This window comes from Crocodylus siamensis, chromosome 9, assembly GCF_052110815.1.
Source record: "Crocodylus siamensis isolate JL-2025a chromosome 9, ASM5211081v1, whole genome shotgun sequence".
Lineage (NCBI taxonomy): Eukaryota > Metazoa > Chordata > Crocodylia > Crocodylidae > Crocodylus > Crocodylus siamensis.
Genome location: NC_143403.1, coordinates 70,933,094 through 71,060,781, shown reverse-complemented (window position 1 = coordinate 71,060,781; position 127,688 = coordinate 70,933,094). Strand labels below are relative to the sequence as shown.

Below are 127,688 nucleotides of genomic sequence, written 5' to 3'. Positions count from 1 at the left end.
ACACTACAGTGTGTGCATTTGTAATGTCAGATCCCTCCAGGAGGTAACTCCACTGGACTTACACCTGGGATGAAGCTGCACTGATGGGTTTTAACAGCTCCTAGGACACGTGCCACACCGTCAACCTGCCACTGCCGTACGATGGAAGTAGAGCTCTGCGTCGCTCCATCACGTGGCTCTAGTTAACCGCTCGCTTTGCACAGCAGAAGCTAGGCTTTGTCCTGGCAGTTCCCTGGACAGACACAAATGCCAGCTCCTTAGAAACACTATGAATCTAGAGTGAAAGTCTCTGTTCTCTTATCTATTTTTAACTTCCCTGAAAGCCAGAAGTGCTCGACAGAGGCAGGTCACCAGATTTCCCGCGAGCTGCTGCAAGGCACCTTCACCAAGGGCTACACCGTGTTTTCAGCCCTGAAAGTTTTGCCCTCCTTTCCCTGGGGAAGTCGAGCGTGGCAGGCGCCGATGCAGCGCTCCGGAGAGGAATTCTGTTTCAATGCAGACCTTACCACCGGCCTGTCAGTATTAGCAATAAATAAGACACCCTCATGCGGGCACATACGCACACACACCGCTCTGGCAGAAAGGCTGTGGCCTTTCGATGCTCTGTACCAGGAGTCCAACCCAAGGAGTGTGGAAGGGACCTCGCAATACAAGCCCTGGGAGGCCGCTATACACTCAGTCAGTCTTTGGTATAGTTCAACGCTGCTGCGAACTGGATGTCGTTATTGAAGTGGGAAGGAGCATTTGCTAGGTTGTGACGGAGACCCTGTCCCAGAACAGAACGGAAAAAAGATGCTGGCAGTGAATGAAGCCAGCACCTCTGACGCTTCAGGAGTAAAGGGAATTTAAAAAAGGAAACATCAGAAGCCTTCAGTTCCTCATTGGGATGAGATGAAATAACACGTGATGTTCAGTTCACTAGGACACAATCCTTCTGAGCTGTGATGGGGACAGCATCTGGTTTTTAGTTTAAAAGAAAAGTTACCAAAGGTTAAGCTATGTGGTTTGGTGTATTATTGTGACGGCTACTCTGCTCTGGTGCAATCCCACCTACCAGTTCCAGGGACTCGTGGTATTTAATTGAAATGGGGGCGTATTGCTGCCATTAATGAGGATGATGCTCCCACCCCCTGAAATAACTTCTCTGAGAAGACACCTCTGCAGAAGGCCTTTATCTGTGGCATGATTTTGTCCCGTTTAAAACAGAAACAAGGAACCTGCCGCGTGCGCCCTTCTCCGATGGGGCAGATTGTGCTTCCTTTTGATTTTACAACAGGGAGATCAACCAAGCTGCGGGTAGGCACGAGTCGGTGACTTCAACCCTAGGCGTCCCTCCCCCTCTGACATGACAAGGGGAGGGGGCCACAAGCAGAAAGATCTAGGGACAACCAGGGGAGCATGACACAAGCAATGAAAACACATGGCTTTCGATGAAGAAAACAGCATCTCCCGAAAAAGAGAGTCTGCGCTCCGGCAAAGCCTCCTCGCATGTGCCTGCGGCGCTCAACGAGGATGTGGTTCTTCAAAGCCCTGTAACACTGAAGTCCAACCTCATCCCTGAATCCTGACCGAGACCGGCCCACCGTTGCTATTCACATCCTGGCTGCTGTTTAGTTTGGTGAGACCTAGACCTGAGAGCGATGCAGAAAATCTGCCCCTGCCCGGTGGCGGGGCTTTGAGCAGGCCTGATATTTCCGACATCCAGTGTCACAGGGGCCAGGCGGGCTAGAGAGCTGATCTGAGTCCCGGGGAAGCGGGCTCCCAGCGTGGCAGCACATTGCAGCAGAAACCCCGCTCTTCTCGTCCCCGCCTTGCAGCTGGCACGTCGGATGCTGCAGAAGCGTGAGGCCTGCAGACAGGGACAGGTGCTGTCAGACCTGGAAGCTTTTCCCACCGCAGGTCCGCGTGGGACGTGGAGCCCTGAGGGACGTCTCCAAAAACCTCTCGGAGATGTCGCTTCTCAAGCGCGAGCCTGGACCGCCGGGCCTGAAGTCGGTGGCCTGCAGCAGAAGGGCCAGGCGGGACACGTGGCCGCAGGAGGAAGGCCAGGAGTCGGGAGGCAGAGTCAGGACCAGCCACGTCCGCCCTGCCGACGGCCGGGGAGAGGCAAGAGCTTCTCGCTTCGATCCCTGCCAGAGCCGGGCATGTGACAGGAGACGGGGACTTTCCCCCTCCTGCTGACGGGCCTGCACCGCGTGAGCGTGTCTCAGGCTCGGCTCACGCCCGGGCGGACGGCAGAGACAGCTCGGCGTTTCCGAACGAGTCTCCCCTCCGCCCCCATCTTGCCGTGCCGCCCGGAGAGCCCCGTCACAGCCGGCGGCCCCTCCGGCTCTCCAGCCATTCCCTCCGCAGCTGGACGATCTCCCTGCCGTACCAGTCGTGCAGCTCGGAGAAAGACGCCGTGCCTGGGCACGCGCGGCTCTCCGCTGCCGCGGGCCCCGTGCCACGGCTGCTGCCGGAGGAGGCGCGGCGGCGAGGCGGCAGGGGAGGCGGCTTGGGGCCGACTTCGCAGCCGCTCCCCGCGGCGGCAGGGCCTCCGGGGGCGCCCCCGTCGGGCCGGTCCTGCGTGCCCCGGGGGTTGTTCCACACCGCGCAGCCGTTCTCCTTCAGGGAGGGACAGGACGGGCCCGGGGGCTTCTCCCGAGGCGGCGGCAGCTCCGCAGCTCCGGCCGCAGGGTCCGGTCCCAGCGCCGGCTTGCCCTTCCGATAGATGGGCGACCGCCGATGGACTCTGCGGCAGCCGGGCAGGCCCCACTGCATCTCCTCCAGCTGCTTCTCCAGCTCCTTCACCACCAGGCGCATGTAGTCGAAGCTGGCCCGCGACAGCGACTTGACCCAGGACTCCATGGCGGCCTGGCTCTCGGCCGCCAGGATGTAGGTGCGCGACTTGGCACAGCCGAACTTGATGGCGAAGGCAAACTCCTCCGCGGCCTCGCACAGCTCCACCGTGCAGCCCTCCAGGATGATGACGCCCACGGGCTCCCGGCTGTCCTTCTCCTCGAAGTAGAAGAGCATGTTGCCCTTCAGCACGAACCAGCGCTTGTGGTAGGCCGTGTGGCGCTCGCCCTTCTTGTAGAGGAAGCCGGCGTTGTCGGCGGGGGAGTCGCAGGTGGCGTAAAAGGCCAGGCTTCGCTCATTCAGCTTCATGGCTCCGAGACCTGGGGAGAACGAAAGAGAGGGAGGTCGGTACAATGCTGGGAGGGGTGTCCCAGCCCTGCTTCGTCCGCCGCGCTACGAGCAAAGCCACTGCCTCAATCACGATGACCGGAGCAATGAGGCTGGAGACCGGCAACGCGGGTCCTTCCCCCAACACCGTGGACCCCCGGGGAGATGCAGGGGCCCCGTGCATCGTTCCCACTGCCTGCAGCCGGGGCTGAGCTGCGGGTCCAGGGCTGCGAGCGCGAGTGCGGGGCAGAGGAGGAGCGGTGCGCAGAAATGCGGGGCGGGGTGGAGTCAGGACAGGAAGGGATCCTGGATGGGAGAAGAGGCTGGGAAGGAATGCGGACGAGGAGGAAAAGCCGGCACAGAGCCGAGGGCGTGGAGGGCACGGTCGGCACCGCAGGGCGGATGCAAACGGGAGCAGTGGGAACGACCGGCCTGCCGCCCCGTACGCAGAGATGCCACGTAACCGGGGCAGAAGGGTCTGTCCCAACAGCAGCTAGGGACAGATCTGCTAACACCCTGGTGACACCGTGGCCGGTGCCTGGCACGCGAGGGGCTAATCCCGGCTCAGCCGGCCCTGCCCCTTTTCCCAGGGCTTCCCGGGAAGGGCCGTCGAGTGCCTGCGGGCTGAGGCTCCCAGCTGAGCAGCCAGAGTTCAGCCCGGGTCCCCTTGCAGCATTGATGCTGCTGGCGCTCGGCGCGCTCCCTGGTTTGCTGTGGCTCGTGGCCGGCGTCCTGCGGGTCTCTCCAGTGGCCAGCACAGAAGGGGAATCTGCTAAAAGGCTCGCCCTCCCTAAAGAAATCCTGCCCATCAGCTCTTCCCTCTTTGTTTACCGCTCTCGTGAGGGCTGCTCTTGGCTCCCGAGCAAGGAAGTGCATTACCTTCCAGCCGAGACTGCCTGATCGCAACAGACCTCGGACGACCAAGAAGTCCCGGCCAGCGAATGCTTTTGCTTTGCTCTTGCCAATGGCAGGTCCACAAATATAACCCCCGAGCCAGCTTCTGCTTTGTTTCGGACGCTTGCCTCGCCTCACCTCCGGCGCAGCTCTGCACGTGCGGACAAGCACCAGTGCGAAGCTGGCGCTTCCCTCCGAGGTAGGCAAGTATTTAACAGCGCTAGGCCAGGACGGGGACAGAGCTCAAGGCCCAAGCGGCCAGGTGTCTCCGGGCGGGCGCCCCTGGCTCGAGCCCCTGGACACCCATCGAGCGGCGCCTCTCTCCCTGCCGGCTGCTCTTGGAAAGCGCTGGCTTCAGCGGTGCCCAGGGCAGAGCGGGGCCCGGGGCCCGGGCAGTGGCGGGCCACCCCTGCCGCCACCGCCACCGCCACCGCCACCGCAACCGCTAGCCACGCTGCTTCCTGAGCCAGCCCCGCTCCCTGTTTCGCACGGGACGGACCCAGGCCGGCCTCTGCGACGGGTCCGGCCACCCCAACAAGCACCCGAAGCGAGGCGTGCGGGTCCCGGCGAAAAGGGTGCGGGGCTTCCCCCGGCGGTTTGGGGGGACGTGCCTGACCAGGGTCCCCCCCGCCCCTCTCCTCCCGGGCGCGGCCAGGCTCGGGCCCTTCCCTCCTCCAGCCCACGGCACCCCTCCCGGGCCCTTACCGGGGCAGGTCCGGTGGCGCCGGCGAGGCTTTGTCTGGGCGAGCGAGCCTGGCCTGGCTGGCCCCTCCCCAGTAGGGGCTGGCCTGCCCCGAGCGCCGCCTCCGGAGCCGGGCTGCACCCCGCGCCTCCCCTCCTCTCCCCGGGCAGGTGGGGGGCAGGGGGCAAAGGGACGTGCCCAGGGGCACACGGGGAGGCGGTGGCGGAGGCCACTCCAGCTGTCCCCTGCTTTGGGGGCTGGAGAAGGGCTCCTTCCCCCTGTGTCCCGGGGGGTTGGCTGCTGGCACGGTGAGAGCCAAGAGGTCTCCGGTCCCAGCCTCGCTGAAGCGCCGCGCAGGCCGCCTGGAGGGGAGCAGGGCCGTTCTCGGGGTGGCGGGGGCCAGTTGCAGCGAGGGAGGTTTCGGCTAGACGTGAGCAGGCTGCCCGGAGAGGGGTGGCGTCGCTGTCCTTGGAGGGGTCGCAGCCCCAGGCAGACAAAGCCTCGGCTGGGACGAGGGAGTTGGGGCTGGTGCTGCTCGGAGCAGGGGTCGGACTAGATTTGCCCTCCCGAGGCCCCTTCCAGCCCTCGTGCTGGATGACCCGGAGGCGCCAGGCACTGACGGGCCGTGGGAATCGCTCCAAGTGCGCAAAGCAAAGCGCATGTCTAGATGTTCCCAGGATCGGGGCCAGCGTCTCGCAGCGGGCCCGTCGCACTCGCTTCCTCCTCTGCTCTCCCGGGAGGGCATGGCGGGGACAGCGCTTTGCCCCCGTGTCGGGATCCCCGCGTGTTACAGGCCGTCGCCCTGGGGACGCGGTTATCTCCGGCCCTCGAGCACGAGGGGGAGGGTTGGAGAGGGGTTTCCAACCACGCCGTGGGGTTGATCATCACTGCTTTTTCTCCCCATTTCCTTGAGGGCTCCCAATCTCCTGCGTCTCCGCCAGGTCATGGGCGGGAGACCCCGAGGCCCTTGCAAACCGGGAGCTCCTCCGGCAGCCAACGAGGTCCCAGCCCGGAGGGGTCGCTGCGGGGGAGCCAGGGGAAAGGCCCCAGGAGGTCGGGCCTCCGTTAACTCCGGCGGGAGCAGCTTGCGGCAGCTTCGCCAGGCCACCGCCAAGTTTGGCATGTGAGGGGAGAGGGTGACATGCCGAGGTGACCCCCTGGTTTCAGGGAGATGCCGTGACCGGGGAGAAAGGTGTCAGCAGCCAGGACAGGCCATGCCTGGAGCAGTCCTCCGCGGTAGCCCCCGGGCAGCTGGCAAGGTGTTGAGGAGACTGAGGGATACTGGCAGGGCCGAGCATCTTCAGCCGGGCCAGCCTGGAGACGCATGGACCCTGGACGACCAGCTGTGAGCAGGGCGCACCGGAGGAGGGCAGTGGGCAGCGTGGGGGGGCAGAAGCCCCATCTAATGGGCTTGCTTTTATGCCTCGGTTTTTCCTCTTCCTGCTTCAACTGTGCAGTCCTTGCTAAACCCTCGGGCTCCTTGCTCGCGAAGAGGGACGATATTACTGCTCCGGGGCGCTCCAGTGATAGTTTCCCAGCGTTAGCGGGGGGGCTGAGCCGCCACTAGGTTTGCATGGGTGCGTGTGGCTTGATGCGCTCTTTTTATTTGATGGCTTTGTGACAGCACTCCCAGATAATTGGGCCCAGCCCTCGTTAGTGCCAGGCAGAGGGCCTAGGTGCAATCCGAAAAGCTGGTCCCGGCTACTTAAATTGCACCCACATCAGGAGGGAGGAATTTAAGGCACGCGGGAGAGGGGGAACGCCCGCCGCTTTTCTCCACAGAGATTTTTTTTATCTCCAAGGAACCGGTGAGCAGCGCCCAGTAGACGAGATACACAAGGCCTTAATAAGCCCCACTGTTTTGTGCGTGGGACCTATTGAAGAGGAAGAATGACCCTAAATACCTCGAGAAGGCAAATTTGGGGACAAATGAGGGGAAATGACAAGCAGAGAAGAATGTCTAATGGGCCAGGAAGGTCTCGAATCACTCCAGTGGCCAGCAGAGAAAAGGCCCTTCTCCCTGGCTTCCTCCCTGCAGGCAGTTAAGGAGGGGAAGGGGTGATGTTGAGCGCTCTTAGATCTACCTCCGTGTAGATGACCAGCCACAGAGGAAAAACTTGTCCTTGGCTGAAAGACACGGGCTCCCTCGAGCCAGGAAGCGGGAGCGTACGGATTCCTTACATGGGACATTAGCTGGGTGGCACGTAAAAGCCTTGCACAACAGCCTGACAAATGTGATTGCTGCCCCCCCTTTGACAGATCATCACCCAGCGTTGCAAGCCGACACAGCGGCTCTTGTGAAAGATGTCATTTTTTTCTCATTCCTATTACCAGAACAGAACTAGCAATTGAAAATGTGTATTCAAATTAAACCTTTACCCCCCACATGAAAAGCAAACGCATGCAACACGAAAGCCTACGTTACATCCTGTAATCCCATGAGTGACATCAAGAGTTGGATCTATTTGGGGCAAAAGTGCAGTTGGCCTAGTACGATGTTGTAATTAGAGGAACCAACACGTCTGCAGACAACCGGGTGTTACGTTTGCCTTCCTTGGAGGGCAAAGCAGGTTAAGCATTGCAAACACCTTTGCATTCACGAGCTTCCCCTATCCGAGGGAAAAAAGAAGTCTAAAGATCAGTAAAACCACCCTTGCCTTATCTTCTCTCCTGAACACATGCTCTTTGTCTGAATCTGGTTTTGATAGAAATCAACTGCTTTCTTCTGTATATACCAGCCTTTCCAGCTCGCTGAGAGAGGCTTTTTAGCATAACTACATTAGGAGAGTCATGTTTAAGAACGGCTCTAATTCCCCCGAGGCAGGAGTGAAATTGCAAGTGCATGGTGTTCTTCCCTTCCAGCTGACTCCTTTTCTACAGGTGCATCTTGTTGCATGTATTCCTGAGCACAAAACGATTAACCACCCAGCTACTGCTCACCCAACGAGTGACGGGGGGAGCCCAACCACGCAGCAATGCACCTGATGCTGTGAACAATGGAGGTACCTCAAGTGCGTTGACCACAATAGGCAGGTTCGTGCACGTGAAGGTAGTCACAAATGTGTCTGCGGGTCCAGGCGTGGGAGCTGCATGCTAGTTGTAAGCCACCGTGGAAATGAGTGTTGCTGTCTTTAAGCTGCGTTGCACAAAATGCGAGGATCAAGGCGATTCTTGCTCTGCAGATATCAGGGACTTTGGCTAGGTGTAGGGAGGGCAAACTGAGGGATAGGAATCCCAGAAGGAGTTACCTTCTGGGGGTTTTGAATCACCTGCAGAAATTGGACTTGGCCTCTGCCCGGATGCCCGTCTGAGCGTGTGAGATGGCAGCAGGTGTCTTCCCAAAGGGCTTCGTTCCAGCAGGGGCTTGAGGATGATCAGATTGGTCACTCCCTGTGCCAGCTGACTGAGTGTGCGGCTCTAAGCCAGTCTGAAACCAGTACACAGGAGATCTTTGCCCACACAACTGAGTTTGGGTCGCGTGCGAGGTCTCCATGCAGCGAACCGCAGAGCACAGCACAGGGCGGGGTGGCTGAGCCTTGCCCGCAGACTTTGTTTGAACCCCGCTTTCTTCCCCGTAGTAAATGAACATGAAATGGAGCCATGCGCGCGCCTCGTCGCCACCTGCGCAAACGCCCCTTGCTAAACTACCGCCCCTCCGTCTGGACAGCAGGGAGCCGAGAGGCCAAGCACGAAGGTAAGTAAGCAGGCCAGAAGAGCAAACTAATTAAACACAACCCCCGGGGCGGGCCGCTGGCTGGCTGGCTGATTAATTAAAGAGGGTTTCCTCTCTTGTCCAGACTGACCTATTGTTCTGGCTCTGATGGCTTCCCATCAGCCTAATCCAGACGGAGCTATCTAGGGATGGAAAGATCAGTCTGCACCCAGCCTGCTTGTTTTTGCACACTTTGGTCTCCACTGGTGCTGCTTATTTTGGCTGGGGAATGCGGAGGTGTGTTGTGGTGTAACACTCGGCAAGTAACCGGATAGACCTAGCTCAGGCCATTCCTTCACGGCTCCCCACGGAGCCGCAGCAGCCGTGTGTGGCACGAATGAGCCTTGCCTCACCTGATTTGTGTAAATCAAACAGGACTCCGCTGAAATCAGTATCTGCCCTGGGAATGAGATCACAGCCCAGCACAGGTGGATCTCAGAAGCTGCAGCTACGCTGTGTCTGGGGACGTGGGCGCACAGGTCATTTTTATTAAGGTGATTTTGTAAGCTCTGTGCCCTGAGCTTCATGCTACGCTCACCACCTCTGCGTCGCCTCGTCTTGAATACAGTCTTTTGAAGCAGCCAAGAGAAAACGGCATTGTTGCAATAATCCCTTAGCCCTCGGCATCCTCTCTGGGGGTTGACACCCAAGACCTCTTCCCAGTGCAGGCCTAAGCGGGCCTTGTCCAGATATCGATGGAAATTGCGAACTATTTCAGATTCCCACGTTTTGCCGTGTTGGGGAACAAGTGGAAGGGAAAGGAGGTGGGGGTTGCTTTAACAGCGGGAATGTCAGACTCCAAGTTTTGAAGTTGGGAATTGTAATTGTTTAAAAAACTGGGAAATTCACGTTTTGAGCACGAAATTCACAGGGGAGGGGAAACTGGGCTTGTTCCCTAGTCCCTGGGTTTCAAGGCAGGGAAGACTGTTCTCATGCCAGCTGTACCACAGGCTTTCTGTATGGCCTTGGCCCAGTCACTGGAGGCGTGTTCACCCTGCCCAGCGCAGCGCCATGTCGAGATAAAGGAGCGAGCTCTACATTCACAGCCTCTGCCGCGGCTAATTTACCACGAGACGCTCTCGGCAGGTTTGGGGTATCTCCGCAGCACTGAGCAGCGTAGGCGCAGCCTTTGAATACAGGGGGCCCAGCATCTCCCTGCCCCCCAGGCTGTGATCAATGCACTGATGACTGGGAGGCACTCATGATGCCAGGGACACGTGTTAGGAAAGGCAGGCTCGGCAGTCAGGGGTGGCGGTTCGGGCAGGCTGCTTAAACATTACTCGGAGCATGTGAGGTCAGGACTTCCTGCTTTTGCTGGATGACTGGAGAGTCAGTGGGTTTATTACGCAGAGACCGGCGCTGAAACACTCAGTGAAGAGAAGGGACTTCTGAGTCACTGACTCTGGCCTGGGTGTGTGCAGCACGCACCGCAGCACAGCTGGACTGGAAGAGCCTGCGGGCTATAAATAACAATGCTCTGAGGCTTTCGGTGGTGTCCGGTAATAGCTGCTAGCCTCCACCTCCTGACAAGCGGCTGGGAGAGTGAGCTAGAGGAGAGGGGTGGGCTGGTAACATGCTCACTGGCCTGCAAGGGCCTGGCTGCCCACCCGCTGTCCCCGGCCCCCCAAAGTCAGCAGGAGATTTGCTGCAGGCTACAGATGGAGCCCGACTGCTACCCGGGGCGTCCAGCTCAGCTGTCAGCAGGAGCGAGAGGCAGGAACACACCTCCGTCTTTCCCTTCTGCTTCTGGCCTAGCGGGGACTAGAAAGCCGGGTCTCCTGCATGGCACGGCACTTCCTCCTGTTCTTCCATTTCTGTGCAAGTGCCTGGTGCTGCCCCTCAGAGCTGGGCTCTGCAGTGCCCCCACCTCATGGAAACATCTGGATCCCAGCTGTCTCTGGCTGCTGCTTCCAGTTCATGGCCACTAGTCACCGAGGAGAGGAAACGAGCACCAGGAGACCTTGCAGGCTGGGCTCACTTCTTTTACTCGGGAGGTTCACAGGTGCTTCCTCAGGCCACGATCAGTATGAGTCTGCCCCCACTCCTCCTCACTGTCATGTTACTAATAAGCCAGCGGAGAGGCTGCAAAGACCTCGTTTCAGCTGAACTCCAGTGTGCTTGGTTTGAGTCTCGTGGATGCTGCCATCGTGCCAGGTCTCTGGGATTGTCTCCCACGAGATCCGAGTCCCCCCCAAGCCAGCAGCAGACAGCGCGCACCTGCTCTCTGCTGTTGTTTTGCAAATGGCAAGGCAAACCCCTGTCAAGGTGCACCTCCAGCACGGTGATTCTCAACCTGGGGGCCCTGAGATCCCTTCAGTATCAGGTGTGCAAAGAGGAGAAACCCAGAGACTTCAAATAGGACGCTGTAGCATTAAGAATGTGCTGAGCTGTCGTGGTCTTGCTGAGTTCTTTGCAACAGAAGAATTGCTTGATTATTTTTCCACAGTCAAGCAATGAGTGAAAAGTAAGCACTGGCATTTTCTAAGGGATGCCGTAAGCCCGGCAAGGGGTGCCGCGAGTCTAAATACGAGCTGCTCTCCACAAAGGCCAACAGGCACTTGGTAGCTTGAGTGGCAAAGGTCTGTCTGCGGTACCAAGGCAAGGCACGTCTGGTTCGCAGAGCCTCCTTGGAAGCCACGTGGAGGATGCCAGCATGCATTGTGCATAAACAGAGCTCTTGGGTCGGAGGTGGTCTCTTTGTACCCCCGAAAAAATTATTTCTTTGCAAGCTTTTGGGTACACGCACCCTTCATGAGGCTGAGGGGAATTCAAAGACTGTAAAAGTTCTCCCAGATGGACAAGAGACTTCATTTTGCACAGGGGAGGTAGAGGGTGAGAGCGTATTCCCCTGGGAACCTCAGAGCCCCTTGGCGAGAGGGCTGCTCTGTGATGTTCAGATGAGCCCAGCTTCTTCCCTGGAGGTGTCCGAGGTCAGGCAGGGAGGTGAAAGTTTCTTCTTTCTCGGCTATTACCTCTGACCTCCAACACATCTCCCTGAAGCATGTGCAGATGTCATTTTTGCAGCAGCTTATTCACTCTTACAACAATTCAGGACGTGAAAGACTCCCCTGAGCACCGTTCCCCGCAGGTGACTGGTGCATCGAAGCACAGGTGTCCTGTGTGCCAGCTGCTTGCCACGCACCGACCGTGGCATTGCTGCTGTGGCTCTCTGCCCTGCTCCTCTTTTGCTGCAGCGAGACCAGAACGTGCGGCGAATGCAGGATGAAGCAGATCCGCTTGTCCTTGCCGGAAGAGGGTCGTCCTCATCTGTGCCTTGGCACTCTCCCCGCCGGAGCTGGAGCGTGAATGTGTTCCCTCGGCTGGCCAGAGGCAGATGAATGAGGAGGCTTTCAAGAGCTGATGCCCTATAGAAAGCTCTTGTTTGAGACAGAAAACAATTCTCCGATGCCCTACGACAAGGGCCCGCTAGATGGCACCTGAGGTCCATCTGTAACTGCATCCCTCGCTTTACACACCAGAAATGTGGGCAACTCTTTGGCCTGCAGCTTCCCCTGCTCTTCCCGTGGCTCTGGCAGGGCTGCATCCAGCTCCCAGAGCATCTGAAAGGGGAAAGCGTGCAGCTCTGGAAGCACCGACCTACCCACTGTTGTCTAGAGGCGTTCACACTCAAAAGGAGGCAGTGGCACCATTGCCCCGGGGCAGTGAGTCTGCTCTTCCGTGCACTCAGGTGGGGACTATTAGCAGTGCATGTCCTTAGCAGCTGAGGCTCCTCAGCCCAATGCTGGACCTCACAGCAGCCCCCTGTGCGTGTGGTGACTGACAGCCAGTGTTGTAGTTGGGGAAACTGAGGCACGGAGGCAAGACGAGGCTTTCCTGCGTTGCAGGGCGAGGTGCTGTTAGGTCTGGGACTGAACGCGGGACGCCTCGTCCCCTCAAGAGAGGAGTAGGGTTGGAGCGGTGGCGCCGCGAAGGCCCAGGTGTGCAGGCAGCCAGCGTTTTCCGCAGAAAAGCTTTTATTGGACCTGCTCGGAGGTTGAGAGAGGCGGCCGGGGGCCGGGTTACCAAAGGGCGAAGGGAAGCCGGCAGGATCCAGCCGCGGCACGGGCGGAGGGGCCAGGTCTTCGCGGGGTTCGGCGTCCCCCGTGGGCGCGCCTGCGTCTGCGGCCTGGGCACCAGCGGCCAGGGGCCAGGCCCTGCCCGGAAGACCCCGCGTGCTCCGGCCCGGCGCGCGAGTGGAAAACCTCCGGCTCGCTCTGGAAAGCGCGCGGCTCCTGCGCTGGCCCAGCCCCAGCCCCAGCCCCTGCGGAGGACGTGGAGACCCCCGTGCCCACCGGGCCGCGACGGCGCCCGCCTCAGCCCCAGCCTCGGCGCGGGCCCGGGGCCTCTCCCCGCACAGGTGCCGGCCTGGCTGCGAGGCCGGACTCCCCCCGCCACCGGAGCCTCGCGCTACGGCTCGGCGCGCAGGCCGCGCCGGGCGTGAGGGGCTGCCTGAGGAGACCGCCGGCGGCGGGCGGGGCCTGCGGGAGCGGCGCTGCCGGCCCCGGAGGACGCGCGGGGACAGCTCCGCCCAGCCCGGCCCGAGCCGGGGCGAGGTGCAGGCGCCGCCCGGGCCCGCCGCGCCATGGCCCCGCGCCGCCGCCGCCGCCGCCGCCGCCGCCGCAGGTAGGGCCGGGCCGGGCCGGGCCGCGTGTGCGCGCGTGTGCGCGGCTGGGGCTCCGCGTGGGCACGGGGGCGCGTCACCGGGCGGGGGTCCAGCGGGACCCCGGCCCCTGGGCCGGACGGGCAGTACGTGCATGTGCACGCGCGTGTGCGCGGCAGGGAAGCCGGCCCCCCGGGAGGCCCCGAAGGAGCACCCCCCGCGCCATGCGCGGTAGTTGCGTTGCCTGCCGCGCACGTGTCCGTGGGACGGTGCCTGGAGCAGACCTCGCGCGCCCGGACAGCAGAGCGGCCCGTGGGTCTGGGGTCCGGGCGCCCCCTCCCCACGGCCGCGGGAGGGTCGTGTCCCGGCCTCACCTGGAGGGCACAGGCGCTCGCCTTCTCGCGCGCCGACTTGCTCCCGTGCCCGTGGGTGTCGCCCACCTAGGGCTTGCCGGGATGTTGGCCTGCAATTCAATGAAGCGTTTGGCCCCTCGGGACCGGATCGTCCGTCTCGCCCGGTGCTTGTGCGTGGGCTCGTGCGAGCGGTACCGGGACACGCACCAGCATGAAAGGGCTGGTCGGCACGCGTGCTGTTGACTGAAGTCCCGTACGCGCCGCTTGCACGTCTGGCTAAGCGAGGGCGGCTTTGGCATGTTTGTCTTTGTAGCCGGTCTTTGAAGCGTGTTCATGTTGAAAAGGCGTGTTGGGAGGGGGGGAAACGTGCCTTGCTCTCGCCGGTCATGTGCCTTTCTGGGGACACGGGCCGCCCGCGTGCCCCAGCCCCGCGTGCGCTCCGCTCGTCTCCCCGCCGCGCTACGGGTGCCCTCGGCCGCTGTCCGCAGCACGTGCTCGCCAGCAGGCTTTCAGAGCGAGCAGCGCTGGTGGCGCTCCTCTAGGCTGGTGTCGGATGGAGATGAGGATTGGCCCGTTTGCTCCCGGAGGGTGTCGTGTAAGTGTGCGCGCGTACGGCTTGGGTTGCTTTTCCTGCGTAAATGGATAGTAACTCCACCCGAGTCGCTTTGGTTATCCCAGCCTGTAAGGAGGAGCAGGAGTCTGAGCGTTTTTAGTCATGCTGGGAGACGTCCCAGTGGTTTTTTTTTAAAAAACATCTTAAGGGCTCGAAACCTCTCAGGGCCCGGTCCAGAAGATGGTTCTGGTGTGGGCCGGGGCGCCCGACGGGCAGGATCTAGAGGAAGGTTTGTCAGACAGCATCCCAGTGCCCCCAGGCAGGGGGAAGAGGCGGCCTCCGCGCTGCACCCCTGCTTCCACGCATCGAGCACGCCGGGGTGTTTCAGGCCAGGCCGTCCTCCTTTTTGGGTCAGAGCTGCTCTTTTCATAATGGATTGCAAGACAGGTGCGTGTCGGGGGGGTGTGCCTGATGTGTGCCTGAATCCGCAGGGCACGCCGGGGTGTTTCAGGCCAGGCCGTCCTCCTTTTTGGGTCAGAGCTGCTCTTTTCATAATGGATTGCAAGACAGGTGCGTGTTGGGGGGGATGTGTGCCTGGATCTGCAGGGCCGGCTCCGAGGAGCGTGCGCAGAGCATCCAACCTGACACCGGACACTTGGCTGCGAAGGCAACATGGGTAACCCCATCCCCTCTCCTCCCTGGATCCGGCTGCCTGTAACCCTGGAGCGGCGAAGGGGGTTTTGACGCGGGCTGCTGCTGGGAGCCTGCAGAGCTCCGGCACTGCCTCGTGGGGGTCGCTGCGCCACATCCAGCCAGCTTCAGCTAGGCTCCGAAGCCATGACCGTCTTCAAACTATTTGGCGTATGGTTTTTTTCGGTTTGTTTGTTTGTTTTTTCCCCTGCTTGAAAGAGCCGGTTCATTGTGGCAGGGGAACCTAAGTTGGAAGCCGGGCAGGAAACAGAGTTGCAGCATCTGACAAAGTGAGCTTCAGCACGCAAAGGCTTGTGCTATAAATATATGTGCGTGTGTGTGTGTATCTAGAAGGTGCAAATCTACCCTGCCTTCTAGGAAACAGAGAGTGCCTGGCATGAGGCTGCAGCAATGCAGGACCCGGTGAGGGGACTTGAATCTGGCTGACGGGGCGGCCTGGGAAGCGTGAGGACCCGTGGAGCCAGGTGACATGCACCTTTCAGGGGCAGGGAAGGAGGAGGCAGGGGACACCTTGCAACTGCTGGAGGGCCAGCATCCACCTGCCAGCATCCAGACAGAGGTGGGGGGCATGGGGACAGCAGCACGTCCTTGCTGCCGGGTGCTCCCTTTAAGCTTGCAGACCTGCCTGAGGAAGGCGTAGACTCCTCCCTGGCTGCTCCCTCTGTGATTAGATTCTCTCCAAGAGGCTCAGTTTCCATCTGACTCTAAAGCCCCGTTGTTGTGAGCCGGCCTCTGTGCCCAGCGCGCTGCCAGACCGCCCATCCCTCCAAGGGGCTCAGAATAGTCCCCTTCACGCGTGTTAACCCACCGGGGATCGATGGCTTTACTCCAAGGGTACCGAGCGCACCAGCGTGGCAAGAGGTAAGTCAGACCTAGCCTGGGGATTAAATAGTCCTAGCATTTAAACAGAGCCCATTGAGTGAGAAACTGTGCAGCCGGAAAGCCCTCGCTTCCTCCTCTGCCTTGCAAAGAGCCCTTCGTTCTGCGGAAAGCAAGGGAATTACGAGAAAACCTGGTCTGCCCTTGCTGTTTACAGGGAGCGTTTGCTTTTTCTGTGTTTTTGGCCCCGGGGATGGAAGCAGGAGACTTGGTTTCATTTTCGAGTTGAGAAGCCCTAGCTCAGGGTTGCAGTGTTCGGGGCTGCTGGATCTGCAAGCGGCGGTAAAGCAGTTTATCCTGGCAGGACAGTCAGAAAAAAAAGGGACGCCTTATTGGTTCTTTGGGTCCAGAAACTTTGATGATCCTGTTTGACAGGCGCTGCGTTTGCGCCACGTTTTCTTTGATGGCGTGCTTTGAAAGTCGGTGGGTCGCCTTTGGATGTGCACTGGATGGGAAGTCCCATCCCACCGCCCTCGTGCCTCTCCTTGACAGCTTGCCCTGAGCCAGGTCTGCGGGTCGGGTCCTGGGGTCGGTGCCGAAGACAGCCCTGTTTGCTGGCCCCGCGGCAAGGGGTAAGAGGGGTAAGGGGCCAGAGGGGTAATAATGGAGCTCCTGCCTCTTTCGTCTGAGCGGAGAAAGCTCCATTGATTTCCCTGGGAATCGGTGCCAGTCGCGGGAACTTGAGCCCAGCAGATCATGTGGTCATGTTGATACTATCAATACTTCTGGCAGCAGTCATGTAGAGTCTTTTTAATTTGGGCAGAGTGAGATTTGCTAGTCTCCTGTAACAGGTTTGCTTGCAGTCCGGGCGAGAAGCTGCAGTCACCCAAAAAACACCCTTGTGAGCACGGGGAAACGTGGAAGTGGTGCTGGGCATCCTCCCCTTGCTTCGTGACCTGCCTAGGGAGAGGGGTGGCTTTGCTTTTGTATAGTATGAACAGTGGGCTCAAATCTCTTCCCCCCCCCACCCCACCTTGGTGCGTCTTGAGAAACGTGGGGAATGTGAAATCTTCCTTTTGTCGTCAGCTCATCTGGATGTCACAGAAAGGTTTATCAGCAGCTTTCTCAGCCGGGAGAGGAAAGGGCAGCATTTCACAAGGCTCCCCAAAGAGGCTTTCTCCCAGGTGGTAGTAAAACCTGGATAAATCCCCCTCCCCGCCGGAGCAGGCCGGCTTTCATTCTCCCGCTGCTCGCGCGGACGTGAAGCCCACCGCCTGGGCTCTCGGTGCAGATTTCCGTGGTAGAGGAGACCTGAATCTCTCAGGAAACAAAACAAACAGAGAGCAGGGCTGGGGTTTTTTTTTTTCATATCTAGAACTTGAGCTATCGTCGAGAAGAAAAAAAAAGTGCACAGCTTCACTTCCCCTTTCTCTCGAGGCATGTTTCTGGGCCTGGCTCCCTCACAGAGGTTGTCACGTCCCTTGTCGAAGCATCGAATGAATGCCCCTTGGATGATTAGCAGCCTGCGGAGTCGGAGAGAGATGGTCACAGGCCTGGAGCAGCCCTGCGTTGCCTGGGCATGTTGGTGCAGTGCTAATCCGGGGCAGATCCTCACGGCTTTGGGGCTCCCTGTCTGCAGCCAGATTTGACCCTTGTCCGGCAGGTGGAGGCCTCTGCGCTCTGCTCCCAGGCCCCCCTCGAGGCCGGGGAAGCGGCTCCAAATGTCACCGTGACCTGGAGCTGTGCTTGCTGGAAGTCAAGTTCATCCTGTAACAGGGCAAGCACCCCCGGTGCATGTTTTGGGGCATGCTGTATTTTACAGCGTACGTTTTTTACTCCCCTGCGGAGAATTAATAGCAATGATACATCCAGCTTGTTCTCGGGCACGTGCACAGGAGGGTTTTACGTGCCGTGCTTCAAACAGCCGGCTGCACGCTAGGTCAGGGTTTCCATCCCTCGCTGCCTGGTCCTGAGAGCTTCCTCAGTGCCTCGGGACCCATGTGTTTGTGTTTCTTGGGGGACTGTCCTGCCCCAGGCCACAGCTGCCTGCCATCTCCCGGCTTCCTGGACTGCAGCAAAGCAACAGAGGGGAAAATCAAGCCCATCCGACATCAGGAAGTCCTTTTCCCTCCAGCACGTAATTGGAGAGTGGAGCTTATTTCCGTGAGATGTGGAGAAATCATGGGGTCTGCAGGAGGAGGAGGTCAGGTCTGTGGACGTGGGAATGTCCTGGTGAAGCTGTGCTCTTGGTGTTAGGGTTTAGGATCAGATCATCGTGACAGGCAGGTCCTCTGACCGTGGCGGGGTTTGTGGACATTTCTGGGAAGCTAATCTTGGAGACAGGGCAGCAGTTTAGTGGGACTGTGGCCCTTCCCCCCGTTGACCTCAATGCATACAACTCTCAGGATGCTGAGGTCTCGCTGCCAGGTGATATCTGAGGTGCTGTTCTCACCAGAGGCGAGATACCGTGTATCCTTCATATCCCAAGCTATTGGTATCTGAGCCTTCGCATGAGACGTCCTAGCTCGACATCCTGAGCTAACCTTTAAAACAGAGGAAGCGCTGGGAGTGTGTTTCCTACTGTACTAGTGGCTAAAAAGGTACATTGTACTCTGAAACACATTTCCACCGGCTTCCCCCTCCTGCTTCCAGCAACCCAGCAGTGTGCCTGGACCCTGCATTTGTGCATGTCGCAGGAAACCTAGGCGTGCAAACCACCTTCACCCAATTCACGTGCAAATGCAGCTGGCTCCTTAATGGAGGTGGGTGGAAGATCTGTCCCAGATTGTGAGCGAATCATCTGTAACCAGATGCCTTCCTCTAGCACGGAAGATGCCTCTACCAAGCTTTTTCTAATGGCTTTTCCCTGCTCTTCTGAAATGGGTGTGCTCTCTGCTGCCTCCGGGACCCGGGGCCGTCTGGGAACAGGAGGCCACGTGACGGGGACGTGTGTCTGTTACATCAGAACGGGTCGCATTCTGCCGCGGGGCTCAGCTCCCCCACCCTGGGCGCCCCTGCCGCGTAGCCCGCCGAGGAATCGGGGTCCCTGCGGCTCCGGTGCAGCTGTGAACGTGGGGCTTGGGATCCTGCGCGGCCTTTCCGGATCTGGGACAGTTGGGGAAGGCGGCCCATCCGGAGTCTCCGCGCCGGAGCGGCCGGCTGCCATCGCGCAGGCCGAGCACGCGTGCTGTCTGCGGGAGGAAGCGAGCGCCGTGCCGGAGGATGCTGAGTCACTTGCAGGCTGGCAGCGCTGATAGAAGGGGGCCCGAGCGGGGGTGAATGGCTCGGACGGTCACACTGACGCACATCCACGGTGCGCCCAGCTCTCGCTCCGGGGCTGCCGTCTTCCTGTGTCGCCTCGTGTCCCATCAGGTCAAGCGACATCCTGAGTGCCTGCGGCGATTCGGAGCACGTTGGGCAACGCCAGGCTGGCGTGGCGCCGATACGGTCTCCCCGCCGCCGCAGAGGGAGTCCCGTGGGCCCGCATAGATCGTGGTCCAACTTCCCGATGGGTCGCAGCTCCGTCACGCCCCCGCTTACAGGCGAGGAGGGAACGCATCCGCGGCTGCGTTGAGCACCCGATCTCCTGGCTTGTTCTGGGCAAGCCAGGGACCCTCCTGGATGCCTCCAAAGAAGTAGAAGCCAGCCGCTGCCCGCCTGCCTTCGGTCCGGGGTCTGGCCAGGCGCAGCCTGGGAATGGCAGGATACGTAGCTTGATGCGAGAGGAGGGTGTTTCCTGTTCGTACAGCATGCTGGCTCCGATAAATGCTCCGTGCAGACGAAAGGTACAGTGGTCCTCCAGCTCGGCCCAGCCTGCCACGGCAGAGGGGCGAGTGGGAGATCGCAGATCTAACGCAGGTGGCTTGGGCTGACCTGCGCGGGATCAGTCTGTGCCCAGGACAGCGAGCCGGGGCACTGGGTCTCCAGGCTGTCGCGCACCTGCAGCTCTCTGCAGGAACGTGATAGCGCTGGAGGGCGGTGGAAGGTGACTGGAGGGATTCTGGCACGTGGTGGGGTCTGCCTCCCCCGGCCGGCCCGGCAGATCTGCTCCGGGGAAAGGTGGCTTTGGAAAAGGAGGCCACCAGGTCTGCAGGCTGGTGGGACTCTTTGAGGAAACGTCTACAGCCCTCGGGTGTAACGTGCACGTGTATTGGCGTGCGGGGCCCATCCGATCAGGTGGTTCCCTGGGGGTATGCGAGAGGCCTGCGGTGCTGAACCGGGGACCTCCGGCACTAAAAGCATAAGCTGCTATAGCCTGAGCCCCAGGCCCAAGCTCTGTAGGTGGTGGCTGTCAGCAGCCCGGTCCCCCTGTGTGAGCACAGCAGGGGTGAGCCTGCGCGGCGGATACACCTGCCGGACCAGAATCCAGGCCTCTCCCCCGTGCCACCAGACCTCGGTGGGGCCGCCACGACTGAAGAAATAAAAACGCCGTTTGTGTTGCTGCCTTCAGGAGAGAGGACTCTGGCTGATCTGACGTTGGCCCCTGACTGCGGATTTCACTGCCGCCTCCTTCCTGACTTGCACTGGCAGCACGAGGAGAGTTGGCCCCGCGAGCCTGGCTGATAAACAGCGAGGTGCCTTTGTGGTGGGCTCTGCTCCAGCAGCGCCTGCCCCAGCGCCGGCCAGCCAGCCGTCTCCTTGCGGGATTGTCCGGCTAGCGATCCGCCCTGGAGAGGAAGGGTCTGGAGGTCTGGCTGCTTCACGGGCTGTCCCCGAAGAGCACGGCGAGCAGGTTCGGTTTGCAGAGGAGAGGGTTACTCAGGTGCCCATTCTGCATCATTATTCTGCCGCCTTGCCAGGCCCACCTGAGAGATGCAAGCGGAGGCTCATGGAAGAAGGATGCAGCAAAGCCTGAGGGCTGGCGAATGGAGCCAGAGCTGACACAGGAGCGCGGAAAGCACGGGTGGGAGCCCTGGCCTCGGGGTTATTCTGGTTCAGCTGGTGGCACAGATGAAAGCTGCCCGGGTTTGACCTTGCCAAGCAAAAGCCTCGACCCAGCGGCTCCCGGAAAACCAGGCCAAATGCCCAGAGCTGCACTTGGGGGTGGAAAGGGGCAGGTGGCCCACATCTGCCTTGGGAGCTTCCTCAAGGTCAAGGCTGTCTGCAGAGTCCTTGCCTGCGCCGCTTTGCACCTTTCCAGCCGGTGATGGAGACACGGAGATAAGCCAGTGGGGATCGGGCCCGGCTCCGATACTAGAGGTTTGCAGCTCACAAGTGAATATTGCAAAAAACCGACGCGCTGGAAACCCCCTCCTCCCTGCTGGGCGAAGCGCTGAGCAGCAAGGAGCAGTGCGTGCGCGGAGAGCCCCGGCAGGTGGAATTCCCGGGGGTTGTGGGCAGGTGACTTACAAGATGCGCTGCCTCTCCCAGGTGGTTTGGGAGCGGTGCCCGGCTCGGGGGCACCGTGCCCAGAAGAGCAGAGGGTTTTGGAGGGCAGGGATGTGCCTGGGGGAGACGGCTTCTGTACCTGGAAAGGCTCTGAGGCCTTGTCTGAGTGGTACAGGAGGCGCTTGCCCCCGCCCCGGGGCTGAGTGCCTCCAGCTAGCTGGCCCTGGCTGGCCTGCCCGCATACCCACGCCCCCGTTTTGGGACAGGTGCTCCCACCATGCAACAAGTGCTGTGATTGCTCCTGGCCTGGCTTCCCGCCCAGGGGCTCGGTTTCTATCAGCTCGGCCTCTGGAGAAACGACGCTGGAGACGCAAGTGAAACCCAATGCGGCTGTCAGCCGGGGTAGAGCCAGACCTGGGCTGGCATGGAAAAGAGCTCTGTGCAGCGGGGATCTGCTTCCTGGCACGCCTGGCTGACGGGGTTGCGTCGTCTGAGAGGCAGAGAGACCGAGGCACAGGACAGCGACGTGATGTGCCTTTGAGGCCACCTCCCCTTTGCTCCCGGAGAGGAGCACCTCGCTGCTGGGGAAGCAAGGTGTCTCGTGTTGCCCCTGGCACTGAGATGCCGCGGACACCAGAGAGAGCAGGGCATCGTGGCCCCTGCGCCTGGGTTGTAGCCGGCCTCTCTGGGCCCCGTTCCCTGTACCTCGACTACCCCAGACAGAGGCAGGGAGGATGCAGCTCTTCCTTAAAGCAGCTTCTTGCCCTCTGTCCTCTGAGCTCAGCTTGCACACGGCCAGTTCCTCAAATCCTTTCCCCCTGCAGCGATTGGGTGTTTGTCTGAGTACGGCCGGGGGAAAACCCCTGGGGCTGAGGGGGGCTGGGGCTGCTCTCCCTCGGTCCTGCGTGGCCCTGGGCATTGGGGCCGTGGGAGCGCTGTTTCCAGGGCTCTGTGGCGTGTCTCCCCTGCTCCCCTTCCAGCAGCCGTGGGGACAAGCCAGCACGATGCGGCCCCCCGGCTCCTAACCTTGCCCTGCGGCTCGTCCAGGAAGACCCCTCACTTCGCCTTCTGCCCTTTGTCTTTTGCAGCCTGCCGGAATCGCTCCAGCCACAGCAATGAATGGGCACGCGCTTGCGGCCGGCCGTCCAGCGCATCCCCACGGCTGGCATGAGTTCTGCGAGCTGCACGCCATCAGCACGGCCCGGGAGCTCGCCCGGCAGTACTTGCGCTTCGCCCACGAGAACCCCCACCATGAGCTGCTGGCGGCCGACAGCTTCTCGGTGCAGTTCGCCCACCTCTTCCAGCAGTACTTCTGCAACGAGGTGAAGGAGGGCTTCGCCATGAGCCAGTACCGGTTCCTGCCCTTCAGCCGAGTGCGGGACTACCGGGAGACAGGCCGGCGCCACACGGACGGCTCTCTGAGCACAGTGGCTGCCAAGGCAGAGGTGGAGCTGAGCGCCCGCGCTGACCAAGCTGACAGGACCCCTGACACTACGCCAACTGGCCTGCCCAAGGCCTGGAGCTCCGAGGAGCTGACGGGTCCCACCTCCCCGCTGGCTGCCCGCCGGCGCTTCTCCTTCACCCACCTGCGCAGGAGTTGGCGCAACCTCTTCCGCCGGAGATCCTCAGAGGCCATCTCTGGCGAGGGTGGGGAAAGGGAGGCCTGCGAACCCGGGCTTAAACCTGGCCTGAGCAGGAGGATTCTGCCTTGGTCGCGGGAGCAAGCCCCCGAGGCACGCAAGGAGGGGCTCTTGAGGTACGGGCTGGTGGATGAGACCTCCATGGACAGCGGGACGCGGTGGCAGCGGTGCCGGCTGGTTCTGCGCAAGGCGGGGGCGGCCGACGGCGAGGACCACGTCCTGGAGCTCTTTGATCCCCCCAAGGTAAGAAACTGGCCATGCCTGGGACCTCCTTCCCCAGGCACCGTTGTGGCCGAGGCTTTGTAAATGGGTGCTCTGCTTTTGTGAAGAGACGTGGCCTGGTCCAGGGGCCAGATGGACACTTCCCTGGCTGGGGCTGGGGCCTGGGGGTCTGTCGGGAGGAGTCCAGCCAGGCTCCCATGCCTCTTGTGGGATTGGCACCAGCTGATGTGCCTGACCTAGAGGGTGGGGAGTGGAGCCCTCCTTGGGGTCCAAGATTGGGCCCGCAGTGGCCATCTTGGTGCAGTGCCTGTCCCAGCATGGCTGCCCATGGACAGAGCCGAGTCGGCTCCAGGCTTGTCCCTGGCACCGGGAGCTCCCTGGCACGTGATCCCCATGAGCACGGCTGAGCCGGACCGGTCCTGTCCAGGCAGCAAACCCGTGTCCCATTAGCTGACACCAGCCCTGAGCCCACGCCTGCTTTGTGACCCGCCCGGTGAGGAGGGCTCTCCCCTTGCTTGGCTTCCTCCATGGCTCAACAGACGTCACTGCTCAGACCCAGACATGGCCTCGGGCTGGTCGGAGGATTGAGCGTGGGGACCGGGCGAGAGCCAAGTGGATGCCAGGACCGGATGCTTTGTGCAGTGGGCCCTGCTCCCTGGTGAGATCAGCTCTGTTGTGAGACCTGTTTTGCCCCGGTCCAGAGCATTGCTATGACGAAGGCAGGGCAGCGCTGGTACAGCCTTTCCTAGTCAGCCTCTGTGTCTAACAGGGGCCTCCTTCTCCCTGAGGCACAGAGCACAGAAGTGACTTGACCAAGGGTATGTGGCAAGTCAGTGGCAGAGCTGGCAATGGCATGTAGGGGCTGATTCTGCCGTTCTGCTGGTGAGACTGTGTTGATGGGGAGATTGGACCTGTCCTGTCCTCGCTCCTGTAGTGTCTTCGCTGTCGTGTGGGCCCCAGCAGCAGCACCCCTGAGCAAGAAAGGGAGAGGGGACATGCTTCCAGCTGGGAAGCTGCAGCATCTTGTGGCCAAGTCCCATGCTGGGAGAAGCCCATAGCAAGTCTGGGCAGGTGGATGCACCCAGGAGCAGGGGCCGGGCCTCGGCTTTGCCTCTGGGACCGTGCTTTTAGCAAGGTGTATGCTGTGCTCTCCGCTGGGGTCAGGAACGGGCCAGTCTGCACCTGGGACCTGGTCCTGCAGGCAGCTCTGAAGTAGCAGGGGCCATGTCCTACTTAGGTGCTATAGGCCTGGGCACCCAGGGGTCCCCTGGGACCCTCAGGCCTGCGAGAGCTGCCCCTGCCCCCAGCTGTGTGCTGGTGCTTGACCTGGGGCCCCATGCCTCTGTCCGCAGGCCGCTTTGTTTTTCCGAGTCATTTGTGCACACTGGGAGGGCAGACTTGGCCAGCTCTGGGAGACTCCAGGATGTTAGTCAGCTCATAAAATCAGGGCCAGGCAGAACTTAGGACAGGGAAGGCTGAGCCATTGCAAGGGAGGGGATTTGTAGCCAAGTTCTCCTGCCCGGCTGGCCTGGACTGCGGGGGGTTGTGTTATTTTTTGTGAATGCACATTTCACTCGAATGTCTCATTAACCCTCCGGAGGAAGGAACCACGGGTGCGAGGTTCTGCATCCTTGTCCGTACGATGACGTGCATCCACGGACCTCTGCTAGAGCCCCCGGTGCAGCCAGGGATGCAGCGGCTTGAACTTCCTGATATTTCGAAGCTTAGTAGCAAGCAAAACACCACAGGACTGAAAAAACCCAGGGCTTCCTGTCTGCAGTACCGAGAAGCAGGCAAGGGCCAAAATGTCCCTTTCGGTGGTAACTGCAGCCCTTGGCTCCATGTGAAGGGCCCTCCATTGCCCCGCGGCTGTGTGCCATCAGTGCCAGCTGCGCGGCAGGGACCCGTGGCTGCGCTGTGGTCTCTGGGGCCTGTGTGCGTTTGCGGTGATGCTGCGTTGCACGTGCTGCTTTCACTTTTCACAGCTTCCCTCTGGCTGCCCTGAGCCCAGGCCTGGAGGTCTCGGGGGACCCTGTCCAGCTACTCTGCATCTGACGACCCTCCGGACTCTGTCCTGGGTAGTCCGAGGCCCTCGGACCTGCTCTGCCAAGCCCAGGGCAGGATTTCTGCTGGGCCGGGCTCCCCTAGGCCAGACCCTGAGCTGCGCTGGAGTCACAGCTGGGCCTCTGGGCTGCAGCGGGAGTGAGGTGTGACCCAGCAGCTGTTGGTTGTGGGCTCTGCAATGCCCCCACCCTCCCCAGGCGGTCAGCAGCAGCAAGCCAAGAGCGGCCAGAGCCCAGCGCGCGGGGCAGGGGGGCTCTGAGGCTGCCCTTAGCCGACAGGCTGGGTGCAAAACCATTATTGCACTGTTCTGCCACCTCCTCCTCCCCAACTTGAAAGGAGACCCCGGGCTTAGGGCAGTGGCAGCCCTCTCCTGGCTCATGTGAAGCCGGGGGCATATGCATGCCTTTGGGCACATGCCAGAGTCAAAGGGAAAGGAGAAGCACCCCCTGCCCCGACTCTTCCTTACTCACTCTGTGTGGGGCTGTCCCAGCCCCCTGCCTCGTCGCTCGGGAGTTGGTTTTCATCCCACAGCCGTGCCTGGGGCAGTCACGGCAGCCGAGCGGTGGAGCCTGCGAGCCTGAGTGAGGATGTGGTAATGCGCTTGCAAATCGCGTCTCATGGCAAGCAAATCTAGAAGCTCGATTTGGGCTTGCTCTGGGTCCCACCGAGCCAGCTGCTCGGGCAGGGGGGCAGTGAGGTTCCCCTGCACGGCTGCACGGACTTGGCTGGGCGAGGGGGTGTGCTTTGGGTTGTCGTCCCCACCCCCAGCTCCTGGCCTCCGCCTGCCCGCTATCTCCTGCTTCCCAGTGGGGCCGGGGGCACAGCCTTCTCTTGACGCCCAGAAGAGCAGTGGGAGCCCATTTGTGTCAGAAAACACGACCGTCTCTGCAACGACCTTGGGAAGCTATTCGTGATTGCACTTGGCTCATACACCGCTGCCGGAAACGGAGCTGACTGCAAACAGAAAGTGAATCCTAGTGCCGCAGTTGTGCAAAAAGCAAACAAATGGCAGCTGAGAGGAACTGAAATTGCCCTTTCTTTCTTTTTTTTCTCCCCACCTAAGTCTCCAGGCCCCATCCTGAAGCCCAGTCCTGTCCTGGGCAGCATTCAGGCTTTCCCCCTGTAAAGCAGAGCAGAATTCAGGGATTTCAGGTTTGGGGCCCCATGCTGTTTGTTCTTTGTCCCCGTCCCAGCCTAGTCCAACCTCAGATGCTCCCGGATGGTGGATTGGCATCCAGTCCTCTCGAGGCAACCAAGAAAAGAGGAAACAAACCCTTTTTTGGTTGCTTTGCATCTTAGAGCTGGGGCTTGAGCCATGGTTTCTGAACACTGGAGGGTGATGGTGCTCAAAGCGACGTCCTTTCCCTGCCTGCCTGGCTTCGCAGCCCTTGGGTTGCCTTGGGACACGTCTTCAAGCTTTCTGGGTTGTTGTTTTTTTTTTCATAAGCACGTGGGGCCTACAGGCTTTTTTCCTGGAAGAGGCGAGTTGAGCCTGGTCATGGGCTTCTAGGAACTGAGCAGCAAATGGCACAAGGCTGCAATAGAGCAGCTGATGACCCTGGGGTCGCTGTTTGTGTGCCAGCTATGTATACATGTGGGTGAGCCCCCACCACGGTTGTCCCAGGGCTTGGTGGGCTTCCCTTGCTCCGCCGGACGAGGGTATTGTCCAGCTGGCCCTTGGCAGGCTCCTGGACAGGCTGCCCTGGGAGCGATGCCAGCACCCCAGGTGTTTTCAGATCATCCAGGTCGTCCAGGCCTCTATCTGGGTCTTGCCCTGCAGCGCTGGGAAACGAGGTTGCGTTCAGGCTTGGCATTTGCAAGGGCATTAAAAATAGATCCCCGTGAAGAAGTGACTTGTGTCTCTGGAGCCGGGGGGGGTTGGCTACGAACCCATTCAGCCTGTGTGGGCAGGCCTGGCAAGCTAGAGCAGGCCACGAGATGGAGCTTGGATGGAGTTGCCAGCTACATGCTTTTCTCTCCTTGCCACCCCCCTTCTTGAGCTATATATAGTTCTGCATGTCTTATTTTCTCTCCCCACAGGCACCCTGGGGCTCTCCTCACACGGTTTCTCTGTGCTTTTGCTTTGCTGCTTGTTAGTTTAAATGAAGCGCCAAAAAAGGGGGTGGGCAGGGAAGAAGGGGTATGCTCTTGGCACAGCTGCGGTCTGTGGGTGGAGACGGCCACCTGTTCTGAGGTTTGCAAATAAATCCTCCGTAAACACCCCGCTCGGGGCAGAGGCAGCGCCGCTGACGCTCTCGTGGGTCCTCTGCCCCTCGGCGGCTGGCTGAGGTCGGTCTCTCTGGAGCTGCTGCGGGGTTGCACCGAGATGAAAACCTGGCCTCGGGAGACCCCTTGAGCCTGCAGAGGTTCAGATGAGCGGGACCCTGCCCGCAGCTTATTCCACTATGGGCAAGGAGGGTCGCCGATCTTCCCTCGGAGACCCCACTGGCAAGGGAGAGCCGGCTGGCTCGTTTTACACATGCTCCCAGGGCAGGTGGCCTGAGGTCTGGGGCTGTGTCCTGGTGCCTCCAAGGTCTCCCCTGTGGTGGGAGCTCGGTCATGAGTTGACCGGGCCACTGCCCTATGGTCCCATAGTGCCGGCAGAGTCCGGCTGTGCAGGTCAGTGCAGGGGCTGTCCCACGTTTTGCTGCAGAGAGGCAGCGTAGGCAAGGGAGATGACACGATTCCTGCCCTGCCAGGGGTTTCCTCTCTGCCCCCACAGTATTGACCCAGCGTCATGCCAGGGATGATGGTAGGCAAGTGACTTAAGTGCTCTGGGCTCATTGGCAGTGAGTCGAAGCTAGTGCTCATGGCAGAGGACTCAAATTCATCCCTCTCATCCCTGCCACTGGCTCACCATGTAACCTTGGGCACATCACTTAAGTGCACAGGGCCTCAGCCTTTCCCAGAGGGGCTCAAAGTGATATACCAGTGACTAAGCGTTGCGGAGAAGAGCTACGGATGAAACGCTGGGTAAAGGCTCAATCCTGTCACAAACCCTTTGGACAGCTGGTCCGTGCCTCCTCCCTGCTCCGTGCTGCCTCTCTCTCTGTACTGTGGCTCTGCAGGTAGAAGTAGGTTGGATTTTTCTCTGAGGCTGATTTCCCCAAATCCAGGCATATAGGAAGCTCCAGCATCGTGGGGGTGCAGGCGACTACGGTGCGTCCCAGGGCTTGCGGGAAGGAGGGTCTCGGACCCCCGCCCTGGCAGACACGTTTGTTTGCTGGTTCCCAGCCCCCAGCACATCTTTACAGCCAAGTTGTAAACCCCGTGAACATGGGGATTTTCAACGGAAACGTCCCCGGGAGGTTATTTGGACCAGATGTTGTAGCAGGAAGGGAGAGGAAATGGGATTTTCATTGACGCTGGATTCTTTATGGCTTGTTAATGAAATCCAGCACGTCCCATAAGGGCTCTTGCGCTGAGGCAGCCCCAGATGACGAGGAACATGCGGGACTTGAGTTGTGTCATTACGGCCCCTCACTTAACCGTGAGCTCAGCAGCTTTTCCGCTGTTTTCCAGCCTGATGTCTGTTTCTTGGCCTTGTAACCTGCTCTCAGCAGCCCAGTCACCGGCTCCAACTTTCCCTGCCAGAGTAAGGACATGCCGGCCTGGAGCTCAGCCCTGGGGGTAGGATCCCCTAGAGAGGAACATGTAGATGAAACCAGCCCCTTCCACACATCTTGCTTGTTAGCAGGTCCTAGGCACCTTTTGGCAGTCAGGAGACTCCTCCCGGAAACCAGGTGCCGGCTGTATATGTCAGAGCAGGAGAATGCCGGCCAGACCAGGGAAACTGAGGCACGGAGAGGCAAACCGCCTTGCCAAAGGTCATGCAGGGAAGTTGCCCTTCCCCTCCCAGCGAGGGAGAATTGGAGGGGCTGCTCAGCCCACGGGCAGGGGCCACAGAGGTGAGGAGCCTGCCTCAATTCAAATCCCAGCGGGGCAGGGTATCCCTGTGGCGCTTGCATGAGACGTCCCGGGTCTTCGTTGCATGTGCACAGGCTTAGCGGGGAAGAGGCACGTGGCCGGCCCAGGATACGTCTTCCGCAGGGGGGCTGTCTGTCTGTCTGCGCCAGCGCCCAGGGTGCTGCAGGGGTGCCTGCCCCTAGCAAACCAGGGTGGTCACTTGAGCAACGAGCCCAGTGGACTGAGCCATGCTCTTCCCACGCAAGCAGCTTTGTGAATAGTACAAGGAAGCTCACGGTGCGGCTGCGCATTTGTAGGGAGGGCCCTGGCCTTGGAGCAGGGCAGAGTAAGGCAGCCAGCTGTTTCTCGGTTTGGTAACCACCTTCTTTGGCCTTTGGCCCCTACGTGCTGGAGGGGCTGGGATGGGGGATCCTAGCGAGACGGCCCAGCCAGGAGCTTGCAGCCTGCATCTCTGGTGAAATCTGGAGAAGAGCTACAGATGAAACGCTGGGTAAAGGTTCAATCCTGTCACAAACCCTTTGCAGGCTGGGCCAGGGGCATGGGAAGCCGGGGGCTTTCCAGACACTGAGCCCGGGTTTCTCCCTGCTGTGATTTGAGCTCTCAGGGACAGCGCTGGGTGAGAGCCACATCTGGGAGGGACCAGTAGGGGGGATTATGCTCAGGGGCAACCAACATGGGTTCATTGGGGGCAGGTCCTGTCAGACCAACCTGGCGCCCTTCTATGACCAGGTCACCAAATCCTCGGACGCGGGGGTAGCAGCGGACGTAGTCTTTCTGGACTTCAGGCAGGCCTTTGACACCATCTCTCACCCCATTCTCATTAAAAAAATTTAGGCAACTGTGGTGTTGATGCCTACACAGTCAGATGGGTGGCAAATTGGCTGGAGGGCCGCACCCAGAGAGCGGTGGTGGACGGGTCATTTTTGACCTGGAGGGACGTGGGCAGGAGGGTCCCCCAGGGCTCGGGCCCGCACTGTTCAACATCTTCATCAGCGACTTGGACGAGGGGGTGAAGAGCACCCTGTTCACATTTCCTGATGACACTAAGATGTGGGGGGATGTGGGCACACTAGAAGGGAGGAACAGGCTGCAATCGGACCTAGACAGGTCACAGGGTGGGCGGATGAGAACCGGATGGGATTCAGCACCGACAAGTGCAAGGTGCTGCACCTGGGGAGGAAGAACCGGCACCATAGCTACAGGCTGGGGAGCTCCCTTCTCGTCAGGGCAGAGGCAGAAAAGGATCTTGAAGTCGTCACTGATGCCAAGATGAACACGGGCCGGCAGTGTGGGGACGCGGTCAGGAAGGCCGACCGCACCTTGTCGTGCATGCGCAGATGCATCTCGAGCAGGTCCAAGGAGGTGATCCTCCCCCTCTATGCAGCACTGGTCAGGCCGCAGCTGGAGGACTGCGTCCAGGTCTGGGCGCCGCACTGCAGGAGAGATGTGGACAGCATGGAGAGGGTCCAGAGGAGGCCACTCGCATGGTCAGGGGGGCAGCAGGGCAGGCCCTACGAGGAGAGGCGACGGGACCTGAACCTGTTCAGCCTCCACAGGAGAAGGCTGAGGGGGGATTGAGTGGCTGTCTGTAAACTGGCCAAGGGGGACCAGCAGGCACTGGGGGAGTCCCTGTTCCCCCGAGCACTGCTGGGGTTACAAGCAATAACAGTCACAAGCTGGCAGAGGGGAGATTCAGACTGACATCAGGAGGCGACTTCATGGTCAGGGCGGCTAGGGTCTGGGACCAACTTCCATGGGACGTGGTGCAGGCTCCTACCCTGGCGGCTTTAAGAGGAGGCTGGGCAACCACCTAGCCGGGGTCGTTTGACCCCAGCATCCTTTCCTGCCACGGCGGGGGTCAGACTCAGCAATCTGCTCGGGTCCCTTCCGACCTGACCAACTACGAATCTGTGAGGGCGGCCGCTTCCCGCTTGTCCCAGGGGCGCGGGTTGGACTCGCAGCCTAGAAACCGAGGCGTGTTGTGCGCGGCAGAAGCCGGGAGTGCGGACAGCGGCTCCAATCCTTGCCTGTGCGGACAGGGGGGCAGTGGCGCTCTGCTAATAAGGGCTTGCTCCAGCTTGGGAGGATAGCTTACCCGCCCCTGTGCCAGGCCAGTGCCCCATTGCCAGGGGAAGGGAGGGAGCTGGAACATGCTTGCTGGCTATTTTGGATCCTGCTGATGTCCTGCAGCCGCTCAAGCAGGCAACGGCTTGGGCAGCCTTTTCTAGAGGAACCGACGGGCTGGCCACCTTCTCGGGCTCCCCCGTACTTCAGCCATGGGGGCAGGGCCGTGGCAAACGTGGGAGCTGAGCTGGGAGCCAGCAGGGACCCTCGTGATCTGCCCTGGGGTGCACAGACCACAGGGCTTTATCTGGCCATGGCCCACGTGCTGGTGGTGAGCACCCTTGCCACGGGCTGCGCGTCGGGGCTCGGCGTTGGGGCTCGGGGAGCGCCTCCAGCCCTGGACTGCGTGCCTCAGGCCCCGTCGAGACCCGCCCGCGGAGGCTGTCGTGGCTGAGCGCGGCTGTGGTCTCCTGCACCGCTTTGTCGTCGCCCATCCGTTGCAGCCCTGTTCTTCGAAGGCGGCGGGGCTGCCTGGTTTGGGCTCTTTGAGATTTCAGCAGTGACTTTTTTTTTGCTGCCTCCCTCTCACTCGGGGCGGGCGCCGGGGAAGGGGCTGCGACAAAAGGTTATTTGTCATTTATTAACCACAACTTTTTCCATCCTTGGCCATGCTCGGAAAAAACACTTTTTTTTTTTCTTTTCTTTTTTTTTTTTTTTTTTTTTTTTTTTGCAGCGTAACCGCAGCCCCAGCGCTAATTGCTGAAGGACGGAGTTTCTTATTTTGGAAACTGTGTTGCTGGGATGGAGTGTGCTTGTCTGTGATTGGCCTGCGCAGGGAAGGGCGCGGGGAAAAAAATCCCCGACCTGCCGGGGTAGAGGCGGCTTCACCACCCCCTGCACGAGCGCCGCGCGCTGCTCTGGGTCCCGGTGGCTCAGGATGGGGCGGTCCTGCCCGTGCCCAGCTCAGCTTGCTGCCCAGGCTGGCTGGTCCCTAGTCTGAGCAGCCTCCTTGCCCCTCCAGCTGATGCACCTAGAGAGCTGGGCAAGGGGTTTTATTACCATGGATCAGCTTCCCCTGATGCCCAGGTGCATCCCTTGGCTCTCGTCACCGTGCAGGACTCTGCAGCCGGGCACCGCCGCACCGTGGGGGCTGCCACGTCCCCTTGCCGCACCCCTCTGGCACCTGGCATATGTTTCACGGGTCGCTTCCTCCAGCTCCGGCCGCCTGGGGCACGAGTTAGGGGAAGGACGAGGGCTGGAGATTTGGGGGGCTTGTTAATGTCCTCTTCCAAAATACCCGAGAGGACTTCTCCTGCTGAGCTGGGTGGAGCTGCTCTGGGGATGAGTTTGACCCCTGCATGAAACCCCCTCTCCTGGCTGCAGGGAACATTTTCTGAGGCTTTCCAATTACTGCCAGTGCCAATGGTGAGTTGCCAGCAGGGCAGAAAGTCTTCCCACTTTGGGGTCCACGTACAGAGATTATCCTCAAAAGGACAGGGGTTTTGCAAGTGGGATGCAGAAGCGAGCAGGTCCTGTCTGTGCAGCATGTGGCGGCAGGGTATTTTGGTGCAATCGACAGCCGGGGGGGAAGGGGGTAACTCTTCTCTCCCTGCTTTTTTCACACGGGTGTAGGGTGTAGGGCCAGGCTGTAGCCAAAAGGTAGCTGCTTTCTTGCCAGGGTGGCGCGAGTCTTGCCTGACCGGCTGCTGGGGGAGCAAGGCATGAGCGTCTCGGAGATGGGCTGTGCGTTTCACTTGGGCTCCGTTCCTGGAGGACAGGAGCCCACATCAGAAGAACCACAGCTGACGGCAGCAGCAGCCGGGTTGAGAGAGCAAACCTGGGCACTCGGCCGCCTGTCCGGTCGGCCCTCCGGCCCGCGCCCGCAGCGCTGTCCGGGAGGCCTCGGGCCGTGCCCGGAGGACTGCAGTGTCACAGTCCGCAGCCAGCTCCTCTCCCGCAGCCTTTTCAAGCCCCCTCGAGATCGGTGGTGTGCAGTCGCCTGGGAGCAGGATGCCAGTGCTGGTGCCTGTGCGCAAGGGAGGGACGGGGCCCCGTGGGTGGGCGACAAGCGTCGCTCCGTCGCACCAACCGGTTCGGGATGGACAGCGCGAGGCCGGGAGCTGACGTCATCCTCGTCGTGCTTCTCCTCTCGGGCTCAGGATGTGGTTGCGTCGAGGCAGAGCGCTTGCTTCAGAGGTAAATATTTATGAGTGTCTGCGCAGACCGGGTGGGATACAAACAGAGGCCTCCCGGCTCCTCTTCCTCCCGGGCAGGGGGCCAGCCTTGCCAGCCTGCACAGAGGTTGCCCCCCCTACGCCTCCCAGAGTCAGCTCTGAAGTTGGCTTAAAATGAAGCTTTGTAAATCAGGGGCCATCTTTGTGCCCTGTGGTTGTACAGCACCTAGCACAGGGGACTGGGGGATACGGGGACCTGAGACACAATGTGCTGGCACCTGTTTCTTTGCTGTTATGGGCTTGACCACTCAGAGTCACGCTCCGCACACCTCTGAGAGCTCTCTGCCACGGCTGTGGGAGCCAGGAAATTGCCCGTTTTCAACAGAAATGAACTTGGAAGGAGTGAACGCAGGAGCTGTGTCGGGGTCACTCGGCTCTGGGGGCTGTGGCGTTAGGAAAGCAGGTGTACGCCACGAGACGCACCATTGCTCCCGGGATGCTGGGAGCACTGAGCAAGGAGCCGTGAACCGTGCTGATGCTCGTGGGGTGTCGGGCCGTGGGCCAGAGACTTGCACACCCGACGTGCCCTCGCAGGGCTTTACTTCCCCCACGGACAACTTGGGGCACCTTCCTGCAAGAGCTGAGCACGTCCTGATGTCAGCGAGAGCAGAGGGCATGCGGCGCCTCCCTGGATTAAGCCCTCCGAGCTGCACTGGTGCACAGAGGAGGTGGCGTTTCCTGAGTAAGACGTGAGAGAAACAGGTCAGCGCTTTCAAAACTGGGCGCCCGTTTTGGGTGCTGAGTTCAGGCGTGACGACTTTCCTCCAGGGGCATGGCGCACCCGTGTGTCCTGCTGCCTTGGGCTGGGCCCAGACCTGCTCCGGTTGGGCACGGAGGAAGCAGATGTCCTGGGGCGGCAGCCCTTGATGAAAAGGCGTCCGTCATCTGCAGGGGTGGAAGCAAACGGGCCTGCCACTTTTATTGCGGTCACTCTGTCCTGGGCTGGAGGGCCCCGGCTTTGTGCCAGTGAGGGCGGGGGTGTCCAGGCCTCTGTCATGGTTTTTGGGGTCTTTGTGTCCCAAGAGGAAGATCACCAGGCCCAAACCTCACCCCCTGCTGCCTGCCTGGCTCCATAGGGAAGCTGTGCATAGGCTTTTCCCCTCGGCCTCGGCGCTGAACCACGCTCTGCCATCCTCAGCTGCCTCTCCCCCGCTTCAGCATTTTCTTTGTTCCTTCCCCTTTTTTTTTAATGAAACACAGGGTGAAAAAATAACCAGCTCTTCCCTTTTCTGTGTACCAGGGGACCTCTGGGAAGGAAGGAAGGGCTCCTGATTGAAAAAAAAAAAAAGAAGCATTTTTTTCACTCCCCCAGATTTGGAAAGCAGGCAGGCCATTTGGGGTGGGGAGGGTGTGGGGCTCCTGCAGCTGGCAGGCCATCTTGAGATGCTAAAAATACTGGCGTTGGGAAAGGAGCTGGCCTCGGGTGTGGGCGACTGGACCCTTCCCGTTGTCCTGCTCCCGGCCGGCTCCGGCGTGCTTGTCAGCACATATGTTTTCCTGCTGTTTCGCTAGACGCAGAATATATGGGGAAGTGATTTGGGAGGAGTAGCTCCGGTGGAGCGGAGCGCTGCACCACTCTCTGCACCTCGAGGCTCTGCTCCAAACCGTGTAGAAATCATTGAGGGGCTCGTGGCTTACTCTTGGTCCTGGGCCCTTCCTAGAGAGCCAAGACTCAGCCTTGCCTCCTGCCAGCCTGCAAGAGAGTCCCCCCCAGTCCTGGTTTTCCGTGCCCAGAGCAGGCTCGACGCCCCCAAGGCAGAGGCAGGCAGGGGGGTGTCGTCCTGGGACCTGGACGGAGCTGGCCAGGGCTCTCTCAACGCTGTTTCCTGCCCTGGCAGGTGCGGGGCAGTGTCTGCAGCAGGGGCAGCCCTTGCTGCTGGTCTTGGCCAGCGGGGCGCTGGCACCCGGCCTGGCCGGCAGGGCCAATTCCGCCCAGCTCGGCCCCTCTGGGGGACCCGTGCAGATTAACCCGTGATCTCTTCACCTTCCCCGCCGTTTCTTTTGTCCTGACTTCCCTTGCAGTGAGGCACGGAGGGAAATGGGGCTCGATTAGTACGTGCCAAGAACATTCCCGCCCGCAAGCCCTCTCGCCCACAAAACATGCCCCGTGTGGGAATGAGAAAACCTCCCCATGTTTCCGGAGGGGTCTCCCGTGTCCTGCCGGCCGCCCTGCGGCTGCCAGCTGCCCTCGGCCGTCTTGTTGGTTCAACAGTTTTCTCTCTGAATGCCGGTTGCCGCTCTGCCAGCGCGGCAGGCCCGTGCCACGGCCACATCTGGCGCAGCGGGGCACGTGGCGTCAGGAGCCCTGCCTCTCGCACGGCCGTCGTGACCGGAGCTTGTCAGGTCCCTGCTCCTCTCGTGCTTCTCCCTGTGCCAGGGCAGGTTGCCCGTGGCAGGTTGGCAGCCTGTCTGGGCTCCAGCGCGGGTACCGACATCCTGTCAACCTGAATTCCTCCTGTGGTTTCGGCGAGGTGCATTCTTCTTCATTTCCTGTCTCAGCCCTCCGCGTGGCCTTGCGACGCGCCGCATTCGGCTGCGGCTCCGAGTCGCTCCTGACACGGCCGCATGACAGCCAGGGGCGAAAGACGGATGTGACAAGACAAGGTGCGACGCCTCCCCGATCGCTTCGGTTCGTGACATTTGGGGACCCCGGGTCTAAACCTCCTGGTTTGCACCGTGGGAAGGGTGTTTCGATGTAACTCGTGCAGCCTGGGCTGGAGAAGCCCTCCTGGGTACCCAGCCCTGCTTCCCTCCGCCCGTCCAGGCCTCTTTCTCACCCAAATCCCTGGGATCTCTGTACATAAGCGGGCTGGATCAAGCTGCCGCAGTTGCACACGATGTCGCATTTGCCTTCTGCGCTCTTTGTTGATGCCAGGAAGCTATTAAGGCCACCCATGAGGGAAAACACTCTTAAAATAAAAATCCTTGAGCAAAATCTTCTGTGCATAGCCCCGGTACGGTGCCGGCATCCAGAACATGAACGGTTCTGCCGACGTGGGCAGCGTAGGTTAAAAGGCCTCTCATTTCTTCGCCTTCCCCTCCCCCTCCTCTCAAGAAAGGGAGAGAGACATTATAAAAATATTATGCGAAGTGGCTGATAAGTGATGGGAACGAGAAAGGGAAGCTGGTGCGTCAGGGCTGTTGCCGAATGCCCTTGTTTCACAAAGACTTTTGAGAGCGATAACGCCTTGTTCAAACACAGCAGGCGTGCAGTAGATATGAAGGGATCTCTAGAGGGGAGATAAGTTTTCTTTATATTCAGGGTGTTGGTAGAAAGCCTGAGAGAGGTTGTCATTGGCCTGGGTGGACTTTTTGTCTCTCCTTTCTGCTGTTTCTCTGTTCCCAGACGCTCGTGCTGGTTTGCATGGGACGCTGTTTGTGATAGCTCTTCTGCGCTCGGTCTCGGCGTGCATCGTTCTGGGTTCGGACCAGGGGCTGAACGGCCTGCAGCACGTGGGGTGGTGGGCGAGCAGAGATCCAGGTACCGCAGAACCAGCCACCCACGGTCTCGGGAGAAAAGGGCATGTGGACGCCCATGAAAGACCGGCACAAAGTGTGCCTGCAAGAAAGGTGAACGGCACGTGCCTGGGCAGCGTTGGTTCAGCGAGTCTGTAACCTCAACCCTGGGCGTTCCCTGCAGCACATGGGTGAGTGGCAGGTTCACGCCCTGGTGCCTGCGCTTAAAAGCCCAGTTGCCGAAGCCCAGATTCGCTTCAAGGTCTGCAGAAACAGTCAGTGCAGCCACTGGCAAAACTAAATATTTGCTCTACCACTTGAGTGCTTAATTGGCTGCTGCCTGTTATCCAGATGGAGAGCAATTGCAGAAGGACACAGCTTCCAGGAAGGCTGGATCCTAGCACCCAGTGCGTTGAACTGGCCGGCGTATTAGCAGCCCCCACATCCCCAGCTGGGCAGCATACTGCGCGCAGCCCACAGCTGATGGAGAGTTGCCTCCGAGTCCAGGGCTGAGGTGTTTGGAGTAATGGCGTAGCCCTTGCCAGCGGGGCTGGCTGCCAAGTTACTGACCCTGCAAGGGTTGGTGTGTTAAGTGCATGGGACAGGAAATGGGAAGGTCTTCAGGTTCTGGGGGGTTGTAACTGTTTATACTTTTTGTGGTGGGAGTTGGGCTAGCCAAGCGGCGCGTGCATGTGCACGCGTGAGAGCTAAGGCAGCATGGAGCCTCAGTGGTTCCCGTGAGGCACCTTCTCTGAGGAGACAGTCCCACATCAGGATGCCCGGCACTGTAATGGGGGAACGGGGGGGCCGCCACCGCTCTGGCTGATGGGATCCACGAGGCTTTCTTGTGCAAGTGTTGCAAGAGTGCGGCGTCCGCGTGCCCCTCCGGCCCCGCAGGGTCAGCTGGAGGCACTGTCCTTCCCCCTGCTCGTGTGCTGGGGCAACCACTCACATTGCACCTGCTCTTGCGTCTGCTGGGGGCCGCAGCGATGCTGGACAGAGACGTAATCAGGGTCTTGCTGCCTTTTACCCAGCAATGGGGGAAGCAAGTCCCCGGAGGTGAGTTTGCAAAGTGCCCGGAGGTCCGGTGGGTTTAAACCAGCTGGATGGTATCATTGCAAAATAGTTTGCACGGAGGTGCCATCTACCTCCGGCTTCCCCCCCGTCCAACCTTGCTAGTGTTCCTGCTGCCTTTCCCCAGGCCCACAGGCCCCGACGCCCCCCTGGGATTGTATCACTCGCTCTTGAGGTTAACTCTTCTCTCTGAACTCTTTCATTTTGAAAGAACTGAGAAGAATCACAGCACAAGACTCCAGTCTAAAGCTAACCAGCTGAATGGCTGACATTCAGCCTCGATCGAAATGAAAGTGCATGTGGTTTTCAAGGCTTTCAGTAGTGAATATGTACTCATTCATACCCTGCCTACAGAGCAGGCCAGCCTCTGCCTTATTTATTGACGTTTTTATCAATGGACAAAGAGGGTTAGTCACATTTGAGTAATGCAGAGGAGCTTCTCGCTGTGCCCCGAAGAAGATTCTCATCGGTACAATTTTAACATTCAGCAGCAGCCCGTCGCCTTCCAGAGCACCACGTTTTAGCTGAGAAGAAATCCAGGCTCCGTTGGTTGATGTGGTCTGGGGTGTTTTGGTTTTATTTTTAGAATATATTCACTTCTCGCTGCCCATCCGGCCTCTGTCTGAACAGATGAACCTTTGTGTGGGTCTTTGCTCTCAATCCGGCATTTTGGCGGTGCATAATGCTAGGTGTTAATAACCAGGAAAGCCTGGCCGTGCTGGAGAGAACCAGGCATTCGGAGGTTTTCGGTGAGGTGGCTTTGTTTCTGTCGGGTCTTGGTGGGAGCCTGGTTGTTCTTCCCTCGGTCCATGTGCAACGGAGGATGCTGGCTAGCATTTTATACACAGGTGAAAGGAGCTTTTGGTGTGCCTGGGGCTCTGCTCGGAGTCAAGGCACATCTCCACAAAGACACCTGGGGAAGTGGAGGCCCATCAACCCATGGCCTGAGGTCGGCACATGTAGATTCAGGTGCACTGAACCTCTCTGTAGCTGCTCCCTTGTGACCTTGGTTCACTGCAGCATAATCCTCCATAGAGGACAGACAGCTGTAGAGAGCTCTGCCAGGCTTCACTCACGCCTGTCCCTGACCTCCCATAACTTTCCCCGCTGTCCCCTGTAGAGACAGCTGGGCAGAGGACCCGGGAGTCCTGCCTCACCTTCCCTGCCGGAGACCAACAGGTCGCTGAGTGATGTGAACCACATATAGGTCACAGGGGCACTGCATAAGGGCAGGGTTTGAAGAATTAGCTGGGGTTGATGTAACAGGTTTGTTGCTCAGCACATGTGGGGGGAAGGCCAGTCTCCACCGTGCCAGCACATGGCAGCCAGCTCCTGAGTAGACAGAAGCTTTTCCATAGAGCCAAAAATATCATTTGAGCCTTTACACACCAAAGCCATTGCTTCCTCACAGCTTCCTTAGTGCACGGCCTGGCCTCCCGTGCTGCAAAGCAGCTTGGGGGGCAGGCGGGAGTTCAGGAGGATTGCCTCTTCCTCCCAGGTATACCATGGTAGGTCCGCAGCAGGGTGCAGCTTTCCCCATGGGTGGTGGCAATTGGGGCGCTTAGAGCAGATCGGATGAGAGACAGCGCCACAGAACACGGCTTGGCTTAAGGAAATTACTGACCTGTCCTATAGGGAAGGACTGAACAGCCAGAAGGGACAGCGCCAGCCTACGTATAATGCAACATGCGCCAGGTAGTTTCTGTATTGAGCCTGTGGAAAAAACTGGGTGGATTTCAGTGCTGCAGGGGCCAGGCTTGTACAACAGGCCAAGCGAGGGCCCCCATCTCCCTCAAATACTTGCTGGCTCAGCCCTGTGCTGCGGACAGGGCCGGTTGAGCAGTCCTGAATGGGTGGATGCTGCCAGGTTCCTCTGGCCTGTCATTTAGCCCCAGGTTGCAGCCACGAATGGAGCGAGTCAAGCAGGTGTCTGTGAGACAGGCTTCCCTGTCTCTCAGTAATGCCAGCAAGACACAGGATGCTCCTGCTCTCTGCCCCATTTGGCTGTTGAGCTGTTGACTGTTCCCTTGGCTGCCGCGGCTTTCTCCATGCACCGAGGCTCTGTCTGTGCCTGTAGCGTGCGGGGGATGCTGTGAATGCAGCCAGGAGAGCTTGGCCTGCCCAGCTAAACCCACTGGGACTTTCCATCCAGAGCCTGGGATTGGCCTGGAGACTGCAACGAGGGAAATGCCTGAGGGGAAAAACCCCAGGGACAGGAGGAGCAGGGAGGCCAGAAGGAGGGAAGGTCACAGAAGGGGTGGAGAGGGGAATAGGAAATCGTCCTTCCGAGCTGCCAGTGAATGGGAAGCCAGGCTCCCTGCTGGTCGCCGCAGACCCCCAGCCTGATCCCCTTTGGCCTGGCCGGCTAGCCCTGGGACAGCTGGGGATGGTTTACAGGAGCAAAAGCAGAGGGCTGTGGGGAAGGAAGCCAAGGGAAGGAGCTGGAGAGAAGGGGGTGGAAGAGAGAGGGAAAGCAGGGGGGGAAGGGGGCTGGCTGCCGGGCCTTTGGAAATGGGTGTTTGTGCACTTGGGCGGCTCAGAGCGGGATTCAGGGCTGTCCTCACGCTGCGGGTGACAGGCCTTGGGGTGTCTAGCCAAACTCCTTGCCCCCCAGAAGCCTCCTGGGCTCCTGCCAAAGCCCATGCAGAAGAGTGGGGTTGGGTGGCAGGGTAGTGCCAGCTGGGCTCCCTGCCTGCGGCAGCCTGTGGCCATACTCCTCCTGGCTGAGGGACGGCTGTAGAGCCTGTCCAGACCGGCGCAGGCCTGTCCGATCGACAGAGCAGCCAGACGCCGCCCAGCCGATTCCCCTCTCGCTCCATCCAGGCCTTCCTCCCCGTCAGGGGTGTCCCGGCTTGCCCTGCTACGCTGCCCCGCTCGGGGGGCCTCTCCCAGCCACGTCTCATGAGACATGAACAAGGAAAGAGGGGGCACTGCTTACTCCTTTCCTCCGGTGCAGCCAGCCCTGGTCACATGGACCTGCCGCCATCGGCCTGGGCTGCGAGGGCAGAGGGGAGTTGGTGGCACGGGGGGGTTTGCAGCACCCAAGTGATGTAGGAGCACAGATCCCATTCAAGCTCAAAGGAGACTGGGATCCCCAAGTCCCTTGAGCGCGGCGTGCAGGGCTTGGTTCTGGATGAGCAGAATCGTCTCTCGAGCGCTTTTCGGTGTCCACCATCCAGCTCTGCCTGGGGAGCCCCGTCCCTCCCTATCTGCCCGGTGCCTCTCGGGCCATGATGGCCAGCAGCGTCTTGGCACCTGAAGGATGCGGGAGGTCTTTCCTGTTGCATAATGGCCTGGAGGCCTCTGCTGCTCTGAGATTTACAAGCAGCTGCAAATCTGGCTCGTATCCGTTGCACTGCCTCTGCCTCGGCAGCATGACTAAGGCTGGAACTGAAAGAGCACGAAGCAGGGAAATCCCCGCCCGTCCTGGCGGGGCACGGCCTTCTGCCACCGCCCCACAAAACGGCCCCGGTCGCTGCACCTCGCTCAGCCTTCCCATGATCTCCGTGTGCCCCCACCCGGGGGCCGGGCACAGGCCCGTGCTCCTGGCCGGTCGGTCGCAGCAGCACGGGCCCTCTGCGGGCAAGGCTGCGTGGGCCCCTGCTAGCCCGTCCCGCTCCCAGGGAAGCCACAGGTTTGCCTCGGACTGTGCAGGTGAGACGATCAGACAGGCTCCCAACAAGGCTTTCGTCCTAAGCTTTGGGGCCGGACAGACGAACAGCTGCCAGCATCTCTGGGCTGGGGATCGGGGGATCCTCTGCGCTAGGACGCATCTGCGGGAGATTTTGAATGAGAAAGACGCTGTTCATAGAAGTAAGCGCAGGGCCTGGCTTTTTCTGGTGGTCGCAGGCAGGTGCTGCAGTGAGGGTGGTCATGTAAGGACCTGGGGGGACGCGTCCGTGCACCCTGCTCTGTGCGCGCCGCTCGGCTCTTGTTCATCCTGCAACTCCTGCGCCGACATGGCCTCCGCAGGCAGGGGCATCGCCGTACTCCCTGGTGGCGGGGTTGTCCTCCGCACGTTTCGAGCCTTGCGCCTATCCGCAAACGGGTGATGTCGTGCCGGGAGCCCCGTGCTGGGCGCAGGGCTCACCCGAGGCATCCCGAGAGCGGGGCACGTGGCACGTGTGGGGGAAAGCGCTACTGCGCCAAGCACGGTCCGAGCCTCGTGGGCACCGCGTCCGCCACAAATGCTGCTTTGCCCTGAAAGGTTTCGATGAAACCAAGTGCGTCGCGTTTCGCGTTCAAGGACAGAGAGGTGCGCTTCTGGGTTCCCCTCCCAGGTCTGCACTGCGTCTCGGCGAGGGCCTGCTGGGTGCACGCGCTTGTCGCGGCAGGAGGGGGGACCTCGGCGCGGCGGGAGAGCTCCCTCCCCGCTGCTCTTCCGAGGCGGATGGATGCTTTCCACGCGCCCTGTCCGCAGTAAACACCAGCAGGATGGAAAGTAAACAGCCAAGGGGCTGCGGTGGTATTTGTTACTGAAGACTTTCAAGCCGGAAATTCAGCAGATTCTCTCTGCTGTCACTAAAGCAGCTCAGCCTTCAAAAGCCGGGAGTACAGCTGTGACCTTGGCTCGACCTTGAGCTCGTTTCCAGCCCGACCACAGAGCTGCCACTTGGTCTGAGCTCTCATCTCTCTCTATTTCTATATTTGGTAGGTGTGGGCAAAAAAGCTCCGCTTCTCCCTCCTTGCCAGCCTCCCTCCTTCGGATGTGCCCGGCTCAGGTGCGGTGCACGCAGCCCCCTTCCCCGGTGGGATGGCAGAGCCGAGCGGCTCCTGCGCCTGCGGGGAGCACCGATTCCTGCGCCCCGCCGCCCCCCCGCATTGCAAATGCAGCTTAGGCAGGAATATTGCCTCCGACTCTGTGATTTCCTGCTGCTGCAGCCACTGATTGAGTGCTGGGTGCGGGGCGAAACCCAGATCTATTCTTAATTTGAGTGCAACGTTGCGCAGAAGTGGTTTTCTAAGAAATTTTGCTGTAAGGGCTAGCTGAGGCTGGGGCACGTCAAGGCAGCCGAGCTGCCAAGACGCCAGGCTCCTGGGCAGGTATTTGCAACTCTTGCAGAACAAAGCAGGGGAGAGGGGGAAATTGCCAGATTACCAAGGGGAACTGAGATGCATCGGGATAGGCGGAGGGGACGGCAGAGCCTGCACGGCTGCACCCAGTTAGTCCTGGTGAAGGTTTCTAATCGTGGTAGATGCGCTCGGAGGATGGTGCGTTGTACCGCCACGACGGGCTCGTGATTGGTAAAGCTGGGGCTTCACGTGCGCCCTGAGTGTTTCCCTGCCCCCTCTCTGCAGCGCCCGAGCCAGCTGCGCGCAGAGCCCAGATGCATCGGTTTTGGGAGCTCTCGTTTTTGCTTCGTTCGGGCCATTCCTCCATAACGATTTCCCCCCTGCCCCTGCCCATCTCAGCCTCCGGGTTGATTCATTTAGATTTTTATTTTCCCCCTTCCAAGTGGTATAAAAATGTTTCACCAACTGGCTGGACGCACACGGCAGCTCCGGTGCCCTCTGTGTGGAGGGCTTGGTGGGTTGAACAGGCCCACGACCAAGCGCCGCCTGCCTTGGATGGAGCAGCAGCTGTGTGAGCGCTCACGGGAGCCTGGGGCTTCTGTCCCAGGGGCTCGGAGCAAAATTTAGACCCCTCTGGCAAAGCGGCGTTGCGTGCCCACGTGTGCAGTTGCGTGGCGTGGGTTGGTTGCGGGGCAGCACCTGTGCTGGGACGAGGCCGACTCGCTGTGACGCTTCCTGAAGCTTTCCCTGGGTAGCAGCGGGGAGGGGAGGGTTGAATGTGTCATTTCAGCAGCTGCAGAACGATTTCCCCTGTGCATAAATACCCGTCTGGCCCATAGCCTTGCTACAGAAACCTGTGATGGGCCAAACCACCTCCCCGCTGTGTGTAAAGAGCCTAGCTCTCTTAAAACGAGCAGGTGTTTATGGTGCCTTTATTCAGTTTGGTAAAAGCCTGTTCCCACATCTCTCCACACCATGAAGGCCTGTCTTATAATCTTAGCACCGAAGTTTGTAGGTCCCCAAATGCTTTTTGCAGAGGCGAGGAAGGATCCTGTCCAGTGCGTCGGGGCAGAGCCATGGCCTTGGCCAAGGTGACCGAGCTGGGAAGAGGACCCGAGCGCCGGCTCCTTGCCCCGGGTCTCCGCTGCGCGACGCGCTGCCTCCGGAGCGACTCGCAGTCACTGCGCAGGAGGCAGGTAGGCCGCCCCGGCCCCCGCCCTGCTCTGCGGTGCTGGAGAGCTTTGTCCCGGAGGAGAAATGCCCGTGGCTGCCTTCTCCCATGCCCAGCACGCAGTGTGCACGTGTGTCAGCTCTGCACAAAGGTCCCTCGGGGGGAAGTCGCCCGCGTGGTTCAGTGAACAACTCTTAAAAGCCCCAAAAGGTTTTTATTTTTATAAACAGAGTACATTGAACTGGCCGCAAAGGCAAAGGTCTGAAACGAGGTGATCATATTTTTGCAAACCACAAGTGGGAGGAACCTGCTTTAGAAGCACTAATTTTAAACAGCTTCTAAGAGTCGATGCTCCTTCCTTCGCCCTGCCTTGCTCTCTGCCCTCGCCTCGCTGCTCCAGTGGATGCGCAGGGCCTGTCCTCGCCTCGCTGTGTGCTGCTGATGTTGGCATTGTTATGTTGTTTGTTCGCGTTGCCATTGCACGTAGTAGCCCCTGGTACTGCCTGGGTCTCCCAGGTGCCCACGCAGAACAAGGGGGTTCCCGCTCCGCGGGGCTGGCCACCCGGGGCTAAACCAGGGGAGTGCTGCTGGGCCCTGCCAGATGGGGAGCGCAAGGAAGCAGAGAGGTGCGCTCGTCAGCATGACTCCGTCTGTCGGAGAGAGCGCAGGATTAGGTGGCACTTCCCTTGCTCTCCCCTGGCTTGGCCGTCAGGACTCGCTGCAGGAGCGGGCACGGAGGACAGCAGCGCTCAGGCTGCAGTCCGTGCTCAGAGCAGAGTTAAGCCGAAGTTTGCAGGCTCTGCGCCTCCCTGTGCCCGCGAGGCCGAGGATGCGCCCGTGCTGGGTCCTGGCTGCGCAGCGGGTGCGCTGGGCGAGCAGACGGCGTCTACGTGGCAAACAGCGGGGCGGGGACACCTGGCCTCACGCACGGGCTTTTTAAGGAGCATCAGCTGGAAACGTCTCCTTCAGCAGCTTGTGCCCTGGCAGCGCCTACGGGGCTCAGCGCCCGGCACAGCCCCCGTGAGCCCCTTGCCACGGGCTGAGTCACGCTGCCAGGCTGCTGCAAGGCGTGATCTTGCGGTCCCCAGCACCGCCACGGGATGCGTGGGGTTGAGTGTGCAGTTTCCACTACCGAGAACTCCCTTTCTGGGTACGCACCCGCCTGCCCCGGGCCGGGTATCGCACCATCAGATGCGCCAGATGCCACACGGGCCGGGCGGGGCATGCGAAGGCCCTTCTGCGAAGCCGGAGCTTGCCTCGAGCTCCCTATCGTGGCGCCGCATCGCTTCCTTCCCCAGCGCGCACGGGTGTCTTTCTCCTTCCTGTGCCCCCTCCCCAGCTGCCCGGAGGAGGAACCGGGACTGCTTCTGGCAGCAACCTGTCTGCCCTGAAACCGGCTGCCTCGCGGCCCCCGCCTCGGGAGGCCTGCCCCCCTGCCCCATCGTGACCCTCCTCGCAGGCTGGCGGGGCGGGGTGGGCAGCGACCCCCTGAAGGCCAGGCGGGGGAAGCCCCTCTCGCTTCCCGGAGGAAGGGCCCGATGCTGCGAAGTGCCGGGGGCCGTACCGTCCTCTTCCAAGCCTGGCGCTTTGCAGAAGGTTTTGGATCCCAGCGGACGCGGCGCTGGCCCTCCCCACCGTGCAACAACGTCCTGGACCCCATCCCGCCCCCGGGGACCCGCCGCTGGCTGTGGGGCATCGCGCCAGCCGTACCCCGCGGGGCAGGGGGCAGGCCTGGGCTCCGCAGCCGGGCCGGGGCAGGCTCAGGAAGTCCCCAGCACCCGGCGCGGCTGGTTCGCATGTTCCTTTGCTGACTCTGATTTGTGGACGTGACGGGGCCGCGCGGGCTCGCGGCACGATCTGTTCCGCTTGGAACTTCTAAGAACTTTCTTTCGGCGGAGCGGGGCCGACGGGCTGCTGCTTTCATGTTGCGTTTCCGGCCTCAGAGTACACCGAGTACCCGAGGGGGAGGGGGCGGAGAAGGCACCAGCCAGGATTTCTAGTGTTTCTGGTGGGAGCTCAGCCTCGGCGGCGCTTGTCTGCTCGGCTCCAAGGGGAAGAATTTGACAGCTCGGGCTCTCCCTGTTTGTCAGAGTCAACCTGCCTCGATTCGCTCCTCCCTTCCCAGGCGTCCTCAGTCCAAGTGGGCAGGAGTTTCCGCGCCTGTGCCTGGGGAGAGCCGGCCCTGGTTGCAAGCTTTCCAGCGGCCGAACTTGTCCCGTTTTAATCGCAAGGGACGCGACTGGGGCCGAGCCGTGCTAGCAGTCCAGCTCCCCAAAGGCTTTGCAAGGCTGAAGGCTGGGTTGGCAGCTTGCAAGACGGAGAGGCTGAGCGCCTGCTTGGAAAGCCCAGGCCTGAGTGCACCAGCCTCCGCCTCTTGCTCTCTGCCCCTGTCTTGTGGCGCTGCCGGCTGCCCCCTTCGCGGCTCCGGCCCCTGCTGCGGTATCTGAGGGGAGGGCTGGCAGGGCAGGATGATGGCAGGGCTCCCCTTGCATGGGCAGGAACTGAAGTTGTGGGGCTGAGTGACTTGTCCCATGGGGAACTGATGCCTCGTCTTCCCAGCCCTGGCTAGTGGCCTGGCCACTGGGCTCTCCTTTCCCCCTGGCAGCTTCCTCCTGGGCCGCTGGCTCATCCCGCGCCAGCCACCTCTGCCTTACGGCTGCCGGGCCCCGGAGCCGGAGCGTGACGGTGGCTCCCGGGTGGGCACCCGCCACCAGGGCCGGGGGCAGGACCATCACAACCCGCAGTGACCCATCCCGCACGCCTCGGTCCGCGTCGGGAGCATTCGTTAGCTAGCGGCTCGTTATCTGGCAGTGCCCGAGCCCTGCCTCCCGCCTGCGCGGTGACAGAGGAACCGAAAGCTGCCAGCAGCCAGCTCTTAGCGGGGTGGAAGTGTTTGCTCAGCAGTTTTGTCCTGGCTCGTCAGAGCGAAACTATCTCCACTGCCAGAGCCTGGGTCAGGGACCAAGAGGGGCCCTGCGGGGTCACGGCACCGCTCCTTAGCCCGTTAAATAACTAGCCAGCCCTGAACCAGAGGACCCTGCCTGGTGCTGGCCTGGGTCAGGAGTCATGCCTGTCCTGCCCATCTCCCTCCTACCAGGAGCCTGCCCTAGTAACATGAGCTGGGACAGGGGCGGCTGCGTGCAAGCTGGGATCGCAGCTCCTTGCACCTGCCTCCGCAGCCCCTGCCCGGATGGGCCCTGGGCACCCGCTCGGTGCCTTTCCCCGGCCTAGAAGCATGGGTCACCCTGCAGGCACCGAGCAGCTTCCTGCCTCCCTCCCCCTCTTGGATAGGCCTCCCTTTCTCACCGGCGCGGCTCTGGGCTGTAATTCAAACCAGATTGGGCCCCGAAGAGCTGTTTGCAAGCGCCGGAAGCGGCGTTCCTGGAAGCGACGGAGTTGTCTCCCCACGCGGGACTCCAGCCCAGCGAATCCTGCTTGAGCTGGACGGCAGGAAGGGGCCGGGTGGCTCGTTGGTGAACAAAAGGATGCGTTCAGAGCAGCTCCGAGGGGTCTGGGGAGGGAGAGAGGGCCAGTTTCTCCGTGCCGCTTGGCTGGGGAGCATGTGAAGAGGGCCTGGCTTGGGCTTGAGCCGTGGTCTGTCTGGGATGAGCTGGAGCCATGCCCGTCCTTCCCTGAACTTCTCCCCGCACCAGAGCAGCCAGCGTGGGTGCAGACTGGCGTGCACCCTCGGGCGGCAGGTGCTCCTTCCACGCCTGCGCCTCTGGGCTCACGCAGCGCAGGCTGGGCCAGCTCTGCTGCCGAGGGTGTCGCGGTGCCTCCCCCCGCGCCTGTCTGGGCCCAGCACCCGCGTTCCTCTCGTGCCTCCGCCCAGGCACTGCTGAGAAAGGAGCCCACGCGGGAGTGAGCGTGGGAGGCCAGCAGCAATGGAGCAGGGACAGCATCTCTGTGCCGGGCTGCCTTAAAGGGGCACAGGTGCTCCTGGCCGAAGGAGAGCCAGGCAGGGTGCTCTGGCACGGTACGGCCGTGTGATACCCAGGCGTCAGACGGGGATGGGTCCGGCTGAAAACAGTTAACTTGGCAGCTGCTCCCGCCCTTCATGCAAAATTCCTCCTCCTCCTCCTCCTCCTCCCAGAAACAAGAGTCCTGCTGTGCAGAAGGGAAGAGGATCTTTCATACGAGACCTCCCCCCTCTCTCTCCGTGGGAGGCGGCAGCAAAGAGAGCCCACAGGAAGCTGCCTTGGCTCAGCCCCGGCTTGGGATGCTCAGCTGGGAGGGAAGCAGCCGGCTGGCAGCTGTGGGGCGGGGGTTGAGGGCCTGGGATGTTGTGCAGCCCCGAGCGCAGCCGGCATTGCTAGCCCCATGGGCTGTGGGGGCAGCGCCACCGGCATTCGCGCTCGGTGCACTGAGCCTGGGTTCCTTCAGGGGAAGCATGGCCTAGCGGTGAGGGCGCTGGCCTGCCTCGCTTCCCTGCCCTAGCACAGGCACGTTGCTTGCCCTCAGCCCCTCTCTGCCTCCTCCTTGTGCTGGGCGGATGCGTGCGCTACAGACCGCAAAGGGCCATCACGGGGGTCAGGGGGAAAGGGCTCCAGCTCCCCGGAGAGCTCTTCCTGGAGATCTGCCTTCCCACAAGGGAGGCTTTGGCTGAGCTGCCCTTGGCACGAGGGCTGGTGCCAAGGCAGTGGCAGGAGCCTGCAGCATCCAAGGGCCACTCTATATGCCTGCCCTGCAACTGCTGCAGCAGCCGCCCTTGGAAACCCATGAAGCCCTGAGTCCCCATGCTGTCCCACCTCGGCTTAGGTAGACAGTGCAGGGGTGACAGCAGTGGGCCGACTTCCCACATGAACGAAGCCCAAAGCATCGGAGTGCCTTATAACTGCAGGGTCATTTCTCTGTCCTAATTCCTCCGCCTGTTGGCTGCGCTTGGCTCATATTCCCAAGGAGGCTTCAGACTCCTCCTCCTCTCTTCCTGAGGCTCTCTTGCTTTCATTAATCACTTGACTCCAGGAGCAGGGGCTTTAGGAAATGCACCAGGCACAGCCAGACTCTTGCTCCAGCCCTGAGAGCCAGCATCGCTCAGACGAGGTTTGGAGCCGAGTCGACCTCTGGGAAGAGCCTGGCTCTAATTTGAGTGGGAGAAAGTTCAAATCACCAAGGGATTGGATGTGTTCTTGGAGGAAAGGGGCATCAGTCACTATTGAGCCGGGGAGCTCAATTGTCAGGATACAACCCTGCACTGAGAGGGGCAGAGCAGGGAGACGGGGCAGAGCTGCCTGCTGCAGAACCACAGGCTCCGACCACCCAAGCCAAGAGCGACTTTCTCAGTTGGTGGCAGTACAAGGCCGATGTCTCACACTCGAGTGGGACTGAGTCCGGTCCATGCAGAGCAGCAGCCTGTCTGCCTACTGTGTGTGTGGGACGTGAATAGGAGAAAGCCTTGCTTTCTTAGAGGGGCTCAGGGGCACTCAGCCCACCATCTCCACGTAAGCTCTCAAGAGCAGGGGTTGGCGGGAGCTCTCAGCCCTGCTCCCTCGTGTCCTGCTGCGCTGCTGCAGGCGGGGAGACAGCAGGCACCGAGTGGTGCTCTACAGGGGTAGCGATGGAGACAGAGCAAGCTGGAGGACCAGCAAAGCACTGGTGGGCATCAAAGCTCCTCGCCTTCCCTGCTGGCACCCACCACTGCCCATCGCCACTCTGAGCTGAGGGCAGCAGCAGTGGTACTAGCAGCTGCCAGGTTTGCTTCGGGTACTGTGAGCAAGCCTGGAAAGAGGGCAGGTTGCTCCTGACTCTCCTGCGTGTCGCAGGGCAGCACCCCGTGGCTTCCTGGTGGGCTGGCCATGTGGGGCGGATGTCGTTCAGTGGAAGTCCACAAAGAGCAGCCTGAAGAAGCCCCTTCCAGCAGGGCTAGCCGAGCGTGACACAGCTGTGTGTGCCCAGATTGGATGCATCGGATAGCCCAAAAGCCCCAAGCCGTGTGCCGGGATGTGTACAAGCACAGTGAACACCAGGCTGAGCCCCAGATGCTCCAGCCTTCTGATCCATCCAGAAAGACCCCAAAGCACCCTGCCCGCTGCCCTATTGCTGGAAGGCAGCTGCCTCTGGCGCTGAGCATGGCAGCTGTTTAACAGCTGGCAGCTATGCCATGCAGCTTGCATCAGAAGGAGAAAAGATGGGGACCAGGGCCGTGGGGTAGGACTCCCCACGGGAGATTAGGAGACAGAGCAGCTGTGGTTTGCAACAGTCATGCTCAGGGCAGCCACTCCTCTCTCCTGACTGATAGGGGCAGAGGGGCCAACAGCCAGGGCCTCGGGGGAGAAGCTGGCATCCCCTATCAGCTGCCGCCATGTCAGTGTGTGCCCGGCGTCTGCGATGCCCTGGCTGATGTCAGGGTTGTTTGGTTCTCTGCCGCAGGAGCAGGATCTGTGGGGGTTGGGTCCTTGCCTGTATCTCGTCCGGCAACACAACACTCATTGATTTATCAGCTGCCGCATCCTCTGCTCTCTTCCTTCCCTTTGTGCTTGCCTGCCGCGGCTGACTGAAAGGAGGGATTCAAAGGCTAGAGCCAAGGTCTGGGGGAGCATAGAGGCACCCTTCAATGTGCGCAGCCTGTGTTGGGCAGGGACCGAGGGAGCTGGAGGCTTTGCTCTGGCCGCCGTGGGCTGGAGGTGCAATGGCTGTGGCTGTGTGGGGGCTCATTTCCCCAGGCAGGTTCACCAGGCCCTTGGCATACTACCGCGAACGAGACCCCAATTCCTAACTCGGGAAGACGCAGCCCTGTGCTGCAGAGCAGCTGTCTTGGTAGAAAGGCCAAGAGCAGGTTGGGCCAGCAGGATCCTGCCGAAGGGTGTCCTGGGCTCTCGCCGGGCTGGTCCTACGCGCTCCTGGCTCAGTTCTTGCTAATAGGGAAGAGCCGGTGCTGGAAGCTGGGCCCTGTTACGTGATGAGGGCGGCTCTGGGTTGAGTCCCCAGGGTGTTTGCAGCAGCATCTTTTGGGCTTCGGTTAAGCCTGCTTTTCCTGCCCGTTCCCTGCAGTCAGGATTTCCCTCGAGCGTAGCAGCATCCCGGGCAGAAGACGTCAGCCCAGCTCCATGTCTGCCTAGGGCAAGAATCAGGGGGTCATGGGGCTTCGCAGGCCTTCGGCTGGATGCAGCCATTTGATTTATGAGCTCTGGGTTGAGCTGGACCACGTGATTTTTTGCACATCTTCAAGCACGGCCAGGCTGGTTCCAGTCCTGTCCTCACCGCCTTGTGCAGCTCCCCAGGCCCTGGAAGGGGAACGCTGCTGGTGTGTTTCAGACCAGCGGGAAGGAGCAGCAGCGGTGCTGAGCACCAGCCTGGCTTTGGAAGTGGCTCTCAGCAGATGTGCTCGCAGACAGGGTCATCATGACCCCCGAGCGCCATGAAGCCCCTGCTCCTCTCCAAGCTGTCCCAGACCTGTTCGGTCCTTTCGCCTCTATGATCCCAGCAGGAGCAACTGCACCCCAGTGGGGGAAGGGAGGTCGTTATCATTCTGTTTAATTGCCTGCAAAGTTGTTGCCGGGGGTTTAGCGCTCCGGTCCCTCTGGCCCAGCTGGCATCGCCCTGGCTGTCCTGCTTGGAGTAGCTCACGCAGCCGGGCTGGGGCAGGTTTCATCGCAAAACCCCGCAGCACGTGGAAAGGGTTGCCCCGCTCTGGGCTTCGTGCCAGCCCAGCTTGGAGCCGAGGGAATCCCTGCCAGGTCCTACCGTCTCCTGGGGACTCAGAGTATACATCCCTCTTGGCCTCGGCACAGAGCCCCGTGAAGGAGAGAGCCCTTCCTTGCTGCCCTGCGTGTTTTGAAGCCCATGTAAAATGCCCGTCTCCCTCCTAGCTCGAGAGGGGGTTTCCTGCGTCCCCTTGTTGGTGCAACTCAGAGATGCTCTTGGGAGCTTGTGTGTGCCTGTGTGACATATATACATGCTTTGGTTGGTCTACAAGGTGTAAATTTACCCTGCCTGCTGCTTTGAATTGATGCCAGTTTACTTCTTAACTGGATCTGGACGTGTGATGGGCTGGATCCAGCCTCCAGAGCCCGGCTAGAGCAGCTCCGTCGGCTTGAGGAGCGTTCCTCCGGTGTTGGACCGGTGCGCTGGGCGCAGGATTTGGCCAGGCTGGTCTCTGGAAAGCTAGATGTCTGCCCAGGTGGGGGGGAGCAGCTGGCTGGGGCACCCCAGGCTGGACCAGGGAGCTGCTGCAAGCGTCTCAGCCCTGGCTGGTGTGTGCCCAGCCACTGCGCAGCGGCCCCTGCAGCGTGTTGCCTTGGCTCAGGGCCCATCCCTGCTTGCGCTGTGCGTCTCTCCAAACCCTCTTGGTTTGGGGATGAGTCAGAGCCAGGCAGGAGGAGGGCCCGTCATTTCCCGCGGCTGCAGGGCTGGGGTTGCATGCACGCAGGGAGCAGAGCGCTTCGCGGCCTCACGCTGGCTCCAGCCGCGCTGGGGGCTGGACTCTCCCAGGAAGGCCCAGGACGGATGCATCCCCGTTCAGCCGCCCATGCCAGCGGTGCGTTCTCTGCGCCCGGCCTCTTCCTTTGTGCTCAGCAGCCCTTGGAAATCCCCAGGTTGGGTTCAGAGAGCTGAGCCAAGGGCGTGGGATCTGCCTTGCCCTCCAGTCCGTCTTCTCCAGGCCAAGCCCTGACACGGGACAGCTGGGACCGGAGCGGGCGGTCTCAGGCCACGGCAGCGCCGGAGTTCAGCTCAGCTGCCACCAGGAAAGGCGAGGATGCCGGTGCCCCGCTAGTCATTAGTGGCTCTTCCCTAAGAGCCTCTGGAAGTTGCAGAAGCATCCTTCTGGGTCTCTCTGGCTTTCTCTTACTCCAGCTTGGAGCCTGGCACCCAGGGTAGCCACGGCCTCCTGTGCCTGCCACGCGTTTTTTTGAGGCCTGCCCGGCGCGCTCACGGCACCCTGCGTTGTGGAGCCGGCGCCGCAGTCAGTCTTATCCTGCACGCCCTCGCGCCGCAGGGGCCTCCTCGGCCGCACGGCAGCTCCCTGCTTCTTGTGTACTGCAGCTTCGTCTCCTGGCAGCCTTTCCGTTTGGTCCGGGGTAGACCGAGGCCTGGGCCGTGGGTGCCCCTCGTGGTCCACAGTCCACTTCAGCCCTAGCCCATGTGTTTGCTTGCCAGAGCTGGCAGTGTAGCCCACGTGAATAGCCTCAGCCCCCGGAGACCCCTGTGCAGAGCAAGCGTCTCTCGATAGGAGAGGCGTGGGGGTACCTGATCCACGTCCCCAGCACGTGTCCCGAGTTAAACGGAGGCAGGGAGCACAGCCAGGATGGCCATCTCCTCCACTCATCTCTGCATGCCCACAGCTCCTGCCAGGGCGTATCTGGCTCCTTCAGGAGACCAGGAGGCCGAGGAGAAGGTCCCGGGAGCTGTCGTCTGAGCTCCGCTCACACCTCACCCTGTCGGAGTGGAGATGCCGGTCTGGGGGAGTCTTCCCTCTGTCCAGGGAGCGGGGAAACAGTGCTGTGGTGCCGGCCCAGGCGCTGAGCAGCTGTCAGGGCACCGAGGGGTTCGTTGGCAGCATCCGCTCGTGCCAGAGCCCGGAGCTGGGAGCCCGGCTGGGCGGGCGCAGGGGGTTCACAGCTCCAAGCCCGAAGCTTGGTCTTAGCTTTTTCTGCTAACGTGTGCTCTTTGCCCCTCTGCTTCCCCCTCCAGAGCTCCAGACCAAAGCTGCACGCGAGCTGTTCTGCCATCCAGGAGGTCCGCCGGTGCACCCGGCTGGAGATGCCCGACAACTTCAACACCTTTGTCCTTAAGGTAGGACTTGCCATCCCTCCTAGGCCATGGGCGAAGGGTTGGGGGCAAGAGGCTGCTGCCTCCCCCGGTGCCTCAGCTTGCCTGGCCCAGGCCCTGCCCTTTGCCCGGCTGTTCAGCACAAGCTGCCTAGGTGCTGAGCGGGTCGCTCGCGGCCCAGCCCCTTGTCCTCCCTTTGTCCCGGCGGCCAGGAGGCAGCACGCCCTAGCCACCCCGCTGGCGCCAGGCTTCATCACGGCCCCCCAGCGCCCATCGCAGCACATGCACGGAGGCTCTTGCGCCAAATTTCACTTCCTCTTCTCCCCCCAGCGAGGAGCAGCTCCGGTTTGGGCTCGGCCTTTCCACCTGGGTGCAGCCCTCTCGGTGCTGTGGCTCTGGCGCGTGACGGAGCCGGGGGCACAGTCTCAGGCAGGGGCCAAGAGTCCTGGAGACCTAAGCCCACCCTGCAGGGAGCCAGCGCGAGACCCCGGCCTGCGTGTGGGTGGGATGGTTAGGTGAATGCCCCAGCCCCTTGGCTTCATTTCCCCTGATGCGCTGCCCGGGACGGCCGTCTCCCTCCAGGGCCTTGCATTCGTGGCCTCGTGCCCCGGCAGCTGGCAGCACGAGACCACCTGCCTGGTCTCTGTGGGCCAGCGGAGGTTGGGAGCAGCTGCCTCCGGCGGCCGCGCCAAGACACGCAGGCTGCTCGCTGCCCCAAGCGTCCAGGGGAGAACCGGCGCCTGCGTCACATCCCAGCCCTGCAGCCCTGGCGAGGGGCAGGGGGAGAGAGGAGAGCGAGTTCCCCTGGGAAGTCTGCGGCCGGATCTCCTCGCCCTTCGCAGCAGCCTCCTTCCTGCCTCTGCCCCCCTCGCAGCCGTTCCCTAGACCGCGGCGGAGGCACGTGAGGCCCCAGCGAGGAGGGAAGAGGAAGCTGCGAGGCAGAGGGAAGAGCGGAGAGGGAACTCCCTGGGGCCGAGGGAAGCGAGACTGTGGCCGGTTCTCAGAAGCCCCACGGAAACCCCCTCCTCCGCAGCGGGCCCTGGCGGCGCTGGCTGGGCAGGGCGGCTGCCGTGGTGGCCATCAACCTCTCCCCTTCTTCCCTGCCCAGGTGAGCAATGCCACGGACGTGATCTTTGAAGCTGGGGACGAGCAGCAGCTGATTTCCTGGACAGCAGAAATCAAAGACTGCCTGAGCCGAGGGTAAGGAGCCGCCGGGGCAAAGTACGCGCGCTGCTAACCACGTGCCCACCCTGGCCCAGGGATCCCAGCCTTGGCCCAGTGCCACGTGCTCTGCAGTGCAGCACATGCCCAGGGAGAGTTGTGGGCTTGCCCAGGCCACGGCACGAGGGCTTTGGGGCGCCAGCTCTCGGTTCACACGCCCCGTCCCGGGCCTCCATGTCCCCACCAGTCGCTCAGGGCAGAGGCTCCTGGTTTCCCAGCACAGAGGCAGTCTGGCCCTGTTCCCACAGCCTGGGAAGCCAGGGGCCAGGCTGTCACTACCTTACAGAGGCATCCAGCCTGCTCGAGTAGGGCCACAGGCTGGGGAGGAAGCACCAGCAGGCCTGGCCAGCCTGCGGGCTTCAGCTAGCGCCAGCTTTTCCTGCAATTGAAATCCCCAGCAGCGTGTCCTCCCAGGGCCCCAATGTGACTCATGCAGCGCTCTGCTCCCGCAGCCCCTGCCAGGCTCCCCCTCTTCCATGAATTAGGAGCTGCTTCTGGTCAGGCCTCCCAAGACGCTAACGCAGCTCGGCTTGGTGCTGTTCAGAGGCTGGCCCTGCTTCCCCCACTCGGCACGGGACAGGGCTCGCGTGGACGGGGTTGCCTGCCCCGGGCCGCGGGCAGCCAGGGCTCAGGGAAGATGCGCTGCTCTCTGGCCTGCATGGCAATGGCCGTAAGCTCGCAGATGGGGTGTCCTGCTGGGCTCATGGCCTCTTGCAGGGCAGGGTTGAGGCTGGAAGGCCCCTGGCCCCACAGTCTGGACCCAGAGGGGGTCCCTGGCTGGGTCCCGGAGCCCTGTGCCAGAGGAGCTGGGATTGATGGGAAACTGGGACGCCCATGGAGGCTCCTGGCATTCCTCCTCCTCCTCACCAGCCCCCAAGCTCAGCTCCGGCAACCCCAGCACTTCCCCTTTCCCTCGCTGTCACCCCTCGGCACAGAGGCTGCTCACCCCTGCCGCGCTGTAGCGGGCTCCGCCTGGGCGCAGCGGCGACAGCGCTCCCCGATTCCTCCCCGTAGGTCAGACGCAGCCGACGTAGAGCCGCTTCTGGGCCAGCACGCCGATGCCCTGGCGCCCAGCCCTGCGACCAGCAGCACCGACTCCCTTAACCAAGGTGAGTGCCCCACGTGACACCACAGCTCGGCTCGGCCCGGAGGAGGAAGGGAAGGACGGCCACGAGGACGAGGCAGGAGCACTTTGCAGGGAGCAGTCTCACCTGCCTGGCAGCCAGGGGAGGGTGCGCTCCTCATAGGAACTGAGCACCAGCCCAGGCCCAAGGGTGGTGGAGCTGGGGAACAGGCCGGCTGCACCAAAGGGCAGACATGGCTCTGGCCTCTCCCCAGACAGGCTGCAAGGCCCAGTCACCAGCCTGGGCGCGAGGGGGCCTGCGCTGCGCTTGTCTCCTGGCCTCCTTGAGAAGTGCCTGGTCGCAGGGGTGCGAACAGGAGGAGACAAAGCCACGGCTCCCTTGTGGCAGGGGCAGTGCAGACTGCTCGCAAGAGACAGGCCCTGCCCTGAGGTGCTTGTGAGGACAGTGGACGGTGGCACGGGCCCGGAAGGGGCAATAGGCAGGGCAAGGTTACCCAGCAGGCAGGTCCAGGGCTCCAGTCCCAGGGCTGGGCGGCCTCCAAAGCCAGTGTCCGGACAGCGAAGCAAGCGTACAAATGGCATGCTGGTGAGAGCGCCTGGGTGGGGAGCAGAACGTGCGTGGTGAGGGCCAGGGCAGGTGCACACAGGACAGTGGCCTGCAGATGCCGGTGAGCTCCGGGGAGCACAGGGCAGGCCCCACGTAACTCAGACCATCAGGGCAGACATCACCCAGGCAGAGCTGGAACAGGGCGGAGAGTCTGTAGCAAGTGACTGAAGGAGGGGTACCTGCAGGGAGCTTGCGCTGACACCCAGCGGGAAGCCACGGGGAGGGCCTGCCCGGGAGGCATGAGAGCAGCAGCTCCTGTTCAGCAGCACCCTCTGGTATTTCTCTAGGCCCTTGGGGTGGCCAGGCCAGGGACCCTCCTTCTGCCCCCACGGTGGAAGTGGCTGGGGCAAATGAGGTCTTAATACGGCAGAGCACCATGCCGGCCCCAGTCCTACCACTTGCCCTTAGCAGCAGGGCCCTGTGGGATTAGCCAGGGTCAGGCTGGGGGGGCAGCAACCCCAAGAGCCCAGTTCCAGCCCCACGAGGTCTCGGTGCCGGGGAGGCAAGGGGCATGAGGGATGCAGGGCCTGCAAAACCCCGTGGGCTGGCAGAGGGGGACTCTGCCCCTCCCTGGATCGTGGCCATGGAAGAGCAGGATCCTGCGGGCTCCCTGGGCTGCAGGAGCCTGCCCCGGCACGCGCTATCACTATCCAGGAGCCTGGGCAGGGCTGCATCTGGGGAAGGCTCCAGGTTGCCTCCTGGTTTCTGTTGCCAAGAAATCAGTCCTTGGCCTGCCCTTTCCCGTAAAGAGGAACTAGGGTGACCTGGCCTCAGGTTGCGTCGCCAGGAAACCAGGCTCTTACTGATAGCCTTTGCGCTTGGTTTCAGTCTCACGCAGCGCCCAGGTCCCGCGGCGCACGGCTCCAAAGCAGAAGTGGCTGGTGACTGAGCTAAAGAGCGTGGCTGGGCTCAGCAAAGCCATGCACGCGAGGCGTGGGGAGGCGTCTGGTGCACGCCGTTCGGGGCCAGCTCCCCTTTCTGCAGACGTGCCAGGCAGCAGCTGAGGAGCCGGGGATGGCGGAGAAGTGGCCTTGTCGTCCTTTGTGGCTGCTGTGGAGCTCGCAAATGTTTTCCCCCCACCCCTCCCTGCAGCCCCGCAGGTCCTGACATGTCTCCCTCTCTCCTCCCTCCAGGGGCCGTGCCCTGTGCGCCCCCAGAGCCGCCCTGCCAGAAAACCGACCATTTGCTGTCGTCCTACCCCTGGTTCCACGGGCCCATCTCTCGCGTCAAGGCTGCCCAGCTCGTTCAGCTGCAGGGGCTGGAAGGCCACGGGGTTTTCCTTGTTCGACAGAGTGAAACCCGCAGGGGGGAATACGTCCTCACCTTCAACTTTCAGGGAAGAGCGAAGGTACAGTCTGGGCACAGGGGTGCATGGCCGGGGGGGTCCTCTCTTTGGCCTGCGCTTGCTCCCTGCGCTGGAGGAGAGGAGCAAAGCACTGCATGGCCGACCTCAGGTGGAGCTCAGATGGCCTGCTGGGTCCATCGCCCCGCGGGCACCCTGCGGCAGGGAGCACATGTGCCCCCTCGCCTCATGCCAGAGCTGAGCCCCAGCAGAAGCAGGATTTTTTTATCCCATGGGCCGTTTCCATGGGGGGAGCCAGCTGGTGGGCTCTGGAGGTGCTTCTGCTGCTCCCAGCGCCCCAGCATGTGCTGGGCCTCCCCGGGTCACAGCTGCTGCAGGGAAGGCCCTGGAGGGGTCCAAAATGGGGCTGAGGCTTGCAATAAACAGAGCAGCCCTTGGGGGCCCTGTTCTGATTACATGGGGTCCCTGGGGGCCAGCATGAAGCCCCTCCGCACTGCGGGGGCCTGGGCAGGGCTTTCCCATCGGGGGGGCCCATCACCCTACCAGCCCTGAGAGAGATGCGCCCTCCCTCCCCCAACAGCACCTGCGGCTCTCATTGACCGAGCGAGGACAGTGCCGCGTGCAGCACCTCCACTTCACCTCCATCGCGAACATGCTGCAGCACTTCCAGCGCAATCCCATCCCCCTGGAGTGCAGCACTGCCGGCGACGTCAGGCTCTCCAGCTACGTCCCTCCCTCCCAAGGTACAGGGGGCCTGGGGACGGCGTACGGGTGTTCCCCTGGGGCAGGCGCTGAGCAGCAGCAGTCAGGAACCGCCCTCGACGGCATCGGCAGGCCTTGCGGCTGTAGCGTAGCGTTGTGTCGGCGCGGGAGTGTGGGGAGGGCCGGCCCCTGCCTCCAGGCCTTTGCTGCTGTAGGTCAGAGCAGGGCCCAGGCAGCTCCCTCCGCAGCCTCCACCATCGAGCTCTGCAGGGAGGCAGTGCAACTCGCGGCTGGGAGAGGCTCGTGAGGAAGAGAATGGCAAACTCTCAGGGTCCCCCGGCCTCAGCCTTGCACTGGCGTCCCCGAGGCCAGGCCTGGGGAACTGCAGTATTGACCTATGGCCCCAGCTGTGGGGCAGCTGCTCCGGCAGCAGTGGTGCTCCCCTGTTGCTGTTGCTCCGGCCATCCTTAGTTGGGACTGAGGACGGGCCAAGGCCCTGGGCATGCAGGAAGGGCCCTGCGTGCGACTTCCCAGCACTGGCCGTGACTCACGAGCTGTGCAGCTGACCCAGTTAGAGCACCAGCGCGGAGGCAGAGGGCCTGCTCCCCTCCCCACCCAGCGGCTCTGGGGAGGCGGAGGCTGGAAACCTGTAACAAGCCCGAAACCGGGCTGCTCTGGGCCCTGCTTCCTATGGCCATGGGTCTGGCTGCTCCCCGCAGTCTCCGCTTCCCATGCCGATTGCTGCCTTCAGAGGGGACTTGGAACAAAAAACAAATCTCAGCATTTGTCCTGTTCCTCTCTGAGTCACACGCACACACCTGCCAGGGATGGGGGAGGCTTGGAAACAGCTTTGCCATCCAGGCTCCCTGTTTCCAGGTGGCAAGCACCTCCAACCAGCCTGCGCCTATGCTCCAGCCCAGCCCCTGGCCCTGGGTAGCTGCATTAGAGGGAGGCTGGCACACGGCGGGAGGCTACAGACTCACTGCTACAGGATGGGGGATGCGGGAGGGCACAGGTAGAGTGGTGCCCCACTCCAGGGAACAGAGGTGACAGGCCAGAGTATCCCTGCCCAGCAGCTCAGGTGGGGCTAGAACCCAAGGTTGCTGAGTCCAGCCTTAGGCTTATGCAACTGGCTCCTGCCTTTGTTTCCACCTGGGTTTCAAGACCCAGGAACCAGCTGTGCTGCCTCCCCCGTGGTTCAGTGGCTCGACAGCTGGAGCAATGCTGCTGGAGTGGTACGGGCCCATGGTTCAGGCTCAGTGGAGCCCAGTATTTTCTTTTACCAAGCTCATTTCAAGGTTTGCCCTTTGTTATTTCTCTACTGGGAAAAATACAGAGGAGCCAGGAGCCTGCTGCGAGCCCAGCTCGTGCCCTCCCCAGGCTCTCAGAGCAGCCCCGAGTTAGGACTGGGCTCCGGGACCGTACAAGCCATCCTGCAGCAGCTCCGACGGCACAGCTGAGCCGGGCAGCCCTGCGGGGGCACGGCAGGAAGGAGGCCGGAGATGGTGCAGAGAGCATGTGCTCTCCCTCCCTCCTGGCATAGGGTGGAGAGGAGGGCCTAGTACCTCCTCCCCTGTAGCTTTAGGACCCACCAGACTGGGCCCCCCTGGGAAGGGGCAAGGGAGGTTTGGGCACAGGCAGGTGCAGGGGCAGGTGCGCTTGCCCCAGGTCTATGGGCCACAACAGGAAGTGCCCGCCCGGAGCCGCAGCAGGCGACTCTCAGGCCTCGGGCTTCCTCTCTGGAAAGGAGAAGTTGCCCCCGCCGTGGTCTGCAGGGGCCATGCGCCTGGTTCCCATCCGGTGCTCACCAAGAACAGCGTGTTCCCACTCAGGGCTGCGGAGCCTGAAAAAGCCTTGGTGGGGGGCACCCCCAGCCAGCCAGCAGCTCAGCTCCCCTGCATGGCACTTGGCCCCCGCCCGAGGCTGCTTCCCCCAGAGGTAGCTGGCTCCCGCAGGCAGCTGCTGGGGAGAACAGCTTGTTGCCCCATGCCTGACAGGCTGCCCCCCACTCCCCAAATAAAAGCCAGGAGCTGCCAGCAAGGAAAAACAGGCAGGATGCTTGCAGCTGCTGCTTCTGGCAGGGTGAACCTGTTCCAGGAGGGCTCAAGGGTCCCTGCCTGCCGTTTCACCAGCTTGGCTTCCTCCACAGCCCCAGCCTCCGCCAGCACCATCCTGCTCCCCTTCTCCATCCCCAGCTGGAGCACCGACCTCAGCCTGGCTCACATCGGTCCCTCCAGCTGCCCACGGCTGCACATGACCGACCACCTCCACCCTAGTGCTCAGCCCGAGCAGATCTTCCACCTGGTGCCCCCTCCAGAAGAACTGGCACAGAGCCTGCGCCTCGGTGAGGCAGCCCCCATGCCCATCGCCCTGCCCCGGACCTCCGACTACGAGCTGGACTCCCCAGGCCGGGGGCACACGCGGGCCATTGACAACCAGTACACGCCGCTCTGACGGGGTGGCTGGGTGGAGGCAGTGGGACACACAATTTGCAAAGGAAAGCATTTGAAACCTTGTGCCAAAATGTTTGAGGAATCGTACAGGAGACGGAAGAACTGGTGTTCTTTTCCTTCTGGCTCAGGATGGTTGCAAGGAGGGGGACTGGGCTTGGGCCTGTTCAAGGGCCCTGTTTAGACCAGATCTCCCTCCTTACTCTTTACAGACACAGCTCCTGTTGGCTCACTGCAGCGCGAAGCTCACAGTCCCGATCCGTTACTGGTACTGAGTATTTCAGTCACTTGCAGTCTCCTGGCCCGTTTTGATGTGGCGGAGGCCAGGAAAGCCTGAGTTACACCCACAGGGTTGAGAGTGCTTAGACAAATTGCTGATTTGGGCCATGCAGAAGCAGGACAGAGGCACTTCCTGCCACTCAAGGAATGTGCTGCAGTTGCATAACATCACCCGGTTCCCTCTTTCTCTTCCTGGGGCAGGCGCAGATCCTATTAGCAAAGGGTTTGCTCTGCAGTTCTGGAGGTGGAGAAGACTGGCTGGCACAGTTAACAAATGCGTAGCTGCAGTTGCTGACTGCTACAACTGGCAGAAGAAATCGTTCCAGCCATTCATTAATTAAGAAGGTGAACACTAACTTCCCCCTATTGTTCCTAGAAAAATAATGCAACTGATGGGTGGAGCATGGAGACTGACATCTCTTCCTCGTAAAGCTCCACTCCAAGACCGGGAGCGATTTAAGCACAAAGCTAGTGTCAGGCAAAGAGATTTTCCAGATGTTTTACCTCAAGCTGTTTCTTAAAGCACAGATTTGCTGGCTGCCCTGCTCGCTTGCTCCCCAGCTTAGCCTGCTTGAACAGCCCCAGGAGGCCTTTCCAGCTCTGCAGATGCTGCTCAGTTACTGGTTTCTCTCCCAGACAGATGCCACCGCTCCTCCCCACCTGTCGAGCCTGCACTACCAAGGGCTAACAGCAGCTCACATTTTTGTGCCTTACTTGGACTAGGATTAAGATTAGGGTTTGGCATTTCTACACTTAATCAGACACCTGTGATTGTACCCACCCATTTGCCTTTATACTGCTTTGGACACTGGATGTAGGCCCAGCTACATGTACTTGCTTAAGGTTTATAAGCAATAAAATTGCCACTCCTACAAGGCTGGAAGGCTCTCCAACGAGCACGGCCAATCTGTTCCTGTTCACGGTCAGGCCAATGCCTCCTGCTGTGAGGCAGCATGACAGCAGGTCTCATGGAAAAGGAGTAGAAATTAGCCGACTTGAAATGCGAACCGGGAGCAAGAGCAGCAGAGAGCTGGCGCACAGCTACACAGCGCTTCAGTCAGTGGTTTCTAGGTGGTGCACTCACGCTAAACGCACAGCCCCCATGCCAAAACGGTGCCATTCAGGGTGCAAAGAGCAGGCCCATTCAGATCAGTGATTCTCCACCATCTCTGCAACAGTTTAGGATCGATTGCCAGGCAAATCCCACCCTGGGAAAGCAGATACAGCTAGTGCAAGCCTCCAAGCTGCTCTCCACCATGCTGGTTTTGTTCAAGCAAAACAAAAGGCATTTGCTCACCCCACTCAATGCCCAGGCAGTGGATGCAGGGAGCTGCTGCCCAGAGTGATAGGACAGCCCCGAGAGGAGCCTGCGGAGCTGCAGTGATCCCAAGTCAGCATCACGGTTCTCCATTTCCTCAGCCAGGCCGAAGCGCAGCCCCGTGCTTTCACACCCTGCTCCAGACCACATTAACACCAAGGAGCAGTTTGGGAAAGCGTGTGAACCTTCAGGAGCATTTCACTACATCGGGAGTTGGCAGCGATTCCTGGGCTGAGGTTACACCTCAGCGCTTCAGAAAATCCAGCCCATCCACATGGGTGGAATCGAGTCCTCGTGGCTGAGCAAAACCTGACACACCCAGGCTCTTTCCAAGTCGAGCATTAAAGCTTTGTTTGCTTTACCAGGGGCAAGCTGCCCCAAATGGGCCATGGCAAAGGGACTAGCTCAACCCCAACGGAAGGGGAGTAAGAGTTCAAAGGGACGCTGTTAACATGGAAAATCTCTGTGGTGTTTGAAGGCTGTGCACATGGGAACTCCACCCACCTTCCGCTGCCCTTGCTTGCTCACCGAGGCGTCTGAAAAGAGATTCAAGCCCGAAGCATCTAGGTTGGAGACCAAATGAAGCCTGGCGGCCCAGCCCGTGAAGCTGTTTGTGCAGTGAGCACCCCTCACCCACCTGCCAAGGTGCAGAGTCCACTTCAGGAATTCATCTGGCAGCCAGAGAGCTTGATCATAAATTAAAATCAGGGATAAAAAACAAAACAAAACAAAAAAACCACACAACTTATAGCCATTGAAATGCCGGTGACTGGTGACTTTTGGGAGGAGAGTTATTGGCTTCATGGTCATTCAGGAGGGAGTGCTCCTGGCTTTAGAGAAGTGTTTGAGAGGAGAAAGATCTTGATGGACGCAAGCCATGTTCACCTCGAGACACTTAAATATGAACATTTTCCACTGTAAGCGCACAAGTGATTCTGTGCAGGGCAGGGGATCATCCCTGTTTTGAAGCATCCAGGACAGTTGCTTCACACATTCACAGCCTTGGAAAGGGAACATGCAACTCGGGCAGGCCTCCCCTTAGCCACCGGTCGGTTATGTTGGCCCCCCGGATGGCCACAGCCAGGTAAACACTGTTGCACAGGGCTGGATGGACACCTGGCTTGGCTGAAGTGCTCTCGGCTCTTTCCCAGGTTTTGGGCTCAGAGGAAGGTGCTCCCAGCATCAAATCCAGCTGGGGCTCCAAAGCACAACACTACCTGGGAACAGCTCTGGGTGGATGCAGATGGAGCTGTGAAGGAGACGCATCCGAGCCCTTCTCTCTCAGGAGGCACCAGCACAGGGCTAGCAGAGGGCCTGCTTTCACCACAGCTGGTTAAGAGTTAAGTTGCATGCATCTCTCAGTGAAGACAGTGCTTAGTGCCTTGAGGATCTAGCCGTACTGCCACAAACAGGAGCCTATTTCAGCCGGTACCCTGTGAAACAGCCAGCACATGGCCAGAATACAGGCCTGCGTGGGAGTCCGATAAGGCCTTCCCTGAAGTCAACCCCCTTTATTCTCAGGACAGGACTTGCTCTTTGCACACCAACAGGCTGGCTCTCCAGCAGCTCCCGCACACCCTTGCAGCAGGCAGGCTCTGCAGATGACGTTGCTGGTGTGCGTGTGCGGTCCCATCCTGTCTAGCCCTTTAATTCCTCCCATCCTGGTAGAATGGGACCAGCATTTAAGAGCAGGTCAGCCCCCCATGGATGCTTCTGCTTCAGGGCTCTCTTCTGCAGCATGGCTCCCAGGAAAGGGTCCAGGTTCAGGGGAAGCAAAGCCAACCCCCGAGGATTAAAAGGCAGCCAGGTGGCAGGATACTTACTTGTTTCAAAGCATCATTCTTCCCTCTGCTCCCTCAGGAAAGTATTCAGGTAATCATCTTTCTTCTGTTCTCTGCAACAAGAACACCTGTAGTTTTGCACCCGACACTGTCATACTTTAAACACGCATGCAAGGCCGCAATCTTGACTGACAGGTTTTAATACAGTATTCCAGATTTCAAACTTAAGCTTGTTGCATCATAACAGGACATCTTAGGCAGCCAAAGGCGATAGGTATTAAGAGTCCATTGTGCAGGTTACACACTGCCTTTGTAACCCATCGGCAAATAAAGGCCAATAAGGGTTTTGTTGGAATAAACTGCATTTGTTTAAAGCTCTGCTTCTCACCAGCAAAGAAAATGATTCTTGTATAGTAGATTTTCTGTATATTGTTTCTGTATGTACTGTACAAGTAACTTATTCTTGAATAATGCAAAATTTTGCTATGTAAAGAATCCTGCTCCTAAATAAACTGTTTTTAGAATTTTTCACTCTTGTCCCTTCACATCCCTGCTTCTAACGTGATCTTCTGCAGAAGCAGCTCTTGTTTCCAGTGATTGAATTAACAGCTGTTAGAAGAGCCCTGCCCCCACCCAAACTGCTAGAAATGGAACAGCTCTCAAGTGAAGCAAAGGTTTAACAAAACTACCTGAACGTGCCAATCTGCTCAAGCCCCTGCTCTTCAAGGAGCACAGGCACAAGGCGTTTCACTCACTGGGGTGGATAAAAGCACCCTCTATATTTTTAATGATACTGTGCCCCCTGCTGCTAACCAGAACTGCTTCTCTAAGTGACATCAGCCCTGCACTGTGGTTGCTCAAGACAGCGGACTTGAGAGACGAAAGCTAGCCTGCTTTCCTCTCCAGGCCCTACGCTTCTGTGCCAGCCGTGTTCCATGGACAGATTATTATTTCACTCACCTTCTCAGTGCAGCCAGGGGCAACGCGGCTGGAGTGTAGGAGACTCCCATTTCCTCCTCCAATCCATCATCATCTTCTAGGCAGCAGATTTAAGCATGCTCAACAAGGAACAGCAGCAGAGACCACAGCGTATTTCGCAGATGGTGCAAACTGCTACAGGTTAATGCAAGGAAGTCAAGTGCAACAGTTCTCCCAGTCCTTCATGCTAGAGCTTTTACTCAGTCTGGCAAGTAGCTTCCACCAACAGCGACCGATGCCAACACCACTGGCCTTCACGTCGTCTCTAGAGCCCTACATGAAACAGCTAGGTCTGCTTCTCACGGAGGGAGTCATATCATTCGACAGGCAGGCTACAGCAGTTGAGATTAAATATCGTACTTGGAACATTCTTACAGTTGAGACAAGTAGGTTGAAACGCGTACCCTGAACACTACACTTGCACCAAACCTCGCATCACGGGGGCATCAAATGCTGCTCACTTTTGTACAGCCAGAGCAAGCTTACCCGACGGGGAACAGGACGAATGCTCTGGAGACGGAGGATGCCGTATACACCTCAAGAGAAAACGCTTGCCACATTGGTCAGTTTTTAAAACTTTTTTTATTTTTTAATTTTTTTTTAAAGTTTTTATTTTATATTATCTACAAAGGTTTGTCTTTTTTTTTTTTTTAACTTAAAAGTTACATCACTGTCTTGCGATAGTGATCACCTCATCAAACGTGATTTATAAATAATAATCCATCAGTTTGATGATTAGAATTTTTTTTACTGAACGGTTTCAAGTTTAGTTAGAAGTAAAAGGGATCTCCGAGTCTTGATTTTTAGTGATAATAGCAGCAAGAATCACTCTTGTTACTTCCTTTGCTAGCTGATGAGTTCAGAACTTTGAAGGGTCGTTAAAAAATAAATAACTTCCAGTTTTCAGCAAGCAGAGCTGGGGCACTTGCAGGACTCTGATACAGTGCATGGAATTATGGAATAGCCCACAAGTTCCTACATGCCTCTACTCAGTCCACATCTCTCCCACTGCAAGATGAACTGTTAGCATTCCTATTGAATGTTACAAGAAATCAAAATTTTTTTTTTAAACAAAATAAATGAAATTCTAGTTTTTCTGTGCTTCCAGTTGGCAGAAGCAGAAGGAGGGTTTTGGCCTACAAAAGGTATCCAGCCTTTCAGTTACTCCAGATCAGCCTTACAACTGTTGTTGGTGGTGGGCTTGTACTGCAAAAGAAATTGCAAAAGTCAGTAGCAAATTGGCAAAGCCATGCAACCGTCTGCTAGTTCCCTGGGCACAGGGTCACTACTCCGCTCAAGCCTTGCAAAAACCTGCATTAAGATGTCCTCTGGCTGATTGCTCTACCTAAGCCCCTGGAAGCCACAATTTGCTCTCCCCACCCATCCCCCAACACACAAAATGAGGTGTTTGTTCACTACACAAGATCACAAGCTGCTCTGAAGGGGAACAAAGCATTTAAGAAGCCTAGGCAAGATTTACATGTGAAGACAGTAATAAAAAAAAAACACAAAAAACAAGGAGCGCCTACTTTTCCTCAAGCAACGGCACTGCAAAATAGCGCTCTCGGAATAAGGAGCACACTTCCAGCGGCCTCTTGCCTTCAGCTGTTGGAAGTCTGCAACGCTCGCGCCCCTCAAGCACTATTCCTGCAGCTGCCCTCAAGACCCGTCACTGCTTGGCATTTTAGGACCCAGACCATTCAACCAGAGGCCACAAGGCAGCGCATCCCCCAAGGCACGGGCAAGAAGGTGCAGTCCCAAACTCCACGGCCATCGGTCCTTGTACTTCAGCCTCGGCTAAGTCTTGCACACTTACCACGCTCACACCTGTACTGCCAAGATACAAACGCTAAAGGCAGAACAGCCGTCTGCCTGTAGCAGTTTGCCTCGGTAAAAAAGGACATCTTGAGGTTTTTTTGTTTTCTTTCTTTCTCCCCACACCTGGCTCACACTGCTCTCCTCACTAGTTTGACCTGGCTCAGTTACAGTGCAGGTCTCGCAGGCACACACTCCTCACCTGAAGGGTGCGTCATATAGGGGAAATGTGTTGTTGTCGAGACTGGAATGGGCTGTAGTGCACTTTGAGCGATGGCGGCTTGGGGACCACCAGGTGGCTGTGTCGTCATTAGCATCATTGGAGCATGGGCAGTTGGGTGAGAAGGAAGCATTCCTGACTGTACATGAGCCTGAAACAAAGAGCTCTTTAGTATAAATGGTCACAAGGAGGCAACACTCCTGGCCACGGGGCTATCAAAGACTCCTCCGGCCGTCTCAGGAAGTCCGGAGATTTGCTCCGCTTGCGCTCGGTTGGCCAGTGCGTGCAATGGGGGCCAAGCCTGCTGCCTGGGGGAGGGCCTCAAATCCTTGCTCTCTGCTCTGAACATTTCTTCTCACTGCTGGTAACTGGGGCAAGAGTCCCTTTACTGACTAAGAGCACAGGAGGGACCGCCAATGTGAGGGTGGGGGGATTAGGGACAGCAGGAAACCCCTTGCATGTGTCATTGCTAATGCTGAAAAGCACCTGGGATGCCTTTCCTACGCAAAGGATGAACTGGCGCTGGGCAGAAAGACCCACTGACTGGTCCTTCACATGGCACAGGAGGTACTGCAAGGGCATGTAGAGCACTTCTTGCAAGGAAAACCACAAAGCAAAAGGCAAAGATTGATAAGTTCTCCTGAGAGAAAAAGAGACTTTGCAGCTACGCTAACTTGGTTTCTCACATCCTAGACTCCCCCAGTGCCTCTTCTTGGCTGCCTACTCGATACCCGTTCTTTCCAAAGCCCAATGGCCTTGTTCTCAGCCGGGCCGGTACTCATTCCACCCCTTTATTCTGCTATTCTGTCACCTCGGATATATCTTTAGTGCAGCTCAACGCACCCAGGTTCTCATGTGCCCCAGCCACATCTCAGATGGAAACGGAGATGCAGCTTGTCAGAGCAGACCACCCTGTGACAAACAAGCAAGCAGGCATCTCCCTCAGCTCCTTCACGGCACTTCACGGACAGAAGGCAGCCACAGGAAAGACCAGCACTTTGCAGTTGCAAGGTCCTTAAGCTAAGCAGTGCTCCAAGCCAGCAGGGTGTTTGGCTGCAGATGGTTTACAGAAGTCAGATGCGGTCCTTTTAGCACATTTTGTTAGAGAGAAAAGGCCCATTGCTGCAGGCAGAGTCCCAGGCTCTGAACACCAGTGCAGACAGGACTCGTTTTACTGCCTTAACTGACGCCCTTCCTCAAGCTGGGATGTGCCTTCCAGCAGCCCCAGAAGGCTCCACACTGCCTAGGGCCCCTTTTTCTGCCCATCAGCCATGTCTTCCCAGCCTTTTCTAACATCTGTCATGCCTGCAGTGGCATTTCTACCCCAGGCGGGTGGTGGTTACTGTCCCTGTGGCAGTCACGCATGCAGCAGCTCAGGCTGCCTGTGCCACCGTCTCAGTGCTTTCCAGAACCCAACACCTGGCCCCGTTCTCAGTGCTGGCTCACATGACATGCTGAGCTCCACAAGAGACCCTCAGACTGCTGCCCACCACACACGACGTGGGCATGGATCCCCCAGGGCCAGCCTGCAGAGAGCAGCACAACAGCGCTCGGCACCACAAGCCCCTCTCCAGTCATGGGGCTGAACCCCAATCCCTCACGTGCTGAACCAGCATTGCCCCACAACCACAACCCCAGGGGACTGGGTCACGAGGGACTCACAGAGCAGTGCCCAGTTCGACGGATTACTGTGCAAGACAACAGGCCAAGGGTCCACAAGCCTAGCCCAGAGGCAGAAGAGCCGGTCTCAGCTCCCCAGAGGTACTGGAGACTTCACAGCAGTCAAATGCTTTTGCAGTACCACTGGCACCCAATTCTCCTACTCATCACTGCGTCCTGGGCTGCAGGAGGGATCACAGACCAGCACTCCCAGTGGAGGGTGGTGCCCTGAAACACCAGTATGAACTGGCGATTGCATGATGGCACCATCTGCCCCGCCCCCTGCAGTGCACACGAAGAGCCCACCTCCACAGAGCAGCCAGCCTGGGGGCTCGGCAATCCACGCATTTCAGAGGGCCCACAGGCTGGACTTTCAAGGGACCGCGAGGAGCCAGGAAGTCCCAGTCCCCAGGACTACCCGAGCCAGGACAGACTGACAGCCCACTGAGCCCAGCATCCCATTTCTGGTAGCATCCAGGTGCTCCAGCAGCAGCAGCAAGGCCCCAGCGCAGAGCCGCCAGGCACAGCCAGCTGGGATTTCCTCCTCTGAACCCAAGGGTAAGGCAACAGTAAACCCAGTGACAATATTAACACCTAGCCTTTGCAAGAAGGCATTAGGCCCAACTCCTGACTGGCCTGTGGAACCAGCTGTCCAGGGGACAGAGCAGAGAGCTTAGCAAGATTCATGACCAAGGACTACCGGTCACACCAGGTCACGTGGCTTGAGCTGTTTGCTGTCCTCCTGCTGCTAAGGAGGAGTCTTCCCTCTAGGCAAGAAAGCACACAACTGTCTTCTAATCTGTGTGCGCCGCGTAAGCTAGTCCTCTACTCTGGGACGCTGCCTCTACTCAGGTCGCTGGACTCCAAGGTGGGAGCCAAGGGCTGAAGGCAGCATCCAAACAGGCTTTGCACCATCATCCCTAGCTGCCAGCCAAGCAAATACTCACTGGGCAGGCCTGGATGTCCAGGCAGGTCCCCCTCCCTGCACCCTGTCTGGAACCCCACCCCATGCAGTTACAATTCTTCCTTGCCTTTGTCTAACCTGAATCTTGGTTGCTCTCACCCCAAGGCTGACCAGTGAAAGGGCTGGCAGTGAGGTCACAAGGTCCTTACCCTCTCAGGGCTTCCCAAAGCTATCACAAGCATTTGCCCGTTGGCTGGTCTTAAAAGGGTTGGGCCTTGTGTTTGCAATGGGTTTCAACAAGCACTGGAGTGGAGCCCCACAGGAGCCATCTTGGAAACTTGGGGGGTTACCATGCTCTGGGGCATCTAATGGAGCTTCCAGCTTTCTCGAACAGCATTAGACAAATAGAGACCTAAGCAACACAGCTACTAGCAAATCCTGGGGGAAGTGCTGCTAGAAGGGTCCACTCCCCCCGACCAAGTTACCCACGTGAAACAGGCAACATGATGTTTCTGGAAGGCTTCAAAGTGGGTTTACCTGGGGTACGTGGGCCATGTGTGGCGGATTGGTATAGGCAGGCTGAACATGGGAAGGATGGATGGTGAAGACGGTCTGTTGTGCTGTAGGAAAGCTGTTCTGCGGAGACTGTGCGTTGGAGCCTGGCGTCATGGCAGGCGGGGTCGGGGCGAGCCCTGCGTGGTAAATGGCCGACTGCTGCTGCGGGTTGGCCAGGTGGAGGGCCTGCGCGGCCTGGTGCTGATGGTGCTGCAAAGACAATGTCATGGGAGGAGGAGAGATTAGAGCTAGCTTGTGCGCATCCACGCTAGCACCCAGGGAACAGCCCCAACACACACGTTCAACACAGGGAAGCAGGACACGCTGCTCAAAATTGACGCTCCCAGAACGCATGTCCAGGCACCCGCTGCGTGTCTGCACCCACTTGCGAGAGACGAGTTCAGCCATGGCACAATGCTCCCTTTGCACACCTTCACAACCCAGGCTGCAGGGAAGGGACCATGGTAACGTGCCTGCAGAACCAACCTATTTCCCCACAGCCAGGTAAGCCACTACCTTTCCTCCTCTTCCAGCACATCGCACTCGGATGAGGGTGATCTCAGGCTCACTGGACAGCACAAGACCAAGACCACTAAATCCCCAGCACCCCACAGTTCCTTGACAGGTATCTGAATACAGTTTCTAGGGAGGTTACATTGGCCCCCTGAACTGATACTCCTCAGCACAGATTTTCCCTCTGAACAAAAGATGCCAAAGTAGCAGGTGAGGCAGTGTCCCCCACGCACAGATACCTGCACTGGGCTGGGAGCAGGGTGGCTTCCGGCGTGTTGGCTTTGCTGCTGGCCTGTTGGCGTGGCAGATGGCTGCGGGTGAGAAGGATGCGGATGCAGCGTAGCATTGGGGTGGGCATATTGTTGAGCAAGGGAGCCAGTGGAAACTAGAATGGAAGAGGAAGTTAGTGAGACCCAGGACTTCAAATGCCCATTATCACACAGCTGCCTCCACTGGAGGACATGATTGCTTGCTACTGCTACTAGAAATTGGTCTTTTTTCCCTGAACGGTTATTACCTAAACACCTTACCTCAGCTCTACAAATTTACACTTGCTTTTGTAAAGTTTGCCTGGTTTGTCAGGAAAGCCTATAAATAACCATAATTAAATAATTCATCTTGACGATCTAACGGGTACTGGACACCGTCACAAGAGTAGTATTTTATCTTTGCTTTTAGTCACATGGACCAGCCCAAACAACAGTTTGGAAATAGCTGCATCAGAATTTACTTTTTCCAGAATTTTTTTTTTTTTTTTTAATATGCTAATTTCCACCATCCACAAAGTCTTTGGCCTTATATCTAGCTAACCTCACCATGCTACTTTTCTGGAGATCTCATAATTCAGTCAGTGCATGCATTTTACATGTATACCGACACATACTATGCGTGTGCAAGTAAGTTAAAAAGGGACCAATGGTATATTCATAAAAGCCAACTTTAGTTACAGCTGGTATCTTGTATGTAAAAAACAAAAGTCCCCTCTTCCTCTCATGCCTTGGTGTTCCCAGTCTGCAAGCCTTTTGGTGTTCAATGGAAAACTGACCACCAGCAGAAGACAATTTAAATGCCCAAACCAAGCATCATGCATCAACTTCAGCTGTGCAAGCTACCAGGTATCCCCCAGCAATAAAACCAATGTATTCAGAAGGTCCCCAGTGAAAGGTCTGGTCACATTTTGCTACAAAACGGACAACTGTTGGCCTTTTCTTGCTCCGAGGTTGAAGCCACAGCAAGCGGCTCCAAAAACAAACTTTACCGCACCAAGGGAAAATTTAACCAACCGTGCCAGTCCATGAGGAACAGAGATGCTGCCCAACACTTGCAGTTTTTTGATCCTGTACAAGTTGAGAACACAAGCCACCAAACCAGGCATAGCTCCCAGAGGCCGTGCAGAGTCACTACATACTCCAACTGGGCATTAACTCCTTCCAACCCTGCGACAGCATGCGGGAGGCAGTGCTCCAGCGGCACTGAATCCAACTCTCCCTAGGTCCTGAACCCAACTGTTGCCCCCAGCCGTGCTCACGTCACTGAGTGCAGGGCCCCTGTACGGCTCCACGCACATGAAAACAGAGGGCTCTAATCCGACTGTTCTGAGAAGGGGGTTAAAAGGAGACAAAAAGTGTAAATGCCTCCAATAAAGGATGCTCCTGCCATCGTACTGCTCTGCTGTGTACCCCAGACACGTCCCAGTCACTCAGTTGCCCAACACTTCCCAGGCCAGTTTGCTATTACTTCTCTACTGCCTTCTGTTTGATCAGTCATTTCAACGCTGCCCTGCTACCAGAGGGCTACTTCTCCTGCAACAGCCATGCAGGAGGTCTTACAGCACATTCAACCCTTCTAAAATAATGCGTCTGTCCTTTAAAAGGCATCACTAAGTCTTCTCCGACCTCCTGCTTCAGGCCAACAGTACAACAGTGGCATCCACCAAGGTCAGATTCTGCGATGTGGATGAACTCTGGAGACGACATCGCAAGGCTTTTGAGCTGCGGGATGAAGGTGTTATTTTGAGCCTGCCTCTTGTTACGGCACCGAAACAGATGTCCCACAGGCACTCTCAGCTGGGAGTTCAGTTTTTTGAGCTGCAAAATCCTCCTGAAAAAAACTGTCCGTGTTCCTGTGCTGACAAATGAGAACCGGGATCCTGCCCTGATAAACCGTTTTGATGCTCAAATTTAAACCATTGTTTTGGTTTTTTCATGTTGCTACTAGGGTTTCATCAGCAGTGGCACCAGATGCCTAAAGCAGTGATGTATTTCTCGCTTCCTGCAAGATCGGCTGAACGGGGCGTTTTACACATTCCAGTTCAAAACCAGCTCCTTGTTTCCATTTCTACATTTCCTCTCTTCAGGGACCTCTTACTCTATTGTACTGGCTCCATGCTGATATATTCCTATGACTAGTCCAAGGCAGGTGGGAAGCGTCTCCATGTTAATGATGGGGAACGGAGGCAGAGGGATTCAGTCCTTTTCTAAAGGTTATTTAGCACTAGGAACCGCATCCAGCCCTTCCACAGTCTTAACCACAAAGCAATCCTGCCTCCCTGCCAAGGAAGCTCGGTTCCACCCAGGAAGGGATACCGAAGCAGGATTTCACGCTGTAAGATGCTCCACGTTTCCCACATCCAGCCAGCCTTCATTCAGGAGAGGTCATTCCTCAAGCTACAGAGGAATAAGAGACTACCACAAATCTCTCTCGAGTATACAAGCTTTGTGCTGAAGAATGGACTGGGCAGGCAAGTCGCCGGCGCACGTTTGTCTAGCCCTCACGAGCAATCTAAGTGCAAAAGCAAGTTACTGGTGTCCAGCAAAGTATCCGACAGCCTTATGTTCACAGCCGGGGAGAGAATGCTGCTTGTCAGCAGATTTCTGGTTTAAGACCTGGGATTCATTGCCGTTTGAAATCTCAGATTCCCATCTCTGCAGTGCATTTGTCTTCATAACCTACTTCAGTCAGCTTCAGGTTTTTTAGGTGTAACTTCTACGTCAGATGCTGCAGCAAGTTCTGTTTTAATGGTAAAACTGAAGAATAATTCCTCTTTTAGTCTTCCTGAAGCTTTCTTACTTGAGTAAAACCTTTGTATGAAATCCATTTAAGCCTCAAGAGAATCAGAGTCAGTTAAATTGAAAGTGGTGGGCACCTTTCATACAGCCATGGTGCAGACTTCAATTCAGGTCACTCGAAAAAGGTTTTTTAAATTTATTTCTAAAGAAACTGGCTTTCCAGAGCTATTGATTCCTCATGCTAATCATCCCATAAACAGGTTAAGACAGCATTTCATTTTGTAAAGGCCTTTCCTTCCCTTTTATTATCAAGTGTGGGAGAAAACTGTGTATGTGCTCTCACTGATCTCCATATAAAGTAAGCTTCTTCAGCATCAGTTAGTTCTAGGGAGATTTAAATGATGGTGGCACTTGATTACTATACACGGAAGTATCAAGAACTTAAAGAAGTCTTGCAAAATAGTCATGAAAATTTACTATTCTAGAAACAATCAAACTGCCTTTACTATGACAGCCGATTAAAAAAGTTTGTTCATCAAGAGTCACCCTATGCGTATTTTTGAGTCATCTCTATCGCCACAGAAAGGAAGTATAACTAACAAGCCAGCAGAAGTCATATTACACTTTCCTTGCCCCATAAGCAGGGATGTGGTTTTCCACAGTTTATTGTCAAAGGGTACAGAGAGATGAAACAATTCTGCCAAATTAAAAGGGTGGGGGGACTGCTGCTCGTGAACATGAATCATCAGATGCAGTACAGCTGTTCAGCACGCGCATTCAATTCTGTAGTAAGTGGGAGCCACGCTGTGGGGCACTTTACCTTTGAATGAAATAGCTGCCAGAATTACCAGGGTTTAGTTCTCACCTGCGCTAGGATACAGCAGACATCGCGAACTGATGCAGTGCGTCACCCTGACACACGGTGAAGCGTTCCTTCTTAAGCCGATACCAGTGTTTTGAATGCCCATGCCCCAATATGGGGTAAAGCGCGGAGAAAGCTCTACTTAGCCAAGCCTCCTCAGTCTGAGCAATCGAATCATCTCACCTTCAGCAGAAATGCTCGCTCTCACCCCTAAGTCACGATCTCTCATTTCCTAGCAACACGCACTAGGTGATTTACTTCACACCTACAGCATCTTCTAAACAAGCCAGATTCTCAATGTGGCTGCCATTTCGATAGCAACAGCCAGGTAAAATAAACAGTTTGGCATTAGATTGGGCAAAACACCAGAAGGGTTTTTAATTGAATTCAACCCCAACTAAAATCAAACCAGAAAAAAAACCCAGAGAGTTGACATGGGTGACAACCGCAGACAAAAAGGGGAAAAAGACAGACAGCGCAAGGCCACAGATACAGCCCACATGAAAAAATGAGAGCAGCAGAGACCACACAGAGAACAACTGGCCCCAGACTGAAGTCAGCCTCTTCACCACAGAAGCTCCCATTTCCCTTTCAGAAAGGTCAGGGCTGACAAGGGATTTAGTGGCAGCTGCCAGCGGTGAATGCACTGGCAGCTGGACCCTACTATTCCAGATACCGACCAAGGAATTGGCTTGAAGGCTACTGCCAGACCCAGTAAGATGGTGAGGATAACTGCATTTAAAAGACTCAGTTTGAATGGTAGGAAGCAAAGAAATAATAAGGTCTCTTTCATAGTATAAACACATACAAAGTCATTTTACATATGTACAGTGGAGTCATTTAAAAGAATACCTACTAAAGGAATGAACATGGTAAAAGGATTTCAATGCACCAAACCAAGACGTGTGAACACACTGAAACCCCCTCCAGGGAATCCGAGCCAGTGTCTGGTATGCAGCCTGGGAGCCAACAAGAGTCGCTCTGCATGCCGCATGTCCTGCATGCCAGACAAAAAGCCAGGTTACCATCCTTTCAAAACCAGCACGTGTTCAGGACCAGGAGTTGCATGTTCTCATATCCTCTTGAATGAGCTGACCTACAGACAGGCGGGTGCAAATGAACACAGGCAGATGGAAACATTTACGAGCTTGCTGCAGTACAGGAGCAGGTTGGGGAGACCCAGGAGTGAGGTCCCACCCTTCCCAGCAGAGCTATCCAGTGGACAGGGCTGGATGCAGCAGGATGACTGTGCCTCAGCCCAGCCCAGCCGCGGATAGCTGCTGGCACCACTGTCCTCACTAAAGGAAAAGCTTGCTTGCTGGTTTGCATGTTAAGAGTAACATACTTCGCTTTGGAATGATAACTGGGCTCTACGCTCCCGATCCCAAACACGGGGGCCGCCAGCAAAATAATCATATCCTCAGTATTTCCCTTGTCCATTTGTTTCACTTGGCCTATGCCAGATCTTCCCTCCTCCACCATTCTGCTTTTGCAATTAGGGGCGACTGAGGCCTGCTAACAGTTCACGAAGACTACTCATCGCTCTTGTTCAATGCATACAGGTACGCTAGACTTGGGCCATTTAAGATATGCTAGGAATGAGGCTGCAGAGACCAGCTTGCCACTTGGCATGCTGGCACTGGACAAGGACTGCAAGGCCAGGTAATGCATCCAGCAGTGCTTAACTTGACAGGGAGGAACCCACCCCCAGGCACCAGCAAAGAACATGGTGCCAAGCACAGACCCATCTCCCGCAACTACCACTGGAGTGCAGGACCTGGTCCTCCAATAGGGCTCACAGTTCAGACCTCGGCATTTTGTTCTTGGTAAAGTACTAGCATTCCCTTCCTGATTAACCCAGAGACACCCAAAAATCTCTTCTTTGGGAAAGGGCAGAGGAAAAGGAGAAGTTTGCAGAGGTTGTAAGCTTGGAGATGCTCAGTGTTTGGTCACCCCTGCGCAGCATAGGCATTTTGGTTGCAGATGACAGCTGGGACAGAAGATGTGGTTGGGGGTCATTTTCATTTCAAGATCCAGCAGAGACTGGTTGATGCAGCATTTGTTGCACAAAGCATGACATTCACTCAGCAAGCCCAAATGCATTTAAATGCATCCATTTCTCAGACAGGTCAGTCTACTGCGCATTAGCTCTAGGTGCCTGTAAGATCAGTCATTCAACAGCTCCTTTCCCGGGTTCACAGAAAGCAGCTTTCCTGCATTTTTCTGTCTTTTGGCTTGATGCAAAGAAGAACTACTCCTTTACCATGTTCATTCCTTTAAACACCTATTCTTCAGAAAGTGCTTTTCTGTACAATCAAAATTAGTACAAAAAACCCAACTCACTGGCAAAGTAGAAAGAAGGGCCTGTCTCCTTGCTGTATGGTATTTTGGGACATGCTGAATTTGGGAAATAGAAAGGTAAATTAGCCTCTTGCCATGTGCATGATTCCAATCTTCTGGAAAGGTCAACATTCATTTTGTGCAGATTGTAGGTTCATGCAGACATATGTATTTGTTCAGTTAGTACTGCTGGAGATTGGCAGCAAAATTTCTAACATAGTGACACTGATAATAAATAAGTCCCAGTGAGGCCTCTGTCTGAACGGTAACACCAAGGTCTCCAGTTGCTCTTGATTTACAACGCAATACGAATAAAAATAAAATAAAGAGTACATCTGTTAAGGGGCCAGGATATTTCACTAATAAACTTCAGTGATGGAGTTAACAGTTATAATAAAGCGAACAAATGGGCCCTTCTTTTTCAACAGCACTATTAGTGTTCTTAACAGCGCCGTAAGTCAGGTGATCGGTTTGCTCTTAGTCCCCGAGTTACTGGGTGGTTATAACATACCCACCACTGTACTAGTTAGGATATCAGAATTTACTCTACTGCTGAGACAGAAAACCAGATAGGGTTAGAGAAAACACCAGACCAATAAAAACATGTGCAGAAGAGAAGGAGGATCAAGAACAAGCAAAGGAATCAATGATTTCTCTTGTGTAAAACCAAGTACTGGTTTTATACAAAGCCTTTAGAACACACAGGAAAGTTTTCACAGCAGACAGCAGTTACCTAAAACAGAGTCATTTGAATAAAAAATGGTTAAACTACTGAAAGTTAATTGTTACAGGAATATATTTGCCCTCATAGCTTAAAATTGTCAGGGGTTCTCCTGGCAAACCAGACCCAATGTATATCATTCTGCAGGTGACAGCAACTAGACAAATTCAGTTTCCCCTTCAGTGACTGGTCCAGTAAACTTCACTGATCAGTGATAAAAAGGTAGACTGAGCCATGGTGGATAACATGGCAATAAGTGGCCCATAGTTTAGGGAAGGCAAGAAGCTCCAACTGTTCTTTGGGACAAGCAGGTGGTTTAATAGGGCAAGAGGGATGATCCAGCATTAAGTTGTTTTTATTGGACAGTTAAGGCCAAATATTGCTGCTTTGTTCCAGGATTAAGCACTTAAACCACATTGTTTAAGTGGCTGAAACTTACCACCCAAATCAGGCAGGTATCGGAGGCTTTTTACAATCATTTCCTGCTCTACCACTTGGTTGCATCAACGGATTGTTTAATGTTAATATTTAAAAAGTGCCATTACTGAGACACAAGCACGCAGTTGAGTGCAGCACTAACTCCTGGGTTTTGGCGGCCATGAAGTTCAGCTACTTTGCTTCCCTCGAAGATGCTCCTGTTCCAGGAGCTGAAGAAACAACAACAGAAGCGTGCAACAGCTAAGAGCAGCGAGGAAGAAGCCAGCCAGATCCCCAGGAGTTACCTAGTACTGGACGTATCTGGCAAACCCATTCAACTACACAGCAGAAACAAAGGGGGGGGGGTGTCTTTGAGTGCTTCAAAACACTTTTCTTTGCAGTCAGAAAGATTCACCAGGCATGAGCTATCAGAAGCAGTTCAGATTCAGTGTCTTCTGGCATGAAGAACCTTTTTGCAGAGTGGCTAGATAATCAAATGGGCAGAAAAAAGCTTATTTCTCTTCTACAACAGGTGACTATTTTTTGAGGTGAGTAACGCAACCAAGTTACAAAAGTGGAGTTTCAGTTCTTGCTGGAGCACCTTTCCCATTTTAAGGCAGCGCTAGAAAAGCAAAATGTTTTGTAAGCTGTACTCCCCAGCACAGTTTGCAGACTTCTTCCTCAAAACACCCATGCACGCACACAGAACAAATCTGATAGCAAATGGAGTTCTTCCACAAACAATGAAATGGTATCCCAAAATATCATCCATTACATTGATGGACAGAGGAGTCTTAATACACTTCATCTCCAAAGCAGCGGGGGAAAGAAAATTTAAAAAATTAGGGAATAAAAATAAAAAGGCAGAAGTAAATGAGAACTTGCTTGAGTGACTTTATTCTAGAAAACAGAAGTAGTGGCTGTTATTCCTAACTGTGCATGGCAAAAATCATGCAGAAGGAAGTTGTTACTCTGGATTCACCAAACAGCTCTGAAAAAATTAACATCAGTTTGAAAAGTGCTTTCCAAGAAGTGCTGTCACACCCAATATACAGATGTTGAAGGGAAAATTTAAGATTTATAAGAAAGTAATACATGCCTACAAAAACGTTATTACAGATATCCTCTTACAGTACAAGTCAAAACTGCAGACATCTTAAGAGCTCGTGTTGCCTGGTTTAAGGTATTATGAGTGTATCCAGCAAAGTGCCCTATAGCAGTCTACCCTGGCAGCAGTACATCAGCTTACCCAATGCTACAATTTGCTCATCCAAACAGCCAGCTATTGATGCATGGAAGCTGAAGTGTTGCTTTCCAGATGCACGGTAGTTCCAAGGTCTTCAAGAAGCTAGCACGTGAGACACTTGCTGAAATGTGAATGGGGAATGCTTTGCATCTGAGGTACTACGTTAAGAGTCATTCACTAAGCCACTGATCGAAAACCTAGCCGGCTAAGCAGGCATTTTAATGTTAAAGTAGACAATAAAGGACATGCCTGAAGATGCCAAGAACATGCTTCCATCACCCAATGCAGATACTTTCCTTGTCTGACATTTATCTCCATCTTTAAGTCCCCAAAAGACCATGGGTCTATGTTCTCAGGGGCCAGTCTGTGACAACCTATTCTGAAAAAAAAGCCTTGCCCCAACTGCCTGTACTTTTATGAAGCTTGAGAGACTCTCTGCATTGTATTTTAGTGTTTCATTTTTCCAGGATTTCAGCAAGGTTGGTGCAAGCAAAAGGTGACAAATCGATCATTCTGGAGATTCCTGGTCGTCACTGAAGTCAGAAACTAAACACTTAAAACATGAATTTAAATATTTATATTCCATTTACCATGGAAACATTAGCCTACACATAAAATGACACTTTGCTTGGATAAGTCTTTACACTGTTAACAGTATCCCTAGCATTAAGGCAGTGGTTTGCCAGTTATCAGAAACAGAAGTCTCAAGTTCCAAAACTGCAGTCACGGTCTCATCACAGAACTTCAGCCCCAATTAGCCCAAGAAAAATCAATCAGGGTGTGTCGCGCGTAGAGCATCAAGAAGTTTCCAAAGACTTCATTCAGCTGCTATCCCTTAGCATGGTGATTCTCAAGCTGGATGCCACGGCATCCCGGGGTGCCTTGAGATCCTTTCAAGGGTAATGCAGGGTGCCACACAATGACAGCACTGTTAGTGCACAAACATGATTCACAAGATAAACCCAGGGATTTTAAACAGGAATCCATAGTGCCAAGAGCATGCTGAGCTCTTGTGGTCTCTGAATTGCATGCAACAAGAATTACTTTACTGTTTTTCTGTTGTCTAAAATGGGCAAAAATGAAGTTGGCATTTTACAAGGGGTGCCTGAAATCTAATGAGGTTGAGACTGCAACCATAGCAGCTTCTCACAGTGCTGTCAGTCACTTGCCCCTTGTTGAAATTAGCTCCCTGGGGTTATTTTCACTTTATTTCAGGCAACACAAATTTGCAATGTATTGCTCGCTACTTTCACGGCTCATAGGCCGGGTCTACTTACAGAATCTTAAATGTGAGACCCAGATTTGAAGTCTGAGATTAAATATATCCCTGCACAATGTAACAACTTAAAAAGTTACATGTAACACAAAACGTTTCCTACCATACATAGCATGCGTCTGCTCATGCGCACCATACTGTGTTGCTGAAGAAGATACTAAACCGGGCTGTGCATGGGTCGGCGGGGCCATCATTCTAGCATTGCCCTGTATTACAGGGCTATAGACATGAGGATGCTGTGCCAAAGACAGGAGAAAAATGAAAGTCAAAAACTGTTATTGTGCAGAAATGAAGCAGTCTTTCACCAAGCTAGTGCAGTACATCTTTAGAGGCACTTGATGCTATTTGGAAACTTGTAGCTTACTTTGTTTTTAACTAAAAAAAGACTCTCCCCCCACCCCTCAAGCCACATACTTGAATCACCTTTTTCCAGACTGCCCCTTCAAGTGTAATGCAAGCAGTAACTTCCACAAAAAGGAACAGAGTACTGCTAAGCAGACACAGAAGGAATTTTCACAGTGAATAAAAAGCTATTAAGCTATGGTCAGGGACTGAAAATATGCAGCCATCAAAACACTAGCCCACTTATTCATTCAAAAGAGATATTTATAGTTAATGGTGACACAGGTATTCCATATCTGAGGTAGGTATTTACTGATAAAGTTTACATTAATGACTGCAAATGACTTTGAACAGTGTCTATATTCCTCCAGAATCTCCTTATCATTTACAATTGCTACAGGTATAGTTCACAACTGTAGAATTAACACTGGACTTTCACAGTTTGGCATCACTGAAAAAAAAAAAAACAAAAAAAAACCACCCTTGCTTCTCTTATTTACTGGACCATCATGGTTACAACACTCCAACCCCACTTCAATGAACACAGACATTTGATTATTCACCTGCTGCAAACAAGAACATCCCAAGACACAACACCAACACAAAGGTGTCTTACCTGAGACTGATAGTGTGGCACATGCTGCACAAGAGGCTGATTAGGGAACTGCTGGGGGCTATAGGCAACATACTGAGTTGAATAAGCTGGTGGTGTTGCAACAATCGGAGGGCCGGCTGCTGATGCAGGATGCATCATGGTGCTCTGATGATGCTGGTCTTGCCGCTGTTGTGGCATATTTGGTACTATAAAGCAAGGAAGACCTTGTGTGAGGGGGTGGACCTAGAACAGGACAGTGTACTCAAATGCCGTCACTACCAGCTTTAACCATGCATTTTAGAAGCAAGTGACAAATATGAGTCCAAAAAAGAACAGAGTGACTGCCTTCCCACAGCTGGTGTTGGTTGCTCCAGCAATGATTTGGTGCTCACATCTTTTACATGCTGCCATGGAAGATGGGACAACAGAAGGAATCTCTTGGTCACAGAGCTAAAGAGGAACTCAGTGCTAGGAGGAGGAGGAGGAAGAAGGGGGCTAGCAAAAGGAACAGAGTACATCTAAACTGTAGGAGAGCACAGAGGTACCAGAGCTAGGTCAGCACAGGCTGGTTCTCTCTGCTGAGGACAGAGAGGGTAATTTAGCACTGCTGGGCTTCCACAGTTCCAGGGCCCAAGCTGACTTGTCTGTAGGCAGCTCAGGTAATTGCTATTCTACACTGCAGTAGATAGACCCACAGAGCGAGAGGAAGAGGGGCAGCAACATTAAAGAGGCAGCAGCAAGCTTGTTTGGGAGGATGGAGTTTCACTTGCAAAACAAATAGAAAAAAGCTCTCTCAAGGCAAAAAAGCAGCTTCGGCAACATGAAATGGAGCTTCAATGCCTGGGATTTAAAGGCAAGCCCCACATGATGGTTGAGAAACATGCATCACAGCAGAGTCACAAAACAGAAGAAGTCACTGCAACACTGAAGGAAGGTACTTAAAACAAAAGAACACAGCACATCATCCGACAGCAGAAAGCAGGGAAGAAAGGGATTATATTAGTGGTCTCTGAAACTTAAAGGCCTACACAGTATTTCATTAGGAGGGGCTACACTCTGCAAAGCTGTCCTGCACGCTACACTGAGACTTCATCTACTCCAAACACATGCTTGAATGGCTTGAACACTGACACTTCCTATGTGCTCTCACCTCTTGGGAAGAGGTACATGGAGAGTAAAGAACACAATACACAACTGGTATAAATCAGAATAGTAATCCCCTGTAGTCAGAACTGCCCAGCACCCCTCCCCTCAGGGGATTTGAAAATAAAATTCTTTTGTGTGTTTTTATTTTTGCTTTCTGGTTTGTAGCTTTAGGATCTAGCTTTTCTTCACAACTATTACAGGTATTAACCCATCTTTAAACCAGAGCAGAGATGCTCTCACATTCAACTGCCTCCAGTAAGTGGGGCTTAAACCCCAACCAGCAAAGAACGCAAAACTCAAACTGTCAAAATAGACACACAGACAAATGTAGAAGAATTTACTGTAACAAGGCCATAGCAAAACAGCTCCTGCTTTTTGCACACCAGGTGCATTAAAATTTAGGTGCTGCCCTTCAGTTATGTATACACACTAGATGCCCAGGCATCACTCCCAGGGAAGCACAGTACAGCCCTAGAAATACTGAGTTAAAGCACTTATTCCATTCTTTGAGTGCAAGATGGATTCAAAACCTAGTGAGCTCGTGAGAGCAGCAGGAAGCCATTCTGAGTGGTGCTCCAAGACAGCAAGGAGGAACAAAAATAAACTCTTTTCTGCAGGGTACCATGGAAGAATGCTATAAAAATATCCTACTGAGACCAACTCAATGCTCTGCTGCAACTGCTACAGAGAGATCCTCTTCTTCACCATCTGGGAAATATGGGAGACCGAGCTGTTTGGCAGCTAGAGGTTTCAAAATATTGGAAGGATTTTGAAATGTGGTCACCATGTACTAAATTCAGATGCATGCAATTCTAACATCTCACACATTTTTAATAGTCAACATAGAATTTACATTGCTACTTACTTATGCTGATTAAATAAATAAATACTGGCAGAGAACAAGGTAACTTAATGTCATCTGGACAACGCTGTGCAAGTCTGTTTCTCTATTCATGCCACATGCAGTCTTAAACTGAACAGGCAGTATTACTCTCACCTTTACCTGCTCTATATGTCTTGGCTTGGTTCACTGGCATGGGTGTCATGGGAATAGGATACAAAGGCTGAAATTAAAAAAAAAAAAAGATTAGAATAGGACATTTAAAACTGTGTCTGAGAAACATCAGCTAGGCATTTTCAGCCCTGACTATGGTAAGTTTGTAACCACAAGTGAAAAAAAATCAGAAATAATCTTTGTTCTCTCCCAAGAACTAGTGCATTTTTTTGTATTTCCCCAAGACAAACGATAAAGATGGCAACAGTGTCAAGAGCACAATAATTACAGAGGAAGCCTAAATGGAGGAAAAGAAAAAAAACCATCTGAAAAACACCTCTACACAAACCTTTCAGCTAGTGGAGTGGCTGAAGTGTGATTCTAGGGACACGAGTACTACCTTTTCTTACTCACCACACTTATGAGGGGAGGTAGTGCAGCCATCAAATATTTAAAATGGGGTGTACAACCCCAAAGCATTTGAGAACCAGTGAACTAGAGCATACTTCCAGGAAAAAGAAAAAGAGTAGGAAAACACTTGTAATCTAAACTCTACAATGATCATTTATTTTAATGTAAAACCTTATCCCACAATACTAACATGTTAGTGCTTTGTTGAGGTCACATAATGATTACAATCCAAAAAAAGGAGTTGAGCTTGATTTTGTTTTCTTAATTTGTTGCTACTAAAAAATGAACCTGAAACACATTCCAGTAACACAGCTCTGCTTTCTTCTTCTGAAAAAAACTACACCACAAACATTTATAGAAGTTTGATGGTTTGCCTAGTTACATGGTATCAGTATTTGAAAGGGCTGCAGCCTTTCCTAGTCTGACCTGTTCCTCAGCCAAAATACCAGGATTCCCCATCAGCTCAGAAGAGTGTGATAGAATCTAACTTGCATATGGAAGCCACCAGATAAGATAGAAGACCATCAGTTTAACTTTTTGCAAGGCCAGCTTTAGCTTTACTGTAGCAATCCTTCATCCCCACCATTCACTCACTCAGCTCTGCACAGGATGTTGCTCAGGTCAGGACTATATAAAGACAACACAATGATTTTGGCCAACTGTTCAGTGCTCTAGGCTTGTAAGGATAGCTCTAGGTCTATTGTGTAACAGAATTCCCCTGTAGGTATTGCTATTTTGTGTGTCCAGATATCCAAGAACACGTGGTCTGCAACAATCCCCTCTCAAGGAGAAGTGACTCAAGGTATAACATCAGCAGAAGAAAGTCTACAGGTCAAGTTTATGGCAGATGCTGCACATCTCATCAAGCTACTATATAGGGTGCAGCCTCTACGATGACAGCAACATGGCTAGGGGCTGAGAGGGGAACAAATGCTAGTACAGAACATAAAAAGACTGCTGCGCACCTGGAAGAAAACATCAGCTCACTTGTCAGTTGTATGAGGGCAAGCAGAAAGCAGAGGAAGGGTAACCCAGCTAGTAAGAATCAGAGTCCCTTTGAAATGCATTGCCCCAGGAATTCCTATAAGAATTTAAAATTTAAACGCCCACGGCAAGAGGCAGCTCTGCATGTTTGTGGTTAGGTAATTGCATAAGCCAGAAATGAAACATAACTTGTACATATGTATAATGGTGTCTACTTCCATGAGCACTCAGCATAACAGCCAACACAACAGGCCTCATCAGGTTCCTTCAATTTTTAAAGAGTGAGCGCTCGGATATCATCTGAAACATGCCGAAAGCTTCACATTCTATCAAGTAATTAAACTTGAGTTGCTTTACCTGCACGCCTGGACTCACTGGGACTGGGTACATCATATTTGGTGCAAAACAGACAGGTTGAGTATACACTGGAGTTGGCTGTTGATGACCCACCATAGAAGGGCTGGGCTGAGCCTGTGGACGAGGCGAGGTGGGTGTCGTAGAGGGCTTCGGCTGCAAATAAACAGAGATGGTCAGGGGAATGCAGAGTACCCCTATTTATATCCTGAATGTGAACCTTATTTGTGCTCCGATATAACGTTTAAACTGACCAGAAGGACTGACCCTGCGTTTACTTGATTGCATGATAAAGCTGAGAAACCAAAAGCAAAAAGTGTATTAGGATTCCAGAACTGGAAAGACTTGTGTTCCAGCTACTGCCTGTGCTGGCAAATTATTAGGCAGGAAAGTTGGTTCAAGCCAGGGAGAAACAGGAAGCGGAAAACCACTGTCCAACATGAAGGAGCTGACCCAAAACAGGGATGAAGAAAAACCATGCGATTGCAGTTACCCAAGATATGTGTAATGTACATGCCAAAATAAAACAGCAGCTTACCTGAGCAAAAGATCGAGGGTTGAACTCCTTTGCATTTGGATTAAGTGTAGATTTTCTAACTTGCCTAAACAAACACATGCAAGGAATTCAAGGTTTAGAGTTATTCCCCAACAACCGTTTCCCCTGAATTTGTCCACAGTTCAAGTTCTAGAGTAATTAACATCCCTTAAAAATCTCATTTGAGCAGGCTTCTGAGAAACATGACAGGCAATTAGGATTGTGAATCCAAAAAGATGACAAAGCCAGTAGAGAAATACAAATCGCCCAAGTGAGGGACTAACATTAGAGGGGTGGGGACGAGGAAGGGAACGCAACTAGATTACAGAAAATACAATGTTAGCCAACTAAGGCTACATGGACAGCAACGTCCAGACAAAATGCAACCACTATGCCTGTTTCTGCACAGCCTGCCTTCGATACAACTTGTAAATCGAATTAACAGAAGGGGCAGGAGGACAAAAGCACTTATTTTACAGCCTTGGCACTGGTTTATTGCATGGCACCAAGCAAAAGTAATTCACCTCTGCCTCAGTTCTCCTATCTGTAAAATGGAGATAAGTTCACCCACTTAGCTCAGAGGTCTTCAAAGTGTTCATTCTTTTCAAGCTGGAACCTGGTTTCATACTATGCAAATGCTAAGAAAGTACTTCCTATCCTCCTCCCACCCCCAAACAAAAATACTGCCTTATTAAAGCTGTAATTACTTACTCAGCAGTATCTTTTTTCTCCTCTTTATCCTCCTTCTCTTGTTTACTGCCTGGTCCAGATGTCTGTACACCTTGGGAGGTTACTTCTGGCCCTCGCTTCTGCTCAGAGCTACTACTAATTGATGGAGAAATACTGGGACTATTCGGCTTGCTACTGCCACTGTTAGAGTTGGCATTACTGCTGGTTTCAACAACAGATTCTTTAGAAGTTGATTCTGTTTTCTCTTTCATTGCATCTCTTGATTTCTCATTTTCTCGGTTTTTATTTAGCAGCTGATCTACTGTGTCTGGTGCGGAACTTGGCTGTAACTGAAAACAAAAAGAAACACTAATACTTTCAGCAAGTATCATCTCTCTGCAAACATGTAGACAACAATTCTTGTATGATCAGAAGGAAGGTTCCATTAGATGTGTATAGCTTCAGCATGAAAACATTTCAGTTGAGGATACACTTTTCGTTTTGAAGTTCAAGAAGTGCACACATATGGTGAGCCTCCATGCAGATGTTAAAAGAAGCAATTTGACAGAGCTCAAGAAACTCCTTTTCATTTTTCAAAGGAAGAAACAAATTAGGACAAACCCAAGAAGTCTCTATATATTCATCTCTGCAACTTAAGTGACACTTGACAATTAGGTAAACGATTTAAAACCCATTTGTGTTCTTAGGTATTTAAGTTCAGTTAGAATGTTTTAGGAAAGTTATTAGACACAGCATGGTACATCTGCTGCTGCTGTTAACTAGCAATTTGGTAAAAGGAAAGACATAATACAGCTTACTTCAGGAAGCTAAATGCGTGTTCTCCCAATGTTTTAGCTTCTTGGGCCCAGAAATCAACAGGTTCCAAGCAGCATTTCACTAGAACATCTAAACTGTAATCTGAATGTTACATACTCTTATCTCACTGGGACACCTGATCACTACAGGCAGATCAAGCAGAGTCACCACTGACTTCATATTGGCTTGTGTCACAATCTTACATGGATAGTTTGTGTGTGAATTACATGCTAATCTGAACGGTTTTCCTGTTGATAAGTATGTTCAGCTCATTAATAGGAAATCTAGACTCACATCAAAGGAAGAAAAGTGCATATTGGTTAACTAAAAGGTAGTTGTGCATATGAAATATACTTACCCTAAAGTCATTCTTAAATTTCTTTAAGTCATCAATCTGTTTTCTGTGTTCCGAAACCACTGGAGATACACCTGCCAAACATAATATAAATATTCAAAGTCTAAACTCTGACTAAGCACAAAGCAAGCTCAGAGTCATGAACATAAGTCTTACAAGAACAAAACAGATAAATGCCTTTGATTTAAGAGGTTGCTGCAGCTCCAAGCAGAGCAAACACTGTGTAGCAATCCTAATCCAGCCAAGAGCATAAAAAGATGAAAAACCTGAAGGGCCAAACTAAAGGATGAGTGGGTGATTTCATCAATGTATTTCAACGTGGGGATTTTAAGTTAATCTCGAGTTGCAATCTATCCTGCTTTCCTCTAGACTCTGTCTCAAGTAACTGATCCGCTCATTTAACACAGAGGAAATAAAAGCAGCTGCTTGTCCACTGCAGCTCGTCATTCCTGTTCCCCTACACTGAAGCAGTCTCACTGTATTCCACTACTTCCACATTCAACAACAAATAGTTGTTACATCCACGGCTCTTAGGCCATCTGAAGTGCAGGTCTCGAGCGCCTTTTCACTGAGACTAGATCAAAATCTGCAGAGGCATTGTATGTTAGAATGACAGCAGACCATAAAACCACAAGACACACACTACACATTACACTCCACTAGCAAGAATTTTTGCAGTTTCAAGTTACAAATTCAGTTTAAACTAAGACAACAAGGGGACCCAATTAAAGCAACCCAATGTACAACATTCATCCAAATTAACTAGAAAATTATAACATCTAGAGATGCTGAATGAGAGAGAGATTATTATGGAAAAACAGTTCTTGCTCATTTATATGCTTATTTTCCCACATACAGCAACAACTTCTAATAAGAGCTTATGCATTTGTTATTTTAAATTTGCAAATTTAATACAGGTTTGGGGTTCAATTTCTTTAAATATACAGTTAGCACTCAACAGTTTTACTCCACCCTCCTACTGAAGGAGGGGTAACAGGTACTGCTACACAAATATTTAGCATACAATCCTACAGATGTTGAAAATCTAGCTGAAGAACGAAAGCTTTCTTGAACACTTGCCAAAAATCACTTACTACTAGCACCCATGCTTCAAGGAGATAGTAACTGCACCTGCCAAAATGTCAACCTTAAGTTTTTCCTCCAATTTAAGGAAAATTTAAGACCAAAGAGAAAAAAAATTAACAAGTCCAATAATACAAAAGAGGATGTTTCAACTATGTGAACATGAAAAGACCAGGCTACAAGAAAAAGTTGAATGAAAATGCTGAGCACACTTTTGGCTGCTAGGAGAACTGTAACGATGAGGAAGCTGAGAACTTTCATGAATGTAACAATTCATGAAGGGAAACTGGCCAATTTTTGGTCAGTTAAAAAGGAGTTTTAATAAGGTTTGTTAACAGAGGTGTTCCCCTTGTATTTGATCACTGGACAGAATGGACAAAGAAGAGCATTTCCTCTGCAGTTTCTGATGCCGTTAGATTTCACAGCTGCACAAAAGTCCAAGACAAAGGCTTGTGACTCACTAAAGTAGCTATTAAAATGTTGATTGCATCAGATGAGACTGCAGTCTGTGCTTGCAGCTCTGGAAATTCCTCCAGAACAATTAAGGAAGTTTTAAAGATACAAACCTTTGTTCTCGGGTTTAGGAAAGCTAGGTGAAGTCTCACTTGGTTTAGTATTTTCCTTGTTTCCTGCTGCAGTATTTTGCCTCTGGTCCTGAAGCCTGGTATCTTTAGCTGGAAACAATTCCAATTCAGTGTTATTTTCATACACAAACTGATCAGAAATATAAGCACTGTGAAGAAGGAAATACATGGGGAAAACTTTAGGAACAGAAGAAAAAATTGTCTATTTTTCCACCCACAATCTCTCTCAAGACAGGTGTTAACAAAATTACTTTTTTTTAAATGAATTGTTATGATACATGATATGAGGCCAAAAGATTTCCCCTTTTTTACATTAGAAATTCTGGTTCTGTCTAGGCCAGAAGACTCTCAGGAGTCATCTAAAAATTATTTTAAAAAAAATGCAGATAAAGAAAACCTCTGTTCTGGAATTCAACCACCTCAGTCCTTTGATTAAGAGACAAGGGAGGCGTGTGCATTTCAAGACCTTTAAGTAATCTAACAAAAGTGACTTTCTAGCAGATGCATGGATTTCTTTGTGAAGCAGACAGCAGGCAGGTCAAAAACTCAGTTGTTTCAGAAGTCCTGTGTCAGGTCACTTTCAACATCACAATGATCTAGTCTTATGCAGCAAAGAACAATTAGAAGTTTGCTAGTCTGTCCAAATGTTTCTGCTATGGTAAATGTTCCTCCCAGGAAAAAGGAAACCAATTCATGGGGAAATCAAGTTACACAGAGAGAAAAAGCTGTGCTTTCTGCAGAGAAGCATAGGGTTTGGTTACGTGAATTTTTAATTCTTCCCTTTGGCTGAAATAAATCATTCAAAGTACGATAGGAATTTACCTTCACTGGATGGGGTGACTGCTCTGTTGGACGCAGGGCTAGCAGGTGTGGGAGAGGCTGCTGGAACAGGCATGGCAACTGATTCAGTGGGAGTAGTTCCAGCTTGAGGAGAGGATAAAGCTGCACCGGTGGAACCGCTGCTTTGCCTTGGTGACCTGGGCCTGTGGGTCTTGGGGGATAATCTGGGAACTAGAAATAAAATTTAAAAAAAAAAAAAAAGTTTAATGGATAAAAAAAAAATCAGGCTGTTCTAACTGCTCCATATTAATAAAATAAGGCTTAAAGAACATGCTTTAAAAAAACAAAAACAAAAAAAAAACAGCACAACAGTGTACAGGAATTGAAAACCTGTTTACCTTGCAGGTACATTTCCTAGTGCTTTACAGTGCAGCATTTCACATAAGAGGTGGGTTTTTTCTGCAGAAAGATTCCCTCAACACATATTCACTGCCCTGTGGTCCTACAATGAAGCTGCAATCCCCATCGGTCCAACCACAATAGCTCATATTAACACTTAGTTTCAGGCAGAGCAAAGAAGGTGGCCGGCCTTCTATACAAACAGATGTAAAACATTTTTTTTTTTTTAAATATGACTGAAAGATGTAAGCATCTGACAATCAACTTGCTTTGCACAATCCTCTAGAGACTGACTCCTCCTGGAAAACTGAAGTATTTCATTCATATACCCAGCTACTGGAGCTATTCTTCTGCCCCACCAGTCCTAGTTATAAATGCATGCAGAATATTCACTTTTAGGAGGAGACTGTCTGCTCCTCTGATAGTTCGCATCGTAACGACCCTCCTGAAATGTTCATAAAAATCAAGGGAAGAAACCGCTCGGGGCCAGTGACAGCATGTACAACACTGACAGGTTTTCCGCGAGGCAGCAGGTCTAAGAGGCCGGCTGTGCGCAACAGAACAATGATGTATTCACATGTTCTTTCCTAGAAAAAGTTCTCCATTGTTTAATTTTCTAAAGTTCCAGCTCCAAACTCTTCCCCTTGGGTCTCCAGAGCAGGCTGGCTGCTGCCAACTGAGACATGCTCCATATTACAAAGGCCTCAAGAGCAGGTAACAAAATGTCACAAGAACCAGCTTAAACTGAAGGCTTAGTATTTAACAGACTATTAACTAAAATCTTCTGACAAGGAATTCTGGAGTCGCTGGCACCAACTGTACACTGACATCCTGATCTATAAAAACAGCAAAGTAGCACATTGAAACCTGGATCACTGAAGGAAACACCATAATTCCAAGTTCCCTTATGAAGCTTTCATCTAAAGTGTAACCTCCTCTTTCCCCACCACACCGAGTTTCCTTCACCCAAGCTCCCCACTGATATAAAAATGAATGATTCCAGTTGCATAACTTCTGTTCACATGCAGATGGGCTTACTCAACATGTATCTGTTACTTGCTTCCTCCAATAGCTTTCCCAAGACTAGACCTTCAATTCAGCTAATTCCTACACGTTTTTCTTCCTTTACATTTCATTTAACAGCAAAGCTGACAGAACCACCTCTTTGTAGTCAGAGCAACATTACACCCTTTAGAGTGGAATGCACACAGTCATGTTGCTAAGCTAACTGTTAAAAGTCTTGCTGCTTACTTTTAATCCAAGCAACCTGGAGTTAGCAAAGCCTGCTCTTTAATCAGCGACTGAGCCGTCTAGAAGTCGAACATTCACATTCCAAAACATCCCTGCAAGCCATCTGCAATAAGCCAAGCTATACCTACCCCCACTGACCACTGATGACCACGTCCCACCTGAAGGGCCGCCTCGTGCCACTGTAGCAGTAGATGCTTCCCCTGGTGCATTATGAGATACAAATTCTAAGCCACTTGAAATTGTACCCCTACCAGTAGAGACTCTGTGACCTCGAGGGTGCCGTTGTGCCTTTGGAGACATCCGTGGTGGCCCTGGGAAAAAGAACACATCCCCACACTATGAATATCAGTCTGTTACATTAAGCATACCTACACATTCACAACCAAATTTAAAGTTTCAATCTCCGTAGCCCCTTGCTATAAAGGCAATGTAACAAATCAAGTTAAATTGGTGTTGACCACAAATGGGGGCTCCAGTGGCTCGGTGAAACTAGGAAAACAGTATTGGTTCAATGAACCCAAGGTCTTGACATGCCCATTACCTTGTTAACACAGCTCTAGTTCAGCAACAGCTTCAGAAGCTTTTAACAAATACACTGCCAATCTATTCCTAAGAGAACTGAAATTCATTCCTGGTACGCAGTTCATTTTTGCCCACTGTGACCCAAGCCGAAACGTAGTTCTACTAGCTTCTCTAATGGAGTGCTGGAACCTGAAGTTGTAAAACTAGTTCTGAGCTACAAAGCATTCTCAGGATATGGCTTAAGAAGAAGTTCAAGGCTAGAACCGCTTTCTCGCCACAGGGTCAGCACCCTTAGAGAAGTCTCCACTGGTTGACCAGTGCCTTCACGGGGGGGGAGATTAGTGAAGGGTTCTCCATGCAGCTTGCATTATCTGTCTGTGAAAGGTCATTGCCTAGCAGCAAGTTCCACTGAACCAATTACTGTTTTCTCAAGAATCAAGCCTGGTCTGTGACTTCAAGAGCCTTGAGCTCCCAAAATTAGAGACAGGCACCTCAGAACAAGGGATGGAGCTTCAGAGATGAGCAAAAACTTGCCATAAAAAGCAGCTATCAAACTTGGCACAAGTTCTTTATAATGCTCAACATGAATATATGGAAGTATATTCACTCAATCTTTCCTTAAAGTTCAGATTTGAAGACTGGCACTTGAACAGAAAAAAAATAATTTGCATCTAGTAAACATGTTAATCAACTGCAATATTTCAACTGTTTAAAAACTGTGGACTCTAATAGAGAAAAAATATAAAATTATAGCCTTCTGTATTCAGATAAAATTCTGAATTATCAATTAAGTCTAGTAGGAGACTTAACAGCTTGAAAAGAGGCACTCTGAACTTTATCCACCAATTTTAAGACTATTCAGTTCTAATCCAAACTATCTACAGGCAAACTGGAACCATATTTCCCTGAAGAGAGATTTTCTAAAATGTGTGTTTTTTTAAACATGTGTGCATTACAATAAGAAACACCCCACTTCAAACCTGATGAATGACTCAAAGCTGCTAACAAGTGAAACCAGCAGGCTGGATTCTCAAGATCTCAGTCATTCAAGGCTAGTAACAATGGGCAAAACGTAGAGTCAGTCCTACAGGCATGTCAATCACCATCTTCTTACTTGACAGAAGTGATCTGGAAATTCTATCATGCAGGTCACACCTTATCAGAAACTAATTCAGGTGATGGGCAATAATCTTCTTTTGCAGAAATTTCAGTTGAGAATAGCTGTTAAGATACCCCTCCAAACTGCCTGCATGGCACCCTCTACACAACATGGGTCCCTTTCTTCTAATTTACTAGGTTATGTTGCACAGTCTAATGTTGTGAAGGCGCCCAATCACCACAACACTAGAGCACACCATAACACCACTTGAATGTGGATGTTTCCCCATGCAATTTAATATACTATTTTAAAATCAGCATTGGTAGCTACTAGAGGTTTACCTGTGTTGCTGCTCCCCTCACATAAACCGTAAATCATATAGATGCACATTTTCTACGGGTTTGTTTCTGAAATAACTTATTTTAATCCTTATTTCGCACTGCACTTATTATAGAGTTCTATGATCTGAACAGAAGTGGCTCCAAAGAGTGTAATGAACGTAAAACTGTTGTGGTAATACTAGGATAATGCCCTTGAAATTTCATCCAGATTAAAAAAAAAAAAAAAAGATGTTTTGCAGAAAGCCCTCCAACATACACCGGGGTCCACCATGTTGCTGTTTTACGGGTTAAGACACTGAGCAGCGTTACAAAGCTGAGCTTACTCCGTACCGACTTGGGAAATTTCACAGCTTTATATTGGTGTTTTTGTAAAGTTTCTTTAAATAAAAAAGGTTAATAGAAACAGTCTGATAAACTAAACTAAAGTTAAAAACACAAATTATAGGTTAAGTAATGAAGAGGAAAAACAATTTTGTAATTAAACTCACAAAGGAGTTAAACAAAGACAAACAAAAACGTGAACAAATCGTGGTATTGTACCTTCTGAAGACATGCGTTTAGGCATAGTAGAGACAGGAGCTGGAGAACCATGAGCAGAGGGGTGAGACGGGGGCCTGGATGGCCGCGAGGGGGGCCTGGAGGGCGGCCTTGTAGGGGTGGCTGCCCGAGGTGGAAGAGAGTTGGGACCTGACTGGTAGCGAGAAGGTGGGCGAGAGGAAGGAGATGGGCAAGGCGATGGCCAGGGAACACCTGACAGAACAAATGATATGAAGGAAAGTATAAAAACTAAAGAAAAATCATGGGGGAAAAAGGTAAACAGAAAAAAAGCAAAACATGACAAAAATGATTTCATATACATGTTTAACCCTTTGGGGACACGTTTGGTTCTTTCCACAAGTGGTAAAACAATCCCGGCCAGCTTGCTTTCCCCTCTTCTGGACTGGTCAGATTTAATGCAACGTGAGCTCCCCAAAGGGTTACTTTAGGATCTACAAATACTACTGAGGAATAGACAGTTAAAGCTTAATCTGTTAGCTTGTTGCTTATATACATGTTGTACGATACATAACTCTCGACAAGGTACATCAATAGTTACTAAAGGATCCTGAATGGCGATTCATGTACACGGCTGACTATATAGCTATTATATAATCACGTCACACTTAATGAGGAGCAGTATCAATTAAAGAAAGTACTTCTTTACAAAAAACAGCCGTGTTCAGTGTCTGAAGTCGGACGTTTGTGCCCTGTAAGCATCTGTAGAGGGTTCATTTAACATTTCAGAAGAACAGGTGTAACAGTGACTCTTTCCAAAGCCAAACACCCAACTTCCAACTGCTCTGTTTTAAGCATTATATGCATTATGTAAATCAATAGAACAAATAATATGGCTGCAAGAGGGAGATTTCAAAGTTAGCACTGTTGGGCAGGAGTTTGTATTGCAGATCAGAACGTTTAAATATGTATTTAAAAAGAAAGCATCACTTACCTTAAGCTAGAAACTGCCCAGGCCTTCTCTCCAGACAATCACACTTGAATATTATATGCTGTTTCTTCATATATACTACTCTATTTCCCCCTGCCAAAGCTGCATTTACTACGTAAGTAACAGTGCTGACATATGAACAACCAGCGAAGAGGGACTGAGTTCATTTGTCACTGGAAACACTGCTGCATTATGGGCAATTTATATACAGAAACCACACAGCAGAAGATGCTCAAGAATAATTTATCTGGAGAGAAGATTTCTGCAAAATCTTTCCCACTGTATCTGACTGCTTTCTCTTCCCACTGCAGGCTATAGCCAAGCTGTGCTATGTCACAATAAAACCAAGGTATAACGCAACACTGTTTTCCCTGGGAGCTGGATTGAAGCCTCACACACAAGGGCAAGAGTGATATTTCTTCTGCTACTGGTGAAAGAGGCAGGTTTCAGCCACAGTTGCTGGACAGCTGAAGGTTAGTACTGCAGCTCAACTCATACCCCAACACAAAGGTTTGTGCTCAATATCTTTATGGCAGATTTCATCTAACCTTTAAAGATGGACACAGCCTGCTCACCTAAACTTGGAAGCGTTTTAGGAGGCGGCACACAAATAAATTCTCTCCTGCATCCAACTACATATAAAACATACTTGAATCATCATTTATCATCAGGTCACATAGCTCAAAACCAAGTAATAAGCATCTACGGACACCTTTTTTAAACATGCCACATCCTCACCTAACTTATTTTGTCTCTATTTCACCTAACTGGATCACAGACACCATTTCCAAGATTTTAAAACAAAAACTCTCATCAATTAAGGCTCATTCACTTAGCACAGATACTTGCCTCCGTTCACTACTCTCTGATCTGCTCCAGAGTTTGGACTGAAGTCTGAAGTATGGGATCCAGATCTTGAAATGGGGGGCCCTGAGCCAGCCTGGCCCATCCTGGGTGAATTCTGTCTTCCACTTCCCCAGGACAGGACATCTCTATTTCGTTGTCCAGGAGGAATGTACTTGTTTTCCCTGAAACACAGCAAGTGTCTTTCACTATTGTAGCCAAAGTTGGATGATAATAAGGACAATACTTTATGACTGAAAAATAACATTATTTTTCTCCGTTAATTTTGATTGGAGGTGGAGAAAGGAGGCAGATATGAGGGAAACTAAGATAAATTCTACACTTTAAGTACACCTACGCTCTTCTGGTTCAGTTACAGAATAAATTACTTGACATGCATACAGAACCACCAGTTATGGACTGCAAGCCCTCTCACAGTGTGCTGTGATCTTACAGGGCCATGGCTGATTCAGCACTGAACTCTGACGACCAACTGTGGCATTGCAGATGCTTTACTGGGCAATATGCAAAGCCTGCACTAAAATACTAGGTAACACATTAATGATAGCTTGTTCCCTACTCTCTAAGCAACTTCTGGTTTGGGTGTTTGGTTTTTTTAAGCCATAATTCCAATTCCCAGAAGCAAACACGTTCCAAGAATTAAGTTACTGCCACAGCAAACTGTAGGCCTCCTTTATATGCAGAGTAGTATTTTGCTTTAAATACCTAGTGTTCACACCATGTCCTTCTCGCTCACTGGAGTTTCTCTGGACAGCAGTATATTTTTCTTCTTCTGTCCGGTCATCGTTTTCCAAGGCAAGCCGAGCTTTGTACTGGGCACTTGATTCAATTTCTTCTGCAAGCTGAGTTGCTCTTGCTTCCCGTTTTAAAAACTCTTCTGAATTATCCCTCTCTAAGGGCACCCTATAAGAAGGGAGGGGGAGAGAAAAAACAAATCTGAAATATATTTGAAGCATTCAGGTCACCCACAAAAACTGTATTTCCCAAAAACTGAGCTTGGGCTGCAGCATATTTCTCTAACTAGCAAAATCCCTAACCATAAAGCAGGTAAGGATGCTGGTTTTCAGCACCATTAAGTATGCTGGTGATTAGCTTATGAGATCTTGACAATGAAACCTTTTTTAGTTTAACTTCTGAGCTGGAACTCTGTGGATAGACTGCTCAGAGGACCCCTAGAGCACAAGGGGCCAAGGCTTCCTGACATTCAAATGGTGTCAGATGCCTTGGAAAACATTCATTCTGGGAACATCAGGCACCGCTGTTATAACCAGTAGCAATGGCAGGATGGTATCCAGGAGCGCAAGACCATGGCACCTGTCTCGGACATGGGGTAACAACACACCTTTTGAAAGTGTGCAGCAATCTCCGAGTGAAAGGCACTACAGGAAAGAGCTGTATCAATGCAATACAACCATTGAAATAGCAGACTAAAAGCAAAGTGAGTTCAGGAATGAACAGGCGGCTTTAATTTGAAAATTGCTTTCTTCAAGAAAGGAAGTCCAATTTTTTCTTCCACCTACTTTACTGCCCTTAAAAAAAAAATAGGTTGCTTTATCAACGTATGGTAGCACTCGGTTTTTGCTTATTCTGAGAACTGAAGCATCTTCTCAGAAGTATGAGATCATTTCCTCTGCCTTGTTTTCAGCTTGGCAAACCAATTTTACCCCAATGCTCCAGAAGGCAGCTGCCCAGCTTATTTTCATTTGCTTTACAGATAACACATAACTCATTAAAAATGCCAGAAACATTTATTTTTCTTAGTACACAGGACCTAAAGGCTTCAACTGAGATTGGGACCTGACTGTTCTGGGTGTTGCACAGATGCAGTGAATGACAACCCCCACTCCAAATCAACCTGTAACTAGATAAAGCAGGTTGGGAAGGGATGTGGGTACAGTGACTCATCTAAGGTCAGAGGAAAGGTGAGAGACAGAACTAGAATACAACCCACCTTTCCCAAATCTTAGTCCAGGGACTAGAGCACTGGACCTCAGCCATTACAATCTGCTGCTGGAACACCAAGCACTAAACCATGCACTACTTTCCTCTGCCACTCTCTAAACTGCTGGAGTTACACCTTCCAGCTTGGATCATAGCTAAGACTAACAGAACTGCCAGCACCGGCTTCAATTTATACAGCACTTCACCCAACAGCCACTGGTGACAGTGCTGAAATGAAAAATGTGCCACAACGCAGCACCCTACCATGAGAACAGGGGCAATGGTTAACATTTTTGACAGTGGAGTAAGGCATACCCAGACAATAGGAGATCTGCAAACCGCCCCACGCATTTCTTAATATTTTTGTTCTCACCGTGCTTAAGAACCTAGACTTCATTGTGCTAAGGGCTATTCAAGCACAGGATAAAAACCAGACCCCTCAAATGGAAGGATATAAGGTGCTTTAAAAAACCCAACCAAAAAACCCCAAAATTCTTTTTCATAGAAAAAACCAGGCCAGCTGTATCATGGTAACAAAGTAGTAGATAGAGAAGGAGTGCTTTCAGAGGCTGGTAGAGTAGAAGTGGAAATGAGGAACAGTATGACGTCTAGTTACTGTAGCCAGGTGTCAAACCATCTCAAAAACTTTACCGGTTCAGAACCGAAGAAAAGATTTGCTCAAAGGACAAGAAAAAAAAAAAAAAAAAAATCTCCAAGCTTAGCAACTGCAGAGACATCTGCAAGTATTCAAAATCAGGAACAGATTCGGCCAAAAATGAATCCTTTGCTGGACTTTTCTTTTTCCCCTTTACTGGCTCATAATGCTGAGAACATACAAGGAAGACATACCTCCTCCCTGCTCCTCCAGCTATAATTCCCAGCATCTTAGCAGGCAGCAATAAAGAGGAAACTTCCCATGTTGTTTCCCCATCAAAAGAAGGCAATGTTTCCCCAGAGATTTAAAGTCGCCATTAAGTTTTAGCTCCCATAACTACCCATCTGGAAGGAAGATACCAGAAATTCAAGTTCAAAGTACAAAGGAGTCTGAAGCCAGAGGAGAAGCAACAAAGTTTTGGTCAATCTAATAGAGCAAAAGAGTTTGGTTTGAAGCTGACATGGTAAGCACTTTAACTATCATTGTGCTGTAGACCAATGACGGCCCAACCCTTCCCCTTCCCTACAGTATACTGGTTAACATCTGCACTGTCCAACAGGGCTTGCATTATTTTACTCGAGACTGAAAGACATGCCCAGTGCAAGAAGTTAAGAACACACCTTTGGTAACATTTTCTGCAAAGAGCTGCCAGTGATCTCCTGAAGAGCCACTTGGTTCAGACAGCAGTTCCTAAACCCCAGCAAATTAGATCCACTTGGGCAAGAGTGAAAAAAAGAGGATTCTTGAAGCAGAGGGCAATGCACAAACACCCCAGTCCACTGGGAAACAAAGCAGTTTCTTCTAACACTTGCCAACTCGGACTGGATTTATGCTTTGGGAATCAGAAAGTGGTAAAGACCAGAAACATACTTCTCTGCTGTTGCCTTGGGCAGTCACATCACTGATTTATTTTACAACTAGTTAACAGTCTATGTCTGAAAATTATTAGGGATGAGTCCAGGCTTCAAAATAAGTCAAGGCAGAGTATAGATCAGAAGGTTTTGTAAAATACAGTAAATAATATCTGCCTAATTTGTGGTGCACAATGCAACACCCGTGCACCCTCTGAACACTAGAACCATGTCAAACATCTGGGAATACAACTGTCAGGTATCAGCAATGAAAGAATTTTAGATATTTTTTCCCTTAACCTAGGAAATTCAATTCATTCATCAGAATCAGATTTAAGCACTTCCTTTAAAAGTTACCATATATAAAATGTTTCATTCTTTCAGCTCTTATTCATGAAGAATTTCTGTTAAAAAAAAGTTTTTAAAAAAAGCTTACGTTACAAATGAATTGTTCCCACTTGAGGGGAAACGTATGGAGATTATTTCATTTGACCAGAAATGGGTAGTTTGGGAAAAAGGAATTCATTAATCTGCTTGGTAAAGTATCACTGGAATCTACCATTCCAAACAGGTAAACATTCTGTATCTTTATAACATAAGTTTAAATGAACAATGGAGAAAATTAGACACAAATCTAACAACAAAATATATGTTGAAACTTACGTATAAGAAGATAAACTGCTGTCATAAGTAGACACTACACCATAATTTTCTTCATTGTAACGAAACATGTCATTGGGATCCCATCCATTAGACTAGAAGAAAATGATGCTCGTTTTCAAAATGGCACTGGTAAATACATTCCCTGAAATTTAGGGCTGTTGGCAGAATTCTGCCCTTTTGCCCTTACTCATGGGTCTATAAATCTGATTTTCAGATGCTGAAATTATAAATCCAAATTGAGATTTTTTTTTTTAAATAACATTTGCTAGAGCCACATATTTTCACCTCAAAAACCAATACTGATGCTAGCATCACACCCATTTTGCACTGTAAGATGTTCTGTCTTGCACTAAACCAAAAGCATTACATTCCTTTACAGAAAGTGGCAACCAGATGCATTAACCTGTGAAACGTGGAAAGAGGGTGCCTCACTGTGGCAAGTGCTGGAACTTTTCAAATGCACTACCAACTCAATTATCTGAGGAGTACAAATACACGTGGGGACCTCTGCATACAAAAACAGCATTATGTCCCCATTTCTTTTCTAAGCAGAGTGTCCTGGTCTTTACTAAGACTTCATTACTTTCGTAAAAATATTAGTTTGCAACAAGATTTCTATTAAGTACTTTACGATCCAGTAAAGGTAGAGCTATACCACAAGCCATGTGAAAAATTTAAACTTTCAGAAAGGGTAAGCATTCTTCCCAAACTTTGAACAAAGATTTAAGAACCAATATTGATAGGGTTATGGATCAGAGGAAAATGCGATGCACCGCTTTATTTGTATTCTTGCACATCACGTTTTTTGTGAACTCTTGTAAAACTAGCTCCTATAATCATACCACAAGTAACCCAGGTAAGTTAACAAGGAATGCAGAAAACCATCCATTTATGAAGAAATTCCCCATCCAGTAATTCAGGACCTATAGAAGTGCTGTTTCTGTACTTCAGTAAAAGCCTATTTTTGGAACTATGAAGCTTCCTGTACCAAATCGATGGTCCATTAGCCTCCTTCACTTGAGCCCCAAATTCACCATCATGTATGAATGGGTGCCCTCAGTTTCTGCACAGGTATGGAGGTGGCAGCAAATTATGAATTCAGGATTTGCATTGTTCAATGAAAATTCTTCTATCCCAACTAATTGTTAAAATCAGACAAGGCCGTTACTGCAGCAGCTGCCTTAGTCGGTTTTTTGCCAATATCAGCATCTGGGATCCAGCTATACTTATTCAAATCACAGTGAGAAATCTGTGGTCTCTCAGCAAGTTCTGAATTTCTGCAGTAAAAAAAAAACACTATATAAACAGAGCCATGATATTTAAACAATTTTGCTTGAACAAAGAGTATTACTTCTAAATTAAAATTCAAGAACACTGTGCTGAACAGCAAAATAAGTTACTTGTTTTCTAGGGAGATGTCAATGCATGACAAAAACGGTTACTTACAACATCTGTGTCTAAAGCCTCCAGCTCCTCACTGGTGGTTGTCTCTCCACCATCCCATGGTTCTAGGTCCTTCTCTTTGTGTTCACCATTTACTTTAGCACTTATTGCCGAATCAGTAAAAGCATCTATGGAAAAAAACAATGGAAAAAACCAAATTTGGTTAAAGGCAACACGCAAATGTTTTTAAGGAGTAGTTGAACATAAACTCGCAATAAGCACAACAGCATTACCCAAAACGGTTATAATATTCACTGAAAATAAACTCTCAGCCATTTTTAAAACATCCAACTAGCATATGACAAATACCATATAACACACAAAATGCCCAACTTCCAATGTAATTGCTTCAAGCTGGCACCTAATTCTGAAAATTTCAAGAAACCAGCATAGAACAGTGGTCACTGCTTCTCTTTTAAATACAACAGTCGAAGTAATGCTGTACATGAGGAAACTTAGTCATTAAATATAAGAGTATCATTCATCACCAAAATATGGTTTAAGTATAGTACAACTGTTTCATATGACTATTTATTTACCACAACAGATACCCAAAAACACTAAAGGGAAATTAATATACCTTTACCCAGAATGTCTAAATTATGCCACCATCTAACTCAATCTCAGTTCCTTCCATTGCAAGGTTTCTTTGACACCAATGTTTACCCCACAATGAAGCCAGAAATCCTCTTTGCTTAGTACATCAGTTAAAGCTTTTAGCAGTGTCATACTGTTCAAGCCAAATTACTAAATTACACAGTAAAATTCAAGCACTCCTATCTCATTCTCTGCACAACTAGCAACTGGAATGCTAGAAACACTTGAAGCTGTATACATTATGAATATACTACTAGCCAGGTGTACCAAGCAATCAGCAACTGGATCATGAACTTTATTTTCCATGCCTGATTATATTCTATTCAAACCAGATGGTAAGAAGTACAGCTGAAGGCATATTAGAATATTAGAATATTTAAGTACTTTAATTTTAAATAATGAAGCCATTCAACACTAAGGAAGCCAAATTCTGGTATTTGTGAAAAACTAAAGCTCAAATCTGCCTAGAGATTCTTAAATGCTTTAAATAAAGGACTTAATCTTTTAAAACTGCTTTCAGTCCATTCTGTTTCAGAACTTCAAACTTCTCAAAAGAAACAGATGGAAATAAGTAATTTGACAGTGAAATCAGGGTCTCATCTAAGAGGAGATTAGGAAATGGTGGGGACCAAACCATTAGACACTACTAGATGTGGAAGAATGCAGGTTTAATTTATTTTAGCAACATCTGAAATGGTATTGGAGAGAAATACACAGTGAAGCTATGGTGAAAAGAATTTACTTTTATGTAAGTGGTTTACATGCCCCTTATGGTCTTCTACAATATCTGAAGATCTGCCTTAATAAAAACCATCAACCACCCCAATTATTCCAGCTCTACCCAACTTGACAGTCAAATTGTAGTAACACTCAACACTATGTCTACTTAAACATATCCTTTTGCTCATACTACAAAACAGGAAGACCAAAGGAGAGAATGCAAAATGAAGCATTTAAGAGTAGTTTGTTAATTAGTAAATATAGTCAAAAAAGTTATGAAACACTGTAAAAGGCAAGATTTAGGTACTCAAAATTCCTCCAAAATACAAGAGACTCTTTAAAGATGAGAAAATTCATGTGTGATGCAGACACCCCGATGAGGCCAGATCACGGACTGCAAAAATACATAATAAAGACAGCTTGTGAAGTCACTGCAGGGTCTGCCAGTGAAGCTGCATCACACCTGTTAAGGGGAAGCCTGATGCTTGAGACTTTTGGACAGCTTGGAAACTGTTTTGAAGTAGACCTGTAGCAAACTCCAGCTTCATAGGTCTGACAGTATCCAAAAGCACAGTAAATCATTAGAAAGCAACAGATTAAAATCAAGTGCCAACTAGGGTCAGAACAAATAGAGCTGAACTTTATGCACACATTTAAGTGCATAAGCAAAAAGATACCATGATATGTACTGGAAATGATAAAAACAAGATGCAGAAACAGGGAAACAGTAACTGCCAAAAAAGTTATCCATCTCTGATAAAACAATAAATAGTGATGGGGAGGGGGGAGGAAGAACAGGAACAAATCAAAATACAAACACGAGCTCAGTTCTTCAGACTTTCCACATTGCCCAGCTGATATGGCACCATTTCATTTCTCTAGAAGAGACTATCACATTCACTACCATACACCCTTCAGACTTTGAAAAACAGGGATTGTCATACATCTCTTAAAAAAACCACTTTGCATCTTCAGGGTACGTCTCAAGAATGCATTTAATAGAATCAGGGGGGAAAAACCCACTCCTGTTGCTTTCTACATGTACAACACAGGACAATAGCTCTTCCGATGTTTGTTATTATTAGGCAATACGGAGAGTAGATACTACAAGAACCCAAAGTCGAATAGTAACAAGAGAACACACTTCACTTCTCACTTGGTGTCCCCACATCTACCTAATCAAGCCTTCAGAGAAGCTGTTAACCATGAATGGGATTGTGCACAGGAACTAAGCATAAGCCTATTTAACAGCAAACTCAATGTCCCACAATAAACAGAGCTGTTAGAAAGAAACTGGCCATCAATTACTGGCTGTGTCCACAGGGGACAAGACAAGTAGCAACAGGCTGAAACTGCAACAAAGGAAACCTAGGTCTTGTACTAGTCATCTACATGGGAGGTTACATGCTGGGACGCATTACTTAGAGCTATTACAGGATCTTCATCCCTAGAAGTTTAAGTGTAGGTTATACAAATATTGCATGCATCTAACACGGTTTGGATGGTGATGACCCTGCCCCAAGCTGGGGGTTAGACTGCTTCCCCGAGGTTACTTCCAGGCCTTTTCTAGGAACTGTATCAAGAACAAATGCATCCTTTCAGCTCCAGCTTCTCTCTCAGTGATCACTCATGGTTCAGTCGAGAGGAAATCCTAGTTTAAACTGCATCACTATGGGAAGGGGAATCTTCCCCCATGGAATATAGCCAGGATGAAATTAGAGAATCCACACACGGTCCAGAAAAGGAATCCCGCATTTTACTGATGTAGTTATTAACCTCTATAAAACAGCCTCAATACTACAGGGAAGTTAGACATTTAGGACAACATGAATAAACACTACGTGAATGGTATCTTATCTGCCCGGTCCACCTATTTCTTCTCTTATATACTTGTGAAAAGTCCTATAGAAAAACATTCAATAAAAGGCTGTAATGGTTTAAAGAAGGGGGCAATGTAAAGCCACACACTAATGAAGTCTACCAGACAAACAGCAGGCAGTCTCCAAAGTGCTTAAAAACAGCAACACTCCATTATTTAGGAGTTATCCTCTAAACAGGATTAACAGAAGCCAGTTCTGTTTTAAGGTACAGAGAGGGTCTGCTGTTTTCACCTATGCCTCCCTTCAGATCCATTTCCTGAATCCAGATGAAGGGGACTGATTGTACGAGGACTGCAGAAGATACTCCAACAAAGTGCTGCTACCAATAACCCCTGCAGCACAGTAATAGAGTTGACGCCGAATGCAAAACTGAGTGCAGATGACACTAACAGCTCTCACGACACCTGGACAGGCAGACAAAGTTTTAAGCAGCTCCTTTTTGTGCAGGGTAAGACTGAGGCAAAGCAATTAAATGAAGAGAGGCCTCAGGCAAGCAAACCCAGTAGCAGCTTGAGCTGCAACGTGAGTTCCTGGCTAGCCCCGCACTGCTTCTCTGACCTACTGAGGGCAGGATCTCCTTGCCAGAAGACTGGTTGCTGATGTTCAAGCTCTCCGATTTCCTGTTTTGAAACCCGCCGCCAAATCAGCAAACAGTGAATTATAAAGTACTTGTTTCTCTATGTGGCTCACCTGCATGTCATGCAAAGACGCGTTACATCCGCACTCTGAGAAGATTCAGTTTACCACGCATTTCTGAACAAGTCTGTCCAAGCTTGAGGGATTAAATATTCACAAGCAGTTAGATATTGGCCCTTAATCTGTTCTGGCTTTCTGGAATACTTGGATACACATTCGTCCTTTTGATTCTCAAGAGCAACAGAGAGATTCAAGTTCTATTAAACCAGTCTGCTTCACGCGCCAGCGATACTCAAACTAGGCCAAGCAAACTGAAAATCAAGTTTGGTGCTGCTTGAAGTAAACTGTGGTTGCGACTTAAGAGTTTACTGTGCAAACAAAGTATTTGCAAGGTGCCTGCCTAGCAATGACTTGGTAACATTAAAATTACTTTCAGGTTTGCCATATTACACACGCTTCCTTTGTCTGTAACATGTGCATCACTATTCCCCATCTGGAAGGATCCCCAGAAAGAACTGCAATAGCCACATTCCTTTCCATTTTTGCTGGATTGCTGGGACCGGCCTCAGATTTACACCACGGTCACAAAACGTGGCAAAGGAAAGACTCCTGTGGGTGAACTAACAGCACTCACAATTTTGAACTGCCTTGACATCAGCTGGCTGGAGCTGAAACGTTACTCCAACTTCAGCCACATGAGAGGGCTTGGCTAGCAGGCATTAAAAAAAAAAAAAAAAAAAAAAAAAAAAAAAAAATCGATACAGCTTTTCTGACTCCAAGGGACCTGCTCTGCTAAGAAACGATGCCCAGGCAGCAAGCACCTGCTGAGCTGAGTATACCAACTTCTTCCGTAGGGCTAAACCCAAGTACTCTCAAGTCTGCTTTACCCAAACCCTTAGTCTTCGCCTTCCATGGGGCCCCACAAAGGTGCTGAATGGTAGCTTATTGCCAAGGCCCTGCCTTGCACATTAAGGCCTGAACTTTCAGCCTGTGGCTTCTAGTACTCCAGGCTTTGCCCCATCACCATGTTCTGCCAGCAAAGTTATTTCAGTGAGGCACCTGAAAGGGTCACACTCCACAACAAATGCAGCCAGGGCCAAAACCTCTGTGGGCCCAAGGACCTTATGTAGCTGGTAATGTCGTGTCCATGCTGGCAGCCCAACCACCTTAGCACTGCTGCCATAGTTCAAGCAACAGTATCCCAATGGGACACACCTTTTTCTCCTCACACTGCCTGTAGTGCACAGGCCTCAACTTAACTTAGAAATTCCCATCACTCAGTTTCACAGCTTCCTGCTGCGAAACCTAGCAGCATAGGGTCTCTTCTCCATGGACAAGAGTCCGAGGGAAAACAAAAGGTGTCCACATGAACATGCATAAACCAAACCATTACACTTGAACTGAGGTCTGTATTTCACTGTCCTTTTTACCCTCTGGATCTTCCACAGGAAAGATAAAATCCTTCAGGAGCACAGAACTAAGCAGCCATCTTATGGTTAAACTGGTGAGTTAAGGGGCTAACTTAGACTTCTTGTTATGCACCTCCTCCTTTAATTCACAGATGCATGTAAATTCAAGGGCTGGGTGATCTCCTTTGCAATAAATCCCAGCCTGTTGTGGCAGAAACACTTAGCATCTTACCGTTCTCAACAGGTACCACTAAGCTAACTGGAGGCTACACACATGGAGGGTTGTTCCACTGCGTGCAAAAAAATACTGATTTCCTTTCTTCTTTTATGGACCAGCAAAGCGGGGACTACAGCAAGCACAGGATACCTTAGGAGGTATCTGATGACAAAGAAGAGCTCTCCAATTGAAAGGAGCATAGCTGGGCGACTTGTGAATATATCTTACACCAAAAAAAGCCTGAGGTCTTACAACAGCAGTGCCCATCTTCTGGCCACATGGGCAAAGGGTTGGCGTATGGGCCTAATTGTGCACCACCCCAATTAAGCGTGCAGGGCCACGTCATCTGGCCTCTGAGGCTCCCCACAGGTCTGAGAATTTGGCAGCAGCCAGGCAGCAATTAGCACTGCCATGGTTCCCATGCCACCAAATTTCCGGAGCCTTGGGGAGCCCCTCAGGCCAGATGACAGCTCTACAGACTGTATCTGGCCTGCAAGGTGAGCTGAGTACCCATGTCTTAGAGCAGTGTCTCTCAGCCTATGCATCGTGACCCAAAAGTGGGTCGCAAGAATATATGAAAGGATCTTAAACAAAACTTTAAAAATGTATTCTCCTTTAAAGGAGAAAAATATGTGGGAAACCATGGCTTTTCCCTTGCAGGCTGGCAGAGTATTGAGAACTCTGGAACTGGAACATTTAAAAGCTGAACCCATGGATTCTCCTATAGCACTTAAGCATAGCATCCAAGTGGCTAATAAAGCAAAACAAATGTAATAACTGTGTTTTTAACAACAACTTAGAAATTCCTATCACTCAGTTTCACAGCTTCTGGAGAATCCATAGCATGAAAAGACTATCAAATATTACCCCTAAAAGAGCTAATATGACCAGGAGCATTAAGACATTATTTCCTCAAGACAGACTCCGAAATATGCTTTTCCGTACGTAAATAAAAAACTACCAAGTTGGGGAGCACCCAACATTTGTGCTCATGGCAGTCAACAGGACACTCAGCACTTCTAGCGTCAGGGCTGTCTTACTTAAGCATCTAACAAAGCTTTGGGAGCCATGATTTACAATTTAAAGATACCTCCATTGTTAAATAACTTAAAATTAAAAAAACCTACCTCTTCTTGCGTAATTGGTATCCATATCCTTAAACTGCACCATAACAAAGTCTGAAGGCTTGAACAAGATACTCTCTACTATGTCTTCACGTTTTGGCCCCAAACTGGATTCGGCAGTTTTCCGATGAGCAGCATCAAGCACCAAATCACACTAATATTAAAAATAGGAGCGAATTTAACATGAAACACCTTGAATGATAAACACTCAAAGAATCACTTGTTAACAACCAACACACATCCTCCACAGATCATCACATACATTTCAAGCAGTGAACAGCTCCATGAAAACTAAACTGATTGCATGCAATTCACAAACAGGAAGAGGTTGGATTTCAATAGATTTACTATGAATTATTTGCTCAGCTTTACTACAAAGCAATTCATCAACCATTAGTATTGCAGGAAAAGTGATGAGAGATAAAAAACAAGCAAGTCAGTTACCTTAGGACTGTAAGTTTTAAAAACTCCTTCATATATACCTCCATTTTTCACCTGTACTTCACATTTGGAGCCCTAAAATGCGAGAGAAAGAAATCAAAGCAGCTCTCTAACAAGGGCTGTCAAGCGTGATCTGAATGCTTTTCAGTACTGATGCCTTTACATACCTGTACTATTCAACAAGAATGGCTCAATATTCAGCCACAGCTCTACCCAACCACAGTTTGTGTAAGCTTCCAAAGACGCACCTATGCTTTGCAGGTGCAAGGACCCATGTGCACCTGGAGCTTGGTCTTGCAATGTTCGTAGGTATAAGTTCCAGCACGTACTTATGGCACAGCTAAGTGCTGAGCAACTGGTTGAGTACACATGCAAGTGTTTTTTTCCAAGTGAAAAGTGCACATATGTGTACGTGTGAGTAAGAGGAGGGCGGATGCTGAAAGCTTGCCCTGAAATATCCAGCAGCAAGAATGGGGGATTGGTGGGGTAATTCGCTTCTTACTTCCTCCTACCAGCATTTTTGGTAAGTTCAACCATAAAACTTTTTTGTGTGCAGTATTCAGGCTTAACTTTTAAAGTGTCATTTATTTTACTCATCCAAAAAGCTACCTAAAGATAACAAAGTAAAAAGCAGCAGGAGCATGAAAGAAATGCACCATAACCCTCAAAAACAACCCACAACACTAAGCTAAGAAAAGTCACCACTGTCCGTCTTCACAGCATAGTCTTGGCATAAGATGTCTGCTGTTTGAATTAAAGGGCCTAATTATGTTATGTAGTTTTGTATTTCTACAGGTCCATAACAGTATCTACAGAGATGTTTTACTATCCTGCCCAACATGTAAGACTTACAACAACTGACGTAAGTATGTGAACCATTCTCATGTTTGCATAGATGCCATCAAAAGAAATCTGAAAGATAAAAGCGCTATTGTCAGAAAACAATGAAGCAAATTTATTCACCATAACAAATCAAAAGGAATTCAAAGCAGCCCTACTTTCAAAATATATTACAAGTTTTAAATTGGTACATACCACTCTGTGCTGCTGATCAAATACTCAATAAAATGTACATTTTGTTAATCCACATTTCACTAGTTGACTCAATGCCAAATGAATCCATCTCTACCCTCCCATAACACCAAAACTCCATCCCTTCCCAAATGTCTCCCCAAGAGAATTTAATAGCTTTGCATTATGTCCTGACAGTCACCAAAGTTAGAAGTCTACATGCCGGTTTTGTGAAGACTCCATGCAAGACCCAGAACTGCATTAAATGCCCCAATACCCTCTCAACCCCACCTCCTATTTAAGACAACTAGCTGTGGATGAAGAACTTCAACTTCCATATTGTAAAAAAACAAACAAAACAAAAAAAATCCTGCTTGCCAACTTCTGTCGGAAAAGATTTTCTATCATTTCAGGGACTAGCTAACAAACCCAGCTTCCATGAACTTACACTAGCAGGAGGTCAAAACATTGAAACAAAGTGCCAAAGCAACTACAGAAATCACTATAAACCAACCAAGACTAAATTTACAACAGTACCAAAGTCTAAGATCCCAGGCTAAGCAAACTGACCACATAGGACCAGGAGGCTAGATTTGTCAGGTTTGCATATGCATACATGAAGTGATGAGAATGTGCGCATGTTGCGACATCTCTCCGCTCTCCTCGCCAGCTTCGTTCTTGTGAGCCAACAGATGCTGAAACAAATGAGTACCCCATCATACTTTGAACTTCTCAACTGATAGCACCTTTCAGGCTGTGTCACCTTTTAGCTTAACCCACTTGTACCTACAAACTAAAGTACCTATGTTTTGTGATCAGGCAAGGTTCTCTGGGTAGGTGTGGTATCTTTTATTAAACCAACTGACTAGTTGGAAAAAAGTTCTTAGCAAGCTTTTGGACGCAATCACCCTTCCTAAGGCATAGGGAGTCTCTGCTGGTCTAAGACTCCAAGGAACGAGAGAGTTTTGTGACATCATCCATTGTTCTGAAAAACCACATCAGGTTCATCCATACTCCAATACTTACTAGTGTGAATGATTTAAGGACATCAGAACACATAAAAAGTGTTGTTGATGCCAGCTTTCCAGACAATTTTATTACATTTGAGAGCAAGGGAGAATAGTGTATTTTACAATTAGAAAACTGATTTTATACTTGGTTACAAATGAAGGAACAAGACAGACAGCAGTTCCCAAACTGAAGGTTGCAGCAGTTACAAGTGGGGTCACAAGCACCTCAGAGCCCCTAGTTCACCTGAGGTCACAATTGTAGGTAGAGGTGCCATCTACCTACAATTAATGGAGGACAGGGGTTTAACACGCTTCAAATGCTCCATGGCGACTGCCCTATGGCTACAGTTATAAAAAAAATAAAAAACCACCCACAAAACAAACACCCCTAGATCTGGACAACTTAATTGTTTCAACTCAGCAGTAGGGCTGCCTGGATATAGCTTTCAATGTGGATGAGCAACAGTGACAGTCAGTGAGGGGCAGCTGAGGACTGGTGCATCCATGTCCCCTGTCCAAGTTGCATGAAGTTAATCTGACTGCAATAGGGGTGCAACTGGACAAGTTTGGGAACAGCTGAAGGCAAATGATAACCATTTCAAGCTCTCTCCCATGTCACCCTACCACCACAAACAAATTAGACCATTTATTGCCCTTAAAAATGAACAGCAATGAAAACTGCACACCTCAATCTTACTACAGACTAGGTCTAAGCCCCAATTTATATATTACTACACACTGGGCTAACCCGTAAAACATGTTTCAAAGCCATACAGATCAGAAATAACCAAAACACCTGGTTATAAAGAAGCTAGCCCAACCCTGTCAATAGTAGCACTAAATCATGCCACTTTTGTTCAACGCAGCAATGGCTTGTACTATCTTTAGCATTCTCCCATTTGAGGAATGATCTATTGTTACAGGCCTCAAACAGGAAAAAATATGGAGGCATTGTCCCTTGCAACACCTATGCATCTACTAGTACATACAGGTATGGTACAGCTGCCAAGAACATAGAAAAAATTTGGCTTCTAAAGTTCAGCGTTTTAATGTTTTTAGGGGAGACATCTATTAACAAAAGCAAAGTCTGCAATTCTTATCACCCAATACTTGACCAAGCATTATCCAACGCTTTGTTTGTGGAGGTCATGACTATCCAGAAATACATTAAAAGGAACTATTTGACAGTCTCCCTAAAATGAAGCCAAATAAGCAGATTTAGGTCTATCTTCCTGAAGCACCTAGTTCAATATAGCAACTCATTCCTTGTACCTTAAGACAATACAATGAGAAATGTGTACTTACTGTAGGCTGAGGTGGGCCTTTGCCACTGCTGCGACCTCTGAAATTATTAAAATACATGCATCAGATTCAACAAGAACAAGGACAGGACTGCTTGAGTCACCCACCACCCTCCTTCCAAACACTCCAGGACCCCAGCAAATTGGTTGATGGCAGAAATTTTACAGATATTAAAAACTAAACCAAAGGGCAAAAAGTATTTCCCACGATAAATAATATGATAGAATGGAAACCCTTAAAGAAGCAAAGCAGAAGTCAACTATAAAAAAACTCCCGTTGGATTTCTGTAGAAGGCATTAACTTACAAGCATTTTAGTAATTTTAAATAAAAGACACTAATGACATTTAAAAGGGATTAAGAAACAGTAAAGCAACTTCTAAAGCAATTCCATTTTTAAGATAAGATGTTACCTCTTGATATGAAAAGGTCTAGTATTTTGATTAAGCTGCCCTTAACTTTATGGTCAAATACCAAGAATTACAAAGTTATCCAATGTGTTAAAGAGTCAGGTACTACAGCGGAGTCCTAAACTGAGCAAGATAACCTTTGTATGCCCCAAAAATGCAGAAATAAAGCATAGCAATATTACAGACACTACCATCACGCAAGGTACAAAAACATTTTCTGTTTATGAAACAGTAGTGTAGACGACAAAAGCATTTCGATTTCTTGCTATCATAAGTTTTGCATTTCTAATTTCAGGGTTTTCATTTTTGGGTTTTAATAGAGGTGCGCCAATATAATCAGTCTGATATTGGATTGGTACTGATATAAAAGAAAATTGTCTATATCAGATATCAGCCCAATGGGGCTGATAATTTGGCCCATAAATAACCATGCTGTGAGCAGCCACAGTGCAGCATGGAGCAGAACCGGCAGCGTGAAGAGCTGCCTCCAGCTAGTAAATTGGAAGGGGAAGAAAGGGATGTGTGTGTGGGTGGGTGGGGGGGGGGGGGGGGGGGGGGGGAGGGGGAGCTCAATGCCACCCTGGTGAGGGAGGGGACAGGGGCAGGTGCTGCGGGGGGGGGGCATCTGGGACATTGGCACGGCTTGTAGGGTGGGGGTGGCTCCTGCCACTGCTTGCACCCCAGGAGGGTGATAGCAGGGCAGGGGAAGCATGTGCCCCCAGATCTGCGTGCTGCAGGGCAGGCTGCAGCTGCAGGGTGGAGCCAGAGCCGGCGCTGCATGGGACTGGGCATGGAGGTGCTAGGAGGAGGCTGCAGCCACTCCAAGTTTCACCACAGCTTCACTCCCAGCCCTGCACCACCACCCGGAGCAGCCCCAGTTAAACGCTCTGCCTCCACCCTGGCACCAGGAAGAGCTGGGGTGGGACTGGGGGTGGAGCTATGGCTAAATGTGGGGTGGCTGCAGCCTCCTCCCAGTACCGCCAGAGCCCACTCCAAGCCCAGTTAGAAAATCCCACCCTGTGCTGTACAGATCCAGGAGCACAGGCCCCACCTGCTCGGCAGGGTACAAGCAGTGGTGGGAGCCATCCACACCCCACAAGCCACGCCTCCTTCCTGTGCCCCTCCCCGCCCCGGCTGGGCAGCACCTGCCGCTGCCCCTTCCCTCACCATAGCGGGCGTTGATCTGCCCCACCATGCCCCTTTCCTCCTCCCGAACACTGGACTTACCACCTGATGGCAACAGTATCCGATATCATAAATCGGCCTATATGCCTCCTTAAATATTGGCTACCGGTATCAGTCCTCAAAATCTAAATCAGTACACCCCTAGTTTTTAAACACTACACCAAGAGAGATTTTGTATTTTAATGTCCTCAGCTCTACCTCTGTTGCTCACCCCTCACGCGCAAAACAAAAACTAGGTGATTTAGATTACTGGAATTTGGCAGGTTCCTTTCTTCTGTGGAGCTCCTCCTTCTCAAAGTACATATTCATTTCAGTCCAGAGTCCAGCTGAGACAGACTTTAGTAGGTATGGACTGTGAAGAGTAGTCAGCCATCAGCTGCAAAATCACTTTTTGATATCAAATTCTAACTTAAATCATGCAAAACCTTTTTTTTTTTTTTTTTATGCTTGGAACTTATTTTCATGAAGGGTCTAAATAGACATCCTGAGAATGTGGTATTATAAGATTCAACTGCTGATTGTATCAATAGTGGAAAAAAAAAAAAAGAAGCAGCAATTGCATTTTATATAAAATTAGAGGAATTCTTTTTCACCCCACAGAATTCAGGAAGCTAGTGATGCCAGAAGAATTTTTTTCTGTCTCTCAAAACAACAATATGGGCCAAGACTGAATATGGAAAATTTCAGATCCCAACCTGAAATTTATTATTTGAAAACTGACTGTAAGAACATATATACTGGATTCAACTCAAATCCTGATGATAAGCCTTTTCACAATGCTTTTCAATCTTAATTTCATCAAAAGCATTCACAAAGGAAAATAAAGCAAATTAAGATGGTCACATTGGCTTTAACATCTAAATTTCCAACAGAATAAGAGAGTTCAGGATCAGCAATTCAGTGTCCTTACATCATTGAAATATCATAAAAATGTGCAAGAGGGAACTTTAATATAGGCTTGTCTACACAGGAAAACTGATCAAGACTGGCATTCCACAACACCTTCCCATGTGGTTATTTAATCCAGATTAAGAATGCCCATGCATAGAGTTACTGCAGAATAACTACCGTATTTTAAAATTCACACCTTCCTTTATTCAAGGAAACTTGCCTAACACTGGAAAATTAAGATTCTGAATGACTAAACTGGTATTACACATATTAAAATCACAGGAACCAAAGTAGAAAGCAAGAATTTTCTTACTGCCAAAAATCATCTATATTTACAAAATGGGTAATGTTCTGAAAAAACAGCTCTGTAGTAGAATACACCATGTTACACAAATATTGTTGAAAATTGTTACAAACCCTGCCCCCAAAACTATGCTATCCTGAGGATCAAAAGCTGAGCTAACAAATATTTATCAATGTAAACATGTTCAATAATTCAGCCATTAGGCACCTTGATTTGCTCAAAATGGAAACAAAATGTTTAAACAAAGAGCTGAGCCCCACAAGACATTCAACGCATGCAATTTCTGATTTGCAAACAAACTCATTATTTGGTGTTTGAAAAAGAATTTCTCCTACCAACTTGGAGTTCAAGCCATAAATGTCCATGCCTACAGTCCCTGAATTTCAGGTTCCCCATACTTCATGGGACAGGACTGATATAACTCTACACATCAGTGGAATCAAACTCAGCCCACAGAAACTCAGAGTCCACAGATGTAACCTAACGTTTTTCCCCCCAAAAAAGTGTTAGTCCTTTATAAATGATGGTGTTAAACTGATCTACTGTCACCTTTTGTAAGGCTTCACTGGCTTAAGTAATTCCAATTCAAATTATACCAGTGTATCCTACTGGAGGTTAACCACAAACCTAAGACTAATGCTCTAGGACCAAACTTTTAAAAATTTTACGAATGCAACTGTAACAATGCACAGTTCTTATAAGCGAATGTGTATTGGTCAACTGCTTGGGCAAACACAAAAAAAGGCACAAACTTCATGTTTCAACAGGACCACACTTCCCTCAAAGTGAAGTTAAACGAAAGAGAAAGCATCTCACTACTCAGGAGCATGAAGTCAATCATGTAGGTACAGGCAAAATTAGTGCCTTACTCATGACCAAGGCTATATCTACCCTCAGTATCTAGTTTCCCATTTTTTAAAATCAGCAGCAAGATCTGTTGTGGGTAAAGGACAGGGTAACTGCATAATATAAACCACAAACAAAGGTAGCAGGCATCCATGTAATTTTAGAGATCCCGTCTATGAAACTCTCAAATTGGTCATAGAATCATAGAAAATGAGGGTTGGAAGGGATCTCAGGAGGTCACATCAAGTCCAACCCTCTGCTTAAAGGACCAGCCCCAACTACATAATCCCAGCTAAGGCTTTATATCAACCTGGGCCTTAAAAAACCTCCAAGGATGGAGACTCCACCACCTCTCTGGATAACTTGTTCTGATGCTTCACCACCCTCCTAATGAGAAAGTTTTTCCTCATATCCAACCTAAACCTCCCTGGTTGCAACTTGAGACCACTGGTCATCTGCTTCCACCGAGAACAGTCCAGCTCCATCCTCTCTGGAACCACCCTGCAGGGAGTTGACAGTTGCCATCAAATCCCCGCTCAAGTCTTCTCTTCTCCAAACCAAGCAAGCCCACTTCCCTTGGCCTCTCCTCATAAGTCATGTCCCCTAGCCCCGAAACAATTTTGTTGCTCTCCACTGGACTCTCTCCAGTTTGTCCATATCCTTTCTATAGTTAAGGGCCCAAAGCTGGACACAGGACTCCAACACTGAACCAACTTAAGTACCACTGACTTCCACGAAGGCTTAGGGCTCTTTAAAGGTTCTACCATATAGACAAGAGGATAGTTTCATCTCTCTCCAAATAAAATCGACAACCTTGCTAGAAGTGATGCCTATGAATGGTTATAGCCAGATCAAAAAGGCACTCCCTGAAGCATAAAAGTTTCACTTCACTGCTTTAGTAGTTACTGTAGGGGTGGGATCATCCCCTGGCTGTCAAATTGGTCAATGGGCCATAAAGGCTTGAAGGGAAAATGGCCAAAAAAAGGCAAAATCAACGCATAAAAGTACATCAAGACTTCCTTCCCTCTAGCTGAGCCACCATTTTAGCAAGGAGGGCAACTGGACACACTGAACTGTCTGTCACCTGTCCAGAAGAGAAGGTAGCTTTCCAAGCCAGCAACTTTGTCTCTTATATTCTATACAACACTGCATACTGATGATGCCAGAAATCTCCAAACAGCAATTTATCTGAATTCAACTGTCCAATTACTCTGCAACGGGGGAAATCCCCTTCCTCCTTTGTTGGCATCCCCTTCGTGCAAAACAGTGCTACATACTTTATTTTTAAGTGAGCTTTGCTGACAAAGAGGTCTTCCTGTTAAACAGGTCAGCCATTTGTAAAACTCCAGGCTCTGGTGTGGTGCTAACCTGAGCCCATCACATAGGATAATCCTATAGCTGAGCCTGGGACTGAAGACAGTTTGCTTGCTACAAAGTGATGTCAGCAGAGGTGGGCACCCAACTGAGAAAAGGTGTAGTCTAGCTTTCCTGCTGATTTTATTCTGGCAGTGTTTAAACATGCAGTATTTAGTGTTTAAACAGTGAAACAGTAGTCAACTCAACCAGACTCAAAGCAAGCTGAGCAGGCTCTCAAACTGCTGGTATCACAAGGGATTTCCATAAAAAAACTGCTTCCAACATCCCAAGTTGAATTTGACCACAGTAACTGAAGAGGAATTTATATTTTCTTTTTAAAACCATCTCATCTGAGTCACCGTAAAGACGCTTCTTGGTCCATAGGCTTTTAGCTTGCTGAACTAAACAAAGTGCCTACCTTTTTCTTATACCTTTCCAAGCTGTGGAAAGATCTATAATGCCGATTAAGCATGTCCATTAACAAAGTTAGCCTTTCCCCTTTTTCCACAAGCAAGGGCTCCAAACAAAGATTCTCCTCGTCCTCACTCGCAAGTAGTGGCAGCTCAACTTTCCAACTGGCCCAGGAGTTAGGTAAATTGGGGAGCTTTCATCTCTCCCGTTCTGAGCTACAGCATCTCTTTACGAACCTTAGTAGCTGTAGCTTAAAAACAAGAGCTAAAACATAAGCTATTCAGGAAAGAAAGAAACCACCTCCAAGATTTCAGTAAGTCATCACAAATGTACCAATGTCACCCCAGCATGTTGATGTTGCTGTTCCAGTGAATGATAGTTCAACCCAAAACGTCCTCACCCAAGTGCAATTTATTTGTCATAGAACCCATGACTAAGCAAAGATTTTTACTCAAGAAATAGAAATGCCTAGTCCCTGCTCCAAAGAGGTTTCCGCTAACTGAAGGCAAGAATCCATGAGGATAACAAGTAGTAAGCAAGGTAAAAAGATGAAAAAAAGTCCAGTCACTACAGTGATGGTGTAACCAAAGCGCGTGCACATCTTGATAAGGACCTTTAAAACAAGACTGGATTATTGAGATTCCTCCTCTGTGGGTACTACAAAGGTTTGGCTCTAAATGGGCAGGCCAGCCCCAAAAAACCATTCCACACATCTGATACTGGAAAAACAAATCAGATGTAACGAGCATATTTGCCTAACAAAAGAATCAAACCGAGCCATCCTTCGGTACGAAGATGGTTCTCTGGCCAACCTGGATTGAGCCAGTACTTATATGGGTCTAGGGTGCCCTGTCGTCGCATTAAAAATTAAGAGCATATTGAAAGAAGGGACTATCCCAGGTCTCGTTTTCCTTGATAAGTTATTTATGAAAACTAAATGTTACTTATAAATCCTGTTTGCAGTATCTATCTTGTAATACTATGTATGCCATAAGCAAAGCAGAAAGGTCTTGGCTCTTCAATGCTGATGGAACCGTAAAACAAGCCAATCATCTTGTATATATTTTTCCAGGTGAGGTGACGGATACAGAAAAGCAGCTTAGTTTTCCTAAGATATACCATCGTCTCTCAGTTTTTCCCCAGATGGAACCTTTTGCTTGGTTCTGTTGGCTTTGCTAAGCAGTACTGAACCTATGAAACAGATCTATATACTGCAGTTAGTGGAAATCACCCATGCAGTTTCAACCAGACATGCAATTACAAAACTACAATTGTTAAATTCAACCAACTGAATAGAAGATGCTTCTGGGGCATTGATTGCTATTACTAAGGCTTTGGAAACAATTGATGGGAGGAGTTGGCTCCACAGGCTTTTCTCTACAAAATAATCGCCCAGAAACTGCAAACCAGTTTCTTTTGTTTGATAAATACCTTAGACAATTGTACTTTTTCAGGTTCTCAGTTGGGGCCTGCAGCCACTCAGAGCCTCTGTGAAAGCCTACCTACATCATTACAATTCAGCATTTTACAAAATGAGACTGTCTTCATAAAAACACACACACATATTGCAGGTGCAAAATTAAAGCCTGCCCCCAAAAAAGGAAAAGAGGGAGAAGCTTTTCATTAGACTTTCTACAAATACATTAATAATGCCAAGAGCCAGCCCTCTTTTAGCACCCCTTCCCCTCCCACTATGTGGATAAGAGAGAACACCAGGTCAGATTTACAGTACACATTCTCTGACAGCTGCTATAACAGGCATTGAAGCGCCTTCCTCATAATTATTACAGGTCAGGGGCTCATGCTGTTGATAAAAAAAGCTTACGAGAAAGTATGCAAGCAACACCATATTAATCACTATTTATGAGCATTAGTCACTATTTAAAATGACCTACAAGTTACCCATTTATTTGTCCAATAAGTTAACATTGTAACATGAATTTAATTTGGGGCTACTCAGAAAATTCTGTGCCATTTCATATTTGTGGTTTATTACTAACTTGGGCCTCTGAGACACCATCTCTCTGCTAACTCTTTTACATGTATAATTCTCTTCTTCTCAGAGGAATGCACCATAGTTTAAAAATCAAGTTAAACCTTGAAGCAGCCTGAGAGGTGAAAGAATGGAAATAATTCAGGTTTTAGAGTTCGGGAAGAAGTGAGGCACAGAGAAAGGGTGACATTAGGAAAGGTACTAAAATCAGGGGTAGCACAAAATTTACAAAACAGGTCCTCTGAGCAAAGGCCTTCTTACCCTTCCCTAAAGGGGCAGGGGTTGGACTCGAAGATCTTCCGAGGTCCCTTCCAGCCCTAATGTCTATGAAATCTGTGAAGTGGAGACTGGCCAGTCACCTTGCTGGGGTCACTTGATCCCAGTTGTCTTCCTGCCTAGAGCGGGGGGCTGGACCCGATGATCTGCGAGGTCCCTTCCAGCTACCAACAGCTATGAATCTATGAAAAGTAGCTACTGATGCAATGTGCAATATGGGGTGTTTCAGATGAAACAGAGGTATCCAACCATAGTTCCCTTGATGCCTTGTGAAGTAGTTACTGTAACAAAGGCTGAGTCTAGTGGTCACTGGAAGTTGCTTCCAACACACATTTGTGCATATTGGGTCATCAAGATAAAGGGATGGTCTAACTTCCTGATTTTCTCCACAAGCGGGCTGCATTTCTAAAGCAGCCATCTCCTCCGCAGGACCTGGGAGAGGTCATGCCCAATATTCCCAACCAGCTGCATCCAGGTGGGACAGCCATCTTCCATCTTGCTCTCCTTTCAAAGGAGACTAGAGAAAACTGAGATCGACTACCCAGTGTTCACTGCGGAAAGAGCAAATGCAGAGAATTTGCCTGAGCAGTGAGAAGCAAGCTGGAGAACCCTGAATTCATTGGGATCTGGCAATCTTGTGAGGCCCCTTCCAGCCCCAATGTCTATGAAATCTAACAGCTGTGAATATGTTTCAGCTTTTATCTCTTTACGGGCGAGAATTTTTTTTTTTTTTTTGACATGTACTTTCACTGTGTTTCCTTCTTAATAAAGACTATTGGGCCCAATTACACAAACAGTTCATCGGGTCCGACCCCCTGTTTCTGAACTGTTTAGGTTCCTTCCGACCCCAAGGACTACGGTAGCAAAAGATTAAAAATGGGGAGTTTGTGCCACGTCGGCAGCTCTACTTGTAGGCACCTCAAAACAGGTCCCACTTGAAGAGGGAACATTTCAACAAACGTTTTGACGTTCATGCAAAAAAAATCCCGCTGGGAGAAACGTGGAAAAGTAACTACGCATCCCTTTGCACAGTGCCTGTTCATGGATCACCTATCCTGCCTACACGTTGATAAAACCGCACCCAGTACAAAAATCTGCTTAAGATACGAGGAGGACGTGGACTAGCCGCCTGCCGCTGCTCATGTTTGGACACGGGGGCTGCACTTGTTCCTCGTGCCGCTTACGACGCTGCAGGGAAGACACCAACACCACGTTTGTTTCCTTGTCCACCGCGTCCCACGGGCTCTCGCCCCGAAATACAGCGAAGCATTTCAGACACTGGCCTGCTTGTTGAGGAGGTACGATCTACTTCTGATACACCTGGATTTTGTCTGCTTGGTTGTAAAGGAGGCACAATCTACTTCTCATACACCTGGACTTTGCCTGTTTTTAAAATGAAACCATCTAATAAAACACATCCAGGTGGGAACGCCCCCAACCCAACCCCACGAGGTACTTACACTGAATCGCCACAGAAACGTAGGGAACCGGCCCACTAGCGTGGATGGAGGGGCCATGACCACCCCAAGGGAAAGGAGCAGGTGCCGTCCACACTGATGAAAACCACTGCGGTGGCAGGGGCCGCGACCCCAAAACCCGGCGCCCTCGAGCACGCGCGTCGCTGGGGGCCTGAGCTGCGGAGCCGAGGGTGCGAGACGCGGGAGCGGTGGGACGCCGCCTGGCTCCGCTGCGGGAGGCACCCGCGATTATTGTGGGGGGGAATAAACCGACAGAGGAGTGCCTGCGAGGAGCGGAGGGGACATGCTGCGCTCCCCGCGCCCGCGCCCGGCCCGTCCTTCAGGTTCACCTCGGCGCGGGGCGCGGGGGGGAGGCCGCGCGGCCTAGGCCGGGCCCGAGGCGCCCCGCTCGCAACATGGCCCCGGCGCCGGGCGGAGGCAGAGGCAGGCCCGGCCCGGCCCGGCCCTGCCCTGCCCGGGAAAATGGCCTCTCGCCGCCGCGCTGCAGCGCACCCACCTGCCCGCGCTCTGCCGCCCGCTGCCCGCCGCCGGCAGGCCAGAGCCGGGGCCGGGGCCGGGGCCGGGGCCTGGACCGCCGCTTCCACCACCGCCGCCGCCGCTGCCGCCGGGGGGTTTGCGGGTGCCGCCAGGGGCCTGAGCCGCTTGCTGCTGCTGCTGCTGCTGCTGCTGCTGCTTGAGGGACATGGCGCCGCGCCGCTCCTGCCGCTGCCTCGGCCGCTCGCTGCCACAGCGCGACTCGGAGCCGGGGCCGGGCGGGCGGCGCGGGGCGGAGGGATCCGCGGGGGAGGGGACGCGGCACGCTGCGGCCGCCCGGCCCCGCCTCGCCTCGCCTCGCCCCGCCCGCGCTCGCGCTCGGCCCCGGCCGCACGGAGCCCGCGAGCGAGGGGAAGCTCAGGGCAGGGAGCCCGCCCGAGGCAGGCGGCGGCGGGTGGCGGGCGTGCGGCACCGGCCGGACTCTTTGGGGGCGAGTCGGAAGGGTCTGGGCGGTGAGGCGGCCGCGTGAGGCGCGGGGAGGAGCCGGGGGCTCCCGCGAGGCTTGGCCCGGCCCGGCTCCTTGCCCGCGGGGGAGACGCTGGGCCCGGCTAGGCCTCTCCCCTCAGGCCGGCACGGGCCCCGAGCCGCTGCCCTGGGACAGGGATAGGCCTCCCCCCACGTCCACGCGAGGCTCCGCACACAGATATGCCTCCGCACGAGGCTCCCCCGTAGGGATGGGCCTCTCCCCTCAGGCCTGGACGCGTCCCCCGAGCCCCACCGCTCCTCGGTGGCTGACCCACAGGTGAAGCACCAGCGCAGGGCCAGGCTTTCCCCTCGGGCCCAGAGAGCCTGGGGCTTGCCTCGCAGGTCACTCACAAGCGCCTCTGACGCTAGCACGCATCTCTGCCCTGCCGTCCAGGGGCAAAAGTTGCCCGTTTTGCCGCTGAAAAGTTATCTCCATCCCCTGGCTCGCCTCACGGTCCTTTGCGATGAAGGGAGCCGCGCCCAGGGCAGCAGGAAGCACCGCCGGCCTGGCGGGTTTGTCCAGGTTCTGGTGTCGGTCACCGATCGCCGCGCTCACAGGAACCAAATACCTCGATTCCAGCTGAAAGCCAAAACGGATCAGAGGGGATTATCGTCCTGGATCACCCGCTTTCAGGGCTCACATTCCCCAGGGTTCTTATTTTTAAGCACAGTTTAATCTTGCTGTAAAGCTTGGCAGGCCAGTTCACCTCAAAATATAATCATCATCATCATCGCTATGTCTGATAAGCCTGGCATTTTTATTTGAGATCTCCGGTTGGATGCATCTGGTACTGGTTTTACGGACATTGGTTATTAGTTCTCTCAGAGCACAGCAAATTCATACATACGAGGAAAAGAATTGGGGCCGTCCCACTTAAAAAAAAAATAAATAAGTTGGTGTTCGTAATTAGTGCGAGCACGTGTAATTGCAGGAGTGCCACTGAGCGGATGGGCAGCCACAGTTATCCCAAACCTATAAGTCCAGCATTCGTAGAGACTAGTGATCCCCCAGGATTCGAGTCTAATAAAGAGGAATTATGCTGCGAGGCAGGCATTGTTTATACACCTTGCTTGCAAAGCTGTTGCTTTCCCATAGGGTTAGGAGAGCTGTGGGTGGTAGCATGCAAGGAACACAGCAACATTTAATAGCTTCTTAAAATTAGCTCCCCCCCCCGTACACATTTGGCTCCTAAGTTTCTTACTTTGTTTTACCTTGCAGGCCTGAATGATGATGTGGTGACACATTATTGGCTGGAGGACAGGAAATGCCAGCTGAAATGGACACAGGAGCAGGAATTCTTTAATTGGAAATGCAGCGTGCGGAGCCAACTTTTAAAGAAACTCCACTTTCATTCTCCCTTTTTAGTCCATTTTATGCCCAGCTTGTCATTTCTTGGCCACAAAATCGAAAGCCAGGGACAGTATTCGTGCAGCTTGGAAGAAGATAAAGTTACCGCTGACAAAAGGTTTTTAGTAATGTTTACCACGAAATTAAACAATTCTGTGGAAGAACTCTGTCCGTCTGCACCTACTACCATACATACGGCCAGCCACCTGCTGCCTGCTCTTAGAAAGCCTCTTGAATGTTAGTCAAACCATGCACTTTTAAATACAAGAGGAAACTAGCAGGCCTACAGCTGGCTAAACTCATCAGGATGCTGCCTGAAGGCAGTGCTGTACCTAGGCTCCTGGCAGCCCAGGGCAAACTTAGTATTAGGCCTCCCTTCGCCAGAGATGATGATGATAATAATAATAAATCATTTTTGGATCCCCTTTCTGTCCAGGCCCCGGTTTACCCATTCCTGTGTCCAGCCCTGCTTTGCGTACAGGACTGTAGCATTAAGGCCTCGTGTTGCTACAATACAAATTGCAGTCGAGGGACTTTTAGGTTCCTGACCAGGCATGTTCTGGACCTTTCCAGTTAGCTGGAGCTAGAAAAGACTGTCCAATTCATGTGTATACTGATGTCATGTTAAAGTCAAGGCACACAGGATAAATAAAGGGTCAGATGCGCTTGGATGGAATCTGGTACATGAGGATTATCCCATACTAGCCATTTTACCTCATGCTTTTGCATGCTAGATTATTCTAACCACATACAATTTCAGGTTACTGTATAAATCCCAATAGATCTCCTTCCAGGAGATCTATTCCGAGTACCCCAACATGGGGATACATTTTATTTAACAGCTTTGGGGCAGCGTTCAATAGTTGAGCTGCAGTTTTGCAAACAAATATGAAGTCTCTTGTCAGCACTTCATTGAGTGATGCGAGTGCTGCGTGATTGGAGTGGGACTGGTTTTCCCTTTCAGTGTGGTTCTTTGCACTGCTGCACCCTGTGTTTGCTTTCCATTGTCTATTACCCTTGCCTCTCTGCCCTACTGTATTGTGCATGGAGACCAAGTAAAAAAATACATATACAGGCGTACCTCGGAGATATTGCAGGTTCGGTTCCAGACCACCGCAATAAAGCGAATATCGCAATAAAGCGAGTCACACAAATTTTTTGGTTTCCCAGTGCATATAAAAGTTATGTTTACACTATACTGTACTCTATTAAGTGTGCAATAGCATTATGTCTAAAAAAACAATGTACATACCTTAATTCAAAAATGCTTTATTGCTAAAAAATACTAACCGATGGAAAAATGGCCCCGATAGACTTGCTCGACGCAGGGTTGCCACAAACCTTCAATTTGTAAAAAACGCAGTATCTGCGAAGCGCAATAAAACAAGGTATGCCTGTATGCATCTCTTAATATATACAAAATATACCTGTAGATTAAAAAAAGCAAGTAAGTGACTGCAATCAACAAAACCATAAAAATTAACTTACCCTTAGTGATAATGTCCACATGGGGGTTTATGAAGACAAGTGAACCCTCCTTCCACATGAAGTCTACCAGAATCCCACAGTGAGTGCCTTTAAGAGTGTCAGTGGTCCTGTTGTGAGCCCACTTCAGCAAGGTTTTCCCATCAAAAGCCTTGAAGTCCTACATCTTCACTGCAGCCAATTTCTATCACTTGGTATATCAGTCATGTTCTCTGCATCCCTCTTGCCTAGGAGGTTAGCTTCCCCTACCTCCATGCAGGGCTTCAAATTGATGGTAGCTGATCTCCTCCCCAATATACTTTACATTTGATCACACTTCAGCTTGTTTTTAATCGATTTAGCGCTCCTGCTACCTTTTCCATTTCAGCAATTCCTGCTGGTTTGATCACAACTGAGCTTTTCCCCCAAAAAAATGCTGACTCAAGAGGGAGAGGAGATAGCCAGTGAGTTTAGTCAAAAAAAGCCTCCATACACTCTAATGGCTGAATTCAGATCTGGACAGTGTTAGTGCCAGTGCTTGAAGACTGGTGATCTTCAGAGTCAGTAAGATGGATCACCTGGGAGGTCTCCAAATGCAGTTTGAGAACCTGGAGTTTTGGAGCAAGCTACAAGTTCCATTTATTTTGATTTGCTTTTCTCCAATGCGCACATATATATACATATACATATGCAAGAGTGGTACAAGGATTATAATAGGAAGAAATTATATCTATAGATCTCGAGAGAGAGAGCGCTTTATATATGTATAGATATAATACGGAGCAATTATAATCCTTGTACCACTGGAAAAGTGTTCCCTTGCTGCTAGGCTGACTTGCCTGATAGCTATTGGATTTGCTCTTGTGCTATGCACTACTGAGGTCTTTCCAATTAGTCAAGATGCTGGTCTCTAGGTGGCTTTAAAAACCTCTGTACGGCAGTGTCTTTACCCAAGGGTACTTTAAGCCAGCTACAACACATCTGCCAGCTACCATAGCAATCTAGCTGTGGGGAGAGGAGTTCAAGACTATGCTACTCTTATTCTGCCAGGTTAAGCAGCTTTTGAAGAACACAATGATTTATCCTCAAGAGCAAATCATGCATTTGCAGCCCCTGATATTCAAGTCCTAGGCTAGACCATTCTGTTTAAAAGCCATTTTAAATCAGTTTTCATTCAGAATTGATGACTATCAACAAGAAATTACAGGGGCATGAGAAGCTCTCACATATATGATCACGGTCAGATACATTTCCAAGAGATGAATGATTTTGGGCATCGTTGTCTTGCTCAAGGTTAAGGATAGTCCACAACGACAAGGCAACTGCGAAGCAGAAACAAACCCTTGCCCATTCTGCGTGTGTCTATTTAAAAATCCAACAGATAAAATCTTCAGATCTTTAGAAAGACACCAAATAATTTCTCTCATCTCTGATACCTCCCTCAAAGACTAAACTTTGAGTGGTCTCTCCTTCATCCTCTCCATCTACAAATATCTGCAAATCCATCTAAAGCCATGTCAAAGGAAGAAAGAATTCCTTTAGGAAAGAGATGTTGGCTAGCCAGCAACGCCAGGATTCCTTTCATGCGAGGAATGCGATACCTGCCAAACAGGACTAAGGTTATCCAACACAAGAACAAAGCCCTGTTCTCAAAGAGCAAGTAAGAATTGCCATCTACCCTCTACTTCCATTCTCCCGCTCTCAGGTAGCAGCTCTTCACTGCAAGGAATGTGGAGAATTTCATGCTGGATTACAACCGACTCCCTGGAGTGCATTTCGTTAGTGCTTTACACTAGCATTTCCCCAACAGGTCCTTACCATTGCACTACCACCAGCGTAGTTCTAGCAAATATTGGAAGCACTGACTTAGCGTAACTTTTTAATCCACCACCGGGCCAATTTCAAAAGGAGATGGAGGTGGCAGAAGCTAAAATGCCTCCAGTTCGTTTACATCAGTTCAACCATTACTGCTGCCAGTGAGAAGTTCAGCAAGACACCAATGTACAGAGAGCTTAAAAAATACATGGTTGGACCACAAACCAGGAGACATTGGTAGAGCACCAAGCAACTCACTATGCCGGTTTGGGCAAGTCATTTCACTTCTCCATCTTTGTCTCCAGTCTTACCAGTTAGAAAGCCGTGGCTACAAATAAAATTGCCAAGTCTTATCACTACCAGGTAACGGTAACCCCCAAGGTCTCTATTCCCTAGATAGCCTGGCCCCAGGCACCATTGTACAAGGCGTGGGTGCATCTCCAGAGAGAAAGCACTGAATCTCATTACAGCCGCGCTTCCACAAACCCAAGACGTACCAAGTACTCCCCGCCTCCGGTTTACCACTACAACCGATTACTGGCAGAAACAAGCTCACTCTGTGAAGCAAGTAGCTGTGTTTAAGCAAGCCCTTCATGGCAACAGAGAATATTCAGGATGGCACAGGCGCGTCCTAGGAAGACCTCACTGGTTTTCCTCTGCTGTTTTCTGTTAGCTTCACCCCACTTTCCTGACCATTCATAGCCTGGTTTCCTCATTTGAGGGCCCTGGCTAGCAGTCCCATCTCCACAGCCCCG

The 127,688-nt window shown here is 52.4% G+C and overlaps 3 protein-coding genes across 15 annotated transcripts in view; 1 reads left to right on the top strand and 2 right to left on the bottom strand.

Annotated features, from left to right (window-relative positions):
* The window catches only part of PHETA1 (PH domain containing endocytic trafficking adaptor 1), a 6,256-nt gene extending 1,423 nt beyond the window's left edge, over positions 1-4,833 (bottom strand). Inside the window, exons 1-2 of the mRNA XM_090063107.1 lie at positions 4,765-4,833; positions 1-3,158 (exon numbers count right to left, since the gene is read on the bottom strand). The exon at positions 1-3,158 is cut by the window's left edge and continues 1,423 nt beyond it. Coding sequence (XP_089919233.1) covers positions 2,308-3,147 — 840 coding nt within the window. The 5' untranslated portion in view covers positions 3,148-3,158; positions 4,765-4,833 and the 3' untranslated portion in view covers positions 1-2,307. The remainder of the gene's footprint in view (positions 3,159-4,764) is intronic.
* Positions 4,834-7,205: 2,372 nt separating this feature from the next.
* On the top strand, positions 7,206-64,666 carry SH2B3 (SH2B adaptor protein 3). Of its 5 annotated transcripts, none has more exons than XM_090063105.1 (8): positions 7,206-8,435; positions 21,906-22,700; positions 53,313-53,414; positions 54,499-54,590; positions 55,626-55,720; positions 57,436-57,650; positions 58,186-58,348; positions 60,457-64,666. In XM_090063105.1, exons 2-8 carry the CDS (start codon positions 21,933-21,935, stop codon positions 60,759-60,761), a joined length of 1,740 nt encoding a protein of 579 aa, XP_089919231.1. In that variant the 5' UTR covers positions 7,206-8,435; positions 21,906-21,932; the 3' UTR covers positions 60,762-64,666. The 5 variants fall into 5 exon arrangements, with proteins under 5 accessions (XP_089919231.1, XP_089919232.1, XP_089919230.1 ...); XM_090063106.1 differs by lacking the exon at positions 7,206-8,435 and adding an exon at positions 12,922-13,076; XM_090063104.1 differs by lacking the exon at positions 7,206-8,435 and adding an exon at positions 14,438-15,531.
* A 1,010-nt stretch (positions 64,667-65,676) lies between these two features.
* Positions 65,677-122,126, bottom strand: ATXN2 (ataxin 2). Of its 9 annotated transcripts, none has more exons than XM_090063091.1 (25): positions 121,804-122,126; positions 112,163-112,199; positions 109,689-109,748; positions 108,840-108,911; positions 108,399-108,549; positions 101,816-101,940; positions 100,370-100,461; positions 96,965-97,162; positions 96,245-96,423; positions 94,450-94,659; positions 92,076-92,258; positions 90,340-90,528; positions 89,500-89,607; positions 87,854-87,924; positions 86,722-87,029; positions 86,014-86,077; positions 85,479-85,631; positions 83,730-83,796; positions 81,608-81,792; positions 80,753-80,885; positions 76,993-77,046; positions 71,019-71,164; positions 70,249-70,476; positions 67,131-67,299; positions 65,677-66,319 (listed from the first exon to the last, which is right to left on the bottom strand). In XM_090063091.1, the coding sequence occupies exons 1-25, from the start codon at positions 121,989-121,991 to the stop codon at positions 66,291-66,293; spliced, it is 3,399 nt and encodes a 1,132-aa protein (XP_089919217.1). In that variant the 5' UTR covers positions 121,992-122,126; the 3' UTR covers positions 65,677-66,290. The 9 variants fall into 9 exon arrangements, with proteins under 9 accessions (XP_089919217.1, XP_089919220.1, XP_089919219.1 ...); XM_090063094.1 differs by having other exon boundaries at positions 80,783-80,885; XM_090063093.1 differs by having other exon boundaries at positions 83,736-83,796.
* Positions 122,127-127,688: the final 5,562 nt, after the last annotated feature.

Coding starts and splice junctions, on each gene's coding strand:
- ATXN2 (XM_090063091.1), bottom strand. CDS start 121,991: ATGTCCCTCAAGCAGCAGCAGCAGCAGCAGCAGCAGCAGCAAGCGGCT. Junction 83,797..85,478: donor CAGTGAGTCCAGGCGTGCAG/GTAAAGCAACTC, acceptor TTTTAATTTCAG/CCTTTGTATCCTATTCCCAT. Junction 66,320..67,130: donor CTATATGACGCACCCTTCAG/GTGAGGAGTGTG, acceptor TTTCTTTTGCAG/TACAAGCCCACCACCAACAA.
- SH2B3 (XM_090063102.1), top strand. CDS start 15,999: ATGGGAAGTCCCATCCCACCGCCCTCGTGCCTCTCCTTGACAGCTTGC. Junction 54,591..55,625: donor AAAGACTGCCTGAGCCGAGG/GTAAGGAGCCGC, acceptor TCCTCCCCGTAG/GTCAGACGCAGCCGACGTAG. Junction 57,651..58,185: donor ACTTTCAGGGAAGAGCGAAG/GTACAGTCTGGG, acceptor CTCCCCCAACAG/CACCTGCGGCTCTCATTGAC.